This window comes from Aplidium turbinatum, chromosome 7 (genome assembly GCF_918807975.1).
Source record: "Aplidium turbinatum chromosome 7, kaAplTurb1.1, whole genome shotgun sequence".
Classification (NCBI taxonomy): Eukaryota; Metazoa; Chordata; class Ascidiacea; order Aplousobranchia; family Polyclinidae; genus Aplidium; species Aplidium turbinatum.
The window spans coordinates 31630304-31757957 of record NC_137478.1 but is presented as its reverse complement, the minus strand read 5'-3'; the positions used below and the strand labels follow the sequence as shown (position 1 = coordinate 31757957).

The 127654-nt window shown below is 39.0% G+C and overlaps 10 protein-coding genes and 2 non-coding genes across 12 annotated transcripts; 5 read left to right on the top strand and 7 right to left on the bottom strand.

Moving 5' to 3' along the window:
- Nucleotides 1-26532: 26532 nt before the first annotated feature.
- On the top strand, nt 26533-33837 carry LOC145774208 (prenylated Rab acceptor protein 1-like). Its single transcript, XM_082585384.1, has 5 exons — nt 26533-26650; nt 27579-27785; nt 28269-28366; nt 29013-29114; nt 32849-33837. The coding sequence occupies exons 1-5, from the start codon at nt 26601-26603 to the stop codon at nt 32944-32946; spliced, it is 555 nt and encodes a 184-aa protein (XP_082441510.1). The 5' UTR covers nt 26533-26600; the 3' UTR covers nt 32947-33837.
- Nucleotides 33838-38569: 4732 nt separating this feature from the next.
- Nucleotides 38570-64440, top strand: LOC145774036 (eukaryotic initiation factor 4A-III). The gene is made up of 11 exons (XM_082585168.1): nt 38570-38726; nt 46866-46938; nt 47579-47708; nt 55780-55912; nt 56264-56397; nt 57556-57644; nt 61361-61499; nt 61627-61742; nt 62457-62573; nt 63139-63257; nt 63452-64440. The coding sequence occupies exons 1-11, from the start codon at nt 38600-38602 to the stop codon at nt 63466-63468; spliced, it is 1194 nt and encodes a 397-aa protein (XP_082441294.1). The 5' UTR covers nt 38570-38599; the 3' UTR covers nt 63469-64440.
- Nucleotides 60534-60637, top strand: LOC145774939 (U6 spliceosomal RNA). The gene has a single exon (XR_014290110.1). It is a non-coding gene; the product is annotated as a U6 spliceosomal RNA (small nuclear RNA).
- An 8342-nt stretch (nt 64441-72782) lies between the features above and the next one.
- LOC145774603 (radial spoke head protein 4 homolog A-like) lies at nt 72783-82133 on the bottom strand. Its single transcript, XM_082585876.1, has 10 exons — nt 82075-82133; nt 81521-81702; nt 78980-79196; nt 75645-75807; nt 75176-75264; nt 74922-75084; nt 74486-74661; nt 74182-74391; nt 73833-74053; nt 72783-73274 (listed from the first exon to the last, which is right to left on the bottom strand). The coding sequence occupies exons 2-10, from the start codon at nt 81664-81666 to the stop codon at nt 73046-73048; spliced, it is 1614 nt and encodes a 537-aa protein (XP_082442002.1). The 5' UTR covers nt 81667-81702; nt 82075-82133; the 3' UTR covers nt 72783-73045.
- Nucleotides 77296-77400, bottom strand: LOC145774940 (U6 spliceosomal RNA). The gene has a single exon (XR_014290111.1). It is a non-coding gene; the product is annotated as a U6 spliceosomal RNA (small nuclear RNA).
- A 6353-nt stretch (nt 82134-88486) lies between the features above and the next one.
- Nucleotides 88487-92444, top strand: LOC145774597 (NEDD8 ultimate buster 1-like). Its single transcript, XM_082585870.1, has 2 exons — nt 88487-90135; nt 90450-92444. Exons 1-2 carry the CDS (start codon nt 88648-88650, stop codon nt 90771-90773), a joined length of 1812 nt encoding a protein of 603 aa, XP_082441996.1. The 5' UTR covers nt 88487-88647; the 3' UTR covers nt 90774-92444.
- A 3902-nt stretch (nt 92445-96346) lies between these two features.
- On the bottom strand, nt 96347-97489 carry LOC145774175 (ribonuclease P protein subunit p25-like protein). Its single transcript, XM_082585346.1, has one exon. The coding sequence runs from the start codon at nt 97483-97485 to the stop codon at nt 97003-97005; it is 483 nt and encodes a 160-aa protein (XP_082441472.1). The 5' UTR covers nt 97486-97489; the 3' UTR covers nt 96347-97002.
- An 18-nt stretch (nt 97490-97507) lies between these two features.
- LOC145774173 (dynactin subunit 2-like) lies at nt 97508-103241 on the bottom strand. The gene is made up of 2 exons (XM_082585344.1): nt 100764-103241; nt 97508-100213 (listed from the first exon to the last, which is right to left on the bottom strand). The coding sequence occupies exon 2, from the start codon at nt 99905-99907 to the stop codon at nt 98768-98770; it is 1140 nt and encodes a 379-aa protein (XP_082441470.1). The 5' UTR covers nt 99908-100213; nt 100764-103241; the 3' UTR covers nt 97508-98767.
- A 31-nt stretch (nt 103242-103272) lies between these two features.
- LOC145773941 (methylated-DNA--protein-cysteine methyltransferase-like) lies at nt 103273-103830 on the bottom strand. Its single transcript, XM_082585063.1, has one exon. It carries the CDS (start codon nt 103828-103830, stop codon nt 103273-103275), a length of 558 nt encoding a protein of 185 aa, XP_082441189.1.
- A 40-nt stretch (nt 103831-103870) lies between these two features.
- On the bottom strand, nt 103871-105791 carry LOC145774171 (protein Cryzl2-like). Its single transcript, XM_082585343.1, has one exon. It carries the CDS (start codon nt 105752-105754, stop codon nt 104603-104605), a length of 1152 nt encoding a protein of 383 aa, XP_082441469.1. The 5' UTR covers nt 105755-105791; the 3' UTR covers nt 103871-104602.
- A 5-nt stretch (nt 105792-105796) lies between these two features.
- On the bottom strand, nt 105797-109523 carry LOC145774174 (eukaryotic translation initiation factor 3 subunit G-like). The gene has a single exon (XM_082585345.1). It carries the CDS (start codon nt 109471-109473, stop codon nt 108610-108612), a length of 864 nt encoding a protein of 287 aa, XP_082441471.1. The 5' UTR covers nt 109474-109523; the 3' UTR covers nt 105797-108609.
- Nucleotides 109524-121909: 12386 nt separating this feature from the next.
- On the top strand, nt 121910-126091 carry LOC145774099 (ubiquitin-ribosomal protein eS31 fusion protein). Its single transcript, XM_082585249.1, has 4 exons — nt 121910-122016; nt 124660-124714; nt 125410-125627; nt 125931-126091. The coding sequence occupies exons 1-4, from the start codon at nt 121969-121971 to the stop codon at nt 126075-126077; spliced, it is 468 nt and encodes a 155-aa protein (XP_082441375.1). The 5' UTR covers nt 121910-121968; the 3' UTR covers nt 126078-126091.
- The last annotated feature ends 1563 nt before the right edge of the window (nt 126092-127654 follow it).

Below are 127654 nucleotides of genomic sequence, written 5' to 3'. Positions count from 1 at the left end.
TTTTGTCCCCAGAACACTTCGTACCTCGACTTCACGAGACGAAATCGTGGTATGAATTGTTCAGGGGACAAAATAGGTTGCATCCTAATTTTATCCTGTATCCTGTATAAGATTGATCCACAAACACAATTACATTGTTGCATGTGCGGGGAAGATTTCTGTTTAAGAATTTACAGCAAACTGCAATCAACAACGTCTTCTGATGAATTATTTCTTTCAATTTTGAAAATGCCTAATGTGCAATAACACAGGAGCCTTTCACAACCTTTATTACTTCACAAAAGTCGACAATTTAAATGAAGTGCAACGTCATCTAATCCACTGAAGCTTCCCCAACATGATTCAATCACTTTGGTTCAGGTGCCTGATTTCATCCCATTGTTTTAATATAGAGACGTGCTCATCGTGAACTAAATTCTCAATCTCATTCTCATCATACTTAACCAGAGTTGCCAGACTATCTGGGGTCATAAAAGGATAGACTCTCGGCCCCAGAGGCTCACACGACGATAACGAGTTGCCAGACTATGAACAGGTCTTAAGGCCACAACAAGGAAATTCCCACTAACCCTAATCATATTTGGAGTAGGGGAGAGTGTGGCTAGTCGGAAAGTTTTTTTTAAAGTTTTTTTTTAAATTTAAAACAATTGGTGCATAACCTGACAACTTGAAGCGGCTTAAGTTATCATCTATGGTGTCTTCTATCATACAACCAAAAATATGTATTGAATCAATTCAGTTTTTAATGAAAATTTAAAATAAACAAACATACAATTGATTTTTCAACTAACCCCATGCCTGGGGTCAAGGCCGGATTTAGCTGATGGGGGGCTCGGGGCACTTTTACATCGAGGGGCCCCCGAGCAAAAAAATTTTTTGCGCCTACGGCGCGAAAATCCATCTCTACGTCTACAGTAGCATCAGTCCAGTACTGCACAGCATTTTGCAGAAACTTTAAAGGCCAAAGGGAAAAAAATATAACAAAATCTCATATTTTTCCACATAGGGGGGCCCTTCAAAAGTCGGGGGGCCCGGGGCAACTGCCCCCTCTGCCCCCCCCCTAAATCCAGGCCTGCCTGGGGTTAGTTGAAAAACGTCAGTTTAATGCCCACTAATGAACTGGATACTCTTTTTTCAACCAACAAACATTTACGTGGAGTTGTAAGCAAATATGTTTACTTGCTTTAAAATCAAAATACAATGAATTCTATACCTCTCACCGTAAAACTACTTTTCAATAAATGCATTGTTAAAACTTGTGACGCCGTATATATAGCACTTTCCAAGTTATTCAAATTAAAGTTTTACATTGTATGTCTGCTTAAAACAAGTGCATTGGAGTTTATACTACTTTATCATACCACGACGATATACTCGTATCATACTTTATAGTCATACCGTTATCAAACCATTTTCCAACTAACCCCATCCACTATTTTCCAACTAGCCCCGTTAGCATATGACAAACTATTTTCCTAAAATATTCAAGCATGGTGCATTGGACTAAAATTTGTATATTTCTTAGTGTTGTAGAACACCTACAGCTGACACACACCAAAAAACTTCTGCCTATTTTCAACGATATCGACGCATAAGATGTTTTTTAATAAGCCAAATATTTTACTTCGAAAGTAAGAAAATACAAAATTGTCTGCCAAATAGATATACCTTGACCCAACAAATCGAAACTAACATGGATTATGTGTTTTTATAAACTACTTCAAATGTTGGCAGTAAATATTTTAAAAAGTTATTGAGAGTTAATAAAATGATCATTTTTCTACTAACCCCGCCTTCCAAGTAACCCCACTCTCCCCTACACTTGAAGTCTTAGCAACACATTTTTTGATCCAACAGGTGAGAACGAATTCTCATGATAGCTTCCAATAGTTGAATTTGTGTTCTGTTTTTAGGCTTTGTTTTTACAGCAGTTGTAAACTATGCGCCGCTGGCGCTTTGACAGGTACCTATATTGTCAGGAGTTTATAACAGCGGGCAAGTCTAAAGTTAAGGTGTACACTGACTTTCCGCAACAGACCAAACAGCACTAGCATAACTGTATTTTTATTTTCACGTTCAATCAATTCAAGTACGTTTAAGTCGAATTAGGCATAAACCAAGATTACAGATCAAGTTCAAACTAATTCAGTCAAGTACTGTACAGGTCAAGATTTAAAACGAAATGGAATCCTAGTTCCAGCTAACATTACTTCCTTTTCTTAGGCTACGTTTACATGATACGCGAAATGAAAATGACCGAAATGAAATCTCAAAGCGGCGTGAAAAAAGTTTTGTTCACACGCCTTCTTACTGCGACTGCTTTTGGTTTCGGATGAAAGGAAAACAGCCTCTTCGCATGAGTGATTTTCGCACCTGTAACTAGGCAGCTGAGCACGTTGAAAATAAAGATGGTTGACATACGGTAGCCTACGTTGTACAATAAAACATGCAATTCCAAAATGTAACCACTACTGAAATAGCACAGGTTTTTTCAAATTCTTTTGGGTCAATAACGTGTTTTTCAAGAATAGGCCAGCTTAATTTATGGACTGATTATATTGTTCTTTATTAGTACCGTAGCCTACTAGACTACGGTACCGTACTCAGTGCATGTCTTTTGCATCTTTTAAATGATTGCAGATAACACTGGCAACAAGTCTTTTCAAGTTATTGTTTCAGTCATTAGGCTCATCATGAACAGTTCAGTTGTTTTTATTTCTGACCATCATATCAAAACAATACACGTCAACATAGCAAAGGTCGAGAAAAGGGTAGAAGCGACAAAACGCGAACGTTAAAATGTGCTTGTTACCGAAGTAAATTATTGAGTTGAAAAAAAAATTTGGCACGGTCGCAAATTTAGTAGTTCTGCGAAATACAAACAAAGTGGACGTGGCTAGGTTTACAGAACTAGCGAGTAAAACACCCAGCATTCCAGTCCCAGTTGAAAATGTCTATCATTATGATTTCAAAAACACAATGCTCAAGTTCTCTCTTCCTGTACTAGCCTACACTAAAAATACACTCAAACAGACCACAAACTACTAGGGCTAATCTCGTATTTACATCACCCGCAACCGCTTCATTTCGGTTTCACTTCTGTTGAAACTACCGACATTAAATCCAGACCGCCACGAATCTCATTTCGGTCATCGCATGTAAACAGACCACGAACCTGAAATGAAAATTTTCGTTTCGGGTGCAATGAAACGTCATGTAAACGTAGCCTTGACAACGAGTCCTTAGTAACCGGGTTCGACACACGAATGGCATTGTGGGTAGAACAATCAATAAATAAAAAAGGGGCGCTTTTCACCAGAAAAAATAATGCACAATAATTCAATCAATCAATGGTTTATTTGTCAGTAACAGGAAAGGAAGGAACATAGTACATGTTTGAAATATGCAAGTAATATAAACAATGCAAAAGTTACAGAAGTTCCTATACCAACAGGGAGACAACGAGACGACCATACGGTCTACTAGTCAATTGCCACCTGTGGAAATGACGATTTTGCCATATAAAATACAAGAGAAAAAATAATAAAACGTTAAAACGTCCCCACGCTTCAACATACTTTCTGTGTATACTTTTCTTGTTTGGGTTTTATAGAATTTATCACCACTACAATCGTAAAATGATCAGAAACATCATGTATAAGAACATGGCATTGGATTTTATTAGTTTGGTCATTGCTGTATAGGCTACATGGTCAATTAAAGTTGAACTTGTGGAAGTTACACGGGTTGGGCATTGCACTATTTGATTGCAACCTAAACTGAGAAATACTACATCACAATTTATTATTATTTATTTTTGTCAGACAAAGCTGTCCATATCCAAAACAAAACAACGAAATAATACACAAACTGCATAATGTACAAAGGTCACAGAGAGTCACTTTGGATATCACTTTAAAAGCTCACTAAATAGCCTATCTACTGTTACAAATTTACATACAATGAACGTTGGAAGAATTGAAAGTATTCAGAACGATAAAAACAATCAGATGACATCAGGTCTGATATAAAGCGATTTGAGGAGTGTATGCAAACTGCTTCGCCTGCTCCCGGACAGGCACATGGTCCGCATGATCATGGAGCTCGTTTACAACAGAAGCTTTACTCTCACCACCGGAAGTGGTAAACCAAGCAGGTTACAACGCCTTAAGAATGGCGTCCCTCAGGGATCTGTCCTGGCCCCCCTTCTGTTTAACATCTACACCCACGACTTGCCAATCACGGTATCCGCAAAGTATGCCTATGTCGATGATTTGGCCATTCTACACTTGTCGAATCAATGGGAAACATTAGAAGGGACTCTAAACCAGGACATGTCGACGCTTTCGGCATACCTCCAGAGATGGAGACTGAAGCTCAGCGAAACCAAAACAGTGACGACAGCCTTCCACTTAAACAACCGGGAAGCGAAGCGTGAGCTCAAGATCAACACCAATGGAAAAACCCTGCCCTTCTGCCCAAACCCTAAATATCTAGGGGTAGTCCTGGACAGGTCGCTCACTTACCGTCAACATTTGGAGTCACTACGCAAAAAGATCTTAACACGCACAGCTTTGCTAAGGCGCCTGGCCGGCTCGCGAAATATTTTTTCCTACGAGATTTTTGTCTCATTTACATATTTTGGTAAAAGTTTGTATTAAAACCGTGTGGAATGCAACAGTTTCTCGTTGGCACGGTTGGTTAAGTGGTATCATCCTCCGCCTAGTAATCGTGAGAACGAGGGTTCGACGCCCGTCGAAGTCAAACTTTTTGTTTTCTTTAAATTAATTTTTGCGGTGCACAAGAGCTTTTCAAAAAAGTAGGGTTAGGGAAAGCTTATATTTTATTATCATTGCAGAATTTTATTGGCAAATAGTTATTTCGCAATCTGAATCAACCAATCTCTCAAACACTTTCGGAAAATCTTACTTTTAAAGTGACTAAAATAAATGAGACAAAAATCTCGTAGGAAAAAAAATTTTGCGGCCGGCTCAAGCTGGGGAGCCGGAGTTGATACCTTGCGCATTGCCACCATCACGCTAGTTCACGCTCCAGCAGAATACTGTGCACCTGTCTGGAGCCGCAGTGCCCACTACCATCTAATCGACACTGCCATAAACGACGCCTTGCGTATCGTGACAGGATGCCTGCGACCTACACCATCGGAAAATCTCCCTGTCCTTGCAGGCATCCAACCAGCTGAGCTTCGTCGCGAAGAAGCCTTCCTGTCTCTTTCTCGTCGCGCTACGAACCCCAACCACTTGCTCTATTCAAGTCTTTATGAGTCTGTGAACGAGAAACCTCGGCGACTGAAATCGAGACACCCATTTGTACGTGCCGCACAACTCCTGATGAAAACTGCTGAAGACCAATCCATCAGTGCGGCTACCTGGGCGGACCACCAATGGAGCTCGGAGTGGAAGAAGAACTCCTCAAGACTCCAAAGTTTCATCTCCGACACCAGCCACCACCCAACCGGAATGCATTTGCCAAGGAAGGCCTGGGTGCGGCTTAACCGCCTGCGTACTGGCGTCGGACTATTTCGCTTCAACATGCACAAATGGGGGATGGCTCCATCCGCGATCCGTGAGTGTGGCATGGAGGAACACACCGTAGACCACACCATCTGTAACTGCGCCATCTCCCCTGCGCCAAATGGTGTGCGTGGTCTGCGCGAATTGAATGACGAATCAGTTCAATGGCTGCTCGACACCTGCCCAAACATCTAGACCGCGTCACCGCCACTGCCCAAGGGTGGTAAATGGTAGAGCCCCTCGACCCCTGGAGTGGCGAAGAAGGTTGAAACGAAGAAGAAGAAGAAGAAGAAGAAGAAGAAGAAGAAGAAGAAGAAGAAGAAGAAGAAGAAGAAGAAGAAGAAGAAGAAGAAGAAGAAGAAGAAGAAGAAGAAGAAGAACGGTAAATAAACGAAAACATGTTTTTCCTCAATAAAATTCAGCATCAAACGTTGTTATATTATTCATTACTTGATATTCACGGGCACTAACATAACAAGGCAAATAGTGCAATATTCTGAAAGAGTCATTGTAAGCAACACGTAATCGTTTTATACTAAGTTAGAAGATCTAAACCTGTTCCACAACTGGGATGCGTAAAACGACATAGCCTACAATAAGAACGAAATACAAGGTTTTTTACAGCGGGTGAGCATTTAGAAAAATGCGATTTTGCATTATTTGCAGTGCAGTAGCCTACTGAGAGCGTACTTGCCTTGAAATATCCTTTTCATCTGAAAGAGAATTCTCAATAAATACTCCCAGGTATTTTACAGAGTCTGTGAACACAATTTCAGATTTACCTAGATGTAGCAGAGGAGCACGTGAAAGATAAAAGTTTTTTGAGGAGAATAATATACCAAATGACTTTTTAGAATTGAAAGTAATTTCATGTTCAACACCATAGCCTACTTGTGGCAAACATCTAACAAATTTTGTAAGCCCACAAACTAGGCGAGATGCAGCAAATGTCATCAGCAAACATACTATGATTTAGACAAGAGTTGCCAACATAGCAACCAACTTTTGTTTTATTGAGCTCATAAGACAGCTGATCAATATATACGGCAATAATTTTTTACAGCTGATTTTCTTGTCTTGGCTAGCATATCAATATTGAAATCACCACATATGTAATAATTTTTTTTGAAATTATTCAACGAATCAATACACCCACAGAATTTGTTTTGAAGCTCATTTAACTTATTTTTGAGATAGCCTACCTGCATGTAGGCTATACTACACCAACTGTGTATTGTCTACTTCTTGATAAGATAATATCCAATCCACGCAGACAGGGACGCCGGAACGAGTTTTGACTGGGGGGGGCAAGATTACGAAAAAAGGGCACTTTTGTTTACAAAAGGGCCAATTTTTTTCTTCAAGTTTTAAGATAAGATATAGCGATAATACTAATCTATCAGCTCACTATGTATTAAGTAGTGATAGCCTACAAGTGTCCGGTATACAAAGAAGGGCATCATGCTATGTTATTATGATGTAACCTACTGTCAAGCCTTAAAGGCCGCTAAGTAGTGCTTGAATGACCGCCGGTGCTACCTCCTCAATCGGCCAAGTTTGGCCGCCGGTCTCTTCTAGCCAATTATTTAATTTCGCAATAGAATAATCGTGGATTAATTGACAAAAAGTATCAAAGAGTGACGCAAAATTAGGTCAGCGCGTTATAATCGATACTGTTGCATTGTATATTTGTTATTGATGAAATATATTCATCTGCGATCACTAGCGCTGTCAGTCTTGTTTGTAATTCCCGACGTTTATTTTAACAAAGTCTTAATCCGAAGTGCTAATTTACATCCCCTGGCAATATTGTCGTTTTTATGTCGATTAGATGTTGTCGGACGTTGAATCGTAGTTAAAAAGGAGAACTAGGTTAGTTGACATCCGAAGGGAAAACATTTTTTGATGATATTTTGCAAAAATCATGCTTCGTTTAGTAATGCCTAAGTAATGTCCTTCACATCATTGAAATACTTATTTTATTACCTTGGCGTCATCGTCAACACATGTCGAACGATGTTTTTCGTTGCTAAACAGAATTCTAGGGGAGTGGCGAACTTCTTTAAAATCTTGCCACATTGAAATCAAGCCACATTGGAGACACTCGTGCGAGTGTCGTTGGATGGTCCCGCAGTAGGGGAGAGTGGGGAGGTTTGAGCCACTGGGAGGTTTGAACCATGGCTGTTATTGCGGATACCATAAAAGTAGAAATGACGTAACTATGTCTGTAGACAGAGGAAGTAAAGTGATTCCAAAGCATGTCTACGTTAGAGCGATAGCAGCAGCGATTTTAGCGCAAGCAGGTTAGAACTTGTTTTCCTTGCAAAAAGTAAATTTTAGGAATTTCAGTTTGTAGCTGCATGCCATCTTCGCTGTTTTACTTAGGCAATAGTTAATACTACCATGAGTAGTCCTATCTAAAAGGTGTTTAATGATGCTGGCAAATGCTCTGTAAGTGAAAGATTTAATAGCTGATTAGACAAGTTTCTTAAAATGGTGGCAACAGGGAGGTTTGAACCAGTTGATTCGGGAGGTTTGAACCGGTGGCTCAAACCTCCCAGAAGAAAATAAGTTTTAGTAGCTTCTTCTGAAATAGTTTGCGGTCTGTAGTAGTCAATGTATTGTAAGTCTAGTGCTTTAGTATGCATTTGGCTACTTATAAATAGGCTATACAGTCTATGTTAACTGTAGTAATATTGCGAATTGCTTACACAGGGTATTCCTATTGGCCACAGTAAATTACAAGCATTAGTTGAATTTAAGTTTTTATTTCCATCACTATGCCTCGCAAACATGTTAGAACTACAAGCCACGCATCAGCCACTCGTGAGGAGATGTTGCTTGCTTTGGAGGAAATAAAGAATGGAATGTCGATCAGAGAAGTTGCCAAAAGAAGACATATTAACAGGACCACTTTAGGTCGCTATTACAAAGAGTGCAATCGTCCTGGATCTGATAATGGTAGACTCTCAGAAAACATTGGCTATAATAGAACGAAGGTAAAAAGTCTGGTGTTTCCTTGGGAGTTGGAAAGTCTGCTCGCACAGCACATAAAAGACCTGGACGATAGATTTCACGGACTCACACGCACCAAATGCCGTGAGTTGGCTTTCAGTTTGGCTGACAAGAACAACATTCAGATGCCAAGTAACTGGGTGGTTTCTAAGATGGCAGGTTTGTTTTATTTTAAGCCTATGTTGTTTAAAAATTGAATGAGACTGTTCACCAGGCATTTAATTCAATAACATGATACGCTCTTCTGGTGTAAAATAAGCAAAACTATCACAAGGTGTTTTTAGTGATAATCTGCATTTATTTTCCGACGTTTCGTTAATCAGACACGATTAACTTGTTTATTAATTCTGTGTGGAAAATTGTGTACGGTAGCACATTGTAGATCACATTGGTTTGTTTTTTCGACATTACTCAACACACACCACCTCTCAATTCTTTCCCATAAACTTTTGCAGGAATTGACTGGTTTGAAGGTTTCAAGGAGAGACACCATCTGACATGTCGTAAACCAGAAGCGACGTCTTTAGGAAGAGCGACAGCTTTCAACAAAACAACTGTTGGGGAGTTTTTCGACAACCTTGGAAGAGTTATGGACAGGTCTCGTAACAATAGCCTAACATTGCTTTGTACTTAGCAATTCTTATGATCTGAAAAAGGCTTCATTGTATCGTTTTGTGTTTTAGGTACAACTTTGCTGCAAGTAGAATATACAACCTTGATGAAACAGGTGTCACAACCGTGCAAAGACCAAATCATATCGTGACAACGAAAGGAAAAAAACAAGTTGGTTCTGTGACATCTGCAGAGAGAGGAGAACTTGTAACAGTTGTATGTGCTGTCAGTGCTTCAGGTGTTGCCATTCCCCCCATGTTTATCTTTCCAAGAGTAAGATATAAGGAGGAATTTGTTAGACATGGACCAGCAGAATCCATTGGAGAAGGTACCAAATCTGGGTGGATTAACGAAGAAAAATTTTTGGTCTACTTGAAACATTTTGTGAAGCATAGTGGTTGTTCCCCCTCTCAACCTGTCCTCTTAATTCTCGACAACCATGAGTCTCACGTTTCTTGGGAGGCTGTGGAGTTTGCTGATAAAAGTGGCATTGAATTGCTGACTTTGCCTCCTCACACTTCTCACAAACTTCAACCGCTTGATAAATCAGTGTTTGGGCCATTTAAAGGCCATTACAACCAGGCTGTAGATGGATGGATGCGAACCTACAACAACAAAACTTTTCGGATTTATGACATTCCACAATGCGTTAAGGAGGCTTTTTTAAACGCTATGACGCCAAGGAACATCACTTCTGGCTTTGCCTCTACAGGAATATATCCTTTTAACAAAAGTATATTCACAGACACAGATTTTGCCCCATCACTTCTGAGTGATAGACCAAATCCCCAAACAAGTACCTCCCATCAACCTGAAGTGAATGAAGCTAATGTTATGGCCGCAGTTCCCAACACTATTGCTAACCGATCAACTGATAATGCTTATTTCTTTGAAGGTGCGACACATTTACCCGTATCTTCATTGCAAGATCTCGAGGAATATCACGCCTCAGAAAGCTTCATACCACCCAACGAAGTTATTCCATTACCATCAAGCAAAACCCCAAGAGTTCAACGCAAAAGGAAACGAGTAAAAAGTCGGGTTCTCACAGAGACTCCAGAAAAACAGGCAATAAAAATTCAGCACGAAGAAAGACGTGCAAAGCAGGAAAAATTGCTCAGAAGAAAACAAAAAATTATTAGACCAAAGCCAAAGAAACCCCCCACAAAACGTGTGCTAGCTCTTAATGAAAGCTCAAGTTCTGATGAGGATGATGCAGTTCCTTTGGACGATATGTCAGACACAGCATCAGAGAGTGGAAGTAGTGTAAATGAAGAGCAAAATCCCAAAGAACTTGCTGTAGGAGATTTTGTTGTTGTTAAATTTAATACCAAAGAGAACACACGTCATTACATTGGCAAGATAGATGACGTGGGCACAATCGACGAGGAGCCTGAAGCTCGCTTCTTGCAAAAGGTTCCATCTACAAATAAGAGTGGAAAGCCATCATTTACATTCAAAGAAAATGATGAAGGGTCTTTTCCACGAAGCGACATAGTAAAAGTTTTACCCAATCCACAAAAAGCGGGAGGAACTGCAAGAAGGGAGAGCCATTTTATATTCAATTGTTGCCTGAAAGAGTTCAATTTGGAATGATAACATATTGATGTTGACAATGCTTAATTACTCTTACGAGACAGTTGATTGACAGTTACTGGTCGTTGTTTGTGTTGCATGTTTTTTATTATTTTTGTACTTATACCGCTGTAAATGTTTGAGACATCTTTTTCATTGATTATTTGTGAAACAATGTGTATTTATCCAACTTTGAAAAGGTGGGTTAAATTACCCCAGTGTGGTTCAAATCACCCTTTTGAGTGGTTCAAATCACCCCAACCCAAGGGTGATTTGAACCACTTGAGAACTTTCTGAAAATACTTTATATTTTTCGTTGTAATAAATTTCATTTGCAAATTCACTTTGGGCTTGCTCAAGTACATCCTAGACTTGGATGTCATGCAAAAAAATTGCTGAAAAATTGAATCCTGAAGCAGACATTAGGAATATTGAGAAAAGTGGTTCAAACCACCCCACCCTCCCCTACTGGATTACAATCCCTATAAAGCAGTTATATTGCGTAGTGCAACGATTCTATTGTAGGACGTCGCCCAGGCCCAGACTTCAACAACGCTAAGTGATCATTTTAGCATTGTTGCAAGTTTAATTCTATTTACTTGTGATATCGTTATTTTTATTTTGGCCTTAAAGCACGCAGCTTTAGCTGCCGAGAAGGAGCTCCCGGGAGGGCACGACGGCTGCCGGAAAAAAAAACGAGTTTTAAGGCCTGTACTGTGTTGCAAAATTTTTTGCCGTAAATACGATTTTGAGGCAAAAATGAAAGATTATAATTAGGCTAAAAGCGAATAGCAGAAATTGTTTTATTGCAAAATGTGCAGTAGCTTACATGACTTTAAAAGGGCACCATTGCCCCCCCTGCCCCTCCATCTGCACAAAAATTGAGGGCAGGGGGGCATCCGCCCCCCTGCCCCCCCCCCCCCCGCTTCCGGCGCCCCTGCACGCAGAGATCTTCACATTCCTGTAAGTTTAAATTTAAATTATTAATATGATTATACTTTATTGAACTGCTTACGTATAGCCCGACACCACCTGCTTGTATTTTAGCATCAGTTTGTTTGTTTGTTAGAAAAGTGAACAAAATTATAGCCTTGCAAACTAACAAATTGCAATCGATGTTTATTTAGCCAGGTTTCTGACACAGCAATAAGGTCCCGTGCTTCTTGCATTTCAGCAAGTAGGCCTGGTCATTCTAATTTTTCAAAGTTGCCAACTAGGCTTCTCATGTTCACATGTAAAATGGATAGCTGGTTTTTATTAATATTGTTGGTTATGGTTATAGAAAAGGAGAAACTTGTACAATCCGCAGACATTGCAACAAACAATTAAAGTATGACCAACAGTCAGTGACGTCCGGTGGCTAAAACCGTTGGGAAAGCAACTTGGAAATATGCTGCAGCAAGGTAGTAGGCACGAAGGGCGTAACCGTCGGGCGAAGCCCGAAGGTGTGTTGCCAAAGGCAACACTTCCAGCGGGGGGTCTGGGGGACCTCCCCCAGAAATTTTTGAAAAACACTTCCAATTTGGTGCGCTCTGAGAGCATTTCCAAAACAAATCAAAAATAAAAATCTGTCAAATTGTGCTTCGCCTATGTCGTGATCATACATCCATTTAATGATTAGAAGTCATAAACAATCTTAATTTTAACGTTGCAGGACCAAAATCCAGTGTTAAACATGGAATAATAGTTGTCTAAATATTTAATTCGTCATGAATGTTCATTCTCAGATATTCAGTTAGGCCTACACTACAAAAACTAACACTTAGGCCTAAACATTACAACCGCAAGCAATTTGTACAAAAAGCTGGATAAGTTTGCCTCCTGCGTATAGAAGCTTAACGAACTAAATATTGCATCCGCACCTGAACGTTCATTGGCAAAGTAACGTTATATCAACGCTGTAAAAAGGGCAAAGGCATGACTATGAAAGCTAGTAGGCTAAAGTATATGGCGAGGAGACATAAAAAAACAGCAACAATTATTTCGGCATTATGATGCTGTGCTCTGTACCGTGACGAGAGACCATTCTGACGGGTTAGTCTAGCCGCTCTAGCGAATGTTCGCATTGACGTCACTGGGAAAGCAAAACTAACCATACCATAACCATAACACATCTGATTGGCTAAGCAACTGGTGACGTTTTGCAAAATGGGTAAGGATTGGATCAAACGAAGGCGTTTTTTGACATTTTTGAATCTGGGAAAGCAAGTTTGATAGTTGCTTACCTGGAGCCTCAGTGATTGTTTCTGACAGAAGCGTTTGCGTTAATTGGCATTTATAGGCAAGACATGCGATTTGGTGAGGACTTAGACTACTCACAAGCGTAACGAGTAATTCTAGTCACGAATACAGTAATTTTCAAGTTAAAATAGACGTGACAAAAATAATAAGAAGTTAAACCTAGAATTCAGTCATTATATTTTGCATAGTTTTCGCTCAGGTAAGCACTGCTTTCCTTGCTTTCCCTCACCGATCGTCACTGCCAACAGATGAATACACAATAAATAATAACACAGGACACGATAATAATAAACAATAACACAGGATACGAAAGGTTACAAAATGACTTTGCAACAAAACTGATAAAAAGAAAAATCACCAACACCTGCATTTATAACTTGTAGTCAAATCCTTGAAGACTAACTCCACTTCCTCGTAGTAGGCCTAAGGGTCTGGAAACGCTGGGGCAAAGCCTTAGTAGGCCAACGGAGCTCTGGCACTAGCAATGGCCTGTGCTAGTCAAATCATGTCTCAACATACCTCATTACAAAGATAAAGTATAACAAGAACAGCGTAAAGGGAACAATCGCTTTGGGAGGTTCCTCGCTCTATTACCTACAAATTAATAGAATAACAAACTAAAAACGAACAAAAAATGGAGTGGTAGCGTAGGCTACAAGTAGGCTACAATGAACTGTCCAGATTTGATCTTTATTCTTCTGAAATTTGATTTGTTTAGTTTCCAATAAATGAACCTCTTTGGTGTCGATGGTTGAGCTTGGGCTGAAATTGGTCTTGGTTGGGTTGAAGGTTAGGCTACTTACGGTTGGGTGAAAAACAATGGCTTGATTGAGAGAATAATAGGGTAAGCTACAAAACTGAGTTTTTTTAAGTTACTTTGTTTCCAAAACTTGGTGATTTGACTTCGTTAGCAGAGATTTAACTTCGTAAACACAAAAAAATTAAAAAAAATGACTGCTGACTTGTTAGCTAGCCTAACTCAAGGTTTCTTCAAATTGTAGGCTACCTATTAGGCCCATCTCTGCACCTTTCTGATTGATTTTGAAAATTTTGGTGTTGATACGACTAGCCTACAATTAAATTTTCTTCTTGGTTCTTCTAAAATTAGCTTTTCTTCAAGCCTTAATTTTTTTATGAGTCCATTTTTTTTTATTTGGGCCTGGAGAGAAAAATTTTGCCACATAGCCTATTTTAAAAAGCGCAGAAAGTTTTAATAATAATAATTGGCGTTTCTTACAGCAGTAACTAGTGAAAATATTCTTTCAACAATTGCATTACTTGCACGTGTTTTCAGAGATGTTAGAGCGTATTTTGAGAGTTCTTTAAAGTTATTGTGTTTAAACACACTTTGCCAGAATGAGAGTCTTTTGGAATGTCACTTTTTTGCGTTGTTTCTTTGTTCTCCTTGACGTGACTTGCCTGATGACCAAGACGTTTCACCCTTAACTGTTGCTTTTGCCGCGTGCCGTTGTGTCTGGAGAGTGGAGATCATTTACCTTTTTGTGTTAACGATAGCTCAGTTGGTTAGCGCCTGACTTCGGGAACGAAGAAGCTTCAAGATCAAACAGCGCTGGTTCGACTCTCGGGGTGTGCACTTGAGCAACGCACGTTAAGGACTGCTCTCCATTCAGCGGCATCTAATGGATGGAATAATTCCCAGGCAACAACACTTCAACAATCGGAAACTTCATTCTGTCAATCTCGGTGACCGGGCCTGCGTCAGTGATTCAAAGCCTCTACAAGTAGGCTATGCGAAACTGCCAGGATTAAGCTCTACAAGAAGCTTTCCCAATCCGAGGATAAAGATTCAATCAATCAATCAAAACCAGTATCAGTAAATCAAGTGAGAGGAATGCCAGGACAACTTTGCTATATGTGTAATTTCGGATTTGAGTTTAATCGTTATGAAGAATCATAAGTGTGTGCAAAAATGGGGTTTTTATCCCGACTCAATAAATCAATTCAGACTAATAAATCAAAACAAACACAAATAACGATTGCAAGAATCAGTGCTTTTCAACCTTTAAAACAGCGGTAGGCCTACGCACTTTTTCATTTAGCAAAGTTTTCTTTAGCACAAACCAAAAATAGGCCTAAGGCACCTGCAGCTAATAAGGCCCGCTAATTTTCAAACCTCAATATTTTTGTAAATACTGCATAATTTTGAACGAAACTTGGAATAAGGATACTTTGGGTCTATCTAAACAACATATCTATGAAACAAGTTTCTAAGTAAAAGGGGTTGTAAAACACTAAAAAAATAAAAAAAATCTCTAGCGGGCCTTATTAGATGCACGTGTTGTGAATAAGGCCCGGTTTGAATTAGCACCAAAAGTGATGGAAAAGGTGTATTTTCACAATAACAACACCACAAAACAAATTATAATCGACAACACAGGCACATAAGTAATAACTAAATACACAGAGACAGCTATTCCCTCCCCCGCCCCATGCTCCATTTTTTAAAAAGCGACGTGGTGTTTTTAGATATGGTAGGGATGATAAAGTATTTTGATTCTGAAATTATGATATTTCCATTACAATAACAAATTGGATTAATGGTGTAACAAGAATTGTTTAGGTCACTCAAGTCTTTAACCTTCACTTTCTTAACCAGGGGTGCACAACGTTACCCCAGGGGCCCATGGGCCTCATTACCAAAATTAGCCTAGTTTGATCATCATTATCAGTCTTGCTTTAATTAGAAAAAAAGTTCAAAGTTATTGGTTTTACTGCATCTGCATGCACATATCTTTCACATAAAATGCAAAAAAACGGAAGTCAAAGCGGTTTGTTTACTGCAGAACAGTCTAAAATATGTGAAAATTAATAAAACCACTCAATTTCAGTCCCCCCAAACTTCAACTTTCCATAACTCCAAAAGTTCTCAACTTTAGGCTGTGAAACTTTACCAGTTAGTCTCAATTTACCATAGCAGCAATGGGAGCTTTCAATTTTGTTTAAAAGATTTGTAACAACGGAGATCCAGGGGGTGGGCCTTATTACTGGCCGGGCCTTGTTAGCTGCAGATGCCTTAATTAATTTAGGCTACAGCTATTTGTTTTCTCTATTTGTGAATATCAATGCAGGGATTGCATCAATGGAAAGTTTATTTACTAAAATCTTTAAGTCGATAAGCAATTCTTTTTTCTTAATTTCAATTGTCGGCAGCAGTGGCCGAGTGGTTAGCGCGTTGGGCTCGCAGTCGAGAGCCTGCATGTTCGACTCCAGCCACCCGCACTTGCTGTTGTTTCTCTGGGCAAGAAACTTTACGATAATTGCCTCTACCCAGTGATCGGTTTCGAGTAATGGGTAGTACCAAATTTAAGCCATAAGTAGAGTAGACAACAGGAAACAGACATTGCAGTCGGCTGCAGCGTGGGTCAGGTGTACGTCGGAAGGCGCTCAAGTCCGCTTTCCCGCAATGCAGGATAAAGATAATAAAACAAACAAAAAAACCTAACCGCCTGGCCATTATGGGCTATAGCCTACGTTTTTAACGTTTTGTTGGATTTATCGTTTTCTAGACCTCAGGTGGGATGGCGCAACGGATAAGGCGTTGGCTTTCCAATTATGCAAACCTGGTTCGACTCCCGGCTAAGCTGGTTATTGAAAACACCGCTCACCTCTACCCAGGGTGTAGTAAATTGAGTGGGCGTAGTTACTGAAGTAAAGGCGGCCGTGAGAAAGGAACTGGCCACCCTACTCTCCTTAGAGCCGAAGGCTTAGTAGCCTACGATGAAAACCTTATCTTCTCGTACCCAACACTTGAATCAAGCATATGGGACCACCTTTAAATGACCTCAGTTAACTTATGTATTTTGTCATCAAGCTTGGGACCACTTCACTTGTTAGTTCATTTTTGTACAGCATACATGAAAACCGAAAAAATATGTTGAATTCTGCAAATAAGTGATTGGTCAAAATCAGCAGTGTGGATGTAGCCTATTTGTTGATCACTGCACAGGCGCTAATTAAGAAATTTTACAAAAAGAATGGGATAATCATAAACATGGTAATTTTAGTCAATTAAAATGGAAAGATTAAGAGACATACCATCAAAACGATGGCAGGCTATGGCAACCAGAAGGGCCGGAACAATTTTTGACTGGGGGGCAAGATTATGAAAAAAGGGCACTTTTGTTACTAAAAGGCCAATTTTTTAAAAACTTTTAAAATAAGAAGATAGCGATAATGCTGGGCAGTTCGTTAATGATTTTCCCCTATCGCCACGAGAGAATTTGTAGGCTATAGCCTACTGTAGCCAGGGTTGGAAGTCGTTAGTCAAAAAGCAATGACTATTTCACTATTCGATAGTGCCCAAAAAAGCAATGACTTGCCGCTATCGATACTTAAAAAAAGCAATAAATAGCAGTTACTAAAAATTGACTGGCCAAAAAACAAGCAACCCGCAAACTCAAAAAAAAAACACAAAAACTCGAAAAAGACAACCCCAAACTTGCGGGAAAACCGCAAGGTTGGCAACACTGTTAACGACTCTCACTGGCATGGTTTTTCTGAATTGTGTTGCCGCAAAATTTTCCTTAATCTTTTGAAGTTTCAAAACCGGAAAGGGAGTAGGTCGGATAGTAATCCGAAAACTAAATCTCGTAAAATCGTTTTGACGACGAAGTAAGTGAACAACAAAAAATGATTCAGCAGTTCTTCTAAATATCGATTAGTGAAAAACGAATAATGATTTCGTTGCTTGCATAAAAAAGCAGTGAATAACGCGCATTCGATATTTATTTTGAAAAGGAATGGGTATAGGCATTCGATATTCAGAAAGCAACGAATAACGTTATCGAATAGTGACAACTAGTCGTTATTTCCAACCCTGACTGTAGCCTATATAGACAAACATCAAATCAATCAGAAGTACCGGTAGGTTACATTTTACGGGTGTCGGTTGCTCGAATGAACTCATTTGCAACAGCTTCTAAGTCAATGGTGTCCATCGCCTGTTTGTGAATAGTCGCAAAATGAAAGATTATAATTGGGCTAAAGGCGAATAGCAGAAATTGTTATATAGCAAAATGTGCAGTAGCTTACATCAGTGGCGTAGCCAAGAGGGGGGGGGGTTGGGGGTTACAACCCCCCCTTGGCACGCGTGTGACGTCACGATATTGAGAATGATGCTTTCAGTCTAAAAAAGAATTGCCTAATTTTAAACAAAATTGCATTAAAAGAGCGAGTTGTGCCAATACCAAACATTCAAACATCTCAGCCAGGAATTAGAAACAAGAAAACACAGAGACTTAGCTTTTTTTTCCGAAAAATGCCAAAGAAAACATGATCTTATCCTTTTGCTATGCTACCGGACAGCACCATTTTACAGGAATATTCGTACCCACATTTTTGTTGAAAATGCTCTCAGAATGCACCAAATTCAAAGTAATTTTTCAAAATTTTCTGGGGGAGGCCCCCCAGACCCCCGCCGCTGGGTGGTCAAAACTCCCCCTTTCAAAATTCCTGGCTAAGCTACTGGCTTACATGACCTTAAAAGGGCACCATTGTCCCCATTGATAGAAAATTTGATGACAGGTGGCTTCCGCCCCCTCTGCCCCTCGCTTTCGGCGCCTCTGATGACAACATCCAGGCATGGACCGAACTTGATTAGGCGATACAGGACACAAAGGAGAGCTGGCACCAGGGCCGTAGCCAGACCGCAGAGCAAGGGGGGGGCCAACTTTTCGTTAGGGGGGGCCGAAAAAACTTGAATGATTTTGGCATTTTAACCTCTTAAACACCGGTATCCACAAAAATTGCAATATGTCAGTTTAGTGTTAAGACCAGTAGCGTAGCCAGGAATTTTGAAAGGAGAGGTTTTGACGACCGGGGGGTGAAGCCCGACGGCGTGTTCGCCTAAGACGACACCCAGCGACGGGGGTCTGGGGGGTCTCCCCCAGAAAATTTTGAAAAATTACTTTGAATTTGGTGCATTCTGAGAACATTTTCAACAAAAATGTGGGTATGAATATTCCTGTAAAATGATGCTGTCAGGTGGCATAGCAAAAGGATAAGATCATGTTTTCTTCAGCATTTTTCGGAAATAAAGCTAAGTCTCTATGTTTTCTTGTTGCTAATTCTTGGCTGAGATGTTTGAATGTTAGGTATTGGCATGTAGCGCCAGAGAGCTCTGTCGTCTCTGACGTCACACGTACACGTCACTAGAATCTTCCAGAAAGCTCCGCCTTGAGCGCATAACTGCACGTCTCGGGAATTCAATTCAGTAATCGGGAATTCAACTTCTGTAATCAACGTCACTATGCCGAATTCCTACCTTGGTTCATCGTTATGTAGAATTGCAGTCGTGTTGCGTTGTGTGATCATATGTAAAACTCGCAATCTCACACTAGTACCTTCTTAAAGAAGTTAAGCTCATGATTTCAAATCAATCAGTCGTTTGCTATGTGAAAATCAATCAGTCGTTTGCTATGTGAAATTTAGTCTTTTGTAGAGTTCTACAACATGTAAAAATCAGAGTGTGTTAAGTTTTTGCTATGTGAAAATCAATAGTTTGTTGAGTTTTTGTTCAATATGAAAAGTCGGTTCTTTCAATATGGAAATCAGTTGAATGCAATATCAAAAGTCAGAACTTAAAACCAGTATCAAGAAATCAGTCTTGGTAATTCTAAAGCAATATATCAGTTTCGTTGTTGCTACCGTTTTCTATTTTTGGCACTGCCAGGTATCGCATTAATTACAGCAGTCTCCGTCCTGGGTACGACGTAAAACTGCATCCATTCATCCCATCTTTCATCAGCTAGGTGCCGTTCTTGCATAAAGTTATCGTATTAATTACAGCAGTCTCCGTCCTGGGCATGACGTAAAACTGCATCCATCCAAGGCGTGCGACGCAGCACACTTCCTGTATATAGTACTTGTTAGAATCCTTGTCCGTTCACCGTTGTTTTGTTCACGTAGCGCCTCGTTGTTCACCCTTGTAGCCACTGTTAGGAACTTGCTTGTTAAGGTGGTGTAATAGATATAAGTCGACATGCTGCTTGCAATTAGCTTGCCCGTTGCTTTCTGCCTTTTTGGCCTTGTCCTGCCACTGCTATCGTTGCTTAGTTATCATAGATGTAAGCCGACATGTTGCTTGCGGCTAGCTTGCCCGTCGCTTTCTGCTCTATCGGCATTGTCCTGCTTTTTTGCCCAGCTGTCATAGATGTAAGCCGACATGTTGCTTGCGGCTAGCTTGCCCGTCGCTTTCTGCTCTATCGGCATTGTCCGGCTTTTTTGCCCAGCTGTCATAGATATAAGCCGACATGTTGCTTGCGACTAGCTTGCCCGTTGCTTTCTGCCCTATTGGCCTTGTTTCGTCACAGCTACTCGCAATCATCTGTCCACCGCTTCCTGCCCTGTTGGACCGGTTCTCCGCGCAGTCGCTTCGCATAGCTATCATGCTTTCAGTGTATCTATCGTTTGGTCCCTGTACCTGCAGCACTGCATACACACGTTAAATGCTTCCGCAGTGCTCACCTGCTGTAATCGTTGTGTTTAGATCGTACCCTTGTTGTAAGTTAGTTGTAGTTGTAACCTCGTTGTAGTTGTAACCTTGTTGTAATGGTAACCTGTATGTAATTGTATTCATGATTGTTATCGCCCTCACTAACCGCTTTTTTGTTGCACAGAATAGTCTTGTCACTAGCCGGATGTCCGCCGCACGAGACCTCTGCTTCGACCGACCGTCAAGAGCCGACCAGCCGCTCCCTGGAATCAGAGGAACTGTTAGCGCTCGCGCCGTGCGGAGGGGATCCGACCCCGTCTTGTTGTTCACCGTGTGTCTATGTTATAATCCGCATCTTGTGCCTCGCCTGTTTCATTTCATGCTGCAAACATCTCATCAGAAGTCAAACGGCCACCCCGTTTTCCTTCTTGCGGGGGTGTCTGTAGCGCCAGAGAGCTCTGTCGTCTCTGACGTCACACGTACACGTCACTAGAATCTTCCAGAAAGCTCCGCCTTGAGCGCATAACTGCACGTCTCAGGAATTCAATTCAGTAATCGGGAATTCAACTTTTGTAATCAACGTCACTATGCCGAATTCCTACCTTGGTTCATCGTTATGTAGAATTGCAGTCGTGTTGCGTTGTGTGATCATATGTAAAACTCGCAATCTCACACTAGTACCTTTGTACCGACTGCTGTCTTTTATTCGTCACTAGCTATCATTCTGCAGTACAGTCCAACGTTCTCATAATTCCATAATTTAATTGTTTAGCCCTTTCAAGTTTCAATTATTATTTAAGTAGCTTTGCGCCTGGCAACCGGCGGATGAATATTGTTTCGCATATAAATTAAGAGACTAGGTATGAATCTTTCTTTCTCGATCTACGCTCTCACAACGAGAAGTCGGTGACGTTTCTGAATCCGCTCTAATCGCTGCAACGATTGCCGCAATAAAGATGAATTCTCAAATCTAGTGTTGTTCTCAAGCACCTCAACCCAGAAGCGTTACAATGGTGCCCCGGAGTAAATTTTCTGAACTCACGACCTCCAATGAAGACATCAACCTGGTAATGTAGCACGTGTTTATAAATTTTTTTTAACTTCTTGTTCTGGTTGCTATAAAAATAAAAACGGCATGCAAACTTTTTTTTAAATGTTTGTAACCATCTAACAGCTATAGTTTCTCGTGGCTTAACTCCCCTTACAACGGTATTCGTCATACTTACATTGCTTCAACGTTTGCTGACGTTGAATCAATGTAAGGGTGACGGATCCACCTCTGCGCCTGTACAATCAAGTTTATCGCCTTCATGACGTAGTCAAACCGCTGCAATGTCAACTAACTACGTCATGATGTCTCATTGCGCGCTGGTCAACTGCCAGCGCCAACTTCTGTGTTTACATAAGCAACCGCCATACACCTACTGTATTGTTTCACATGCTGCAAACCCACATGTCAGCCTACCGATTTATCTCGGTATGTAGCCGCTTTCGCCTGCCTTTGTCGCTATTTTTTTAAATGCCACGTCCTGCTACGTCATTACAATATTTTTCTGCTCGTGTTTGTCGCTTTTTTTAATAAGTGCTGAAACTACTCAGTACCTTTGTACTACAACTCTCATAGTTTCATGTCTACTTTACTACCCATCACCAGCCGGCATTTGCCGCTATGACCACCTCATGCCTTGTAATTCAACAACTTGTATCCCCGCATGCATCGCCTTTTTTTTTTAATGTGTCTGATCTGCTTATGTGTAACTTTCTAGCGGTCGCTACTTTGTATCAATTTTGTTTCAGACCTGCCCATCAACACGGTTGCTGCGAGAGGTTGATGCGAGACTTCAAGGAACTTCAATACAGCACCACGATGATGACACGACAAGCTCACTGATGAGACCACTTCAACATGGCACCACAGCACCCCATGTTCTTCACGACTTGCACTGAGTTGAACAGTCCCTCATCGTATTCCTCAACATGAGATGCCTCCACGGAGATGATTTCAATACGGCTATTCACAGCCACCGACGCAACTCGAACATGGTAAACCCCATGTCTGCCGCTACTTGCGACACAACCTTCGACATGCAATTGCTGCATTGTCCCTCCTTCAAGCCTTCTCTGCGTCAGAAGCACACCGCGACGTCAACCCAACCAGTGCCGCTATTATGCGCCACTTTCGACATGCAATGGCTGCATGTCACACAGCTTGCAACTATACAAGGTTAAGCTCATGATTTCAAATCAATCAGTCGTTTGCTATGTGAAAATCAATCAGTCGTTTGCTATGTGAAATTTAGTCTTTTGTAGAGTTCTACAACATGTAAAAATCAGAGTGTGTTAAGTTTTTGCTATGTGAAAATCAATAGTTTGTTGAGTTTTTGTTCAATATGAAAAGTCGGTTCTTTCAATATGGAAATCAGTTGAATGCAATATCAAAAGTCAGAACTTAAAACCAGTATCAAGAAATCAGTCTTGGTAATTCTAAAGCAATATATCAGTTTCGTTGTTGCTACCGTTTTCTATTTTTGGCACTGCCAGGATGACGTTTGGATCAGTTTATTGTTAATGTAGCAGCGACAACATTTCGTATCCAGTTGTTGGTGGTGGAGCTTTAATATTCCGGTGTTTTCCTTTACTTTCTGTGTTGCTGGATCGAAGATTAAAAACGATAAACAATTACGTTGTGAGCAAGCATTGATCTTCTGAGTTGAGTTAGTAAACAATGCCGCAGCGTAATCGACCTCGTGTCCTATCATTCCTTGCCGACTTTGCCCAGGAATGTTGCCATCCCACTGATGGCTGTGTATGGGTGGATATGCTGAAAGCAGCGTCCGCTACAGGCACAACTCGGTCTTTTAATGCAGTTTCGTTTAAAATTAGGCAAATTTTTTTAGACTGAAAGCATCATGCTCAAGCATAAAGAGACTGAAAGCATCATTCTCAATATCGTGACGTCACATGCGTGCCAAAGGGGAGGGAGGTTGTAACACAAATTGTAACACAAATGTAACGGGGGTTGTAACACAAATTTGGTTTATCACTGCACAGATTGGTTATCACTGACCCTTAGAATTAAGTATGGTAGCCTAAGTAATGGGTATGAATTAAGTATGAATTAAGTATGGTAAGTATTTAAGAATGGTAAGAATTAAGTATAGCCTAATTTGTACCGGTTTGTAGGCCTGCTGCTGGAAATCCATTCCCTCTTTGTTAGGTTATCATTCTTTCCCAAAACATTTTTATTTTACACAGTTTCTGACAATTTTTTTACCAACCTATAACACGTGTTGGCCTTGGTTGAATTGAACCTGTTGAGGTTGCCAAAGGAGGAGTTAGGGGGGGGCGAAATTGTTTAATCATCATAGCTGTTAACTAAACAAAACAATTGTAGTTAATTGGGCCATCAGTTGGAGCTGTGCAACGGGAAAATGGGCAAAATCATTATAATTGCAGCTGTTGCTCAAGAATGTTGGAATTTTGCCAGGGGGGGCGAGGCCCCCCTTGGCCCCCGGCTGGCTAAGGGCCTGGCTGGTACAAAACCGTGACTCATGAAGGCAGATGACCCGTGTTGATGTGCAGTCTGCTTCAGGCGGAAATGGCGACTGAATACGTAAAAGGGAAAGATTTTTACATAACTCAGCTTTTGGATTTTGTTTAAATATCAGGTTTAAATCAAGCAACGATGCATTTCGCAATGATTTTATCGAATATCGATATGAGAAGGGGCCAGACGCTCACACGACGACGAGAAGGAAAATTTTGATGGAACAAAAAACTATCTGGTCAATAATTAAATTTTCTGAGTTTATTTGTTTTATATTAAGCTTATGTTGATGTTCAGTTCAGTTGTTTTTATTTCTGACCATCATATTAAAAACAATACACGTCAACATAGCAAAGGTCAAGAAAAAGGTAGAAGCGACAAAACGCGAACGTTAAAACGTGCTTGTGACCAAAGTAAGTTATTGAGTTGAAAGAAATTTGGCACGGTTGCAACACCTTCAGAAAAATTTAAGATGTAAAAGGAAAATAAAAAAATAAAATGTTGGCTTTTCCTTTTATTTTCCTTTTATAAATTGCCCGACTCGTGGTGAATATACCGGCTTGTTTTGTGAATCAGCTGTTGAACGAGTTTTCTCAAAATCAGGGAGCAAATACGTGGCGTTTTGGTTGTGTTGGTTCAATCAAAGACGCCAAACTCTGGAGGTACAGCAATGGAAATGCATTTAAAATATGAAAATTTGTTGAACTAATAGTGATCTTGATCTTTTGTTTGGAATTTCCGATTGATATTTGTTCAATCTTCGTGATTGTATGTACAGTGGCGTAGTCAGGAATTTTGAAAAGGGTTTTTTTACGGACCCAGCGACGGGGGTCTGGGGGGCCTCCCCCAGAAATTTTTGAAAAATTACTTTGAATTTGGTGCATTCTGAGAATATTTTCAACAAAAATGTGGGTATAAATATTCTGTAAAATGGTGCTGTCCAGTGGCATACCGTACCGTAGCAAAAGGATAAGATCATGTTTTCTTCGGCATTTTTCGGTAATAAAGCTAAGTCTTTATGTTATTTTGTTGCTAATTCTTGGCTGAGTTTTATTTGAATGTTTGGTATTGGCAAAACTCGCTTTTTAATGCAGTTTCGGTTTAAAATTAGGCAAACTTTGTTTTAGAGACATAAAGACTGAAAGCATCATTCTTAATATCATGACGTCACACGCGTGCCAAAGGGGGGGTTGTAACCCTCAACCCCCCTGGGTACGCCTCTGTGCTAGTGAATTGATTCGGTCAGGAATATCTAGAAAAGGGGATGCCAAGGCTCAGTCACAGCGATTGCCTTATTCTTATGACACTACCAGGGCGGTAGTTTGTAGGGCATGAAACATGCAGTTCTTTTCAAAACTGCAGAAAGTTTTGTAGTGCAGCTGGTACAGTCAGCTACAGAAGACAGTGAGCAAATGTTACATAGAGCATACCGGTATTTAAAGAAGACTTGTTTAGAAAGACATTTGAAAAGTTACCAGTAAACTGTTTTTTCTTAACAAAGCTTTTGCAGTAGTCTAGATGTAAAGCAAGTATACGGCTAGTTGAATTAACAAGTAACAATGAGCGTGCAATAAGTATCCATGACCATGCCTGATGATAATAGCGCTGCTTAGCGCAATGTAGGTTATCATAACCAGGGCTTTGAAGCCGGAGCCGTGCATTTTCAACGGAGCTGGAGCTCTATATGGAATTTAAGTGAAGCAGGAGCTGGAGCCAGTTATATATTTCATAAGATGCTATTATTGGCTGAATTCACAAAATTTAACAGTAACCCTTCACAAAATTAAAAAAATTATTTGTGTAATCAGACGTCGAATTAACGAATATGTTTTGAAATGCAGTTCCGCATGACATTTTGATGAAAGTACCTTAAATTTCACAAAGTTGTGCCATTTTTTAGCAACAGTTGACTGCAGGCAATTTTAAGCTTTAGAAATTAAACTGATATATATGTTGTCAATGTTATTTTAATGAAAACACTTTTCGGAGCCTGGAGCTGGAGCAGTGGTATCAATAAGCTCAGGAGCTAGAGCTAATTTATGATAAAAGAGAGCTCCTGGGCTGAAGCAACTTAACCTTTACGCCTGCTCCAATGCCCTGATCATAACTTTATCTGGCAACGCTATTGTGACTGTCTATATTTATACTATACATATAGTGCAAATATAGCCACAGCCTTTTTTGTTTGACACTCAACAAGGTTTCACGATAATAATATACTTGGTTACAAGTGCCTCTATATGACTTGACTGCACTAACACTGTTTGCTTTGTGAAGTGCTGATGGCAATTTATATCTGCAAAGGATAGCCTATAGAACAGTTAAGCTATAGAATATAAGAACACACTTTACTACTGCTTTCTAGGATGCAAAGCGATATAGCTATTGGTTAACTTCGTTAACAGAGTGAACCATTTGACTTTGCACTTTCAAAATTATAGCCTAGCTCATCATAATTTGATTTATTGTTTTTAAACTTTTGTTACAATTTGTCATCCCAAACAGTCTTCTAAATGGTCCTGGTTCGACTTGCTTTATTTTAAAATAATTATGATAACGCTAATTTTTGAAAATTATTTAGAGAATAAGTCTAGGTTAGATTTCCCTGCTGTGATTTAGAATTATGTCAAAATCAGATGTTTTGAATTTTGAAAATTCTGGTGTAGACTCCAGGTGCGGTATACATATTGGACTTTATGATTTATTTTAAGCCACTAGAATTTTAATCAACCATGCTTTAATATTGTAAATACAAATCGACACCTTAAGCTGGTTTAGATCAATATATCTAAATTTTCTGTCAATGCGTATCTCCCAGATTAACATATGGCTCAATAACACCAATAATTCTAGGAGCTACGGTAGTGTACAAGTCTCCGCCCTGGTAAAATAGTACCATGACATCACTCACAGGAATCATCCAAACAAATAGAGTAAATATCTTTGCTTTACTGTTCACACACTTCAACCCATGTGTGTTGGTCGATTCCTGTCTATGACATCATAGTATTTTTACAAGGACAGAAACTTGTACACCAACTCCTAATTTTACTTGTATTTCTAAAATGATCTGGTCTAAATGGCTAGCGTGGAAGCTACACCATTATGGTTGACAAATCGCAATTACTCGCTGTGCTAGTGAGTGCTCAGCCTTGCGCTGATAGCCTGGAAAAACACTCCCTTCTTCACAATTTTACTTGTGTTTACTGTGACAAGATGGTACAATGGAATTACACATATGCAACATACAGATAGAAGCAGATATTTTACTGAACAGTCATTGAGTCAGCTGCCCCCATTTTGGTATGACATTAGGTGTCTTGCCAACCGCAAGCATATTGCCATTGACTGTTGAAACAGATTCAAAAAATGTTACTGTACCTTACTCCAAATTACATTATGAGCTTTATGTTCGTTGTGCCATGATGTAGTTCACTCTATTGTAGGAAGTAGTGCAATTGAAATAACTTAACAGCAGATCAAATCAGGAAAACGTATTGTTACATGCAATATTTTGTATGGAATCAATAATAATCTGTTATAAATTTTGTTTGAAATGATCAGACTTCATCGGTTATTGAAAACTATGTGTTGTTAGCAGCATTGCAACCAAAGTAAACACGCCAGCAGTTCGTGAGTGGATTGCCAAGCGGCGGCAGAGTATTCAGCCATGGTCAGATTTCATCAACACGACAAGGTTTCGCAAACCAACGAGCGTTCAACAATGGACTAAGCGCTCTGTCAAGAATATTGAGCATTATCAATCAAATTATATATTTGTCTTCACTGGACTAATCATCTATTGCATGTGAGGTTTTGTTAAATTTTGTTTGCTTTCTACTACAGAACAGTAGTGACATAGCTCAATGGATAATGCGCTTTCTTGATCCATACCTGGTTCAGTGGTTCAACACCCTACTTAAGCTGGTTGCTAATAAACACTTCTACCCTGGTGAGCGTAGTTGCTGAAAGAAAGGTGGTCGAGAGAAAGGAATGGGTTACCCTACTCTCGTTAGTGCCAGTACCGGTGGTTAGAACTTTATCTTAATTCTTGAAGCTGAATAACTGAGCATGAAATCTTTGCTTTATTCCAGAACTAAGTCACGATCATTTAGGTTTTCTTTGGTCAATGATCAAGTTGTTATTTTTTTGTTACTTTATAAAAGTTTAATTTTAAAAAGTTATCTTCTGCTGAATCTTTAGTTATTAATTTTTTGCTAAATTATCATATTTGAATAAAACTGTGCAGAAATAAACTATAACTCGCTAATGCTCAAATAAAACTTTGCAGTATTACTTCTCCATTACTTTTGATTGCCATTGCTGTGTTTCTTGGAGCAAGTTATGTAATCAAGTCCCGCAACGAACATTCACAACTCAAAATACTAGGTACGTCTCAACACCACCCAGAGGTCACTTACTTTTAAGTGGCGGCATGTGGGATTACTAGTAAAGTTACACTTGCTGAATATTTATGCATTGTATATTCATAGTATTTCAAATGTTTACATTTTTTCATGCAATTTTCCAATATAGAACATTAGTTCAACAGATCACCAAAATGTAGATATGACAGAAGGTGTCCCCATCGGTCTCCGGGTCGTTTGGTCGACAGGACGTTTGGTCGACAGACAATTGGTCGATTGGTCGACAGACAATTGGTCAACAGACATTTGGTCGACAGGACGTTAGGTCGACAGAACGATTCATTTTAGGGTTAGGGTTAGTTAACTAACCTTAAGGATATCTAACTAACCTTAGTTAACTAACCTAAGCAGAAGGTTAGGGTTAAGGTTAGTTAACTAACCTTAACCCTAAAATAAATCGTTCTGTCGACCTAACGTCCTGTCGACCAAATGACCGGGTACCTCCCCATCAACATAACAAGGTGATGAATTTTGTCATCCCCGATTCTTAAAAAATGCATACCTAATGCCGGATATCTTTATTTTGACCCTAACTAAAGCATAGCAATATCATTTGGTGGGCTATCCAATTTATAATGTTGGTGCTCTAACAATCTCATTGCATTCAGGTAGAGAGATATCCCATGCACAACAGTACGGTGTCGTAGCTTGCTTATCCTTTCCATTCTTCTTCTTTGCCGGAGCAGGCTCGGCTGTCTTCTGGGTCCTTGGTAAGGCATGACAGTATTAAGATAAGCAACTCCGATATCTAAGTTGAATCTATTGAGAAAGATCATCATCATCATAATCCATCGTCGGTTTGTTCCCCACTAGTGGGGGTGGCCGATTGTTTCTGTGCAGCAATTGTTTTAATCCCTTTTCTTCATTTCACTCTGTCCCTTGCATCTTCCTCCTTCAGTCCGACTTTTTTAAATTCATCCTTCACTTGTTGTTTCCACGTTCTTCTTGGACGACCACGTTTCCTCTTCCCATCCACCTTTAGATCTAGTGCCTTTCTAAGAAAACTTCCTTCCTCCCTCCTTATCACATGTCCATACCATCTTACTCCATTTGCCCTTGCCAGTTGGTCTATGGTCTCTCTCATCTCTAGCATATCCAACAATTCTTTAGTCCTTTTTTCCCTTCTTGTTTTCACCCCACACATTGCTCTCACCATTGACCTTTCCGTTCTTCTCAGGATTGCCAGTTCACTCTCTCGCAATATCCATGTCTCGCTACCATATAGCATTGCAGGCCGCACACAGCTCCGTTATACTTTCCCTTTCATCCTTAGTGAAAATTTTCTGCCATACAACACTTCCCCACATTCCTTGAACTTTGCCCAGCCCAATCTTGCCCTTGTTGTCACCGCTGCTTCACATCCACCACTTCCATTTATCCGATCACCCAGATAACAGAAGTCTGTTACTGTTTCGATGCCATGGCAGAACTCATCATCATGGCTTTCCACTTCATTCCTTCCTTTACTGCATTTCCCACAAACAAAACACTTCGCCAATCTTGTTGCGGCTCTCTTGACATTAGCACATCTTGCATGTACCCACTTTCCACAATCCTTGCATTGCATTGAATTTCTCATCACTCTCTTGCCACATATTCCACAGGGATCTACTTTGCTCTCAACAACTGTTGCTTTTGCTCCACTCACCATCACTTTTGTTTTTTCAAGATTCACCTTCATACCCTTGGTTTCAAATGCGTCTTTCCATTTCTCAAACTTTCTCTCCAGTCCCTCCATACTATTACTTGTCAAGACCAGGTCGTCTGCATACAAAATTTCACTCAATATGCCCTCTCTCACTCCTTCAGTTACAACGTCAACCACCATAGCAAATATCAGAGGTGACAAAACTGATCCTTGGTGTACACCAACCTTCACAAAAAACTCGTTTGAATAATTTGATCCAACTCTCACTTTTGTTCTTGCGTCCTCATACATAGACATCACAGCTCTCACTAATACCTCAGTTATACCTCTTTTCCTCATTGCCCACTCCATCACTTTCCTTGGTACTCTGTCAAATGCCTTTTCTAAGTCGACGAAACACATATATAGTTTTCTCTGCTTCTTTCGGTATTCCTCCTGCATTCTTCTCAATATAAACAGAGCATCCACTGTACCCTTTCCTGGCATAAATCCAAACTGCATATCATTTAATTTCACTAATGTTCTCAACCTCTTTTCTAGTATTCGCTCCACAATTTTCATCCCATGCTCTAGTAGTTTTACACCTCTATATGCACTGCAACTTCTCACATCCCCTTTTCTCTTGAACAGTGGAACAACAGTACTATGCTTCCACTCCTCCGGCATTCCCTCTCCATCTAATACCCTTTGGCTAAGTTGTAGCATTACTTCAATTCCCAACTCTCCACTTGCTTTTATCATCTCTACGCTCACTTCTGATGGACCGGCTGCTTTATGCAGTTTCATTTGCCCCATTGCCTCCACCACTTCATCACGAGTAACCTTTCCCACTGGACCCTCCACCAGATCAACCTCTGTCATATGATCCCATACATTCTCCTTATTCATAACATTTTCCATATGTTCCTTCCACACTTCTCCTCTGCTTTCCGGACTGAAATGCAACTTCCCATCTCCACTCCTTATACATCTTCCCCCTACAATATCTTTCCCATCCTTTTTCATTTGCTTTATGAGTCTGAATACTTTGTTTTGGCTTTCCCCCATTTTATTAAGTTCCTCCTCAGCACCATTCTTCATAGCTCTTGCAACAACCCTCTTTGCCTTCTTTTTCATACTTTTATACTTCTTTTTATTCTCTTCTGACCCATTTTTGCGCCACTGCTTGTATGCATATCTTTTCTGTGAAATCGCATGCTTCACCTCTTCATCCCACCACCATGTGTCTCCACGATCCTTCCTCACTTTCTTTTTCCCACATACTTCATCACATGCTGCTAGGACACCTTTCTGAAATGAAGCCCACAAGTCCTGCGCACTCATGTTTACCATCTCTTTTGCTCTTTTCATAAACTTAATTCTCGTTTCTTTTTCCTCCAGTTTCCACACATTTCTCACAAAAACTCGTTATTTCTTCACAATTTTCTTCACTTTTTTCATGTTTAAGTCTCCTACTACTAGTCTATGCTGCAACTCCCACGGAATTACTTTCACATTCTTCAAGTACTTTCTCTGTTCCTGCCCAACCACAATAAAATCAATTTCCGACTCATGTCCTCCTGAGCTGTAAGTCACCTTCCTTTTCTCTTTCTTTTTAAACCATGTGTTGGCAATACAAAGTTTCCTTTCATCACAAAATTCAAGTAGCATTCTTCCTTCCATGTTTCTCTCCCCAAAACCATACCCTCCATGAATGCCCTCGAACCCATTTGCTTGTTTTCCAACATGTCCATTAAAGTCTCCTAATCCAAACACCAACTCTTTTGAACTCCGTAAATCCCATTCCTCTGCCAAAACATCATAAAAACTTTCCTTTTCTAAGTAATCCTTACCACTTTGAGGTGCATATGCACAGATTAGCCTCACTACCTCCTCTTCAAAAGCAAGTACCATTGTCATCAGTGCTCTGTCACTCCTTATTCTAACTTCTATTACTTTCTCACATAATTCCTCTTTTACCAAGAAACCAACACCACCGATTCCTGTGTTATTTCCTGACCACCATAACTTATATCTCCTCCCATTGACACATAAAAACCGCGCTGACTGTCCCCTCCATCTTACTTCCTCTAGGCAACATATATCCACCCTTCTTTTTCTTAGTTCTTCACATATTTCAGTTCCTTTACCACACAAACTTCCCACATTCCAGCATCCGATTCTAACACCATAATCTTTTTTCAATGTTTTTTTGTTTTCTCGGAACCCAGAGATTCTTCGCACCCCTTGCTCATCTAAGGGCTGCTGGGGACTAGGGGCCATTTTTAGCTTTTGCTGCATTTAAATAATATTTTGGAGCATAGATTTTCCAGCCGGATGCCCTTCCTGACGCTAACCACAGTTATTGGCGGTGGGCCTAGCCTTTACTTAAAAAAGTATTTCCTGCAAGGCAGCAGGATTTCTAACAAGTTTTAGCCAACCAGTCGAAGTTGTTGCCCATGAGGTGGGACGTGGACCCACTTGTTAGTTTGGTGTGTGATCATGACCAGTGTTCCCCGAGACCCATAGTGTAACAATCCATGGCGACTGCCCAGGGTTCAAAGGTGCTACTTGTACCACACACCTACCTCACCATACTTTGTCGTATTCTGGCTTAGTCCGGTGGTTGAACATTAAGTGGACAAGGAAGCCAATATTTATGTCCACATTCAGTTATGACGTATCCTGCCGAGCGCACACCAGCACTTTTAAGAGGTGTCGAACCGGCGCTTTTTTGAGCTTCGTACCAGGGCTCTCACCGCTCGGCTAAGCATCCGTTTGACCAATATTGTTGCATCACAATGAATGTTGTTCCAGGTGTGTCATTCTTTCTTGTGGCGCTCCATGCTTCCTTCCACATCTCCCCGGAGGAGGGTACGGTTGAAGATGAGGAGCCCTTCATGGAGACCGTATGAAGTTGATCTCGTTCATCTCTCTTGTTTCGTTCCTCGGATACTGCAAGTTATTAACAAGAACAAACACTGAAGATTTCTTCGCCTTACCCGCCCACGAAATAAGGAATCGATGTTCTCATTCAAACACGCGATCCTGCTGATACATCGATCTCAAGCTCCTACCGACCAAGTGTCGATTGTTATTGTTATCATTGTTAGTGACGCACGATGACGTACTTGATGTCCGATTGTTGACGTCGTTGTGTTGTGTTGAGCAGGCATCATTAGAATGCTCGTCCAGTGTATCGTGGTGATGTAGCTGGTGTATCACACCATCATCCTTGATGTGTCTGGTGTATCACACCATCATCCTTCATGTGTCTGGTGAATCACATCATCATCCTTGATGTATGCAGAAATTGCAACAAAATGTTACGTACTTTTTGGTACAGACTCGTCCTTTCTGTTAGCCTCTCTTGTCCAACGTTCAAGTGATGCTGTCAACCATTTATCTCGCAGTTGATGGCAGTGTGCTGCCATTACGTTGTTGCTTGACTTAGTAGCCCGTTCGCATATTACACTTACTTGGAACGTTCAGATTCCATTTTATCACACCCGTTTCAAGTGAGCACTTTTCCACTTTGATAATTTCTAAGGTATTTTCAATCCTGGGGCCGCAACAAAGATGATCTTTGTTTTTGCACCTCTCGAAGTGGTGGCTGTCCCCCGTGTACTCACCACTCGATTGCTACTGCAACCCCTCTTATTCCCGGGATAGGGACAGTTTTTGCCTTTCCAAACTGCCCCTGTCTTATTTTTCATATGTAGATTTAGTATTTGTTGCGTTATATCAACGTATCTATACATTACATTAAAGAAACTTTCAAATAACAGTAAACCTTGTAAAATGAAGTTCAATCACAAACAGCTTGCTTGGGAATGTGTGATCGCTGTTGAACACACTTGGACGTGCATTGTATTTGAGGATTACACGCGGCATAAGAAGCATTCAGGTCATTATTCTCGAACCAGTCCCATATTCTATCTGAGTTTACAACTTTCTTCCGAAGCTCTGCCGAGAACTGGTAGACAAATAGGCTACCGAAGAAGCCGCCTGTACGGTGGCGAAACTTTCATCCAGGTTTACTGGTTTAGAAACTTAGTGATATATTCTTATCTGGCAAACATTAAATTATGCAATACGGTATAGTAGCTTTAATCATGGAAGAGTAAAGATAGTAATCATCACCCTTATCCATTCGGGCGTAATATATGATGAGATATAGCCATAGGTGGGCAAAGTTACTTTCAAAAGTAACTGAGTTACAGTTACTTGGCCAAAATAGTAACTGAGTTACCGATTTTAAAAAGTAACTAGTTACCGTTACTAGTTACTTTCAGTTACTCACAAATCTGAACATAAAATTCTGCACCTGGCCAGCTCTGCATGCAAGTCCAGGTTAACCGCAATATTTAATATATAGTGTTAGAGCCATCCACGCTAACATAACAGCACAAGTACAAAACCAACAAGGTTTTATTTAAAAAAAATACTCATTGGCTTATATGTTTATTTCCTTTGAGAAATACGAGCATTTCGAAGTGCTCGTCACTCAGGCCTGCTCTTTTGGGTTTTAAGATGTCCTTGCCCAATCGTCGTCGTCGTGTGAGCCTCTGGGGCCGAGGGTCTATCCTTTTACCGCCCCAGATTCACGATGTTCCCGGACTACACTGGATGGCTACTAGAGAGCAGCCAGTCTTTGGTTTCATCATTCATGACACGCAGACCTTCCACTCCGTTAGGTGGTTTGAATTTGTTACAGTCATTGATGATGTCAGCCCCGGTAGTTCAATTGGTTAGCGCGTCACTTCTGGAACGAAGAAGCTTCAAGATCAAGCGGCACTGGTTCGACTCTCAGGGCATGCGCTTGAGCAACGCACGTTAAGGACTGCTCTCCATTTAGCGGCATCTAATAGATGGAATAATTCCCTGGCAACGAGACTTCAACAATCGGAAACTTCACTCTGTCAATCTCGGTGACCGGGCTTGCGTCAGTGATTTAAAGCCTTTAGTCTACAAGTATGCGAAACTGCCAGGATTAAGTTCTACAAGAAGCTTTCCCAGTCCGAGGATAAAGATTTAATCAATCAATCAATGATGTGGTATGCGGTCTGTTCCTCGCACCACATTCACAGGAGGAGGAAGAGGCCAATTCCCATTGGTGCATGGTTGAGCGGAAAAGCCCGACGCCCGCACGGAGACGGTTGAGGCGCATCCATGCCTGTCTTGGTAGTGTCAGGTCGATGAAGCGTGTGTCGGCGTCGGGGATGAACGAATAAAGTCTGGTGATGAACAATTAAGTGCTGTAATGAAAACAATATTTCTACTGCAGCACTTGACGGAATGGGAGTGGTACGTTATTAAAACAGTTTTTTCATCGGTCCAATTGTGAATCTGAATCCGCTTAACTTGTCCTCAGGATCCGCTTCCAAATACTTCTGTAACAGATTCAACGCGCATTGCTGTCTTTTCTTGGTTTTTGCGTAAAGTGGTAAAGTGCGTAAAGTGGTGCAAAAAGTCCTCCGTGGCTCCACCTACCACCATTCACTTCAGTGTCGCTGCTACTCCCCTCTTTAGCAATGCAGTTTGCTTCTTGAATTGCTTGAAGCATGTTCTGTTTTATTTTGGTCTTCAATTCAACAGTGTCGCTTAATGATCAGGCATTAAACACAGATAAGTCTAAATTGTGGGTGGAATGCAGTCGCAAGCTGAAAGTCGCTGTCCTCGAACCAATGACCAAATCTGGTGTGTATTTCTTCCACAAGAACGTCTACCAACGGCAAGAAAATAGCAATGCTGTTGCTGGTTTTAATGTCAGACAATCTTTTTAGAGGCATTGCAAGCGTTACACTAAATGCAATAAATTTCAACTTCTTGAAGGTAACTAACTAACTGACTATAAGCATCAACAAATTGCTTTTAATCGCTGCATGTTTCTTGATGCTTATAGTCAGTTAGTTAGTTACCTTCAAGAAGTTGAAATTTACTGCATTTTTATAAATATTTTCAGGTTCCTGATGAGAGCTTAAGTTAAACCGAAAACGTTTGACTGTTAAACTTATTTGTAAATATGTAAAATATATTATTATAATGCTCAACCCTGTTGTATTGTTGTGTCTTGCCTGTCTCCTGTGTTTGGTACATATTGATTAATCGCCAAAAACAATTAATTTAGCCAAATCAGTTATCAAAAGTCGCCAAAAAAGAGCCAAATCATAAATATGAAGCTAAACGTCTTAAAATATCGCCAGATTTCTGGACTTTGGCGATAAATTCGCCAATATTACAACCTTTCTCCACCAGACCACAAAACAAAAGTAGAACCGCGCATGCGCAGTGCTGCGCTGATACATCTGCGAGAAAAATGCATTATTGCTCAAAACGCAGCAAACACGCATTAAGCAAGACACAAACACGTGCAGAGAAATAAACGGCAATTAAAAACTGAAACTTCAATACAAAAGTAACTTGTAACTGTAACTGTTGAAAAAGTGCTAAAATAGGAACTAGTTACCGCGTTTCGTTACTTTTGGAAAATAGTAACGAAGTTACCGTTACAGTTACTCAAAAAGTAACTAGTTACAGTAACTAGTTACTTTTGTAACTAGTTACTGCCAGAGATGGGCAAGATCACCAGTATTGGTGATCTTGAAGATCAAGATCAAGATCACCAAGAATATGTGATCTTGAAGATCAAGATCACCAAACTATGTGATCTTGAAGATCAAGATCAAGATCGTGATCTTGAAGATCAAGATCACTTTTTGTGTAGGCTACTTGAAAAAAAATGAAGTTTTTGATCAATGATGTTGCAAAAATTAATTACTATGAGCAACCTGGGTAAAGGTATATAGTTGGTATTGCTAACTTTTACTTTTAACTACTCGATCGCTAGCCTAAGAATTGTAATAAGTTAGTGACTGTTGCTATTAGGCCTATCAATTGTTGACGTAGTTTGCGTAGAATCGCAACGTCACACCCAAAGCCAAGGTTAATTACAGTAGTTTTAAAAAAGTCGCAAAATTTGCAATTAGTTTTATACTTTTTTATTTACAATAAATAAATAAAAATAAACTTTGAACAGCATCTTTTTTACTAAATTTTTGTCTGGTTCATGTGGGAGTTTTTATTCGTGCTACTAAGTAGTTTTAACTTTCACTGTATTATGTCAATGTTTATGGCACCATTTACCCATCTGGCAACATTGATACTGTTGTCTGCTATTAAAAAAGTTCAGAGGTTTGCGGTCCGACAAACCGCTCCATACTCAGACCCTAAACAAGTCTTGGTCTGGTTGATTTGCTGCAATAAACCACTTTAAATGACCAAAGTTTGCTAGAATCCAGATTTTTTAACACCGCCATTCTAGACTTTTGAAACATCTAAAATTGGGTCAAAAAAAGTAAACATTTCTTTAAAATTCGCACTTGGAAATTGTGAACAAAATTAAATAATTTTTTATTATGCGTCAACATAAAGTACACGGAAGTTGACTTCTTTATTATGACCAACACAGAAAACTTTTTCAATTTTGAAATGGCAACACTGACCAGTTTAGATGGAGACTTTAAATCGTCTTTTGTTGGGCACATATCATATTAACAGTGGCTTAATGTTAGTAGTTGCCACTAACTTCTTTGTACAGTACGAGTTCTAAAAAAATGCCTCCATCTAGGAAGTAAAATTCAATTTTAAAGTGATCTTGATCTTATTGTTCTTCAAGATCAAGATCACACAAAAAAAAGTGATCTTAGATCAAGATCAAGATCACCAAAAAAAAAGTGATCTTGAAGATCAAGATCACGATCTTGATCTTCAAGATCACTTGTGATCTTCAAGATCAAGATCACGCCCATCTCTGGTTACTGCCCACCTCTGGATATAGCCTATGTAGTGAATTTCGTTATAAGCTAGGCACACATTTGAAGCGCTTTGCTTAAATGCTCCATCAAACACTACCCATTATCCATTCTTTTATCACAATAAAAGATATTGTATGTACTGCAGAGTAAAACCAAAGCTGTAGCCTACAATCCTACATCAACAAAAAGCTGATGTTTCACCACCATAACATATGCCAATAAACTGAAATCTCTCGAAAAGTATAAATTATAATTTGGCAACTCTGCACAAATTAAAATTATAGCGAGGTACCATTTCGTTCTTCCAAGTTCCAATCGGTTGTTTAATTCTTTTGCTTCTGGCTATTGAAGGCTATAATTTGGTATTCTGGTTCACGTCAAACCATGACGTTGTATTTTCTATATTGTAAAAACACTTTGAGACTTAAGTGACACTAAGTTAATTCAGTTTAATATCTCAGAGTGTATATTTCGCATCATGAATCGATCATTTGTGTCAATACCAGACCAATCTGATTTTTAAATTTTAGTATGAAGCCAGGCCACAGTATCAAGGGTATTACACTTAGATTGCTCTGTCAAAAAAATTGCTGCCACAGAAAGATACAATACTGTAAATTATTAAGATAGTTTATGATGAGTGCAAGCTGGTGTGTGTATTTTTATTACTGTCAGCTAACTGGAATTTTTCTATTCAATTGTGTTCAATTTCAGCATTTATCTTTAAAAGCTCATAAGACACATATTTATCATGTCGGAAAGAAGTGAAAATGACTTATCTAAGGTAACTTTTGAAACAAGTGAAGGGGTAGATGTCATCCCAACCTTTGACTCAATGGGATTAAGAGAAGATTTGCTACGTGGAATATATGCATACGGTAACATTGTTTGCAGTGATATTTTATGTTGAACTAAAAATGTATAGAGTTGTTAAAACTTTATGTTTTTATTTAAAAATAATGGAACAAAAAAATAGGGAGCTGGTATACAAGTCCTCCCCCCACCCCCTTGGTAACTCATGACAAAGAAGAATTGTCCAAAACATGTGGATTGAAGTTCAGTTCAGTTTATTTTTTTGTTTTGTTGGCGAAAAAGAAAGACACAAAAAGCAAAAACACAATTAACACAAATAGTTCGCACAACAAGGATGGCAGCGAAAGACCAAAAGGTCACCAAAGTCAGCTGCCACCCAAACATTTAAACAAAAGACTCAAAATTAAGAACATTAACACATATATTAACCGAGTTCTACTGTATATTATATAGCACAATACCAGCACTTTACATAATACATTAACAATGGAATAACACAGGGCAACATAAAAAAAAACTGTGTAGAGAAATAAGCGGATGATACGTTTCAGGAGTGATCATTGTACAAATTCTTTAATAAAATTTATATTTAAATTTAAAAACATTATATATAAGACTTTTCTTTTATTTCTTTTGGTACTTGATTCCATAGTTTCACTCCATTAAAACATAGCATCTTCTTACCAGAGTTTGACGTTGTAGAAGGCAAATATAAATCATTCTTTTGGTTCTGACGGGTTTTATGATGGTGAATTTCGTTTACAAAAATAAAGCAGCCAGCAAAGGCCCGGGGCAGCATTTTGTGCGCATATTTGTACATAAATTTTGCAGTCTTTAATTTAATAATATCGTCAATTCTGAGCACATTAAATTGGTGATAAAGAACAGTTGTATTTGTTGACCTCGGCAAAAATAAGCAGGATCGAATGAACTTGTTTTGTAATACTTGGCGTGGAGCAAGCAATGTAGAGTTTGCTCTTCCCCAATTTATAATCGAGTATTGGATCTTGGATTTAAACAAAGCATAATATAAGGTTTGTAATATTGTTAAGGGGGCAATGTATCTCAGCTTAAATGCTATGCCGCAGACCTAGCAAGCTGCTTTCTAAGATTAATAATATGACTATCCCATGTCAATCGCTCATCCAAAGTTACGCCTAGATAGTTTATACATTTCTTCCTTTCGATGGATCGGCCACTGATGGACAGACTGAAATTTTCTGCTGCACTTTTTTTGTTGCAGAGGATCATATATATAAGTAGTTTTACTATAATTTAATGAAAGTTTATTGGATTTCATCCACACATCAATTTTTCCTATCTCTCTATTGACATTTTTTTGGAGAGATGACAGGCATTTATCTGACATATGGAAGTTTGAGTCATCAGCAAAAAAGTGTAGTTGAAAAAGAAGATGCATTTGGAAGATCATTCACATAAAGAAGAAAAAGCAAGGGACCAAGGATTGACCCCTGTGGGACACCACATTTAACAACCATTGAAAATAGAATTCTAACCGTTAATTTCTGTACTTTGCATTCTATTTGTTAGATAAGATGTTAAAACGTTTAAAAACTTGCCACGAAAGCCATAATGGTGAAGTTTTTTTTAAAAGTATGCCATAATCAACTGTATCGAAAGCTTTACGTAAATCAACAAAAACCGAGCATGTGTATTTGTGATCATTCAAGTTAGAAAGTAAATCATCATAAATTTTTGTCAATGCTAAGCTTGTTGAATCATTTTCACGAAAACCATGTTGATCTGGGGTTAAAATATTATATTTGTCAATAAAATTCATCATCCGTTTATATAAAAAATTTTGGCTAAAGTTGGCAATAAAGAAATTGGTCGCAAATCTGTAAAGTGTAAAGGTGAACTAACTTTTGGTACAGGTATTATCAGACTCTTTTTGAGTACATCAGGAAAGATTTCTTGCAAAACACATTTATTCAGTACTTTTGTTAATAAAGGGCATATAATTACATTCGCCATTTTGATAAATTTAGAAGGTATTTCAAAAATGCCTGAAGCTTTATTTGCTTTGAGGCTCCTTATAGCATCAGATACTTCTATCTCATTTATATCAGGTAAGCCAAAAGAAGAACATTTTCTGTTTAGCATGAATGATTCAAAATTTACATTTGAATTTGGAATTTTAGCTGCCATTGAAGTTCCAATATTTGTGAAGTAATTATTTAATAAATTAATGAATTCAATAGAATCTGTTTTATAGCTTTTATCATTTATAGTCATAGTTGAAGGAAGCTTTTTATTATTCGAATTTCTTTTCCCCTCTATCATCTCATGAATGATCTTGCATGTTTTTCTTGGAGTCACTTTTTGTTTCTTCAAACTTTTTTTTATAATGTTGATTTTTCAGTGATTGTTTCAAATGATTCAGCTTATTGCAATATGCTTTGTATTTCCTCTTTGCTGATTCATTTTTATTTTTTATCCAATATCTAAATAGTCTGTTTTTTGTTTTAATAGATTTATGAATGCCTTTTGTTATCCATGGTTTGTTAGAGAGCTTAATTTCAGTTCTCGACATGTTTCTAAGTGGTGCATGTTTATCTAGTGTTACTTGAAATCGCATAATAAAAGAGTGTAATCAAGTTGTCTGCATCATCACAATCAGTATTTACTTCATTCAAATTAGACTCTAAATCGCATAAGAAGCTGTCAAGACAAAAGTGTTTTAAGCTTTGAATTTTTTTGGTGGGTGAATTACACACTACGTTTTTATTTTTAACGTATAAGAAAATAGGTAAATGATCAGAGATGTCATGTAAGCAAATGCCATAGGCATTTTGGTTACAAGTTATGTTTGTGTAGATGTGATCTAGTAGGCTTGGATTAGATTCTCCACAAAATCTAGTTGCACTTGTTATCAATGACTGGCAGCCTGCAGCTTCAAGGGCTTCTTTATAATTTAATACTGCAGGAGACTTTGCAGCTTTTAACAAGTCAATATTTATATCTCCACAAATTATGTATTTACATCGAGAGTTTTCTAATTTGTTTAAAGAATCAATTATTTTGTCTTTGAATGTAGAAAAAGCGTAACTAGGATGACGATATATGACTCCTACAATAATACTTGGTGAGTTTTTTGCACAATTTCCACCCAAAGATTTTCACAATTGGGTATACCAATCGAAAGGTCTTTTCGCTCATTAAATATATTGCCTTGTTTTAAGTAAAGTGCAGCACCACCAGCACTGCTACAAGAATCCTTATGTAGCATGACATAGCATGGTATATTGGTAAGGAATAATTAAGGAACGAGTTAGGACCAATTTTTGTTTTTGAAATTGCAAGAATATCAGGAGAATGATTGACAAGTTGAATAAATTCTTCAATGTTTTCTTTGTTTTTCCCTAGACTTCTTGTATTAAAGTGAAACAAAGACAAACTACTTTTGAAACTTGTAACAGTTTCTTGCAACTGTTTATAGTTAAAATATTGTGTATTTGGTTCTGGTTTTAATTGGTTTGTTATATCATACTTTTTGAGCATTTTGGTTGATTATCCTCAACGTTTGATTCCAGGCAGTTGCTGTCGTGTGATGTGTTGCACTTCACTTCACAATCAACATCAATGTTACAGTCCTCGAAATTAGCGGCGGCACACGGCAATTGCCGTGGTAAATGCCGCCGCAAACGTCATAATGGCCATTCTGCTACGGCAATAAAAATGCCGTCGCAAAATGAGCATTTAATTCGGATAAAAATTGTTCAAAATTTCTTCCTGTTTGATTTACTCGCAGCGTGAGAGTTTAATCAGCAGAAACATCGCACCAAGACCTCACCTCGGACTATTTTACTTGCTGTGAACACTCACACAGTCTTCAAAATTAGCGTATTTTTACTTCGCAAAAACGTTGACGAGGCCAAACGGCAAAAGTTGAAATTGCCTCGGCAATTGCTGTGAACGTTTATTACAAAAAAATTGTACCAAAACATGCAAAACGAGAAGAGAAAAAAATAATCGAATAGTCTATCACGACCGCACTGTTTGATTTGTTGTGATGTAATAATACCAAAGGTAGCGATAAAGCGATCAACGCGGATACGCACGCTGTTACGGTGATTCACGTTGTAACTCATTGGGGGGAAAGTAAGTTAATTTTGGGTTGATTCAACGTTCGAGTCAGCACAAATCGATTTAATTTTCCCGGCGAGTTATATCGCGTAACAACAATGCCCAATAAGATATTTACGTTTGTTTTACATTAATTCGACTTCTAGCGACGTTAAATTATCATGAAATAACAACGTTAATTGCTCAATCAGGTACCGATAACAAATCAATAGCTCCCTGTGGGAAGATTGCCTCGATTTACGTATACAGTACACTAACATAACTCGGCACAATTAGGATACTGCGAGCAACACAAAGTCTGTTAGATAAAGAACTAGTTAGAATCGGAATCATCGGATGATGAGGTTGTCGCGTCGTCACTGGAATACTTGAAGACGCAAAACTGCCCGTTCATGAACGCGCGATGCCATATAATCGGAAGCATTACTTTTCTTTACTGCCAAAGAACCATTTATCCAATTTTGTACCACTTTTTATATTCGCAACGACACCGGTCAAAAATAAGCGTTCGATGAAAGAATAACTTTTGCGTAACAATTAAGCCAGTATTTATAAGGTTGCAAACTTTTTACAGTTCACAAGAGCATTGTCAGCGTATAAAATAGCGTGCGTGATGCTCTGGGCTACCGCCGTGTGATACACGATGAAGAAGAAGTGCATAAAATTTCTTTTGATTAAAGCATACGGCAATTGCCGCCGCAACCCAAAGTTTGTTGATTTGGCGACGGCAATGTTTTTGCCGTCGTAGATGGAAGCTAATTTCGAGGGCTGATGTTAATTAGGTTTAGCAAATCATTATCAGAAATTCTTTGAAATGGTAACCCATCCTGTAAACAACTTGCACAAAAAGACGTGAACAGTGTGTGAACAGTAAAGCAAAGGTAAAGTACTTTCACCCTATATATATGTTTGGTCGAGTCCTGTCTTTGTCATGAGTTACCAAGGTGGGGGGGGGACTTGTATACCAGCTCCAAAAATAGTATTAGGACTCTCATAAAATACCATTATTCTGTGCCATCATGTCCAACCACTAGGCCTATAGTTGATGCAAGTATGTAATAGTGTATTTGTGACTATCAGCATAAATGTGTCCATTTAACAAATTTATAAATATTTTGCAATTTAAAATAATTTAAAGCTTTAGTAGAGAGTTTGCTTTGTTGAACCATAGAGAAATAAAACAAAGTAACTTCAGCGGGTTTAACATGATGTATTACATACACAAATATAACATAATTAAAATAAACTCAAACGTTTTCGACACGTACATGTGTCCTCATCAGGAATTACATATCTGCAATATAAATAAAATGAAAATTGTAAGGTAAATTTGACTTTGCATTATAACTGTAACTGTATACTAGCGACACTCCAGACTGAAAAACACACAAACTGAACGAGTGACACAGGAATGATTACAAGTAAATTATACGGTGGAAACAGATCACGTGAGGTGTAAACTACAGGCATTTGACAAACAATTAGAACACATCCAATAGGAACGATGAGCCACACTGCCACAGGCGAATAACTGCCGGTTGAGAGACGGATTATTACGTTTGATAAGGCTTCCATGATCTTAGTCTGAAATTCAGATCTGCCTCGAGAGATGATTTTAAATTGGTTGATTGAGACATTGTCAGTGCACGTTTCACAAGAGGCGATGTGCTCTTTAATTGCACTTTTGGTTGTTAAGTTTGGATTTAAGTGCTCCCCGGCCCTTGTCAACAAATGTCTGGTTGACATACCAATGTATGTGTGGTTTGCGTCACGCAAACAACTAAATTTATACACAACATTTGAAGAAAGAGCAAAGGGGGTAGGCGACTTCAGTTGAAAATATTGGTGCACTTTAAACGTTTTATATACAGGATGAATGTCACATAAAAATTTCTTATTTATAAGTTTAGCTAGGTTTTTGGCAAATCTTGTTGAATCGTTTCCTAAAAAGGGTATATATACTAATAAAATAACTAAAATCTACTTTTTCAGGCGTGTCTTTTGGTTCATCAGCCATGAAGGTGTTTAAAACTTTATTGAAAAAGTGGGAAGGATATCCATTTAAATCATCAGATTCTGAACTTAATTGGAGTTGTTCTGCTGTTCCATCTTGATCATGTTGGTCAACAGAAAGTGGAAGTTTCAATGCTCGCTTCTGAATCTTTTTAGTTTGAAGCTTATCAACACTACTGATTACCATGGCTCTATAAGATCATTGATCCGAAAGAAACTGTAGTATGAGATCAGTATCACTAGTGTATGCAGTGACTTGCAGTGTCACCTACGCCCTACGGTATAGCAACAGATGGAAGTGGGGGGTCGTCTTATCTGGCAAACATACCTTAAATAACAGATTTTTGCTTGTAAAGTCAGAAATATACTTATAATCCGCAAAATACGGTAATTTTTTTGCAAAATTATTTTGCAAAAAAATTTTTTTGATAAATTACTCTCAGACCTTATTCAGCATGAAAAACCAACCATGCAAAATTAATGAAAAGATGATGGTTTACTATATCATATTCTAACCAGAAGTTATAATCATTCAAACATTTGAATTTTATGTCTACCGAGGGGATATTTCTTTACATTTCAAGGGGGTTGTGGGACCTCAAAAAGTTGGAGTTGGTCAAAAATTGAAAAAGGATACTTTGTTTGACCAAAACTTCCATCTCATAATCACTATTATAATCAGTATGAATTTGCACCGTCACAAATAAAAACAACTGAACTGACATGACAAATTTTCATTTAATTGTTAAAACATTTTATTTCTATTTTTTTTCTGCATGATTTCAACATTTAGCGACGTTAAAACGATGTAAAAGTGGCAATGATGATTAGGCTATGGTACCTGTACCCAATAATTTTCAAAAAAAAATTCAAAAAATCACCAAATAGGGAACTCTCCGAAAAAGGCTCTCACCGAATAGGGAACTCACCAAATAGTAGCAGACCCGTAGCAGACTATCATTTTATGCCGATAATTTGACTTTCTTTAAATTACAGAATGTTAGTTGTAGCAGAAAACAAAAATGTGTAACAGATTGTTAGGATAAATAAGTATTGCCAAGTAAAACAGGCTTCTAAGTTCTCAGCTGACATGGCTGCAGAGAAGTTATTAAATGGCCTCCAAAAGTACCGTGTCTGTAGACCATGTTTGGTCACTGCCAACGTTCCTCCACATGCGTCAGTATTTAAAACTTTTTTCTCTATTTGCATTTGCAACCTTGTTTCACAAACAGGCCAAAGTCTAACCTCCTGGGCCATGAGGGTTAACTGAACCTCCTGTAACATCCTGAGATTAAACAGTTAAAGTTCTATAAAACAAAGACAGGTTTCCTAATTTTACTACTTTTGATCTTAGTGTCACAGTGCTCATTGTCACAACATTAACATTACCTGCAAAATGCACATTACATCCACCACTGGATTGTCCCTATCCTCTTCATGTCACCTTCCCATCATAACATGAAGATATGTTCTGTCACTTGCTTCATCAGCAAGACACCCAAAGTATTTACACCATGCTTTATGCTTCTCCAAACACCCTTTTTATCACCCTCTAAGTCAGTGTTTTTCAACCTTTTTTTGGCCCAACACCCCCTTTATAAACTGGCGAACTTTTACCGCCCTTCAACAAAAACGATTAATTTACTGTGCTGTTTACGTCATAATCGAACTCACCATATTTTTTGATATACTGAAAATTACTGAATTTAAATTTTAAATAGATATTATAGCGTTCGTAAACAAAACGGTTGGTCAATCAAATACGACGATGGTGTAAGAGAAATTGTTTGGCTATCGTGCGAGCATGTAGAGTAGATTATCCAGAAAATGATGTAACGAAATCATTACGCTGGGTGGTAGATGGGTTAAACCAAACTGCCCCTGCAAAATCAAAACGCCCCCGTTGAGAACCACTGCTCTAAGTGGATAACCTGTAAAACTGACAAGCAACTATTATTTGTGCAGTTTGGTAGTTAAATTACCATGCTCTATGTGGTAAACAAGTCTGATTTCTTTGTCTTGCCAAATTTATTTTGACGATAGCATCAATATATTTTGGATAATAAGCAAGAAATATTTTGCAGGTTTCGAAAAGCCATCTGCGATACAACAGAGAGCTATCAAGCAGATAATGAAAGGAAAAGATGTCATTGCTCAGTGAGTAGCCTTCAAACAATGTTTTCATGTTGGCAATTTTGCATTCAAAAGTTTACATGTTATACAAGGAAGATTGAGATGTACTTTATGTAGTAGTTAAGTGTCATCGCCCAAGCTTTGTACTTTTGCACTACCGGTACTTATGCTTATGTTTGTAGTCTTCTGTATGTGTGTGTTGTTTTTTCATGTAACTCCATATGGATGTGTGTAATCTGAGCAAAAGAAATAAGTTGCTGAATATTATATTCAAAAAGTCCGAGTGCAAAATTCATTGCAAATGTATAAAGTATAACTCCGTCGAATAGGTTATGTTTAAAGTTGTTGTTCAATCACTGGCTTGCATTTGACACCCTGACTCCTACAGCATTCGTCATAGCACATGACTAGAGAACTGTTTCGAAAGCTAGTACTACCACAGCAAACTCGCAGCATCAGGCTAAAACAGGTCGTTAGTATCTACATTGTAAAGTTAACAACGACCATGCTGCTAAAAGCGACACTCAATCCATTGCATAACTTGTATTTGTCTGGAATTTTCTTATTGTATTCCGAATTAGGGTGGCGCTGTGCAATGTGCATTCCTTGAACTGGATGAAGTGAGTGTGTCATTTTTTTCCAAGAGTCACACATATAATTGCAGGGCGCAATCTGGCACAGGCAAGACAGCCACATTCTCCATTGCAAGCCTGCAGATGATTGACACACAACTTCGAGACACTCAGGCTTTGGTTCTCTCACCAACACGTGAGCTGGCAGTTCAAATCCAAAAGGTTTGTTTGCTTTTAATATTTCAAATCTCCTTTATAGTGGGGTTCCCAGGCACTCAGTCATTTCAACTTGATGCAAAAGTTTCGTTTTCGGTACCAATTTGAAAGTAAGGACCTATGAAACAATTTTGGTCTGAGTGTCAAGCTGTCAGATGAAAAAAACAAAATGGCCGCCAAAATCCAAGATGGCGGCCAATTTCCAGATTTTTTCACATTATGCCTCGTAACTTTTGTACTATTGAACCTAGAGTGGTGATTGTGATCTCTAAACTTAGGTTTGTATGTATGAGTAATTCGATAAAAATAAAATAAACACGATTGGAGCACAGAGTGGTGATTTTGGTGTCTATGTCAATGTTACGTTCACTGTTCGCACCTTTATTACATCATTGTTTTTTAGTTTTGAAATCGGAAGTCGATGTCTAACTAACTTCGAGTCATAGCAAGGAAAACAAATTATTTCCTTTGTTTCTAGCATTTAAAGAGAATGTCCCCACTGATTGATAACCCCTGCTGATAATTTGTGCCATAAACATAGTTTTTTAGGCAACTGACCTCAACGAATGAAGTATTTTTTCCGTCAACTCCTCGAAGGACCCAATTCATTACCAGTACAAGAGACTTCCAGGAAAATTCTCTCTGTGAGTCAATTGGCCATGTTAAATATGACTTCTCTTTTTACAAACTTGAATTGTGAGCCTCCACTTGCAGTGTTTCTGGCCCTGAAATTGCATTCCCAAACAAGAAGCAGGATGCTGGTACAACTGCTACACAGCCATGCTCTGAGCGTGTCATATAAGAAAGTCCTCAGCATTGAGTCTAAATTTGCACAGGCGATTGCAGATATGCAAGGAACAACGCTGATATAGTTTGTCCTACAAACTTACGTCAGGCCATTTTCACGGTGGCAGCTCTGGATAACTTGGATCACAATCCCTCATCACGCACTGCAAGCTCGTCATTTCATGGAACTGGTATTTCAATATTTCAATTTCCTTCGTCATAGACGCCTGGGTTGAACCAAGAATATCTACAAATCAATTCACAAAAAACAGGAACCCGCAACAGTGAACCCATCCTGCCTCGTTCGGATAAGTTTGTACTACCAGTGGGCCGAAATCTTGTCAACCAACCTCCGGGAAAAGATTCGCAACTAGTGACAACGAGTTCATTCGATGAGGAGAAACATCACGAACAGGCATGGATGGCTGCAGTAAATAACATCCTATTGATGGATTGTGATGCAGAGATGCACACTCCAGCGATGTGGTCTTCCTACCACGCTGCTCGATTAGATTGTGTTGGACAACCGGAAAAATGCATTAAAGCCCTCTTGCCACTTTTCCACGAAAAAGCCGCCAATCCAGAAATGATTCGACATGGAATGGAACTGGTGAAAAAGACAACAGAGCACCTCAACCCACACCAAGTCCCTGTATTGGTAGTGGATCAACCACTCTATGACATTGCCAAAAAAATGCAGTGGACCTTCCCTGACATTTTTGGGGAAGACAAGATTGTGGTCATGCTAGGTGGGCTCCACATTGAGATGGTTTTGTAGAGCACCATGGGAGATCTTCTGCGTGGGTCTGGATGGCCTGAAACCCTGAAAATATCTGGGCTAGTGAATACAGAAGCAGCAGCCACAGCTTTTCTGAAAGCATCCAATGTAATGAGAACAAGATGTGTCCATCAAGTTACTGTAGTGGTACTTAACAGCCTTCTAAAACGAGCATACGAAGACAGTGGAGCCGAGATGGCTCTTGAAGATTGGGTCATTGTAGCTTCCCAACAGAGTCCAACGTTCAAATTCTGGTTACTCATACACAAGTACCAACAGATCATATTCATGTTCATCTGGGCACATCGGGAAAGGAAGTTAGAACTCATGGTTAATACCTTGCAGATGCTTGCGCCTCTGTTCTTTGCTCTAGACCACCACAATTACGCAAGGTGGATTCCAATCTTTATCCGGGACCTGGAAGGTCTTCCACTTAGCATCCAGGAAAAATTTAATATGGGACACTGGACAATAAATCAAAGCAATCACCGTTTCTCATCCTTACCTATCGATCAAGCACACGAGCAAGCCAACAAAAGGGTGAAAGGAGTTGCTGGCATTATTGGTCTCACTGAGAATCGTGACATGTTAGAACGCTGGATATTGACTGGCCCAGAAATCAGCCGTGTCGTTGAGGAGTTCAGTGGTGAAAATGCTCACGACGATGATGAAGAAGAACTCCCTCATCATGAAGAAGGATGTGCATCTCAGCACCGATTTCTGCGCCATGTTAAAAACCTGATGGAGGTGTTGCTGAGCAGTGGAAATCCTTTTGAGGAGTTGTGGAGACATGGTTACATTAGATGACAAGATGTGTGAGTCGGCAGTTGCTGCTGTATCTGTCCATACAGTCGAGTCTTTGGGACAAGAGCAGTACAATAATTTCAGACAGAGTGTGCTTGACTCCAATGACACACCCTTTACAGCGTCGATCAAGCGCAACAAGTTAGTGTTCTTCCATGAGAAGAAAACACAAAAAAAGTCAGCAGTTAAGCTGAAAATGCAGCACTTCAAACGTCACGCAGAGCTTTTTGGGCAAGCTTTTCTTGAATTAGACAGCCGTGGGGGAAACTTGGAGAGGTTTTTTCAACACGAATCTTCCCTATACCCACCTGCGTTGTCTTCTGAAGGGTCTCTCAACTCTTGTACCAAGTCAGATTTGCTGGTATATATCACGGAAGCCAGTGCAAGTAGCGCAATTTCTGTCGACTAGGAGCTACTTGCGCAAGATGTTTACGACTTCATTATTATTGACGGTGGAGTACTGATACACTCACTTTCTGGTACAACTGTCCAAGGCAAGACCTTTGATTCATACTTCGAAAAGGTATTTTGCCCAAGAGTTTGCCATGACTTGAATCGATCGACAAGAGTATACATTGTCTGGGACCAGTATCGTGCACTGACGTTCAAAGGAGGCACAAGGGAAAAAACGAGGAACAGGCATCCGACAGCGCGTATCTGGTACTGCCAAAATCCCAGGAAATTGGCAGAAGTTTCTAGCGAATGTTGATAACAAGAAGGAACTGTTCACAATCCTGTCGAAGATAACAGAAGAAGAGTTCCCAAATGACAAGAATGTCTACATCACTGCAGGTGATCAAGTCCACCATGTTGGGAACGGTCCACCAATGAATCAATGCAACCATGAGAAAGCTGACACGCGTGTTTTAGTACATCTCCTCCACGCACTCCAATCTTCGTCAATTGGGGTGGTGTATACTGGAGACACAGATGTTGTCGTAATCCTTCTGAGTAACTTTCATCGCATAAAGGCTCTGAACCCGGCAGCAGAAATTTGGATCTCATTCAAAGCGGGAAAGTGAACCAAAATGATCTCCCTGAATACTATTGCCATAAACCTAGGCACGACAATATGCAAAGCCATGGCCCTTTTCCATGCATTCACTACTTGGTGTTCATGCAGACAGTACTTCTTCCTTCAAGTTCAAGGGTAAGCGATCCTGCTGCACGTTGATGCACGAAGTTTCACCCCTCATGGAGCAATTTGCAACTATTGCCGACACTCCATTCCAAACATCCCCAAGGTAGAAGGAAGTGGCAAAGAACTTTGTCTGTAGACTGTACTCAAATGAGGACAATGATGTTGACCTTGTCCGAATGAAGTTGTTCTCACAGACAACTAGGGACGTGAAGATAACTCCCCCAACTAGTGATGCTTTGGATCAACATCTTAAAAGAAGTGTCTCCCAAGCAAGCATCTGGGCAACAGCCTACATGTCCATGATGCTTGTCATGAACCCAATTGACCATGGGTGGAAAGAAGAGAACGGCAAGCTGCTTCCCATTTGGACCACACTGCCCCTCGCCAAGGATGTGTTCCATGTAGATGTGAAGTGCTCTTGCACAATTACCTGCTCTCGGTGCAAATGCGTAAAGACTAAGTTAAAATGCACACGCCAGTGCAATTGCACATGCAAGAAATAACTGGACTACACAACAATTTTCAATATTGACAATTGACATGTAGGCTATATAAAATATACAATTATTTCAATATATGGGCCTTCGTTAATTTGTTAGCCATTTTCTTACTGAATGTAGGCTATTGTTTCGAGAAGTTTTTTCGAGCAATTTTGCAAGCCTTTTGTTATAATTGAGTTTGCTTTATGGCCCTAAACCAGGGGTCGGCAACCTTTTGAACGCAGCCTGCCAGTTTTCAAATTATGTGGCTATGTGCTAATGTTAATGACTTATTCGCGTGCTAAACATCTTTTAGGTGCGGACAGTTTTGCCCTAACTGCCCTAAACTATACGAGCTGAATCTGTAGCCTATTGATGTAGAAATTTGGCATTCTTGCGTGCCTTCGACTAACTGTCTGGTCAACTCTGCATTGCTTCGCTATTTTGCAGTCATTCGTACTTCTAACGCAGAACTAACAAGATTGCTACACATTTATTTGGAACTGAACTCAATATAAGAAAACATATTGCTCTAATCGTGTTTATTTTACTTTAACTGAATTACTCATACATACAAACCTAGGTTTCGAGACCAACATCACCATTCTAGGTTCAATAGTATAAAAGTTACGAGGCATAATGTGAAAAAATCTGGAAATTGGCCGCCATCTTGGATTTTGGCGGCCATTTTGTTTTTTTTTCATCTGACAGCTTGACACTCGAACCAAAATTGTTCTATAGGCCATTACCTTCAAGTTGGTACTAAAAACGAAACTTTTGCATCAAGTTGAAATAGGGGTAGGCAGTAAAAATGAAGGTATTCAGATTTTACATAGGACTCTTTTTTAAACAATAATATGATATGACAATGCAAAATTAGCAAAAAAATTTGAACTTTAGGCGTTTTTGGCGGTTAGCACCACAAAAACCTGAAAATTGCTTTTTCGGGTTGTAAATTTAACAAAAAATCACAATTTTTTGGAATAAATGGTTTTCAAATGTGAAATACAGCATGAACTTGTCATTTTTTATGCAAATCAGCTCTGTGAAGATGGAATAATAACTCAAAACTAATTCGGAATTTTATTAGTTAAAGAAAAGTCAAAAAAACACAAATAAATGGTAAAAAAGCATCAATTTTTTTATGGTAAAGTGTTCAGAAAAGGACAGGCCTATTGCAAAACCCTGGACACTAGAAGAGATAAAGAATATTATGGTATAAAATGTGGAAGCTTTCGAGGTTAATGCATTTAATGGACTTCTTGAACTGTTGATGGCATCTCAGAGGGGGGGGGGGGTTAGGGTGATGAAATAAGGATTTGGGTATCTTATTCCAGAGTCGTGCCGCTGAGGGAAAATACCTGAACTGACAGAAAATGACCGCCATCATGACTGACTCTGCGAGTAAATACCTTAATTCATATAATAATAATCCCATATAATAGCCTATTATAATAATGATATAATATTAATCCCATATTCTAATATGCATCCCTAAGTTGATCAAAAAGTACCCTGTCCTATAGTTCTCTGTCTTGTGATTGCCCCAAAATCTGTTAACTACAGACATGAAACAGGTCCAAGCTGTCTGTTATACTTTAGACAGCATCTCGATCATGAAAGTAAATGGAGTTTATCAGTCGCTTCACTTCAGATCACGTAAATATTCCAGCTTTGGTTTTTGCATCTTGCAAAGTTTTAAAACAGCTCTTTAATTGCTTGAATGCTCCGCTCCACCCTCTGTAGAGTTGTTTAAGACCTAGTTTTATGTGCAGAGAAGACATCAGTATTTTTATTGCATCTACCGGAGGTTGTTGTTTTACATTATAAGGTCCAATCTCATAGGTGGTTCTTGGAGGCCAATTCCTCTTCTTGTGAAAAACGGTGTTTCTGTTATCCCAGAGACAAAGACAGCATCAAAACTTGATAGAACCACCCTGAAGCGCCATTATGAAGGCCACCATCTTGAAATCACCAACGACCTCCCAATTGTAGAGGTCCTACTTCAATGCACTCATCACGATTTTGATGTTTTAATATTCTTCCTTTATATAAACTGAGTAAGCCGGAAGAATGGAGGGACACTTGTCTGCATTACTCAACAATACAGCTGTGATATTTTAGATGAGCTGTCGATGAAAAGCTTCCAGTCAAGGATTGCAGGAAATGCCTATTTAGCCTGAGAGACTTCTATATCATGGCAGTAGCATAAACCGTCTTTAAATGTGTAAAACACTAAAAAGCTTCTTCGTGAAATAAGTTGAACACTGTCATCCAATAAGTCCCATTGCTCTGTTGTAAAAATGAGTAGCTCAGCATTGGACTTTATCAATGACAATTTTCCGACACTATCACAAGACACAAGGTAGACCAAAACTTTCTTGGGAAGAACTTGTAAAACGTGACCTTGTAGCCCTGAACAATGGACTCTGCCAACCCAATAAATCGCGAGGTGTGGAGGGGAAGACTTAGTTCTTGACAGACAGACAGGCCACACCCTCATGAGGATTAATTCATAGCCTGTATAATCAAAATTGGTTGATGATGATGATCGTTTATGTCTTTTTAATGGCGATAGTAAGGGCGCTTTTCACCAGTAACTCAGAGTTGAAGACAAGACAAACACACTGTGTAGGGGTTGCATCTCGCAAAGCAGTAAATTTAAATAACTTGCTCAAGTAAGGTATGCGACTGCAAAAATGCTCAGCCCTTTTTGTTTCATCACAAAAGTAAAACCTTGCAAGGCTTTGTGTGCAAACAGAATCCAATTGTTACTTAATTATACACATTAGTAGGTAACTATTGCTGGAAGCAGCTGACAGTAAATTTTCAACGTTATGTATAGGCTATGCCTATTTTCATGAGAAATGAGAAAAATTCAAACTAATCTGAGGAACACAAACCTGAAGTTATTGTGGTACAATAAAGATTTTTTGTATTTTTTTGGCAAAATCAAACAGAAAACAGCAATTATTTCTCAAGGACAAAATTTTTTTCTTGTTTTGTTACACTGTGTTATTGATGGTGAGTGGGATGTTTCCAAAGAAGGGAATTAAGAAGTATTTCTGCAAGATTCCTCAAGTATAGCAGGCAGTATCAAATATCATTACTTCATATTTTGGAAATTAAACTCAATTTTAGGTGTTTTTGCCTCAATATCTATGCTTTTTTTACCATTTTTTGGACTTTTCTTAGACTAATATTATTCCAAATTAGTCTTGAGTTATTGTTCTATTTTCACAGAGCTGATTTGCATAAAAAAACGACAAGTTCATGCAGTGTTTTACATCTGAAAACCATTCATTTCAGAAAATTGTGATTTTTGTTAAATTTAAAATCTGAAAAAAGCAATTTTCAGTTTTTTGTGGTGCTAACCGCCAAAAACGCCTAAAGTTCAATTTTTTTTGCTGATTCAGCATTGTCATATCATATTATTGTCTAAAAAAGAGTCCTATGCAAAATCCAAAGTTATGCATATTGCCTAAAATCCACCCTGTACTGCCTACCCCTAGTTGAAATGAAATTGAAAAAATGCACAGGCATGGAACCCCACTATTAGCTGTTGCCGTGCCATTTATTGTCGCAATGCAAGCATCGTGTCAAGCATAATATAATACAAGCAAAATGTCGACTAAATCGACTACACAAACATACTTGGATATTTTTCACAAGAAATTTGTATATATAGTTTATCACTTGAAGAAATATTTCTTGGACGCATATTTTTGTTTTTTGTACCACCGACAATGTGGTTGATCACTTTGGCTTGAAATGTGCTGTGTTTCATTTTTTTGAAATGTGCTGCTGCTGATTGGCAAAGTGTGAACTCGAATATTAAAATACTTTGATGTCAGTGTAAACAAAAGGTGCAACATAGCCTCTTATTATGTGGTACAAAACAGTGAATGCAATATTGGACACATAATAAACGCCAATCAATCAATCACAGCAGTGAAAGGTGCCTAACCAGACAGCAATACCCGTCATTTTTCATTGATTCAACGTCTGCAGATGGGTTTTGCTTTATGGTTAGGTACCTTCCAGCTTCCACTGCTGTGTCCACTATTGCATTTGTAACTTTTGTTCCAGGTTATATTGGCACTTGGCGACTACATGTCTGTGCAGTGCCACGCATGCATCGGTGGGACCAACATAGGAGAGGACATCAGGAAGCTTGATTATGGCCAACACATTGTATCCGGAACCCCTGGCAGGGTGTTTGGTGAGTTGCCCTCATGACGTGTATGTATCGCAGTGTACGGTAGGCTATGTAATGGGAGCAAAATAAAAATAATGGTTATTATTTCATAATAACAGCAAGAAGACCATTATGCGAATGCATCATGACAAGTTTCCAGTTTTCCCGAGGGAAGTTTCACCAACTTTTTGCTTTTTCTATTCAAACCTATCTTTGCATTGCAAGTGATGATACACACAGTGAAGGTGGTATCAAAGTATTTGATATAATATATTCCAAAGATAAAATGCAGCATTTGCAAATAAAGTGTTTGACACAGCAAACAGGGCCAAAATGATATGATACAAACACATTTAAGTATGCCACCGCCTCCAGATATGATCCGTCGTCGTAACCTCAGGACCCGATCCATCAAGATGTTGATCCTGGATGAGTCTGATGAAATGCTCAACAAGGGATTCAAGGAACAGATTTACGACGTTTACAGATACCTCCCTCCTGCCATCCAGGTACGATTAAGTTTGCTGTAATGAATGATATTGCTGAGACAAGGTTGTCGCTTTAATCCTGATGAATACCTCTGGCTTTGTTGACCGAAGAAGTGACAACATCAAGCGGCGATGGTTGAACTATTTTCTTGTGCAGTTGAACAGTGTACTTCAAGAACAACCCTGTACCTAGTGGCACTTGTGAGGAGAACTGTAGCTGCAATAACAGTGGTCAACAAAAAAAATTTTTTTTTTCTTGCATGGGCTTTAGAACTGATTTAGGGTAACTTTGGGGTGCTGAATCCGAATCTGACCTCAGATTTATCCTATCACGTCAGGTTTGTGAGATATGATAACAGCAAATTGCTACTTTTGTCAAAAGTGGAAGATTTGGCGTTGCGTTTACCACCAACATATGCAGTGCTATAACGAAAGGTTAGTGTTAGACAGGCCAAAACAGCTTAAATAAGGTTACTGAACAAGCATTGCCATAGGCCTGTTTAAATTTTTGTGGTTTCTTGCAAAACATTGACGGGGGTGGTGGTCAGGTATACTTTTAGCCTCCCTTTTAGCTTGTTACTACTGCATGGTTAATAATGTTGCTCAGAAAACAAATTGGTATCAAAATTATAGTTGGTGGGTGTATTTCAGCTACTTATGTACTACATGGCCTGGATTTCTAAATATAGCACAATGTGTATGTGCAATAAACGCAACGTCAAATCTTCCACTTTTGACAAAAGTAACAATTTGCTGTTATCATATCTCACAAACCCGACGTGATAGGATAAATCTGAGGTCAGATTCGGATTCAGCACCCCAAAACTACCCTAAATCCATTGAAAAACTCCATGCAAGAAAAGTTGCGTTGACCAGTGTAACCGTTTTAATGATGGCCAAGAGTAAGACACTGCCAGAACTGACACAAACAGCAAATCAGTCGCTTTTTAATTGATTCAACGTCTGCAGACGTTAAATTAATGTAAAAACAACCGATTTTCTGTCTGGAGAGCTACAGAAGAGGCCTTCTCGAAATCTTACCTCTGCCAATGATTTAAATTTATGTTCGCTTTATAAGTTTTCTATATTGCAGCAGCCAGTAGCACAAGGCACCTAAATCAACCTTAGCAACCTCGTTGCAGCGTTAGCTTATGATTTCACTTGTTTATCTTCCACTAGGTGGTGTTGCTGAGTGCTACACTTCCTCACGAGATCCTGGAAATGACGAACAAGTTCATGACTGATCCCATGCGGATCCTGGTCAAGCGGTAAGTGGGGCAAGTGTTGCCTAGGGTGTAACACTCCGACCAACTTACTTGTTGGCTAGTTATTGTGGTTTGCGAAATGACCTAACTTGATCAATGGAAAAAAAATATTGTTTAAGCAGGCCACGCTCCCAATTTTTGTCGCAAAATCCCCATTACTCCACAATTTGCTATATCTCGTATCCTGGTGGAGATAGAGAGCTGCTTTTGACACCAAAAGATGCAGAATACCAAAGTTTCTATCCGACTTATGAACATGCTATAGCTCTAAAACCTTTTCTTCTTTCTATATTTAATTGAGAAAAACTGTTTTGAGAGTAAAATCTGTCATTTTTGAAACAAAATGCTTGTATTTCAGATCTTGGCTTGCACGATTGTCATTCAGTCATTAAACATAACCTTTAAATCAAACTTGTAAGCTGTATAAGGTTTTGCTGGGTCTGCTACTATTCGGTGAGTCCGATTCGGTGAGAGCCTTTTTTGGTGAGTTCCCTATTCGGTGAGTTTTTAAAAAAAATTTTGAAAATTATCGGGTACCGTAGCCTAATTATCATTGCCATTTTTACATCGTTTTAACGTCGCTAAACGTTGAAATAACCCTAACCCTAATTCTGCACGATTTCAACGTTTAGCGACGTTAAAAGGATGTAAAAACGGCAACCGACAATTTTCAAAAAAAAATTCAAAAACTCACCGAAAAAGGCTCTCACCGAATAGGGAACTCACCGAAACGGGCCATTCCGGGTTTTGCTAGGGTTGATGCAGCCTCATTTAAGATGTCACTTGTTGATCGTAAACTAGCTAGTCTTTTGTCTGTTAATTTACAAACATTAGAACTCACAAGGTGTGTTGATGTTGAAGCAATTTCCTCTTCACTGCCACTCAAATTCACTGGATGATGACTTTGGCATTTCCTCTTCAGAAGATGTCTCTAATTCATTATATACTGTTACTAGTAAGATCAAACTCATCACTAGCTTGTTTATGGCAAGTTCTGAGAGTTCTGTCTTGCATTTGCTTCAAATTTTTGCGACTGACAGCCACATCAACATCACCAATCACCATGTTACGTTCTGAGCGCTGATCTAGAAGAAATTTTAGCTCTTTTGGATGAACTCTTGAAGACATTGGACAAGAGCAAATAACCTTTGTTCTCCAGTGGTCTGTGCAGGGGATATCTTTTTCATTGATGGTACTGTCAAATGCGAAGTTGCATTTACACGAGCAAATGTCAAATAGCTCATTAGCCTACATCGTTTTTCAAAACTGGCAATTTTTGCAAGCAGCTTGGAGATGCGAGTCTCTTCCTTGGTTGTGCCTTCAAACTAGAATAAAGATTTAACCTGCTTTTGATCTTTTCTTTAATTCTTCGAGATGATAACAAGACACTACCTAAGTTTGCAAAAACCCTAGTTTGGCGAATGTCTTCTTCTACAAGACTTGCAAAATCAGAGACAGTAGGCTTAATATTGGGACCTTTTCCAAGTTTTAACTCATGCTGCTTCCAAAAATATCCTTGAATTACATGATGTAGTGTTGGTAAACAGCATAATTTTGTAAGCTTTTGCATCACAGATACATTGCTCAGAATACTCTGACGTGACATTTATTGTGTAATAACTTTTTATTATAACCTCTAACCTGTAAATAGGCCTAAAGGATATATTATATATACATTTAAGTAATGTTGAAAGAGTTTCTATCACAGACATGTAGTAGTAGTCCAGTTTTAATCCGGTGATGTCCCCGTTACCGAGGGTGGCCGGATTCACCTCCAAGTGCCCCAATCGTCTTCACACCCTGCCTCCACATCGATCTGTCTAGTGCGTCCTCTATTGTCAAGCCCACCTTGCTACTTTCTTCCTCAACTTGCTTTTTCCACGTTTTCTTTGGTCTTCCTTGTTTTCTACGACCCTCCACTCGCAACTCCAGCTCTCTTCTCAAAACATCATCTTCATCCCTTCTCAAAACATGCCCATACCACCTCACTCCATTCGCTTTCGCCAACTTATCAACACTCTCATTCAACCCAAGCAAGCTCATAAGTTCTTCGGTATTCCTTTTGTCCATCAGCTTTACACCACACATCTAAATGATTTTTTTTTTCAAATTTTTTTCCCCCCTTAATCAAGTTAGGCCATTTTGCAAACCACAATAACTAGCCTGCAGCAATTTGTAAAAAAAGTGTGTAAAGTGTTACACCCTAGACCAGGGGTCACCAACCTTTTTTGCATGCGGGCCACTTTGGCACTAAGGAGAGCTATGGCGGGCCGCACTAATAAAATTTTATGTAGGTTGACGCTTATGCTAGAAAAGAACGCATTTCGTACCCAGTATCCAGCGTTACATGTTGTTCATATTTATGTTAGAATACCGCAGCAACAAAATTAATCGAACAAAGCTACTGCCAGGCCAAGCTTCTTTTACAACACTTTTGACTTTTTTAACAATGCCTAATAAACGAGGCCACTTGTTTTGTGCACTTATAGCGAGGCGAGCGGTTTCATCAAAATATTTATCGCCAAGCAAGAGTGGTGTTGTTACTTCGCTTCGCGAAAGATATCTTGCAATTAACAGTTTCAGTAAACAAGGAAACGTTTGACACATCGCAATACAGGCAGCAATAGTGACCTGCAAACATATCAGCGAAAAAGAGGCTCCAATAACATGGAAAAAGAAACCAGGTACCATGAAACAAACGCTTGGAGAAATCACCGAAAAATTGTAATTCTATCGTAATTCATGAACAGTCTTCTTTCTAAAAAAGCAATGATTTGGTTTTTCATCCTTTTTGTGAGAGTCTATAAAACCGTCTTTCCTTTATTATTGACAACTCTCACTTACGGTGCTTATCAGCATGGCAAGAATTGTTGATTAACAACATTTTGCAATACTTGCTTCGGCAGAACATATACTAAAATTGGAACGATACAGAGAAGATTAGCATGGCCCTGCGCAAGGATGACACGCAAAATCGTGAAGTGTTCCATATTTCTTAAAAAAAAAAAAAAAAACGTTTTGCGATACTAAGCTAAATATTTTCATAATACAATTAGAAAACGTCTTTAAATTTATATATAATATTTTGCCAATTTATTATAAATTGAGTTGGCACACCGATCTATTTTTCCAACAAAAACTTGCATAAAGGGCATACTGCTCAGGAAACACAATAACGGTGAAACGCACACTAGTGTTTAGGCCTACATGGCACTTGCAAACTTAAAATAAGCAACCCTATGCTCACAGACAAATTCGAAAACAGACGTTTTAATCAACCACTGGGGCAGTGTGGCTGGACATCGCATTGGAATAACTTTAAGCAACCCCCACCAAGAACTATAATCTTATTGGTTGGTAGGTGGAATCGTATGCAAAGCGAAAATATGCTTCCCGGAAAGTGTTTTTTGCCTTCATGCTCTTTAACTCCTTAAGAAAAGTATTTTTTGTTATACTTGTACGCTGATACCTTCCGCGGGCCGCAGCGATACAGCGTGGCGGGCCGCATGCGGCCCGCGGGCCGTCATTTTTGTGACCCCTGCCCTAGACTGTTGCCCCGTCATATGCCAACAATTGTGATGGCTACAAATTAGTAGTCGTGATGTTATTGGCAATTTTCATTAAAACTTTGTTTAATGTCGAAATTTGGCTATTTTTGTGCAAACTATTTTGTTTACAAATTATTGATTTTCTATTGAATTCATGATTTCTTTCCTCAGTGATGAACTGACACTTGAAGGCATCAAGCAGTTCTTTGTGGCGATTGAAAAAGAGGAATGGAAGTTCGACACACTGTGTGATCTCTATGACACTCTCACCATCACTCAAGCGGTCATCTTCTGCAACACCAAGAGAAAGGTGAGTTGCCATCTCACTATGTTCAACATCCAAATATATTTAAATTTTCCGGTGGCCACCAAATGATGTCCCTGAAAGTGATACGATGATTGGTCTCCCAAAATAAATTTCTTCCATTTCGTTACAGGTGGATTGGCTCACAGAGAAGATGCGAGAGGCGAACTTCACAGTTTCCTCCATGCACGGAGACATGCCTCAGAAGGAAAGGTCAGAGATCATGAAGGAATTCCGATCGGGTGCCAGGTGGGACTTGATATGATGATAATAATAATGCTTGTTTTTATGTAGCGCTGTATCTATCGCAGAATGCGTTGCTTCTCAGTATAGAGGCGTTAAGCCGTAGGTTGCTAAGCCGTATAGAGGCGCAACTCACCGAACCCACTCCATTGCTCAGCGCCAAGCAGGAATTAAATTCAGTACCATTTTTAAAAAGTCTTTGGTATGACCCGACGCCCGACAGGGTATCGAACCCATGCCTACCGATTCAGAAGCGGACGCACTAACCAATAAGCCACCGAGCCAGTTATGATATGATGACAATTGTCAAACTTGTCTAGCTGGCTTGTTGGTGAAGTTGAAAGAAGGTAAACCATTGAAGTCCATGTCATTTCATGTTAACAACCTATGACGTAGTCACATTGTCATCAGCGGTATTGAACCCAGATAGATAGTGACTCACACTTGGCGTGACCGGTCGGCGGTCACCATGCAACCCCAGGACCACCTCACTGTATATGAAATTCAATTATTTCAGGAGATCTGTAAATTTTAATCGTTCCGAAATGGTAGGAATTAAAAATATTGTTCGAACTAGAGTGGATTGGATTGCAAGTTGAGTGGCAAGCTAATGCGCTCAGAGTCTGATTATTTCGCTGAAATATAAGGCGGCCAACGTAGCTGTTTGCTCGCACTACCATCTAATTCCTTCCGTCATCTCCTGTTTCATGTTTGTTAAAGCCGAGTCCTCATCTCAACTGATGTGTGGGCTCGTGGGTTGGACGTTCCTCAGGTATCCCTCATCATCAATTACGATCTTCCAAACAACAGAGAGTTGTACATCCACAGAATCGGAAGGTGAGTACTTGTATCTTTCTAGGGGGCACTTGCAGAAGGGGGTTGGCTTGCTTGCTGTCAGGGGTTGGGTTGGCTTGCTGTCAGGATCTGTCTTCTTTCAAGTTACTGTTGTAGATTAGATATTCGTCTTTGAAGCAAACGATTTTTTGGATTGTTTTGGTCGCAGTGACCTCAGTTTAAGAGGAACTAAAAAACAACACATCAAGAAATGTTAGGCTAGTGTTAACGTTGTGTATCCTTTGATGATGAGTGCATCTTATCGCGGACAAGCTTATTTTTAAACGGTTTGCTTTTATCACACCATGCAGTCGACCAGTGCGTGGTTTCTAGCAGTTTTCCTCATCTTTAACCCTTTTCTCTCTAAACTTGTTTGTGACTTAATTGGTTTTTAAACTCAATTCAACAATGGCGCCAGACCAGGATCTCCATCAGCGACCTCATTCTGTTGTGGAATGGTGATTGATCTCATTAACACTAAGGCTTGTTAACGTTTGGTGCATCGCAATTGCGCGCATCTTTATTTTAATCTCCTTGTTGTTTCCTGCTAATCATGGCCCTTTTGTAGATCCGGTCGGTACGGACGGAAGGGTGTAGCCATCAATTTCGTTAAGAACGACGACATCAGGATATTGCGCGACATCGAACAATATTACTCGACACAGATCGATGAGATGCCGATGAATGGTGAGTAGCCGCGGTTAGTGTTAGTGCAGTAGCGTAGATTGTGTATGATGGTATAACGGCTATTTCATGTAGCTATTTGCCGAGTCAGTTATTCCACCGAGTGCTCAACCGCTTGGTTGTGACGCGGCATAACGTGTTTGTTCAAATTTCGTGCTTTCGAACAGGGCTGCCAGTAAATTGTTTTTCATTGGCAGTTGCTGAATTGATCTGAAGCGGAACTTGACGAAACGAACATTTTCTACCGATGTCGGAAACACTGCATGATTGAACAATTGGAGTAGTGAAAGGGCGTAGTGAACACTCCAGGGGGCGCTCTTGGCCCCTTCCCAGCGTCCAGTGGAACACGTTTGGCAACGTCTCCCCGATTGTGACGTCACTGGTCATCATCTCATCTTGACCTGTCATTGTCATGGTGACGACGTCTTCCCGGTAATCGCGGCAGGGAATATTATCCCAGTGCTCGTGTCTTGGCATGGTCCGTAGCGGCATCTCCTGATCTGGTGATCACCCCATGAATCCCCATCACCGGGCAGACACACCTCCCTACCTTCTGTGTTGCCAGCTGGCAAGTTTTGAGATTGTGCAACGTTTTTTAAAGTTGATTTTACGTTGAAATCTTGATGCGATGTCGCTAATAAAGCATTGGCGTCTGGCCCTGACTGAAAAGTCTTTTCATTTTTTAAAACCAACCAGACTTGTCGAAGGAAGAGTTCTTCAATGAACAAATGTTCATTGAAAGAAGTTTTTGTCTTAAACTAGGCTTTGCTTATTACTGTTGACATTATGATCTGGCAACCCTTGAAAATGCCTGACAATGTGCAGGGTTGCCACTTACATGGTCTTTGCTCTCGAAACTGACCTGGTTTTGCTTTCCAGGTGAGATAAAGGTTTACCAGTAACGAGATGCGGCATGGCCGATTTCTTCGGTTCCGTTTCGAACCGACTTGATACAACAAATACCATTTTAACCTGAGAGACCCCTGACAACGGATAATTAGTGGTATCCGATCGAGTGGAAGCTTAATTTTGGCAATTTCAGATACTTTGAACCACTCACACAGGGCCGGCCACCGAGATTGACAGAGTAAAGTTTCCACTTGCTGAAGTAATGCCTTGAATTATTCCATCCACTAGGTGCCGCTAAATGAAGGGTTGACCTGATTCCAAGATACGTCGTAATGGGTCATAATTACCGACCTAACAGGCCTGATACTAATGTACAAGGGAAAAAAGCAAGTTAATATTATTGTTCCCGACAATTTTCACCTATTCAAACGTCATATAAAAACAGTTCAAGTCTACTGAATATTACGTCATGGAAGTTGCTAGAAAATGTGCCAAAATTCCACCATCGTTAATAAGACTTGTGTCAGGCCTGTTTGGGCCTGTTTCGATTTGAAACCTGTTTAAACATGAATACATTGGATTACATCAGCTTTAAACACCTGTTGAATGACTTCATAATTGTCTTTCATTATTGCGTCATAGTACTGCATACGTGAATTTGAGATATTGATATCTATTCTGGTCATTCGTAAAATGATTGCTTGAAAGTTGGCCGCTCATTTAACTGTTGGCTTAGTGCTTGCTAGCTGGACAAAAGTTCCGTCTTTTATCCAAGTAATTTGTATTGTAGTGACAGTTTTTAGAGGTGTCGTTGCATCTCGATTTCGATAGCCGCGTGGGCTAGTTTTACTGGAATACACTTTTGAATAGACGTTTCGAAAGTGTGTTTATTTTTCGGTCAGTACATACCTACAGACGAACGGATTTGGGAATTTTATGTTACAATTTTCCCACGAAGAGATTATGGTTTACCGCTGTGACCATAAAAAATAAAAGACGTTGTTGTCAGTTGGAACTTAGAAGCACAAAGAATAATAAAGAAGATCTTGTTGGTTGGTAGGCTACTGAAGAACTTTAAGCTAAAAAGTAAAGACATATCTTCTCAGTTTGGTACTGAAGAAAAATAACTTTGACAATCATTGGCAAGAAAGAAGATTAAAAGCAATCTATCTGTGCTTGAAGATTCAAGTGGAAGAATCCAAGCAAGTTTTGTGGACTTTTGGACTTCATATACTCGTACAGCTACGGTATCGTGCATTTAAATTCTTTTTTGTATTTTTTACGGTCTTTACAGTTAAGTTTTATAACTTAATTTTGTGTGTTTGTGTAACTTAATTTTTTAATTGTTAAATTTAGCCCTAACATTTAATATGTCTACACTCGGTGGCGACAGGGACTCGACCGCCGCAGACTCGACTGAGTTTAAGCCTGATGATGTTCTTTGCGGTCGGGCAGGCCAATTTGGGGAGGGACCCATTAACGATGAGGCTAAGTCAGTTCGAGAGGCCCGGCATCTTAGACGGGATATTTTGACTCAAATTGGGAAACTTTCTGTAGCCCTAGGTTCTTTGAGTGATAAGCAGGAACTGTTAATTTTTCGATCTAACTTATCTACTTTAGAAGAGGAATTACGGCATTTCCATGCTCTCTTGAGTAAAATTTTTAACTCTGCAATCTTAGCAGAACTTCATGATAGGGTAGATCCCGAATTTAACTCGTTAAAAAATAACTTCGAACAAAAAGAAAGTGAGTTCTCAGATAGGTTGGATGCTGACATACATCCTGAGGATAGCGCCTCAAATGTAAGCACTAGGATGTCTGAGAGCTCGTCACGGATAGTTGCACAAATTAACCTACAGCTAAGACGAGAGGAGCTACAGATACAAGCCGAGGCCGAAGCAAGAGCTGCTGAGGCCGCCGTGAGAGCTGAGGCCGAAGCGAGAGCTGCTGAGGCCGCCGCGAGAACTGAAGCCATACGAGTTGAGGCCGCCGCGAGAGCTGAGGCTGCCGCGAGAGCTCAGGCCGAAGCCAGAGCTGCTGAGTTCGCACTCAAAGACGCTCAGTTGAGGGCTGAACAACGTAAAGAGGTAGTTTTAGCTGAATATCGTTCTGAGTTGGGCTCCCGGCGTAGCTCTAGGAAGGGCTCTTCTAGGCATTCCAGAAGTGAACATCAATCGCAGTTTAATTTACCTAACCTTTTCCAGACGCCTGTTCAATCTGTAAGTGGACCAGTACAATCCACATCTTTTCAAGATGTTTCAGGAGGTCTCGGGGCCGCGGCTAAGGGTCTTCCGAAGGCTGTAGAGCCAAGGTCTGTGAATTATAACCGAACTCCTCCCCCAGAGCGTACAGGTCACGGGGCCGCCATTAGCAGTAATGCTTGGCCCCCTTTAAAGTTTTCTGCGCCGCTAGTTGCTGATCGCCCAGCTACACGTAATTTGGGTGGTTGTGAGAGGCGTATCGTGTCTCCTGATTTTAACGTGTTTGAGGATCGTGATCGGGCTGTGCATGTGACTGAGCCCACTCAGCCCCTTAAGGGATATAGCTTGTCTTCTCCCGCTAAATCGAGTTCTCAACAACAGGATTGCTTTTTTGAATACCAAAATAGTAGGACGTTCTTCGATAAGGCGGCCTTGATTGGTTACGATGGTAATAATATGCCATTTGTCTTCTTTAAAAATCGTGTTATGGCCTTGATGGCAGCTTCGCCCTTTAAGGGAACTCGTTTGACTTTGTTGCAAGCAGCTTGTGTTAGAACAGCTGCACAGACGATTGCTAATTTGGTTTCCGACACTCCTGGCTTGTCAGAGGAAAACAGGATAGAAATGTCATTAGCTCGCTTGTCTCAACGTTTTGGAGTTCGTGGAGGTCTTTTCGCAGAACCGGAAATTAGAAAGTATCGCTATGGTAGCAAATTGACTTCGACCTCTTCCAGTGATCTGAAAGAGTTTAAAGATGAATTATCGCAGTGTTTGCTTTACGCGCAAGCTTATGGTCAGCGTGACAAATTGGAAGGACGTTTTGTTTTGGATTTGGCTAAGCGACTCCCGTTTGACGCTAAGCAGCGTTATCTTGACTTTTTAGGTGATCAGTATGGTGGCACTGATGAGCCTACTTTTCAGAGTTTGTTTGAATTTGTAGTACGGGAGGAAACGCGTAAGTCGACTGATTTTAGCATTATGCTAATGGGCGATTCTGGTGAGTCGCAGCAATTTAAAAAGTTTGGCAAAGGAAAATTGCCTTCATGTCCGGTTAGGCAGACGTCCGTAAAACCCCATGATGATGTGATGTCAGGGAGTTCGCAGTACTCGACTGTTGTTGGCGCACCGCGCGGTGGTGAAGCCAGACGTAAAAACCTACCGGCATGCATTTGTTGTTCGTCACGTGGTCAAGTTGAATATCATTTTTTGTCTAATTGTAAAGAATTTTTGCGCTTGACACCTAAAGATCGGAGAGATGTCATTGTGAAAGCTGGCAAATGCTTGAATTGTTTGCGCCAGCATATGGTTAGGGATTGCGTTCATGTAAATAACTGTCGTAAGTGTGGGCCTAACAACGATAGGAAACACTATTTTCTTCTGCATGATTTTTATGTGACGTCACGTGATTCTCTGGATTCGATTGGGAAAGATGATGCTCGTGCCAGAGTTCCTGTGCGTAATGTTAAGATTGGAAATGTTAAAGCAGCCTTTAACCGCGTTACTGCTGCTCGTGTTTTGAATCCAATGACTGGCAAATCGAAGTTGGTGTATTGTCAGCATGATCCTGGTTCGCAGTTGACCTTCGCAGTTCGAGTGACTTGGTGTGCGAACTTGGTCTTAAACCGTATGATAAAGCGTCGTGTAAAATAGATACTCTGGCTGGTCAGAAACCTACTTGTGCTGACCTTGTTAAACTCAACATCCAGTCGTTAGAGACTGATGAACTGTTTTGTGATATAACCTCGGTGGTTAACCCAGCTTGGGCTGACGATGTTAAAACTTTACCTCATAAACAAGATTTAAGTGGTTTCCGTCATTTTCATGACGTGAATATGTTTCATTTGAATGATTGTAGTACTGTAGATGTACTGATTGGCAATGACAACGCTTATTTGATGTGGACAAAAGAAGAACGTGTTGGTGAAAATCGTAGTGAACCGCATGCTTTACTCACTCCTCTCGGTTGGTTGGCTTGTGGTGGTAAGTCACCCTTAGTTGAAAGTGTTGCTAAAGTGTGCAGAGTGCAGACGTCTTCAGAGTCGGATGTCATCTCTAGCTTTCAGCGTAAAATTGAGTCTCGTGATATGGAAATAGCAGACCTGAATAAAGTCATTCAGGATTTGACTTTGCAAAATGAAAAATGTGATTTGTCTCGCAATGATAATTTGGCTAGAGAACGTGTCGAACCGAATATTGAGTTGAAAGATGGTCGATTTGAGATACCTGTTCCGTTGAAGGAAGATATTGATCTACCTAACAATTTTGTGTTGGCGTTAGATAGAGCTGCTGCTTTAAGAAAGAAAGCTTTAAAACAACCTGAACTTTGTGATTTCCTTACTGACACCATGAAAGATCTTAAATCTAATGGCTATATTGAGCGTGCTGGTGAAGCAGGAAATGTCAAGGGATTTGAATGGTATTTACCATACTTTGTGACGTCACAATTAAAAAAGCGCATTGTTTACGATGGAAAATCTGAATTTCGAGGAACTTGTGTTAATGATTTAATGTCTTCTTGTCTTGACTTGTCTGACTTGTTAAACCCTCTGGCAGATGTCTTGGCTAGATTTCGGCTTGAAAGATTTGGTTTCGTGGCCGATATGACCAAATACTTCTTTCACATTTTGGACTCTTCAATTCGTAAGCCCAATTTTATTGAACTGCTTACGTACACAGGCAGTGCCGTTCGGATCGTGAACGAACGCCCTTTGGTACCTTTGAGTGACGACCCTAGGGATTTTACTGTCATCACCCCTGCCTCACTTTTGACCCCATACTTAGACCCATACTGTGCTGTTGGGCAACCACATGATCGTGACCAATTAAGAAGAGATTATCGGTTCAATTTGTCACTTTCTCAGTAGTTTTGGAGTAAATGGATCGATTTTTACTTGCCAGGGCTTCAGGGCCGGAAAAAATGGCTAAAAATGGCCGAGAATTTGGAGCCTGGTCAACTTGTAGTGGTAGGTTCTCTCCAAGATATTGGTAAACGTGGGAAGTATCAACTTGGGAGGGTGCATGAGGTAGTTCCACAAATTAGGAAAGGGAAGCCTGTGGTTCGTAGAGCCAAAGTTGCCGTCTGCAACTACGATGAGAGTACGGGGAAAGTGAAAGTAGACTACGTTTTGAGGGATATTTCGTGCCTCGCCCCCGTAAAGAACACCTAAGTGTTATGGTTTGAGCCTGGTTTTGTCTGCGGTGGTCGACCTTTGTCTGAGCCCGAAACAGTCGGTTATTAGCGCAACCATTGTATATAGCGTCATTTTAGCGTGTACCTATGGTACCAATTTCATGTATCGTCGTGTATTATTTCGTATTGCTGTTCATTCTTTGCATGCCCTTTGTATTTGCGTATTAACTTAAACGTGAGTGATTCAAACAATTTGCGTATGTATCGTGTGTTTTATTCATTGGCTCAAAATTGTCGTTAATTCTTTTTTAGTTATGCCATGTCAGACTGTCATAACTAGGGGCCGCTATGTTCCCGACAATTTTCACCTATTCAAACGTCATATAAAAACAGTTCAAGTCTACTGAATATTACGTCATGGAAGTTGCTAGAAAATGTGCCAAAATTCCACCATCGCTAATAAGACTTGTGTCAGGCCTGTTTGAACCTGTTTGGACCTGTTTGGGCCTGTTTCGATTTGAAACCTGTTTAAACATGAATACATTGGATTACATCAGCTTTAAACACCTGTTGAATGACTTCATAATTGTCTTTCATTATTGCGTCATAGTACTGCATACGTGAATTTGAGATATTGATATCTATTCTGGTCATTCGTAAAATGATTGCTTGAAAGTTGGCCGCTCATTTAACTGTTGGCTTAGTGCTTGCTAGCTGGACAAAAGTTCCGTCTTTTATCCAAGTAATTTGTATTGTAGTGACAGTTTTTAGAGGTGTCGTTGCATCTCGATTTCGATAGCCGCGTGGGCTAGTTTTACTGGAATACACTTTTGAATAGACGTTTCGAAAGTGTGTTTATTTTTCGGTCAGTACATACCTACAGACGAACGGATTTGGGAATTTTATGTTACAATTTTCCCACGAAGAGATTATGGTTTACCGCTGTGACCAATTATTTCAGTTCGTTATTTCAGGTTTAGTTGTTTTTAGAACATGATCTCAGACCAAACCTGTCTATAGCCTCATTAAACAACGCCAAGGTAGGCTATGGTTTGGTTTTGAATGTTTATCCTCGGACTGACAAAGCCTTGATAGTTATTCCTGGTAGTTTCGCATACTTGTAGAGGCTATATACAAGTGCTAGAAACGATATGTTATATACCACCTATCCTGTCGAAATCAAAAAACCGATAGCCAACTATAAAAAAGTGTATAGAACTAGGCCTACCACCAGTGACCTACTGTAAATACAGTAATATAATTGAAATATGCTAAGTGAGCAGTAACGAATGTTGGACAGCAGTGAAGTAGCTAGAAAGAAAATGTTAGGGGGCGCAAAAGCAGCAACTGTTAGGAATCCAACATTTTCATATTTGAAAATATAGCTTTTGAATGCAATTATGCAACCAAACAATTGTAAAACGTTTTTTTTTTAATAAAATGTTATCAAAACTTTGTAAGTTAATAGAATTAAAACGTTCGTTTTGGGGGTAGGGGCGATTGCTGACTGACTAAAAATGTCTGGTCACGGGCCTGGGATTATAGACCCAAGCGCTCTGACCATCTCGCTAGGTCGTTCCCTCCCTCCTAATGGTGGGCATTGTCGATACACAGCGACATATTTTGGTTGCGACTCAGTGTTCTAAAATATTTCTTCGACATTTCTGGCGTAGCCTATTTGTTGATAAGCTACTCTTCCTGTTTTTGGTTTGAAGACACAAGTAGGCCTACAGCCGCTTCCGTTTGAGCACTGTCCCAATCACTGTTCTTGGGATACGGTACTAGCATTTTGTAACTTAGTGAATATCGATATCTGATATTCACTACATGATATCATTTGCTCGATGTGGCACTTCTCTATTTATCAAAGTTTTCCCTTCCTGATGCGTCTTGTGATGTCTGCATCTACCAGTTGTTCTGGAGATGCCAGGAACAGTTTTATCTTGTTTTTTACCCGACTTTCATCCGGTTAGGCTAATTCTAAAAAGTAAATTAACACCAAGAGCACTTTTTTGGAGATATAGGTTGTGTAATGAGTAGATCAAGTTCTAAAGTCTATTCTAAATAACAAAACGAGCCTCAGAGGCCCTTGATCATAATTTGAGGCGTGCTCTGATTTTAGACGTACTAAATTTTGTTGGGGCTTGTTAAGTCTCAAAATCTGGCTTGCAGAAGGAACTATTTGAGGCATTTCTGGAACAACAGCTCTAAAAAACAAAAAAAATTGTATATTTTTTCCCCACCGGGCCTCCTAGGCAGGCGCGGATTTATGGGGGGGGCCAGGGGCCCGGGCCCCCCCGAAATTTTATGAAAAATTGTATGTTTCCGCATCAAATGGTTTGATATGCTTCTAAACAGCTGATATTAGTCCCTCGGCATCACAATTGATGAAAATGGTTGTTTTAATGTCTATTTTCTAGCATATCGTAAGCTTATATGTCGTAGTATCATTGTTCATATCTGTTTAGCCTTTTCTTTCTTTTTAATTGATTTTCAAATTTTCTGGCCCCCCCCGAAAAAAACTCTTAGATTCGCGCCTGCTCCTAGGCCCTATATTTACTAGTCTATTTAAGGATTAAAGTAGCGACAGCTAGTTGTTTCCAAATGTAGCGGATAAGCGCCACATTTGCTTCAGTCGTACTTCCGCTTCTAGTAACAAAAATGAATCGTTTTTAGACATTTTTTTATGAATATCTTGACTTTAAAAGATGCATAAGAATAAAATTTCAACTTCAACCCATTTTCCATAAAGACGTTGAAATAACAGTGTAAACGAATGTCGTATGGAAACGTGATGCCATTCGTTTTATGGTCATTTTAATTTCACAAGGTACTTGAATGAAGCTTTCCTGTGTCAGCTGAAAACAAAGTAGCTGGAGCACACACTACTTTTGATCCGAGAAGCGGTAGCGCGTTACATTTCATCGACCTAGTGATAACATGTGGTAGGCTATCGATCCTGAAGTGTAAGCTAGCTGGTAGAGTAAAATCTTGTCCAACGTCTCGGCCGTATTTTTATCTAATTCTATGTCTCGGCCTTGACTCAGGGTAAAAAATGAGTCTCACCTCGGTCCCCACCAGTTATGTCACTCTACAACACTGGTGAACATCGTATTCCTTCTTGCGTCAACCAATCAAGGTGGGTAGGTTAATAATATCATCACCTGGTTAATAGGCAGAGGTCGGCAGTAGCACGCTACTTGTGTCAAAGCGTTTGTCAAAGTCATTTGTTTTATAGAAATGTTGACTTCAACCATCTGATAAGCCAAGTTGTGCTGCACCGCCTCAAAAACACATCATTTCAACCGAAAAAGCTTCTACAAAGTTTTAAAGAGAAACAGTACCATGAGACATAAGCAGGAACTTTATTAAATAAATCTGATACAAAAATAAAGGGAATGTCACAAAGCTACGGAAACTGGGGCTGAACTTTTAACTGCGAAACAACTTCCCAAAATTTTTGAACAATACAAAACAACGTAGTCAACATACCTTTCCCGCGTGACGTTGATTCAACGGATAGTAACGCTCAACTAACATAAGTGAGATAAAAATGTTACAAAACGTTCAAAGGAAATGTTTCTTATAAAATATTTTTGAAACGTTTCCCTTTAATCATCCTCCTCCTCTTCTTCCTCCATTTCCTCCATCTCTTCTGCGGCTGCCATCGCTTCCTCCTGCGCAGCTTTGAGAGCAGCTTCTTCTTCGACACTGGGATCTTCTGCTTCAGTTATTTCAGCCCCACTTGGGTATTCCTTCTGCATGGGGGGAGGAGGCACAGGGCTGTAGTTCTGGGAACTGTACTTCTGTCCGTATCCGATGTAAATGTTTTCAAACCGCCTGCAATGACACGGTTTGATTTCATTATTATGTTGACAATACACGCAGATCTTCAACTAACAAACATGTAGAGCTGTAGATGGGTGGTTCTCAGGGTATTGTCCAAGGGCAACACAAATACTTCAGAAGAAGTAAAATTCCATACCGAAAACAAGTCATTGGGTTCGATGAGTTTTTTTATATCGCTTAAAGGCAAAATTACATGTTTTTCTTGAAAAGATTATTGCTCAAACAAATAGAAAACCAGGCTCAAAGTTAGTAGATATGGGTTCGACAACCGTTAGTGGAAAAACGCTTCATTAAAGCGGCAACTCCAGTTTGTCCCTGTCCGTTGTGTTTGCACTTATATCCGCGATTAGAAGCTGGCTATATAAAATTATAAATACAACGAATTGAAAATACTCAATGCCTAAAATTAATATCAAGCATCAACGCGATTGAAACCTTTCAAAAAGAAAATAAATGAAAACTTCTGCGAGTTTGTAAAATAGCACAGAGAGGTCTTTCTACTCAGGTTGAATGAAAATATTCGTTCAGTCAATCAACATCAGGACTCACTTTCCGTCTGAGAAAGCAGCCGCCCCGGGCCACAGGTTTGACTTGAGGATGGCGACAGCGTACTGGGGCACCAGGTTCGATGTCAGTCGGCACGTCCAGGGAGCGGTGTTTTCTATTTCTGCGTCCTCACTAAGGGGGGTAAGAAGGGGAGGCCCAACTTCCGGTTCCGGTTCATCCGGCTCTTCCCTTTCCTCTTCCTCCTCTTCATCTTCGAAGTCGTCCTGGAAACAAACAAAACGCGTTCAGGTCATGCTCCGAAAGTTTATTACTTCAAGGATGACAAACAGCTGCAGTGATCTGGGGATGACCACAATGAAAGCATCTCAACGATGAAGTGATTAGATCTCACCTCGTTCTTCTGGACGGTGTTGTACCACACGCATCTTCCCTGTGGGAGCACATGCTGCACATGGTGGACCCAGTTAGACAACGATGGATCAGTGAGTTCACGGAGAGGAATCCCTTCAAAATCTGGGTTTTCGGTGAAGTCAGTTCGCCCTTCCCCTTCTTCTTCTTCCTCTTCTTCTTCGTCAAACTGGTAGAACCCGAGAGGACTCACCTAAACCAAAATATGCATCATGGAACATTAAAAGTTTCAGCAACTGCTTATTAACATGCAAAGTTGGAATGTCAAAATTTCAATCGCTGCTCACCTGAGTCGCAGCGCTGATCCTCGCGATCTGTGATCTCAGGTAGTTTGACTCGTTTCCAGGGAAAGGGGGATAGCTTATCACCGGCTCCTCCAGCTTGCCAGTAAAGAACTTTCTGACCTTCCTGGAGGCACAGATTTGAGCTGGAGTAATTGGGGGCAACTTGACCCATGCTTTTCCTGAAGAAACCAACAAATGATGAAGATTAAGTTAAAAGCGACATGACATTGCATTTAAAATCTGCTACATTTATAGTCAACTTAATACGTGGGAGTGAAAATATTCTACTTCTATATTTTTTGTGCGGACAGTTTTAACATGAAGCGATAGATAGTTGATTGATTCATTGTGTAATAAGAAGAGAAACACCATGACTTAGAGTTTCGTGGTTGAAAAAAATCATTGGCCCACACATATGATTGCCTGGTGTGCCCCTCACCTGGCTCGTTGCAGACAAAGTAGACGAACTTGTTTGTTCCTGCTCGATTTTCTTCCTTTGGAATTACTGGAGGAGGCTTGAAGTCCGGCTTTGGAGTATCATCTTCTTCCGCCCCTTCTCCTTCCTCGTCTTCTTCCTCTTTTTCGTCTTCCTTATCTTCCTCCTGTTACATCAACAATAATGTCTTGTAGCATCATGAAATGCACAAGTCATACAATATGATGTCACAAATTAAGAGGATTATAATAATTTACCTTCTCTTCCTCTTCTTCCTCATCTTCTTCTCCTTCTCTGTACTGAACTTCCGCCACCAAGTAGTTCGCTTCCGTGCCCAGAATCTTGCCTAAGAAAAAACGAAAACAACAATTTCAGAATGTGGAAAAAACAACACCTTTATAAGGAAGGTAAGTGGTGATTTTGTCGTGGAGCACAATGGAAATGATTTTGTTTAAATTACAAGCAGCATTGATTCCCTGAAACAATGTCATGCGAAGATTTACAATCTCAGCATTTCTCAACATCTGAAATAAATTATCTGAAACTAAACCAACTTCTCAACACTGGGCCATGAGCTAATGACGTAACAGTGGAATAGTTGCCTAAGTTTGAGTATGATCGGTCGTAACCTTCGAAAAGAGCAGCTTTTAAAATCCTGAACTTGGCCCATCAACAAGAAACAGAATCATGAATCAAGAAATCTTGGCTGGTTGAATAAAAGCTCACCCCAAAACCGAACAGTTTGAAGAGGATACGTGTCCACCAGCTGCTTCAGAGCAAGGAAGACTCTGTAACTTTCTTCCCTTCCCAATCCAACTCCTCCTTGCTCAAAGAAGAAGGAGAGGTCCATGACATTTGGAAGAGGAGTCTCAATCTCTTCTTCTGCATCCTAAAGATGATGCAAAAGTTCTCAATGCATGACAATAAAACAAACTGAGCAACTTTCTTTTACACAGGAAGAGAATTAATCAAATTAAAAATCTTTTAAAATTGTTATTTGAAGTAGGACAAGTCACTAATCTAATTACTAAGATGCTCATCTTTCTATGATATGCCAGATCTAGGAACGATTGGTTTTCAGTAGGCATATTGTAAAACACTGAATGAGTGAAAGCTGACTTAGTAACCTCGTAAAGTCCTTCGCATTCTTCCACTCTCATTTCACTATGTAATGTACCAATGTATTGCCATGACATATTGAGAAAAAAATAAACCAGCGAATTTGATTTTTTTGATTTCATTGCAAGTTCAAAAACAATCTGGCTGTCAGCACAAGGCTGAGCACTCACTAGTACATGATAGCCATTTAGACCATCCAATCAACTATATGTTTCTCGAGAGCCGATAGTAGCTAGATGTTAAATAGGTATTAGGTTACATAACGTATTAATAGCGACTTCGTCTTCACCGCTTCAGGTACAACCACAGTGAACTCGCAGCATTAATTTAAAACAGTAAAACAGGTCGATTGTATCTACATTTGTGAAGTCAATGTTCAACAATCATGTGAAACTCAATCTATTGCATCAATAAATGTACATAATCCCCGGTTATGAAGCCCACCTCGGGACTGGACGATTTTGGGCTTAATAAGCAGATGGGCTTATTAAGCAGAGATATTTTCTATTTACAGAAATAAATGGGAGTAACTTCAAATTGAAACAAATTGGGCTTAATAAGCAGAGACTACTGTATATGTATTGTATATTCTGCAAATAACATAGGCTACACCTTTGAGCAATATGATATAGCCCAGGCCTCGAAATTCACGGCGGACACGGCGGTCATGTCCGCCGTCACAGCATGTGATGTCCGCGGGAAGTACCATCTAGATCAGGGGTCACCAACTGGCGGCCCGCGGGCCGCATGCGGCCCGCCACGCAGTATCGCTGCGGCCCGCGGAAGGTATCAGCGTACAAGTATAACCAAAAATACTTTTCTTGAGAAGTTTAAGAGCACGAAGGCAAAAAATACTTTCCGGGAAGCATATTTTCGTTTTGCATACGATTCCACCGACCGACCAATCAGATTATAGTTCTCGGTGGGGTTTGCTTAAAGTTATTCCAATGCGATGTCCAGCCACACTGATCCAGCGGTTGATTAAAACGTCTGTTTTCGAATTTGTCTGTGAGCATAGGGTTGCTTATTTTAAGTTTGCAAATGTCATGTAAACACTAGTGTGCGTTTCACCGTTATTGTGTTTCACGAGCAGTGTTCTCTTTATGCAAGTTTTTGTTGGCAAAATAGGTCGGTGTGCCAACTCAATTTATAATAAATTGGCAAAATATTATAATTATATAAATTTAAAGACTTTTTCTGATTGTATTATGAAAATATTTAGCTTAGTAGGCCTACTGCAAAATGTTTTTTTTTTTAAAGAAATATGGAACGCTTCACGATTTTGCGTGTCATCCTTTCGCAGGGGCCGTGCTAATTTTCTCTGTATCGTTCCAATTTTAGTATATGTTCTGCCGAAGCAAGTCCTGCAAAATGTTGTTAATCAACAATTCTTGCCATGCTGATAAGCACTGCAAGTGACAGTTGTCTAATAATCAAAGAAAGACGGTTTTGTAGACTCTCACAAAAAGGATGAAAAACCAACTCATTGCTTTTTTAGAGGGAAGACTGTTCATGAATTACGATAGAATTACGATTTTTCGGTGATTTCCACAAGCGTTTGTTTCATGGTGCCTGGTTTCTTTTTCCCTGTTATTGGAGCCTATTTTTCGCTGATATGTTTGCTGGTCACTATTGTATGCAGCCTGATGAAACCGCGGCTCGTCTCTCTATAAGTGCGCAAAACAAGTGGCCTCGTTTATTAGGCATCGTTAAAAAGTCAAAAGTGTTGTAAAAGGAGCTTGGCCTGCCAGTAGCGTCGTTCGATTAATTTTGTTCCTGCGGTATTCTAACATATTAAATATGAACAACATGTAACGCTGAATACTGGGTACGAAATGCGTTCTTTTCTAGCATAAGAGTCAACCTACCTAACATTTTATTAGTGCGGCCCGCCACAGCTCTCCTTAGTGCCAAAGTGGCCCGCACGCAAAAAAGGTTGGTGACCCCTGATCTAGATCGGTCATATTTGTCCGCCGAGAAATAGCGGTAGAAATCGTCATTGCATAGCACGAACAATTGTTGCGAATATATAATTTCACGCGCATTCTAGCGCGCATACTAGAAAATGTTAATACTGTATCCCTTAGCTTCCATTCAAGCAGGAAAACTTGATTTTTACGTTGCTTCAACGATTGGTGACATTGAATCAGCGTAACAAAGGTGAATTATTTGCTAAGAACCGATGGGAGTACCGGTACTTTTACACTAATCACGCGCAACTTAGTTCAAGTCTTACGTCACAATGTCTGGCTTTGATCTCCGAGTAATATTGATAAGGCAAGGTTGGTTACAAAAGTAGATTATACGAGTAGGCTATTACAGCAAGATGCAGCAAAATTTGTTTAGTTTTGGTATTACAGTAAGAAAGAAAAGGCCCAGAGAAAATTCACTTTCGCTCACATGACTCGCAAAAATAAACCTAAAGAAAAAAGCCTAGTGAAACTTTGCACAACAGAAAATAGTAGCGTTAGTGTAAAAGTTTTTCAACTCGTGTCCAGAGCATTGTGACGTAAGAAGCCACACGACCTCGTTCGGTGGAAGTTAATTAGTTATGCGGCTTATTAAGCAGCTACGCGGCGCTTTGACTCTTCAAGCGCACGTCGTTGGTCTGATGAAAGCCTTTCAGAGTGACTTCGCTGAAATTTTAAAAAGACTTCTCAACCGTAGCTATAGTTCTCAAATGGCGAAGAATTATCAAGATAAAGTGATTAAGTGTGACGATCGACGCTAAAACTGGTGTGTCTGCTGTGAGACTTAATTTGTCCGCCGAGATAGCTGCTCAGACCGGACACGTTTGTCCGCCGTCAACAAAAACGAATTTCGAGGCCTGATAGCCTATACAACAATAGAACACATAAATCTTTTCAGTATCAAATTTCACTCAGTATAAGCCTAAAAGTGCCTATATCAACACCAAAATGTCACTACAAAACTTTTCTGACCATTTCAGCATCACCATCTCCTTGTTTCTCAAAGAGAGGCTTCTGGATTTCGGCGAGATTGAATTCTGTGCTCGGTTCAAACTCATCACGGATAGTGTCGTGAGTTGATACAAACTTTTCACGCTTTACTGATTTGCTAATATCTTCGAATACGTCGACAAGATTCTCAGGACGCTCATTTAAAGCTTTTGTTAAAACTCTGGACAAATGGTCGTATCTGAAAAAGCATTAAAATTATATTTTCACCAGTAGAAAGACAGCAGGATGCATATTAAACAGTATATTCATAAATAGGACATACCGTACACTGTGTGGCATTTAAAATATTTAATTAAGTGGGCAGTTAACAGAAGTGGCCAAACAAACGTTAGCCCCTACGTTCAGATTCTTGTAAGAACCAAGATGTGTACTTGTGTAGCCAACTCTGGTATTGACCATGGCACATCTTCTTCATCGTGTGTCACACGGCCGTTGCCCAGAGCATCACGCAGGCTCTTGCTCTTATCGTTGAACTCGGCCAAATCCTGTGCAGAGCACCTTGCTTTTAGGTCAGGGCATTCAAGTAGATGTTGCATCGTTTGCTCCTGTCTGCATTTGCAACTTGTGCTCCCCATGGAATACCCCCAGTGTCTCATCAAGGTTTTACACCTGCCAATACCAGTTCTTAAGCGGTTGAGGCATCGCCAATACTTCCACGGTTCACGTTTTACGGGAGGAAGGCTGTCCATGGGTGTGAGCTCCATATTGGCCAATGTTGGTCCGGCTGCCATGAGTCCCTCCTGCCATAGTTGAACCCGCACATTGGCGGCAACATTGTCTTGACCTAATGCAACAACTGAAGCAAGGAAACTTTTTCTTGACTTCAGACGCCTGTGTGCTGGAGTTTGGCCATACATCGGGTGTCTCAAATCTATGTCCTGACAAGATCTTTCGTTTCTGCTGGTCACGCTTCTTCTGATGTTTGGGGGAGCAATTCTGGACAGAATGTGCAGCGATGTGATGTTGGTTGGTTTGAGACAAACTGTAATCAGACGGCAGCTTTGGTTCAATATGGGGTCAATTTTCTTGGCATGTGCTGAGCGTTCCCACACTGGGCAAGCATATTCTGCAACCGAATAGCATAAGGCTAAAACAGTTGACCGTATTGTGTCAGGGAGGGCACCCCAATCAAAGTTTCCGAGTTTCTGTAAAATATTATTTCTAGAAGCCACCTCAGCTCTTACTTTTTCGATATGGGATTTGTATGTGAGGGACCTATCTAATTTGACACCGAGGTATGTGGGATTGATACAGTGTGCCAGTTTGGTTCCATTCCAGGAAATGTTAGTTGGCGTGATGCATCCCGGGATCTAAGGTGGAATGCGCAGACTTGGGTTTTATTGGGGTTGGCACGCAGGTGGTTGTCCGTGTTGTATGTTGTCAGCCCATCCAGAGCATCGCTGAGTAGCCTACTCTCTCTGTGGAAGTGAAGTGTTTGTGTTGTGTTGTTATACACAAATCGTCAGCGTATATATATGAAGCTTCTTGTACCAGGATGGATTGGTTGGTCGTTTGTATAAATGTTGTACAAGATGGGGGCTAAAACACTCCTTTGTGGTAGACCATTTTTCTGCTGTCTCCATCTGCTATTTTTGCCACAAAAATAAACATAGAAACGGCAATTGCTAAGCAAAGATTGTATCAGCTTAGTGAATCGAAAGTTCTCGGTGATATTGAGGATCTTTGATATAAGGAGGCGATGGTTGACAGTGTCATACGCTGCAGATAGATCTACAAAGACAGCTCTAGTAACGGAACCCTCTTCAAACCTATTTGCCACCATGGCACATGAAGCACTGTTTGTAAAACATAAAATTAAGTAATTGATATAGAACTGAAAAGTAACACCATAATATGTCAACTGAATAGTCAAGTGGTCATCATAAGGCTCAGAAGGACATCAGTTCAGCACTTATCAAGAGCTGGTGATTGTGTTTTCGCAAAACAATAACATGCTTGAAAATTAGCTTTATTCCCCTCTTGTCAACTTATTTTAAATATTTACATTGCCACCATAAGACATAAATCTAAAAATGACAAAACATTCACAGTTTATAACAAAGCATCTGTAGCAAAGTTTTCAGTTGTTTGTTCTAAATTAATAATCTGATAAATCATGTACCGTAGTGTTAGTTAGCTTTCTATGTCTGGAACCCAGGAGCCTACTAAGCACATAAAGATGCGTATGTAAGAGTAGGCCTATGTTCAAAGAAGGTATGCTATTTAATTAATGTAAAGTGCAGTCCTTCCACTTTAGCAGACAGAAGCCACAGCTGGTTCTCATCGTCATCACTGACCAGTTCAACTCCCAGCTAACTCAAAACAGAAAGTTACCATAAAGTTCTTACAGTGCATTTAATGTCAGCTGGAACACAAATTCCATCATTCTGCCTCTGTCTTTGTAAAGAATCTTTATCAACCTAGTCAACATTTATCAACCATATCAACCTTTATCAACCATATCAACATAGTCAAAAATAATAAAAAGTAAGTTGGACATACAAATTTGTGTTTGATTTTGTGCTTGTTTGTAGAAAATACGCTTTAGCATTTTGTATTTCCAGCTCTCTTTGATTGTTGGGAAACTCTTGGGATGTTCCGACATCTGGGGATCTCCCAGTCCCATCAATTAAAGTTTGCGAAGACATTGTGAAGTCAATAGCTTCAGCTTTATAGTTTTAACCCTACAAACAAAATTCAAAACATTAAATATTACAAAATTATGTTGTGTTTACATATGCAGCAAGCTGTGTAGCGTACAAGTATAATAGCCTACCACAGATGTGTCAAGTTAAAGGTTCAAATGATTAATAAAGCCGTTTTAGAAACTTAATCCAGGCCGTTCCACATGCTTGTAGAAACATTTAACCACTGGCACAAGCTGGGTCACAGTGATTGACCAACCAAAAAAACAATCATTGACAAAGTGAAGTTTCAGATTTTTTTCTTTGATCATTGAATAGACAGCGAGATACTTTTATTAATGACATCATCAAGTTTCATTAAATTCATCTCATCTCATAACCATAACGTAACTCAGCGAAACACAAACACACCTTTCTCTAGCCTACAATTTATCGACCTGCAGTTGTGCGCAGTCAGTTACCAACTAGGCAGCCAGTTATCAACTTCTGAATCATTCAAACAAACACCTTTTTTCTTTGTTGTTATGACAACACATGAAATTAGCCACAAGGTGACAGTATTGGTTTTGTAAAATATATGCAGTGAATCGTGTTGGTTCAGAAAAGAACGTAAGGGTCCATCGTAATCAATTATTCAAGTTTATTGTCGGTATAGCCTCACATTCATTTCAATGTACAATAGCAGATAATATCACATATTACTTTTGTATGGTATCTGCACGATAGAATTACCGAAAAAATCTTGCGGTTTTCTCAGTCAAGGTGCCTCACGGGAGAGGCACGGAAAGGTCTCCTTCAGCTACCAGCCAAAATAAAACCCGGGTCCCAGATAAATTTGACCGAAAACACAGTCAAAACAACAAGCTATGTAGTGTTGGGTACAGCTACAGGGGACGGTGACTAGTCCTCACACCCGTTCGTCGACATTTCTTTTTAAAAATTTACTATAATCAAATTAACAGGCAATTACCTTACCTAAAACAACCAGGCCATTACTTATCGATTAAAAACGCAAAAATACATACAAATGTATTTGAATTTGACGTTAGCATAGAGATATATTGCAATGCAATGGAAATGATAATATGCATTAAAAGTTCCTCGCTTTAGATGAAATAGTGACGTTTCGATTCGAGCTTGGGCATTTCTTGTCGTGATTCAATACGTGAGCGTATAAATCCATCTCGCAAATTAACCCGCACACCGCCATATAATTTTTCCGCCCCGCTAGATCAGTAGTTACGCGCTCAGCTCAAGATCACGCGGCACAGGTTCAACTCTTGGGGTGTGCGCTTGAGCAACGCATTTCAGGATTGCTTTCCATTCAGCGGCACCGTATGAATGGAATAATTCCAGGGCAACAAAAGACCTCAACAATCGGAAAAAATTCACTCTGCCAATCTCAGTAACCGGCTCTGCGTCAAGAGTTTCTACAAGTATGCGAAATCAAGGCTTTGTCAGTCGAGGATAAAGATTCAAACCTAACCAACCATTTTGTAAGTTATTCAGTCTAAGGATGCGCATTGTCAAAGTGCGCGAAATATCAGTAAAGCAATAGATCAACCTGTTTGTTGTTGCTTTTACTTTCACTAGACAAACGTTGCAACTAGTGCTAGAAACGATAATTGTCCTGATGAACACCCAAGCTTTTCAGTATTCAAGATCCTCACGATCAATCAATTTTAATTTTTTCTTCTGCAACTTTCTGGAATCTGGCAACACTAAGAAGTTAAAAATAGGAACCAACCATCAGGTCAACCGTGACCACTGACCAGACCAACTCCAAAACAAAGCTGCCAGAGCCTTGATTATGTTTATATACTTCAGGTATGCACACATGTTGCATAATATCTAATATGGATTTGATTGATTGAATCTTTATCCTCGGACTAGGAAAGCTTCTTGCAGAGCTTTAACCTGGCAGTTTTGCATACTTGTAGAGGCTTTGAATCAGTCAATAATTTTATTATTTGTCATTAACGTGTCCGGGACGAAAAAGATACTACTGACTACAAAAGTCGATATAGACCTACCAGCACGTTAAGGAATGGGAAAAGGTGGAAAAACCTTGAAAGGTTTAAAACGTGCCTAAACAGAAAATCATGTAGTAGTAGGCCTAGGCTATATAATATGTCAGTGCACTGGCGCCAACTTAACCGTTGTAGCGGGTGGCAGCCACCCCGTTTAGGTTACATTACTTACTGCAAATAAATGCAATTTGAACGGACGTTTAAATCTTTTTTTGATCGTTGGTTTTCGCTTCAAGTCAATGTAAAGCAAGAGGTGAACTTATACAGTATTGCGAAGAAAATGATTATTTTTGTCACAAGCGTGATACTCGTGTAACATCAAGCAAGCTACGTGAAGATTACGCAACACGTGGCTACGAGTTTTTTCCTTGTTGTTGTTGCGATCGTTTTATTTGTTACTTGTCATAAGTGAAAATTGTGAAAATGTACAAAGTACTGCATTGTAAAAATATAGGCCTACTTATCGTTGCCTTCCACCACCTGCGAGGAGGAGCGATCGTTTAGCACTCAGGCGCATAAAAACCTACTTGCAATCTACCATGACACAACAGCGATTGAACCACGTCCTAATTTTAAATGTTTATCAAGCAGAAGCTTCACGATTACAACTTGACCAGTTGATTAACAGTTGGATTGACAGAGCTGCTGTTCGCAAAAATACTTAAATTACCAAATGTTAAGTGTCAGAGCAGCAACGTAGCAATAAAATTCACGACATACCTCAACTGTGCTTTGTTTTAAAGTTGCTTTGTAAATTATCGAGCTACAAATCAGGTGTGAAAAGACAATTGCATCTACGAAACACGCTTAGTAAAAATCAAACAAAAACAAGCAGTTTGAAAGTTTTTAGGTTGCCATATTGTGCTATCCGCCACCCCGTGCAAAAATAAAAGTTAGCGCCTATGTGTCTGTGGTTAGCACGGCCACAAAACCCAAAAAACAAACAGCAAAAAATAAAACAAAAACAGGGAAGCGCACATTTAGTAAATGAATCGTTGACGCAGGACCGGTCACCGAGATTGACAGAGTGAAGTTTCCGATTGTTAAAGTCTTGTTGCCAGAGAATTATGCCATCCATTATCCTTAACGTGCCCGTTGCTCAAGTGCACACTGCACACCCTGAGAGTTGAACCAGCGCGGCTTGATCTTGAAACTTCTTTAAATTAGAATAAGTGTGATGCATTCATGCCACAAAGATATCCAACTTATTAAATATTCTCAGAGAATACAAACTCGTATGCACAAAAACTTGAACATAATCTCCACTAGTGCAAATGAGTAATAGGCATCCGGATGCTTTGAAGGGTAAAATTAACAAATGGAGCACTTTGCCAAATAAAGTTATGATGTCCGTTTTATTACACAGCAATTAAAGCAGGCCTCCTCAATAAGCCATGACAATAAGTATTATTTAATTCATATTATAATATATGTATCTGTTCTTTAAATAAGATCCTACATTCTACTGGTGCAATTAAACTATCAAAAGTTGTGTAAGGTGATATTCTGTTTTTATTTTGACGTTTTGTCAATCAGACATGACTGAATTCTTCTGGAGGCTTATGCTAGACAGGTAATCACTAGGGTGTTGCAGGCGCCCCTCAAAAAACTAAACTTCATCAAATTCACTTCTACTTTTTTTTATATGTGCCTTTTGGTAAAAAAACACATTGTGTGCAATTTCAACAAGATTGGTTGAAAATTGAACTAGCAGATTTAATTTGAATTTTTCAATGCTTAATTTCACTATTTTCAAGAAAAAATGTCAACTCACCGCCTGTAAATGAAAAAAATTGGTGTTATTTTTATATGGTTGTTTCTCAATGGTGAAAATGTTTATTAATTGACACTTGTATTTGGTTGTATCATATCCATACTTTAAAAATTTTGATAAAATTACTGCCTATGTCACTGGTTTTGAATTTTTTTGCAAATAAATTATAGATATCTTTGAACACTCATCTTCTATAATTAAGTGTATTTTTGGATAATTGTTAACTCAAAATTGATTGGTCACAACACATCCATGCCATCCAACATGCAATGACTTCCTTGTATTTTCTACAACTTGAAGAATGTTCTGGTAGCGTTCTTCAAGCTGAGCAGATGGAAGGAAATCATGTGCCAACTTGACCCCCGCTCTGCAGAATCATTAAGAACATTGAAGTGATCAACTTTGTTTTTTGCTTCTACATATGAGTGTTCATGACCCCACTCATCCACTGATTTGCTAAGAAAAGATGAATCGATCTTCATCAGTTGAAAGAAGTTCCATGAATCGGGACCAGGGATATCTAGAGAAGGGGATGCGAAGGCTCACAGCAATTGCCTTATTCGTATGACACTACCAGGGCGGTAGTTTGTAGCGCGTGTAACATGCGTTTTTTTTACAATTGCAGAAAATTTTGTTGTGCAGCTGGTACAGTCAGCTACAGAAGACAGTTACTAAATGTTACATAGAGCATATTTAACGAATACTTGTTTGGAAAGACAGTTGCAAAGTTACCAGTAAGCCGTTTTTCTTAACAAAGCCTTTGCAGTAAGCTAGATGTAAAGCAAGTATACGGGTAGTTGAATTAACAAGTAACCATGAGCATGCAGTGAGTATCCAGGCCTGATGCTAATAGCGCAATGCAGGTTACCATAACAAGAGTTATTAAACTAATACCGGTAACAATTGTCATTTTATGGTAAACAGAGATTATTTACGATAAACAAAAGCCCTTCTATTGTCAGACGTATTAAAAGCCTTCATATCCCCTTCTTTAGATATCCCTGATCGGGACCTATGAAGCTGCAAAGCATTTTATCATTTGCACATTGTGTAAGATCAGGAAAAACCGGTTTACCAAATCCAACTCCAAATCTTTTCTTGAAAATACCATCACCTTTTGGCTGCTACATTAATGCCTGAGCAATGGCTGTCTTTCACTGTTGGACACAACAGAACTAAAGAGAGATAGTGGAACCATTTCTTCTGTCAGGTACCAGAGGTGTTTTAACAATGCCTTCCTTGCACTTTCTGCCACCAAAGAATCTGTCAGTGTATTGTGACAATGTTTTTTAAAAATTTGAGATCATTTGAAGGAGCAGCTCTTCTGAAAGGATATGTAAGCCACCAGGGAACATTATATATATAATACATAGCAAATTGAACAAATCTTTTCAGCTTCTTCAGCTGATCCTGCCTCAAAACTACATAAGGCTTTTGCAATTTGAGTACCTCATTTTCCAGAAGAACAATTTTAACAGAATAGATAAGCTTGCTCATCCAGCGGGCTCGGTGCAGTGCTCCTGGTGGTTGCAATGTAACACCAACTGAAGAAGTAGTTCCCATATTACAAGTCACATAAATTTATAAGTTCTAGATAATCTTTTCTTAAGAACTTGGTTGAATCAGGATATTGCTTCATCTGATTAAAGAGTAGAGATAATTCTTCTCAACTGTCTTTCCGCTTCTTTTCATTTTCCTTTGTTTCTGAACTGCATTTCTCGATAGCTTCCTTTTTACTTTTCGTTGAAGTAGCCTACTTGATCGCTTCCACCCAATGTCGCTTCCCTCGTCATTTGCATGCTCCTTAAAAATTCTCTAGCCTATCTTCTATCGGAATACGTTCCATTGCATCTCGAGGCCAGAAGGGAAAGGTCAGTTGTAGCTTGTCTTTAAATGATTTGATCCTTGTAGATTGCTTGCCTTCATTCTTTTTGTAGTATACCAGCTGAATTTTGAGAACCCCATTCATTTCATCGTAAAATTTCACTATTTTCTGAGCCATTTTTACTGAGTGTAGTGTGGGAATGTTAGCTTTTTTATAGAATATCAGAACATCACTTGTTGTCTGATTAGCTGCTTGTGTTATTAGCTGTTATTGGCTCATTAGCTGTTTGTGTTAACAATTCTCTTTTAAATGTCTTTATTGAAGTTTCTTCCTCCATCTCTTCTAGGAAAGACAGAAAGCTAAGAATAACTTGCCGATATGCGGGAAGTTTGCTCCCCTTGATTTTTTGGTCACCTTTAGTAGGAGATATAGACAGAAGGAAACGCATTTTTTTTAATTTTTGTGATCCACTGGTCATAATAGTAGATTATAACACACAGTGTCTACACTACAGTACTAGATTAAATAATGTAAACCTTCACAAAAATTAAAACATAAGCATTTGTTGACACCACTGCAGTGTGCTACCTAGTTAGGCCTAAAACATAGAAAACGAGCCAAAGTCACAGACCTTAAAATAATGCAATGTTTCAAACTTAATGAAATACCATAGTATAAGGATCATTCAAAAATGGAGTTAGCGTATCATGCATTGTAAAACATTTCATGACTTGTGACATAAGAAAGGTGCTGTTAAGATTGTTACAGTAGTGTATTACCAAAATTAGACTTACCAGAAAATTAACGTACTAGCTAATGCCCACAATGGTGGGAATATGGCAATTTTGTACTAGTAAAATTCATTTGCAATCTGCTCTCTCAGTTTTTCTGCAATCTCAATAAAACTCCACAAAGTGTCCTAATATGCCAAAAGGAATACCAAAAAAAAAGTAGAGCTGTTTTTGACCACATGAGGGCGCCTGCAACACCCTAGTAATCACAACTTGGTCTAGCCAACTGAAGAGTGAAGAAGTTTAAAATTTAAAAGTTATACTTTCTATGGATGACTATTTATATCATTAGCAAAGCTTCAGGAAGGAGGCAAACACATGCCTGTGAGAAAACTAGCTAGTTTTGAAAGCCGTATTTGCATATTTCGTGCTCTCATAATGCTTGTTTTTAAATAGAAGCTGTTAGATTTGTGCATGGTATTGATATGCAATATGTTTTCATTCTAAAAATCTGAGTTCTTCCCAAAGATTGAATACGGTTTCTGGACAATAACTTGCAGTGCCACAGCATCTTCATGCAAAAATGATAACTGATGACAAAGAATTCATTCACCTTCCATTATAATGAATGAGCCTGTAAGTGAAGCAGTGCTGGGAAAACTTAAAATTGAATTGAGGAAAGAAGACATTAAATTATGGAAACACCCCTACACAACTGCAGGGGGAGAGGCAACCGGTCAAGTGAATCTTTTGGCCTCACAATTAAGTTCCAAGCTAAATATTCCAGAAGACCAAGTCTGTCATGGGCTCAACTATTTGAGAACATTTGCTTTAGAACGACAACGCCAAAATTCTAAATTCAAACTTGAAAATGTTGCCACTATTCGTTTAAAATTCACACCGAAATCAATCTGCTGTGAAAATTTTACATCAATTGAAGTTAAATTAGACATTCTTGGGGAAGATTTAACAAATGTCATCGCTGATAGATTAAATGTTGAATTGTCGCTTGTCAAATTGGTTTATGGAGGAAAAATTGTTGATCCAAAATTATCATTGAAGGCTCAAGGTGTGCAGCACAATAAAACATTAATGTGCATGTGCTTCTCTGCTGACACCAAGCAACAGACTTTGCAAGCTGAGAAGGAAGTAAGTGAAGTTCGAAAAGCTCGACGCGGAGCAGAACTACTTGCTTCATCTCATTCATCCAGAGCTCAAAGTTATGACGCTGTTATCACGGATCAAAATGGCAGAAGTATCGATTTGCCTCCCGATGAAAGGGCATCTCTCATGATTGCTTTGGGACTTCATGAAAAAGGAAAAGCGATTTTAAAAAAGAAAAAATACAGTTATGCTTTGTTATTTCTTCTAGAAGCTGATACTGAATTTCGCCAATGTAGAGCAGAAATATTAAATCTAGTAGATAACTTTGCAGTTCTGTGTCTCGATATATCATGGTGCTACTTATGCATGAAGAATTTGGATGCTTTGCCTGATGTTTCTGACCGTTTGAAGACAAGTGAAATTTTCTTCAACAAAAGTTATGGTGCATCGCTTCACAGGCTTCTTGCTATAAAGGGTCACAGTGGACATGAAGTAGCTTTGTTTGTTCGTTTGTATGTTCTCCAAGGTATTGTCTCCTACTATGAAGGAAACTACACACTAGCAAGAGATTTGCTTACAAAAGCTAAAAGTTATGCAGCCACAGTGAAAGTTGATGAGGAAAAGATTGTAGAAATGTTAAATCTCGGCTTCACTCTAACTGAAGCTAGACTGGCACTTCGAACCTGTGAAGGAAATGTTCTTGCGGCTAGCCGTCATGCATTTCAGAAGAGAGAAGAAAAAGAAAAAATTCTAAAAGATGAAAAAGAGAAATCTCGGAAACGAAAACTGGCTCGTTCTCTGGGAAATTGTGCCAATGGTTCAGAAATAAACATTGATCTTTTTGAGAAGATGGTCAATGAATTCGGATTTGATAAAGCCTTGTCTGCAGAAGCCTTAAAGCAATGCAACAATAGCCTGGAAAAAGCTATTCAACTTGTGCATGAAAACCCAGGATTATTGAAGCCAAAACCTGTTAAACAAGTGATTTCAGACACAGCAATTCGTCAAGTAAATGCTACATTTTTGTTATTGTGTAGTGCAGTTGCAATGAAGGTTTTGTTTTCTTTATGAAAAAAGTAATAAAAAGGTTTCAAGTTTTACAAAACTTGTTTGATATATATAACGAGCTTATGATAATACAGTAGTCAGGAATTTTGAATATGTCCATGGAGTGTGATAATTATTCTTAAGCATTTTAAAAAGTATAAATTACATGGCTGGCTTGACTGTTGAAGCCTAATTGAGCCGAAATCTTTACATATCAGAAAATTATATTAATTTAGAATGTTATATTTGGTGTCTCATCTTCCTTATATTTGCAGGTAACTGAATTTGGATTTGATCCCGTCTCTGCCGAAGCCGCATTGGCCCACTTTGTTGTAAATCTAAGCAAAACCATTGAATATTTGCTGAGTCATGATGGTGTGGTGCCTAGTGATTGGCTGCAAGAAGTCGGCTCATCAAGTAGACCTTCATCTTCGTCGTCAAGCAGTTCTTCTCTTCAAAGCAAAGCTGACGATGAAGCGATGCAGAAATTGGCAAAAGTTGTGAACAGCGACCAAGATGCGTACCTGGATGTCAGCCTAGAAGAGGAATCTGAATATATTTCGACATATCTTGTCATGATCAGTTCAGTGCTGGATTGAACTTTCCTGTCGTCTTAGTTTAAATACACTGGTGTTACAATTGTTTGTGATGTAATGTTTTGTGACTTGAATGACCACTCAAGATTGCTGCAATGTCGTATTTCAATTTTATGCGGTGTGACACGCGCTTACCAGTAGTTTTTATTGGAAGAAAACTTTTTATATTGTTTGTTTGTTTGTTTATCTTTTTTTTTTATCCTGCATTGCGGGAAAGCGGACTTGAGCGCTATGCATCGGTGTACGCCTTCCGACATACACCTGACCCACGCTGCAGCCGACGACAATGTCTGTTTCCGGTTGACTACTCTACTTATGACTTAAATTTGGTACTACCCATTACTCGAAATCGATCACTAGGTAGAGGCAATTATCGTTAAGTTTCTTGCCCAGAGAAACAACAGCAAGTGCGGGTGGCTGGAGTCGAACATGCAGGCTATCGACTGCGAGCCCAACGCGCTAACCACTCGGCCACGGCTGCCGACTTCGGCCACGGCTGCCGACTTCGGCCACGGCTGCCGAGTCTTTTCGGACTATTCGAATGTGATGTGAGGACGTTCTCTCGATTTTTGTCGAACACCTTTTCAACGTAATAAGACATTTGGAGTTCTCACACACTTCAAAGGTGTCGCAAGATGTTCAAACTATCCTTTCGCAAGTATTAACCTTTTTGCAATTTTCAGCTTTTAATTTAACTTGCGGTAGAATCGAGCTCGAAGTTATGTTTTACGTTTTAAATGTTGGCTGTTGCAGCCACTAGCTTGGTTCTGTTTGCTTTCTGCTCAGATTGTTTGTAGGCCTAATCACCAAAGCTTAGCTGGAAGCTGTCTAGCATGAAATGTAATTGTTTTCTCCATTGTTCATCACCGCACATTTGGTGACAACGTGAGTCCAAGACGCGTTATATGTTTCTCTCTGCTTCCTTTGTCGCCAATCTTCTTTATTTTAAAGTATCTACTATCTAGCATATTTTAAACGCGGTGTTAATATTTCTCAACGTAAGGTCAGCATAACTTTCCATGCCAGTGTTGTACAACCGATGTGGACGATATTTCCACCACACTCTGGGAAATTTGAAATGTAACGGAACATATTTCGCCAAAACTTAAAATTAAATAGAAATTTATCCATTTCGTACTTTTATGAGCCCAGAGGTTGCCAACCAGTTGTAGTACAATCAGAACTTTATCCCCCTGATGCTTGAATCAAATATGGGACTCACCTTTACCTGCCTTTACCCAGTCTATTTATTTCCCGAGATCACAAACTTTACAAGTAGTTTACTGTAGTGAAGAAGGGAGCGTTCTTGTGCTGATAGCCAGGAAGAACACTCCCTTCTTCACAATGTCCTCCCCGTGCGCTTGCTGGTTTTGTTGGCTCTTTTCTTTCTACAAAGATAAGAGTTAAACTGACTGTTGTAGGGGTGGTCTATACCCTTGTGGCATGAATTAGTGGTGCAACACTGATGAGCCCAACCTCACGGGCGAAACACGGTGTCTATCGCTGTTAATTCTTGCTACGATCTACTGCCGAGAAACTATACATTTCTGTGCTTGGTTCGTCCGTACTGGTACGAGTTTCTGCATCAGTATAGCCTACTGGATTTCATGGAACATGAATGAAATGCGTTCATTGTTTCTGCCGCTTGCGTGCACAAATAAACGTTTGACTTGCTTCAAGGTTACGGTCACTGTGTGTTACTAGCCGCCATGTTTGCTATCAATATGTGCCGATTAATAATGAAGTCTTTCCAGATGCCTCCAAATATATTTTCCCAAAGCCGCTTCCCGGCGTGTTCAAGTTGCCTCGTTTTGTGGAGAGCTGTCCTTGAAGTACTTTGCTCAGGCGCATACCCGAGAGCTCCCAACATACATGACAATCATTTGATTTTGGGTCCATTATGATAGCATATGCGTACTAGGAAATTACAGATAGAAGCAGCGAAATTTCACGCAGTCTATTGCTTGGCATTTGTACGGCCGAGTCCTTGCGAACGTCATGCGAGCCCTATCACCGCTCCTTCAACAGAGGTCGAGCATCGTTGCTTGATCATGACGTGTTATGGTTCATCTGCAAAGCGAAGTGTTCATGGCCACGGAGGTGGACCATTACTTGAATAGAACCCAAGTTGTCATGTGAACCGCTATTAAGTTATGTTACGAGATAATTTGCTGGAAACCAGTTTGAGCAAGGCACATTGGCGAATACCATTACTGCTGCGTTTGCAAAATTGCCAGTGAGTAATAAGCTACAAGCAATTATAGATCACGCTCTTATCCTACGAAAATAAATACATCGTGTAAGCTGCTGGTCTTCAGAACTAACAGCTGATTTGCGATTTTTTGATGAAGCGTCCATCTTGTAACCTGAATGCCAACATATTGAAAATATTATTTTGTCATCGCGGAACCCCTGATTTTCGAGTTTGTCACGGACCCCCACTAACAAAACATTAAACTAAAGTACTGTAACTATGCTCTTGTTACTAGCATAGGCTAACAACGAACTAATGATGAAGCAAGTATCAATTTTCTTTTTGGACTATTGACTGCACTCAACTTCTAGTTTAACTAACTGTCCTACTCCTACTACTAAATATTTAGAATAACGCATCAATATAGACCTACTGAAAAAGAAAGACATTTTCCTAAAAAATGAATTCTTGCGGAATAAGGAACCCTTTAATTAAACACACGAAACACCAGAGCAGTAAAACCAATATGGGGGATAATTGGAAAGTGGTTAACGCGAGGTATGCTTGTAATGGATTCCTTGACCCTTAAAACATAGGATTAGCACGTTTGATGAAGTTTATTAGGAACCGAGAGAGAGCAAGATATAGCCTATATTTTGGGGCGGCCATTTTGAAAATTTAAAATGGCGGCTATCTCTGCAAATTTAATCAGTGTTTTTTGGAGTCTTCATGGTCTAAGCTTTCCGAAAATGTATAGGTTTGCTAATCTCCCAAAATTTTGAACGAAACTCTTTATTTTGACATAGTAAACCTGACTAGATTAACAAATAGAAAATTTCATTTACTGCTTGAACCATCGAATTGTGTTTAAGTTAAGTATTACGTAATAGCCTAGTCTAGGTAGGCTACATCAAATATAGTTATTCCTTTCTAAAACTTCTACAGCCTGTTTGGGAACGTTCAAATATTACGTAACGCCTTCGAGGGGGAGGGGGGGTTTATGCAAAGCGTTACGTTAGCGTCACATCGGGGGGGAGGGGGTTCAAGCAAAACGTTACGTAACGCTGTCGAGTACGGAATGGTAGTTTTTTGTGCTGAATTTGTAGTGAAAAAGCGTTACATGGGGGAGGGGGGGATTGAAAAAAGCGTTACGTTGGCGTTACATGGGGGAAGGGGGGGTCAAAAATTCGGGAAAAAAGCGTTACGTAATATTTGAACGTTCCCTTTCACTCTGATGTGGCGATCACCAGAAGGTCTTTATTCAAATAGAATCTGATATCAGTCACCTACAGTAGAACTCGGTTAATCCGGATGAAACTGGAAGTACAAATGATTTGTAATCTTTTTCTTGAGAAAACGCTTTGGATTATCTGGATTTTTTAATCCGGATCCTCGCCCATAGCCGTACGAGCCAGGGGGGCAGGGAGGGCAGCCGCCCCCCCAGTTGTTTCAAAACGTCGCAAATTCGGGCAAAATTTTGCAATTATTCGGGCAAAAATTGCTATATGAAAAGCTACAAAATTGCATAAATTGAGAAAAACTATAAATCAATATCTTTTACCTATCAAACTAAGTACAGCCTCTTATTTGCACAAGAAATGTGTCGCAAAATTTTCATTTGGCACACCCGTATTGATGTATTGTTTTGCATGGTGATCAAACTGTAGTACGAAATGCATTTAACTAACTGCATCATGCCAATTTTGGCAGCCACCAAAGTATGTCTCTAATACTTTTGTGAAACTGCCCAAATCAAAACGCAAAATTTGCTATATTGCTAATTTTATTAATTTTCACAAATGCATCGTGTTGATTTGGGCAGCTGAAAACATGAAATTATTTGATGAAACTGATTAGTCTATTTATGCAAAGTTCTGCCCAAATTACCGTGAGGCAGTTTCCCCAAAATGAACAAATTCATTAATTTTTCCCATTTACATGGGCAACATGGTTGCACCCCCCCCCCCCCTTTGGCAAGCGTGTGACGTCACGATATTGAGAATGATGCTTTCAGTCTATGCTTCTAAAACAAAATTTGCCTTATTTTAAATGAGACATGCAAAGAGCGAGTTTTGCCATTACCAATCATTCAAATATCTCAGCCAGGAATTAGCAACAAGAAAACATAGAGACTTGTAGCTTTATTTCCGAAAAATGTAAGAAAACATGATCTTATTCTTTTGCTATGCCACCGGACAGCACCATTTTACAGGAATATTCATACCCACATTTTTGTTGAACTACTCTCAGAATGCACCAAATATAAAGTAATCTTTCAAAATTTTCTGGGGGAGGCCACCCCCCACTGCTGGGTGTCGCCATAAGCGAAACACGCCGTCAACCCCCCCCCCTTTCAAAATTCCTGGCTACGCCACTGCTGGTGGTCTTGTTATGTTAGTTTTTCACTGTTATCATACACCGCATAGGCTACATTATATTTGGGCAATTTCTATAAAAGCGTGCACATTTGGGCAAATTTACGTTCTGCCCCCCCAAAATGGTTTGGTCTCGTACGGCTATGTCCTCGCCTATTCCGGACAAAAGTTGCGCTTTCTCTATCGCTTTATCCGTATTTTCCCGTGATTACTTTGTTTGACCGCGATTTTTTGTTAGTTTTCCATAGAAACTCGTCTTCGGTAACTGTTTTCAAAAGTTTTGAGTGACTACAGGTTATTCCGACACGCATGTCTGAAGATGTAACTTTTGCCAGTTCTTGCGTTAAACGCAGAGTCTACAAATGCATTCATTTTAAAAGAACTCTATCACTGGGTCGCTAATGTGGTGATCGCGCGTCTCGGAATTGGTAGATGACCACACTAATGCGTTCAATTTCGGTGATTTTTACCGACACCCTTCTATCTAGGTGACGTCAGGCTTGATAGAACCGTCATCGGTTAATCCGGATCTTCGCCTAATCCGGATGGAATCGCCGGTCAAATCGAACCCGGATTAACCGAGTTCTACTGTATATATACCGAGTTCTGCTCTGTTACCGAGCTCTGCTACCGAGTTCTGCTGTATATATATACAACCAAAGTTCACATTTTATCAGTTTTAAAGGCTTATGCAACATGTCCAGGCCATGACCAAATACTTGGTTGACACACGGAACTCGCAGTGTTAGAGCTAACTTAGTATTACATCTCTTCCAGGAACGTAGATGCACATCTCTGCAGCCGCTAATCCTGACTTTTTCTCGAAAGAAACGACAAATCGCCTAAATTGTCACAATATAATTTATGTCAATAGCCTATTTTGTACCAATAATCGCGCAGTAGCTAAGCTGCCATCAACGATAGAAATTTAATCCAATGCCGGGAAACAAGTGCACAAACGCAATAATATGAATAGCAAAAGGTTTTCTCTTCGAACTTAAACAAAATGAATTCAAATCAGTTTGTATTTGTTTCTGAGCATCACAACGAAAAGCAATATATGTCAAACATAGCAGAGGTCTAGAAAAAGGTAGAAGCGTCAAAACGCGGACGTTATAACGTGCATGGTACTAAAGCAAGACAATCAGTTTACTTTAAAACATGGCACGGTCACATCACCTTAAATACAAGTCTGCTCTGATTATTTTCGCACAACAACTGCGTAAAAAATTAGAGCACTGTCTGACTTGTTTTACTTAGAATTTTCAAAGCATCCAACTGTCAACCTCGTAACTGTAGTACAAAGTTTCGATTTAACGCATGCAACTTATTTGCTTTCATACGATCATAAATAAAATTTAAGAAATCCCGAAATACTGTGTAGTGTGTAGGCCTACTATCAATATTCTACAATGATAAAAATACAGTCATGTTCAATAGCCTACAATGTATAGATTGTATTGTTGAAAAGGTTGATCCGCTGTTGGACTGCTCAAAAGTATGAAGACTACAAGGAGCGATGCTATCTACTGCTTCATCTTGTTGCGTCATTCTATTCTACAGTCTCCATGTTCATTTGCACCGCACTCTGAGACTTTCTTTCCATTGGTTGGTCAATTCCCAACTATCTATCGTTCCCACAATGCAACAGGGCATGATGGGTTCAGTTCGATGCTTTTTTGAAACTTTTTTTGTCTTTCTGTTTAGTTTTGTTTATTTGCATCCTGTGAGGATGAGACTTGAGTTTCTCAGGAAGTTTTCTCGCGAGAAGAATAAAGGTCACAGGAATGTGTCGTTTTACACTCAAGCTGTCCAATTCTGATGCAGGATCTTTCCCCACCCAAATGTCCTCGTGGATTTTGTGTCCGGAACCATTGCACTGGTGGAGGCCGCCAAAATTCCGCTGCAGGGTTTCCGCACATTTCCGCGCGACTTGTGACGCTTTGTCTTGGCCGATCACTACAATGACGTCGGTGGCTGGATCTTTGAGCTTCCGCGCGGCGAACCCAACCACCTTCCCCACGACGCTGTGGATCGAGACGCGAACTTCGACAATCGCGGTTGCGTCCTCATCGCTGCGGAGAATTTCAACAAAAGGATTTTTCAGCGGATGGTGAATAGTTTTATACTTTTCATACGAATCCATCACATTATTTCAACCTACAATCCTAAACATAAACAAAGCGGAACTACATCAACGGTTACGTCATATCAGCAACGACGTCATGCAAAAGTAAAGTAGGCTACGTCACAAAAACAATCAAACTCAAACCTTTGAAAAAATTCAAATCAATGACATGTTCAGCTAAATTTGATTTATTATAATTCACGAAATATGTTGAGGTGTTTGTTCCGTGGAGCAAAGACGGTTCATATGGCCTAGTTCACGCAACAACAAATAAAACTTTTGAGAAACGATATAAAACGTTCTCTACCCAAAAACTATTCAAACACAGGAATCCACAAACGTGCTGAGATGATAGGCATGCTCGATAGATACAACTTCAAACTACAATGTTCTTTGCACTGTGGACTCGTTTAAAAAGTAGATCGATAAAGCAACAAATGAATCAGCGAATGGCAAATACTTCTGGGAGCCATATTACAGATTAAGCAAAATGAAAAGGTAAACAGGTCATCGTCCCTGGCCACATCTGTTTCATAATGATTCAAAGTTCACAACTAAAAAATTCAAAGTCTGTAAGCTTAGTAATATTGGTATTGAAAAATTATTATTTTAACTTTAACTATACTGTAAATTTAATTTTAGCTTGAAATAATAATTTTAGGTTTTTATTCACTAATTTTCGATTGAACATGGACATTGGACATTGTACAAACTATATTATAAATTAAAGGGAAAGTATGTGAGATGACACACAATTTCGGTCTGGGATAAACAAATTGTCCGACAACAAAAGACATGCGCGAAAGGAGCAGCAAGTGTTTCGAATTTTCAACTTTACGGAAATTACAGATGAACTGGTAGCACACCGACCACATACTTTGCAGTTTACATCACAGACGACTGACAAAACTGGAGAAGTTAATAACTTGTCTCGGCAAAGGACGTTCAGGATGGTATACAAAGAGTGGTGATGTGGAACGTGAAGATTTCCTTCTCCGACCACAATCTATGCCACGCACTTCTATCAAGCGGCGTGTGCATCAACGGAAGATATTTCCTTTCCCAATAACAACACATGTCTCTATAGGTTCATTCACATTAATTAAAGCATACGCTGCGATTTAAAGACAATGAAATTATACAAAACTATTAGTGAAGCTTGTGGTCTCATTGCGCCATGTTGCAAATAGTTCGAAAATCTGTTTTAAGCATAATCGATTCTAAAAACACTTCTTTGTATCTTAAACACGGAGCTTTAATATTCTTATGGATCATCATCATTATTGTTGAGAAAAATAAGCTACTTTTGACCTAAATTGACCATTCGCTTGTTCAAATGACCGATGTTCGTTTCTATCGTAGCGATATTTTGTTTAAAAGTTTCTTCCAGTTTCTTTTGAGTTGCACCTGCTGTGTCCAGACGAGACGAGATCTGAGATTGTGCCGCTTCAAGATGGGCAAGTGTAGAGGTGAAGTCACACGAGCTAGAATGCAATGTATCCAATCCCCGCAACCGCTCAATCAGCATCGGCAAACCAACTCTCACCCCATCCCACTTCTGAACCAACTCATACAATTCTGATATCTTCTTGTTGATATCAGACGGCTGATCTCCAGGGGCCTTATGTGCTTTGTTAATTTCATTTACTTTGTTTAGAATAGCCTGCAGTCGGCTATCAACCAATGGAAGCTTGTCAGGATCCAGAAGAGACAATTTCGTTTCCATGGACTGCACTGCATCTTGCAAGGAGTGCTGCTCAGACTGTGAAGCCAGCACGTTTTTAATGCTGCTTGTATCCGGTCCGAGGACTTTTTCCAAACGTGAAATGCGTTGTTCTAGATCTGAAACGCGCAGATTGTTTGACTCTTTTTGACTGGGCTGCAAATATAACTCATACGTCCCGTCACGACTCCTCTTGTCTGAGGCTTTTTTCTCAGACGATTTTATTTTTGAAAGTATCTCGTTCACATTCGGACCGTGCTCAATGGATTGGTTGCTCACTTCAACCACATTTCCGTCTGTCAGTGTTTGCTGCAAGGTCTGAACTTGTTGCAGCAAGTCGGGCGCAGACTTCCTACCAGATTTCGAATCTTTGATTTGATTCACTTCATTTAAAAGTTCAGCGACCTCAATTTTAAGGCGGTTGAACTTTTGAAAAACTGTTTCCGTATCTCCAGGAGCAACAAGACCAGATCCACTGACATCGTAACCACTCATCCGTGAACCCTGGACCCTACCAGAAAAGTCTTTGCCATATCCTGAAACATATTTCCCACTGAACTTTTCGAACGCATTGCTTGAGTCTATGACTTCAACGCTTGTGCTGTTCAGCTCTTCTGGAGTAAAATTTTGATCTTCCTCAGGTAAGTCCCCACATTCATAAAGATCTTTACTATCTGTGTCTATCCCGGGTAAGTTTGCATACTTTGGATCTGCCATTTTTACTTAATCATTCACAAATTTAAAAAACTGATCTCTGAAAGAATCAAATACGGCATTTTAGTACAGCAAAGCGTACTTTATCAGCAAAAACAACGAACAGCTTTATATGACAACATGATAGCAACAAAAGCGAAAATTATTACAAAACAGTCGCATATTGGTCCCACAGGAATTCATAAGGGTTTATAGCAAGAGATAAACTCAGTTTAAAACTGACACAACTACCTTGATGGATAACCCAAAACTGAGCTCAAATTGTGTTGCATTTGATCAAATGTGGGAAGCATCCATGGAAAGTGATTCCTAGTGTTCCAGCCAATTGTTCACCAAATCAAACGTCATATAAAAACCGTTATGGTCTACTTAACCTAGCTGGCATCTTACGTCATGGAAATTGCTAGAAAATGTCCAAATATTGCACCATCGGTCGTAAGACCTGATGAAATATTGCATCATTGCCTTTCAACACTTGTTTAAATTGCGTGACAATGTCTTTCACTATTGCGTCACAGTACTGTGTACGTGCATTTGAGATATTGCTATCTATTCTGGTCATTCGTGAAATGGTTGCTTGAGAGTTAGTCGCACATTTAACTGTTGGCTTAGTGCTTGCTAGCTGGACAAAAATTCCGTCTTTTATCTAAGTAATCTGTTCTGTAGTTACAAGTTTTAGTGGTGTACGGCATTGCACCCCATTTTCGACAGCTTTGAGCCTAATTTTACAGAAATACAATTTTGAATAGACGTTTCGAAGGAGTGTTTCTTTTTCGGTCATTACATGCAGACGAACGGATTTGGGAATCTTATGTTACAATTTTCCCACGAAGAGATTATGGTTTACCGCTGTGACCACCTAGCATGGTGGAATGGTCACGATAGACAACATGACAATATACAACAGTCAATATATATTTAAAAAGGAACTAAAGCAAATGCAGTAGTATTGTTACTCGGTTGTCCAGTTGCTTTTAAAGATTTGCAAAGATGTGTAACGCACGCTTCATTCAGTCCTGCAAATCTTTGACGTGTATTGTATAAGCATACTGTTGATTTGCAACATTATTTTTAACATGTTAACAAATACATTTTAAAGAAAACCACAAATGATTAATAAAATCATGTAATACCCGTAGCGCACCCAGCATGGGGCTAAGGGGGCTCCAGCCACCCCCCAAACCCGCCACCAAAAATGAAGTTTTTGTATGTTCCCCATTAATACCTTTTGCTTACAGGTTAGATATGAATAAGACACAACAATACAACAGGGCCGAGCATTATAACAATATATTTTACATATTTACAAATAGTTTTAACAGTCGAACTTTTTCTGCTTAACTTAAGCCCTCATCAGGAACCTGAAAATATTTATAAAAATGCAATAAACTTCAACTTCTTGAAGGTAAAATTACATTAGGAAAAGGCAACTACATGAATAACTATAAAAAAAAATTGCACTACAGGAAACGTAGTACCTACATCAAGTCATGGACTTATAAATAGTAGAATCTGGACCGGAAACTGACTTTACGAAGTGTACAGCAGTTGGCCAAAAAGTTACCAGTTCTTATTTTAGTGCTTTTTCAGTTGCTGCCCCACCCCTTTTCGTACAGTACCAGCACTGTACGAGTTAGGGTTATTCGCTAAGGGAGGTTTTTCGATACCTTAGTAACTAACCCTAAACTTGGCTGTTGGCCAACTGTTGGACCACTGTTGTTTTGTACCAACTGTTGTACACTGCGTAAAGTCGGTTTCCAGTCCAGATTCTACTATTTAGAAGTCCATGCATCAAGTAAATGTTGAAGAGAATAGACTCGCCTCCAGAAAATAAGTTAATTGTTTGTTAAAATTTGGGTTGTAGCGTTTGATTAACACTGCTTCCTGAATTTTAGTGTCAAATTGTGATTTGCCTTTGCGTAAAATTTTAAATGAATCAGCAGAGAATTTTCGATCTGTAGGCTACAAAAAGAACACTCCATGATATGGTCTTTGATGGTACTTTTAAAGTTCAGATGCTTTCGTGGTCAAATGTCTGGTGGACATACCGATGTAGGCTACCGTAGGTCAATGTCGCATCACACGGACATGTAAAACTTTATACGAAATTTGAGCAAGAGATACGAATGCGTCTGGGACTTTAGTTCAAAATGCAAACCAATTTTGAATGGTTTGTAAGTAGGCAAAACGTCCACATCAAATTTACTGTTTACAAAATTAGTGTTTTGTTTCAAACTGTTTTTGTGTTAGTTGTTGTATTCGCACTTATTAGTGTTGGCAAACGGAAAGCTAATTCTATTTTGTCATACATGAGGAAAAAGTCAAGATCCATAGAAGATTGCGAGAGTAGACGCAGGAATGAGGATGCTGAATGTGCTAGTAGCATGGAATTCACTATAGGCCAACTTATAAACTGATTGAGAGAACAAATCCTGATGTATCGGCAACTGATGGGTTGTGGGCCGTGAGTGCCTTTAAATAATCAAAGGGATGGGTATTGACCTATTGTCACTGTCATCGCAAATCACTCGGCCGACATTTCTGAATTAGCCCCCCCCTCTAATTTTTTTTCTGGGTGCGCTACTGTGTAATACGATATTATTTGAAACTTGAAAAGAAACAACTAGTTCAGTCAAGGCTGTCTTCCGGTTATTTAACAATAAAACTTGCAACAAAGCCAAGTTGGTTATATGGTTAAATTTTGACGTATTTCTTTGAACTTGTTCATCCACATTCGTATTAATCGTCTGACATTACAAGCAACGTTGAGCACTAAGCAACTATATACATGGAATTAACTGGGTCAAAGATACCAAAGGCAGGAACAAATCGGGCTACGAGAGTTATTATGATCAGTTTGTAAAACGACAAACATACCAGAATGACTTCACAAATGTAAATACAACCGACCTGTAAGCGAAAATCTATAGCACAATAGTATTAGTTCAACCTTCTTGAGAAAATTTAGGCTATATAATTATTGTGACATCAGGCATAATACAACTTATTGTCATGTTTTAATGTGGGCTTGAAAATGCCTTAATGACAGTTTACATTCCACATTATTGCAGTTTGCAACAGCTACTGAAGTTTAGGAATATATTAGAACATTGAAATTGGAAGAGTTTTGTTTCTTCATGAATCGTGACAAGTAATCTTAAGAGGATGGTTCTGCCCTGGTACTTGATTTTTTATTTCTAACATTAAACAGACACAACAGAACCGAAACGTAATGGTTTACAAACTCTTGGTTTACCCCTTTTTTAACCTTTCTAGCAAACCAGGAATCCAAGTTCAAGAAGACCCATTTGTTTCCAACTTTTAGTAAATGCCAACAGCAGCTCATCACGTTTGTTGCATACTGCATCTCATGAAGCTGTTTCACAATTCAAGTCAGCAAATTTTCCACGTTTTTCAAGTTCCAGTAGCCATGACTTGATATTATCTCCATCCCCAGACATGTAATGACCCAAGCTCCCATTACTGGCCACCACACGATGGCATGGAATCAACAGAGGACACGGGTTAGCCCTCATGGCTTGTCCAACGGCCCGACAAGCTTTCGGGCTGCCACACAATTTTGCTAGACCAGCATATGAGACTGTAGAACCAGGGGAAGTTTTAGACATGAGCGTCCGCAAAACAAGTCCAGTAAAATTATCTTTCTTGATTATTTCATTATCTATTTCAGGTAGAGGACATTCAGTTGCTGATGGGTTGAAAAACTGTCGAATCCACTCAATTGTCTTATCCATTTCTTTTGTGATGATTCCATCTTCTTCAACTATATCCACCGACATATCACTGAAACATTTTTTGACAATATTTGAATCGTCATTGTACTTTCTGTCAAGTTCAATTTCTCTAAGCCCTTGAGCAGAGTGGAAAACTTTGACAAATCCAATTGGAGTTTTCAGCTTTACCATAGTCTCACTTATCCTTGACATCTTTTGCTAAAATGCAGTGTTTTTGCTTAATACTTTGTTAAAATTTATCTGTCAAAAGCGACAATAAGAAGTGAACATTGCACTTTCACTACATAACAATTATTGCATAGCAAATTATAACTCATCAAAAACAATCAAAAACAGGGGTGGCAACATAAACATTTCACTGTGAAAACTGCATCATTAGTTAAACAGCGCAACAAGTAAAAGTTTTTTAAAAAGTAGTGATGTCAGATATGTAGTTGTACATGGTATCTGCTATATCTGAACCATTCTCATATCGCGCAACATTAAGTCAATCTTTCAATGGAAATAAATGTAAGTAAAACTATGAAAACAAATAAACAGATGTTCTCATTACTCATCCGCACAGCTGAAAAGTCTCATTGAAATGACTGAACAAACAGAACGAGAGACATCTTTACAGCTCTGAACTTGAGATAAACATGTGATTCGAAAATAAATAGTTGTTAACTAAAATCTAGAGGAAAGGAAACCATAAAAATTTGAACATAGAAACTAAAACAGCATTTGACCGCACCATAATTGCTATGCACATGAAATTTACCAACAACTACAATTTGAAAACAATTAAATTCATACTCTCAAAAATAAAATCTGGCATCTCAGCTTTTCTGTAACCACTTTTAAGTCTCATGGCATAACTTTAGAAATTATCAACAGCATATATACAATTAGAAAAAAGATTAAAATAATCATAATTCAGGAGCTTCAACACTTTCATCAACATTTACTTGGTTTCGATCACAACTTTTCCAGTTGATTTCCGGTCTTTAATGTAATCAAATGCATTGTTTATTTGGCTTAAATCGAATGCTGCCCCAATAGTTGGTTTAATCTTTCCGGCTTTGTATTCCTCAAAGCATCGATCGACACTCCATCGAAACAAGTCCATGTTAGCCATGGCGTAGGCACCCCAATAGAGCCCAACTGCTGACACATTCTTCACAAGCAGATGATTAGCAGGAATCTGTGGGATCTCTCCTGATACAAAACCAACAACCAAGAGTCTTCCTTCCCAGGCTATGCTCTTCAAAGAATCTTTGAAAGCAGACCCTCCAACTGATTCAAACACAACATTAGCACCACCTGGGCATATTTGACGCATTTTATCTCGGATATTCTCTTTTCTGTAGTTGATGACATCGCTTGCACCTTTCAACTTTACTAACTCACATTTTTCATCACTGCCAGCTGCTCCAATCACATTTGCTTTGAAGACATTACTGGCTATATCAACAGCAGCCAACCCAACAGCCCCAGCAGCTGCAGTGACCAAGACATTCTCGCCTTCTTTCAAGTTAGCACGATGATGCAATCCCATCATAGCTGTGCCGTACGACACGACAAAACCAGCAGCCTCTTTGAATGCCATCTGCTCTGGAATCACCCAGACATACTGAGCGGGTGTGATAACTTCTTCAGCAAATGCTCCATATTTGGTCACTAGTCCAGCCACTCTCATGCCTGGTTTTAAGTCTTCAACATCTTCTCCAACTTCCAATACAGTCCCTGACATCTCATTCCCTCCAACAAAAGGCACAGGTAGTTTAACTTGATATTCACCGGTGACCATTAACAAGTCTCCGAAATTCACACCGGCAGCTGCAACTTGAACACGAACTTCACCAGGATCCAACTTTTGAGATTCTTTCACAGTGATGGACAATGGTTTTTTTAACTCAGTGCACACGGCAGCTTTATAAAATCTGCGTTGGAAAACTGCACCTGAAGCAACTTTATTTGGGAGTAAGCTGATACGTGATCCCGTTTTGTTTGAAATCAACTGTTGTCTTTCCACCATCGCAACATTGAAACTGCTGGCTTTTCGAATTGACCGAAGTAAAAGCTCTGGTGGACATTGTATGACAGCTTTATGCATGTTTTTTTACCAAAAACTTTAACCCTAACTGCTACAGTTAACCTGCCATATGGAAACAATCAAAGCATGAATGAAAAATACTCAAGTATTTTATCCTAAAAATTTACAATGTTGCCAAACATGTCAAGTAAATATTGAAAAACTACAAAAGTTTTGTAGACCCCTGTCACAAGATAGCAACTCGCATTTTTACATTTAAATTGTAAATTCACCAGAAATATATACAGATAAGTGGATTATGGAACCAATATTTAAAAATACCTATCAACATACTGTAACTAATTTGAATGTTCAAAGCGAAAACAAATGGGTTCAAATTTTCCACAAATATTTAGACCTAGTAAACTAATTTTTCATCTTTTCAACTACAATTTTGCTTTTCAAAACAGCTAATGCATGAACAAAATCCTAGTAAGTTAAAGCAGTGTATGGTTTTATTACCGTGAAATAAGCAAATTACGTTTTATTAAGAATATTAAGATCAGTGGCAAGCTCCATACATCCAATTTGAGTAAAAAATTGAAATATGTTTCTCTGGTGGTAGAACAAAACAGACATGATAAGGTTTCAAAAATTAGTTACAAAACATTTTTGTACCTTCAATGCATCTATATAACTTGTTGTCTTTCAGGAAGTAGTCAAAGAGAACAACATATGGCAAGGTAAATTAAACTTTGGAAATCAAAAAACTGTCATATCACAAGCAAACATAAATCTGCATGCAACAATTTTAGTTACTGGACCACTAATTCAAGAAACCACATAGAACAAATTCAAATAATACCAGGATCAGTGAAGTATTGAGTACGGTTTTTTAGTTGCAGTGTTTTGTCCTAGCCAAGTACATGACAATCACTCATCCAATGGCATGTTGTGTTACTGTTGGTGAAGTCTCATTTTTACGGTTCTCCATTTCAATACAATGTAATCAAGTTGAGAGTTTTCAGAAGATTTGACTTGAAAAAATCAACACGAGCAAATTAGGGATGGGCAAAATAGAATAATTAGCTATTCTAGAATATTCTAGAATACTGAAACCGAATATAGAATACAGATATCTATTCTAGAATAATTGACCGTTTTTACCATCAACACATTTTAATGATTTTACAAACACAATGAACATCACAAAATTGCTTATTCTAGTGTAACAAATTTAGGCTTTTTAAATGTTCACCAGTCAAACGGGATCTCATCTTGGTGGCAGTTGGGCGATATATCGAATTAAAATTTTTGATACGATATCTTTTCAATATCAATATTTATTTCAATTTCGTTCGATGTTTTAACTATCACAGCCCCAACTCGCAACTGCAAACCTTTACAAAAACGTTGCCGAGGCCAAACGGCAAAAGTTGAAATTGCCTCGGCAATTGCTTTGAACGTTTATTACGAAAAAAATTGTACCAAAACATGTAAAACGAAAAATATACTAGAATAGTCCATCACGACAGCACTGCTTGATTTGTTGTGATGTAATAATGCCAAAAATAGCGCTAAAGCGAGCAGCGCGATACACACGCTGCTGTTACAGTAATTCACGTTAAATAACTCACGGGGAGGAAAAGTTAGTTAATTTTGGGTTGATTCAACGTTCGAGTCAGCACAAATCGATTTAATTTTCCTGGCGGGTTATATTGCGTAACAACAATGCCCAAAAAGAAATTTACGTTTGTTTTACAATAATTCGACATCTAGCGACGTTGAATTATCATAAAATAACGTTAATTGCTCAACCAGGTACCGGTAACAAATTAATAGCTCTGGCGAGATTTACGTATGCACTAACATAGTTTCGGCACAATTGGGATACTGCGAGCAACACAAAGTCTATTTGATAAAGAACTAGCCAGAATCGGAATCATCAGATGCTGTATCGGAGGATGAGGTTGTCGCGTCATCACTGGAATTAGACACATCAAGAGGCTCATCGCTTGGCTGTAAATCTACACTGTCTTCGCAATGAAGCGTCTACGTTTTGCGGCTTTCGTGCTTTGATATCCATCCACACGCCTCTCTCGCAGAGCTCCATCAGAGTATAATTGACTTAAGGAACAAATCTATGGCTGTGGCATAACGACTGGCAGGAATGTCTAACCCTAACCTTACAAGCGCTCATGTGGCCTCGTCATTTTTGTTGTCGACGCTAATTTCAAAGACTGAGAAACTCTATTCTTGATTAGAACAAAAATATCGAAATATCGAGTATTTTTTCAAATATCGTATCGTTTTGTTTTTTTAATTTCGCCCAACACTAGTGGCAGTTAAACCTGCACTTGAAAAACATCTCTCTGAAGAAGCAGATGTGGCAGTTACACAAAAATATTGCGCTTGACAAGAAAGATCTCTTTAATGCGAAAATTCTACTTTCGCTGCAGCGAATTCATTGTCACCAGACGGAGCGGTACGAAGTCGATCGTTAAAGCGGTTTCAATTATCCGATTTCTTATGCATTTTGAAACCGGTTAGGCTTAACAACCGGTTATTCTATATTCGCCATTCGGTATTCTATTTTGCCCATCCCTAGAGCAAATACACTACAAACCAGCTATGTGAAGGGGCCGAAGCCGATACACAAAGAAATTTCCTTACTGCACCTTTGATAGAGTCCAATGGCAAGTTGGTTTAGTTTTTCAAATGTGCAACTTAAATAAGAACAATAAAAGCAAAATTCACTGCACTTTCATGAATGACAAAGTCTATCATTTAAGAGAAAGAAGCAACATTCATATTTGGTTGTAAGTTATGATTGGCCACTGTCTGAATTGTTGCTGCAACCAGCAATGTTTGCTTTCAAAATTCTTGTTTAAGTTCAACAACACCGTCACCAAGTTCTTTCTGAACGGTTGAAAAGTTTATGATCCTCCTCCAGCAGGGGTTGATGGTTTGGCCCACTCAACATTCAAGATTAAATGATCATAACCATAACCACACACCGACTTTATCGCTTTGGCAGCATCATCTCTGTTGTAGAAGTTGATGAAAGCGAATCCCTTTGATTGCTGAGTATGCTTGTCCTTGGCCAAGTAAATTCTTTGGATTGGCCCAAACGGTTTGAAAAGTTCCTGCAAGTCTGATTCCTTTGTTTCTTCAGATAGATTTGTAACTCGAATTGTTGCCTGCTCATCCCTGTTTCCTCTACTTGATGGCATGGACGATCCAACAGTGTTGCCACCACTTCTCATGCTCGGAGGTACATACTTTACAGGAGCAGTAGATGCATTGTTTGTGTCTTCTTCTTTATCCTTCTTTTCATCTTCTTCAGTTGCTTCTTTTTTTGTTCCTTTAAAGTTCTTGAGAAACATGTAATACTGAAGTTGGTGCTTAAACCTTGAAAGTGTTGGATCTTCTTGTTCCTGAAGCAGCTCTTCTTCACGGTTTGTGATAAATTGCATTTGAACATCTTCTGAAATGATGGTTGTGGCACGGTTTGGTCCAGAAGGATCGTTAGAAGATAATCCAAACTTTTTCCATACTTTTCGTCTTGCAACAGACTTGGAAGTTTTCTTTGTTTCAATTCTGTATTTTCTAATAACTTTAACTTTCTTATCGTCTTTGTTTAACTTATACTCGGTAACAGTTTTAATGTTGCCATCAATCTTAATAGAAGGAGGGGGAAACTCTGATTCCTTATCAAGTTCGACTGTTTCTTCTTCCTCTACTTGATCAGCCCAACTTGACGTTGGCTCCTCTTTAACTGCATCCGCCCAGTTGACCATTTTATATTCAGTGGCCAGTGTTACAGATTAATAAGTTACAACTCAAATTAACCTTGAAGTAAAATAAAATTTTAAAAAAACTCAGGTATTTGATCCAAATTAAAACAAATCTTTATTTTGTTGGACTTTATTCAACAATCACTGAAAACATTGCAAATATTGTGCAGAACTCCAAACAATTTTTTTCCGGCGACTAAACGTGTCTGACTGAAGCAAGCTGTTTGGCGGCCATCGGCAAATAAAGTGTATTGTGATGTCACTTGTATCCTGCTTATCATCAAACATCAGCTGCTTGGTCAATCAATAATGTTAACAATTTAAGCATAGACAGTGTGTATTGTGATTTATCGGGTGCTTTGACTGCTTTCTAATCCTTTGCGATTATAAGTGGCAAAGTACTTTATTCACAAGGCCGCTTGCATAAAAAAATTTCTCAGAACTTCATGGCGCATAAAATGTCGGTTTTTGTAAGTTAATTGCGACCATGGTCCGATGGCCGCCTTCAGCTTCGAGGCCTGTTGTGTGTTGGACTCATGATTGCGCCCATCTTTGATTGCAATAGGTAGGCCTAACATTATTTAAAGCAGAGGTCTGAAACTCAAATTGCTCTGAGGACCAAATGAATACTGCATACGGCCCGCAGGCTGCATGTTTGAGACCCTTAATTTAAAGCAACTTTTGATGCTTTGAGTAGGCCAACCACAAGGGTTAAAGTGGTTTTCATATAGTGGCATATTCCCAAACAATACAACAATGAGTAGCCCTATTAAGACGAGTTTAACTCTTGGATTGTGAACTCCAAGAACAGCTCTTCAATTAAAGGATAGAAGAATTTACAAACAAGCAAAAACTTCCCACTACTAACTTTGATAACTGGACTTGCCGACCATTACTGTTGTGCAAATTATTTCTGTTTGTTATGTTTCGTATATTTTTGTTTATTTGCCAACATAACAAAATAAACTGAACTATTATCTGTGGTTCAAAGCCTCCGCAAGTACCGTATAATGTATAATTGTATATACATGCAAAAACACCAGGATCAAATTTTCAGTATATCTTAATAGCTCAGTTGGTTAAGCGCTTGAATTTTTGCATGAAGAAACCTCAAAACCAAACGCACTGGTTCAGCTCTCAAAGACAAAGTGTGCGCTTGACAATGACGAACACATGTCAGGACTGCTCTCTATTCCACAAAACTTAGTGGATGGAACAATTTCCTAGAAATAACACTTCAACAACTAGGCATATCGAAAACTCCACTTATCAATCACTGTGACCAGGACTGCGTCAGTGGTTTAAAGCCTCTTCAAAGCTGATTGATTGAATCTTTATCCTGAGACTGGAAAAGCTTCTTGATGAGCTTAATCCTGGCAGTTTTGCATACTTGTGTAGAGTAGAGGCTTTGAGTTGAAATCACTGACGCAGGCCCGGTCACCGAGATTGACAAGAGTGAAGTTTCCGATTGTTGACGTCTTATTGCTGGGGAATTATTCCATCCATTAGATGCCGCTGAATGGAGAGCAGTCCTTAACGTGCGTTGCTCAAGCGCACACCCCGAGAGTCGAACCAGTGGCGCTTGATCTTGAAGCTTCTTCATTCCAGAAGTCACGCGCTAACCAACTGAGCGATCGGGGCTGCCAGGATTAAGCTCTTAAAGAAGCCTTTCCAGTCCGAGGATAAAGATCAAAATGTTAATTTTACAAAGCTACTGTATAGTGCATCGTAAGTGATATGTCATGGAAATCAACTTGTCAAGTTTCATAACATGTTCACATTGTTCAGTTGGAAGCTTGAGTAATCTCTGCTTGCTTCTTGGAATTTTGTGTTTCCATTACCGTATCTTAAATATGACTTTTTGGTGAGTATGTTGGAGAGCGGGAATGTTTTATTTTTACTTACGGTAGCCTATTTTAATTGTTAAAGAAAAAAAACTCACAATCCTTTTTTTCTCTGTTTTAAATTAAGGCAGTAGCTATTTGACCGGCGCCGGTCTTTGAATCTGAAACACTATTTAACCGGTCATGACGTCACTATATATAGGCACTTTTCTCTTTCAAAGCAAAAGACCAGAAGCGCCTATATAAGTTCTAAATTCGACAACTTTATTCACCTCGATCCGTGGCGCGTATGATATTTCTCCGGTTGCTATTCCAGAAGAAATGAGTTCGATACTACCCGGAAGCATTCCTTTTTTTTATTTTTTTTTTAAACTAAATTTTGACCTGAAGTGCATTTTTTTAGTCAATTTTTAATTTGAGTTGCCTACAGCCCTATTTTTTATGTCTTTTCAAATGTGAGTAATAAAGTTAGAGTTTTTTTAATTTGCTGGAATATGAGAATTTCTCTGGGTACGGTAATTTTCCGTTCGTCATAAGAGGATGTGACCGTGTTTGCAGAGCGACGCATTACATAATATACCATTACCATTTTTTTAAAAGAAGCATTGTATATACCGTATTTTACGGACCATAAGGCGCACTTTAAATTCTTTTTTTTCCTTATAAATTGATCGTGCGCCTTATGGTCCAGTGCGCCTTATGTATGGATCAAGTGCGGTAGTGCTTTATTGCCTACACTCAAAACCAGTACCGATACTACTATTATATATGGTCCGGTGCGCCTTATGGTCCGGTGCGCCTTATAGTCCGGTGCGCCTTATGTATGAACAAAAAACTAATCAAAGCAATTTATTGACAGTGCGCCTTATAGTCCGGTGCGCCTTATGGTCCGTAAAATACGATAACTAACTTGTTGAGAGCAAAATTGTAATGAGTTCGATACTGCGCGGAAGCAATTTTTTTTTTAAATTTATAACTAAATTTTGACCTGAAGTGACTCAATCGTTAGGCTTCTGCATTTTTGTGGTCAATTTTTAATGTGAGTAGCCTACAGCACAATTTTTTATGTCTTTTCACATATGAGTAATAAAGTTAGAGTTTTTTAACTTTCTTGCATTTAAGAACTTCTCTGGATGATTTTCCGTTCGTCATAAGAGGATGTGACCGTGTTTGCCGAACAACGCAAAAATGTAATGACGAACGGAAAATTACCCAGAGAAATTCTCAAATTCCAGAAAATTAAAAACTCTAACTTTTATTACTTAATTTTATTTTTTAATTTTCTTGAATTTAAGAATTTCTCTGGATAATTTTCCGTTTGTCACAAGAGGATGTGACCGTGTTTGCCGAACGACGCAAAAATTAAAAAACTCTAACTTTATTACTCATATTGGAAAAGACATAAAAAATTGGGCTGTAGGCTACTCAAATTAAAAATTGACCACAAGAATGCAGAAGCCTAACGATTGAGTCACTTCAGGTCAAAACTTAGTTAAAAAAAACGCTTCCGCGAAGTATCGAACTCATTCCCTGAGCACCAGACCGAAACGTATCCTACGCGCCACAGAGTCAGTTGAACACAAGTGTTGAATTTAGAACTTATATAGGCACTCTTCTCGTCTTTTGCTTTGAAAGAGAAAAAGAAAAAAATGCCTATATAGTGACGTCATGACCGGTCAAATAGTGTTTCGGATTCAAAGACCGGCGCCGGTCAAATAGCCACCGCCTTAATTTAAAACAGAGAAAAAAAAGATTGTGAGTTTTTTTTCTTTAACAATTAAAATAGGCTACCGTAAGTAAAAAAAAAATTCTAAACTTATAAAATTTTTAGGAGTTACGACCATGCCATATTTTAAACTGATTGTCCTGCTTTGCTATCATACACCCTATGTCGCTATAACAGTCACGTTTTGTCGCTTCTACCTTTTTCTATAGGCAGTGGCTATTTGATCGGCGCCGGTCTTTGAATCTGAAACACTATTTGACCGGTCATGACGTCACTATGACATCACAAAAACGTCACAAAGAAAAAAATGCCTATATAGTGACGTCATGACCGGTCAAATAGTGTTTCGGATTCAAAGACCAGCGCCGATCAAATAGCCAAGTCTGCCTTTTCTATACCTCTGTTATGTTAGTCATATATATACTGTTTTTTCGTTGTGATGGTCAGAACTCAGAACTAAAAACAAACTAAACTGAACGGCCACAAAAATATGTAGCCTAACGATTGAGTCACTTCGGGTTAGAATTGAGTTCAAAAAAAAATTACCTTTCGGTGGAATGGAACTCACATCCTTGCGAGTATGAGCCAGACAAAGATCGCACGTGCCACTGTTCACTCGGCAAAAACAGTTGAATTTAGAAGTTATATACGCACTTTTTTTTCAGCAACAGCGCGCATGCGCAGTAAAACCAATGTAAAAATTAAAAAAAAGGCATGGAAAAGCTGGATTTACGGCGCCGTAAATCCAGCCACTTCCATTTTAAATAGCAAAATCGTCATTTCCACAGGGTGGCAATTGACTAGTAGACCGTATGTTCGTCTCGTTGTCTCCCTGTCGGTATGGGAACTTGTGTAACTTTTGCATTGTGTATATTACTTGCATATTTCAAACATATATTATGTTCCTGACAAATAAACCATTGATTGCAGCAAGTGAACAAAGGCATGAAAAGTCCCTAAATTGCTCATTTCCTTAAAGGGGTATTAAAGGAAAAACCTGACTTGGCGATTTTCCACGTTCTTTGTGTTTAACATGCTACCATAAAACGATTTTCGATAAAATTTTGCCCCATTGCGGTCTGACCACCATTGTGCGCGTGCTTTTGTCAGAGCTTTCAAAACGAGATTGGCCTGAGCAACGAAGCGTGCGACTGTAAAGAACGTCATAAAGTCTACGTCATAAAGTCTAGCAATCAACCGATCACGCAATAATTGTTACTGGGGCGATTTGACTGTAGGCTATGTATGTATTTACATCAAAACAGCACATTTTAACATCAAAACAGCAGACAGTTTGCTCAAAACATCAGATGTGGTAACGTGGCTTTTGTTATTGCTGGACTTTATGACGTATTCTTGAGCTGTGTTTGCACGTTTTGGTCATTTTGAAAAAATGAAAATAAATGAAACACTGGACTTTGGGCCTTGCCAGCACCATTGAAAACAAATTTTTTTGGGTAATTGTTTTTGAAATGTATTCTTGAATGTTCAGTTTACTCATTTTAATGCTTAATTCCGGTTTGAAATTTTCCTTTAGTATGCCTTTAAACTTGTCCCTGAGTATTCATAAAATTCCCAACCTGGGGACAAATTCCCTAAAAATGAATAAAAAGCCTGTTTGAAGACGACCCTTTGAATTGAAGATAAAAACTGGTACAGTGGAATTCGCCTATAACGGCTTCGTTTATAACGTCAATTCGCCTATTACGTCACATTTTGCTCGGTCCCGGCAGAATTCCTATCTTTTACGTACATTGTAGTTCGGCTACAACAGCATCGCCTATACGTCAATTCGCATGTAACAGCACCCTTTATTGGTCCCCAGACGTCTTTTGTTCGTTTATAACGTCACTTTAAGCCATCACCTTCACCATGAACGGTCAGTCTTTTAATCCAGTTAGCGCTGCTGCTTGCAAAATGTCTTCCCTTTATTTTGCTACGTCGTTCGCAGCAGGGATCTTAATTAACTTTTTTACCACGTGAAAAACTATCACATGTAAAAAGAGCTGTATTGCGCAAATTTCCTGTAGCTACCTTTCGCTGTAGATTATTTTTTTTAAACTATTTCTTTGTTTACTGTATTTTCTGCGAGTGACAGTAACAGAGAGCGACATTTTGCATGAAATACATGCAGCCTACAAACTGTCGCAGAAGATGTCGTACAAGAGGAGGCCGATGATGATGGTGATGGCGACGATCCCGTAGAAGCCGTTTCAACCCCAGTAGAAGCCCTGAAGTCAATCAGACAACTAGACCGATACTTCCGAAGTCACGACGATAGCAAACAAATCCTACATTATTTAGCAAAAGCTGAACGCTATGTGGTAGAGAAATCTGTGTCAAAACTGACACAGCTGAAGATCAATGCTTTTTTTGCTAATAAACAATGAACTTCTCTACTACTGTATGTAACGAGCTGTATTGCGCAAATTTCCTGTACCTTTCGCTGTAGATTATTTTTCTTTAAACAATTTCTTTGTTTACTGTATTTTCTGTGTGACTTTTGTCAGTTTGATGATACACAATAAACCTGACTGGATTATACACCTCTTTCTTTAATCAAAAGACAGTTTTGGAATAGTTTGCGGTAGTTCGTCTATAACGTCAATTCGGCTATAACGTCAGTTTTTGCAATCCCCTAGAGGTGCCGTTATAGGCAAATTCTACTCTATTTCGGTTTTTGCTTACGCATTGCGCAATGGCAAGACAAGACACAAGCAGTGCTTCCACTTTTACAAAGCTAGATTACCACTTGTATTACCACATTTGTCCTCAGATTACTACATTTTTTACTGTGATGTTCTTACCGATTTTAACCGTATTTCGACTTACTTTTACATTAACAAAGTGGCTATTTTTACCCACTTGTTGCCATGGTTACAATTAAGTGTTGCCAGAGTTAAGGTGCGTCTACACGACGACTGTTTTCTTGCTTAAGCTAGACAAACTTCTTGTTTCTTTAAGTTAATCGCAGTTTGTGCCGCTTACTTTTAAGAAAATGGGCGAGTAAGCGAGCCGTCGAGAAAAAATACGCTTCAGAGCGAAAAACTGGGCGCTTAAGTGAGTTCTCTTGCTTAGAAATGTTTTTCCCGCCAAAATCTCAGGTCTCCTCTCAGCTCAGTATCCAGACAGAGCAGGGCGGTATCGTTAAAGGATTTCGTTAAGTTTTGATCTCAACCCGTTCTTATTTATGTTGCGGGCTGAACTGGCGGTGACCGTACTCGAAATAGCCCATAGATAGCACAATATTTTCCAATTTCAAATCCAAAACAGGATCTCAGCAGAAAACCATTGCCATTGTGCACTGGGTAATAAAAATAGCGGAGGAATGATTTTGCTGGTTGTTACCAGTCACCCACGCTGACACGAAATTCTGTTTCCAACATTTCAACCTCACTGAGGTGTCTGAATGCTTCAATAAGCAGTAAATTGCAGGTTTGCATCCTTCGCTTTTTGCAGCATTTTTTACACAACTTCTGGGAAGCCATGGCTGAAAGACTGCAACAACTTCAAATGGTTAAAGAACAGTCAGTTGCTTAGTCTACTCTGCTGTACTTTAGAGCGAACTGCTATGCTTTGGCGCAAACTTTTTAAAACGTGACGTCATTGGGGATTAGATACTCACGTGACCGCGATTTAAGCGAGCAAAATCTTCGTCGAGGTTGCCAGTGTAGACGAAACGAGCTTAATCACTAGCTTAAGCAAGAATTTCTAAGCAAGAACACTTTCTCGTGTAGACGCACCTTAAGGATTAAAGATAGTCCGCCCCGATAGCTCAATTGGTTAGCGCGTCACTTCTGGCACAAAGAATCTTCAAGATCAAGCGGCGCTGGTTGGACTCTTGGGGTGTGCGCTTGAGCAACGCACGTTAAGGACTGCTCTGCATTCAGCGGCATCTAATGAATGGAATAGTTCCCAGGCAACAAGACGTCAACAATCGAAAAGTTCACTCTGTCAATCTCGGTGACCGTGCCGCAAATTTTTTTTCCCACGGGATTTCTGTCTCACTTGCATATTTTGGTAAAAGTTTGTATTAAAATAATGTGAATGCAACATTTTTCGTTGGCACGATTGGTTCAGTGGTTTCATCCTCCGCCTAGTGTTCGTGGGAACGAGGGTTCGACGCCCGTCAAAGTCAACTTTTTTTTTTCTTTAAACTAATTTTTGCGCTGCACAAGAGCTTTTCAAAAAAAGTAGGGTTAGGGAAAGCTTATATTTTATTATCATTGCACAATTTCATTGGCAAATAGTTATTTCGCAATCTGAATCAACCAATCTCTCAAAACACTTTCGGATAATCTTACTTTTAAGAGTGACTAGAATCAATGAGACAGAAAGCTCGTGGGGAAAAAAAATTCGCGACCGGGCCTGCGTCAGTGATTCAAAGCCTCTACAAGTATACCAAACTGCCAGGATTAAGCTTTGCAAGAAGCTTTTCCAGTCTGAAGATAAAGATTCAATTAATCAAGTTAGGGAAGGTTATGGTAAGGGTTAGACTTAGGAGTAAGGTTAAGGTTTTGATCTTTACCCAGAACTAAAAAAATTCCAAAATGCAAATTTTTGTGTTTTAACAGCTTTAAACTTTTCTCAAATTGGGACAAAATTCCTTATCTGGCAACGCTATTATTTGGCTATATTTACACTACATAGTGTAAAATAAGGTCTAAAACAACTGCTCAGTTTATTAATACCAGTAGGCTACCGGTCATTAACAGTTATTAAAACGCCCGAAATAAGTAAGCAAAGTACTGTACTTGACACCGCAGCTAGAATCTGAAAGACATCTTGACTATGAATATGATCACATGGTCACCCTACGTTCAAAGTCAAAAGTCAGGACGCATTCCAAAATCAAACCGAAAACAGCGAAACATGCTAGTCGCATGCTACCGGTATTATAGCCTAAGTAGTTTTTTGCATATCTGTTTGATTTCCGAAGACAACTGTTTAAACTGTTTAAATGATCTCAAAGGTCTTTCTCCAACTTCTTTTAAAAGAAACTTTAAACACTACCTTCTTGATTTAAATGCCACTGTTTGTTAACTGTTTTGTCTATATAATTAGGCAGTGGCTATTTGACCGGCTCCGGTCTTTGAATCTGAAACACTATTTGACCGGTCATGACGTCACTACATAAGTACTTTTTTCTTTTTCTCTTTCAAAGCAAAAGACGTGAAGCGCCGTTATAAAGTTCTAAATTCAACATGTTTTGTTCAACTCAGTCTGTGGCGCATACATTGCGTCTCGGGTTGCCATTCTAGAGGGGATGAGTTCGATACTATCCGGAAGCAATGATTTTTTTTCATTTTTTTTTATCTAAACTTTGAACCGAAGCGCATTTTTGTGGTCAATTTTTAATTTGAGTAGCCTAAAGCCCATTTTTTTATGTCTTTTCAAATGTGAGAAATAAAGTTAGAGTTTTTTAATTTGCTGGAATTTGAGAATTTCTCTTGGTAATTTTCCGATCGTGATAAGTGGTCCAATTTTCCGATCGTCCATTTTTTTTAAAAAAAAATTACATTTTTGCTTTCAAGTTAGTTATAGCCTATACAATACTTCTTTAAAAAATCATTACCATTTTTTTAAAAGAAGTATTGTATACTGTATAACTAACTTGAGAGCAAAAATGTAGGGTCGTTCGGCAAACCTATGGGCAAACACGGTCACTTATGACGATCGGAAAATTACCCAGACAAATTCCAGCAAATTAAAAAAACTCTAACTTTATTACTCACATTTGAAAAGACATAAAAAAATGGGTTGTAGGCTACTCAAATTAAAAATTGACCACAAAAATGCGCTTTGGTTCAAAGTTTAGATAAAAAAAAATGAAAAAAAAAATCAATGCTTCCGGATAGTATCGAACTCTTCCCCTTTAGAATGGCAACCCGAGACGCAACGCACGCGCTACGGACTGAGTTGAACAAAACGTGTTGAATTTAGAACTTTATATCGGCGCTTCACATCTTTTGCTTTGAAGGAGAAAAAGAAAAAAAGTACTTATGTAGTGACGTCATGACCGGTCAAATAGTGTTTCAGATTCAAAGACCGGAGCCGGTCAAATAGCCACTGCCATATAATTACATTATTCTATTTGCTCATCTCTTTGGTAAACGTTGCTTTTTATCTTTTTTACTGATTAAAATTGTCGATTGATATCTCTTAAACTCCACTCACAATTAATTCATTCAGTAGCACGGTAAACCTGCTTAGTTTGTTTGCTTTTTTTTTTTTTTTTCTTTTGCATAATGAAAACATGTGTATCTGTATCACCAAATGCTTGATTTTCTTTTTATGTATATGTGTGTGTGTATTTACTGTATATGTATATGTTATTTAGGCCTACATCACCAAGCTTGAGGTGGCTGCTGACTAGATGACCGTTTGGTCTTTTTGCAGTCTCCTCGTCATATGACACACAACCGATTATTATTGTATACTTTGTATTCTTTTCATGTTTGTGTTTGTGACAAATAAATAAACTGAACTGAACTGCTCTTATTTATTGATAGTATTTTATGTGAATTTTTAAAATGTATAATTTCCACATTTTCGCAACATTTCCATATTACCACTAAATTACCACAAATTTTTCATTACCACATTTTTACCACAAGCATGATGAAAATTCCACAATTGTGGTAATTACCACCAAAGTGGAAGCGCTGGACACAAGTACAAAAGCTAAAGTTGCCAGATTATTATGAAAACCATAAGTAAAGTAATCATAAAAAATTGGCACGAAAAATTTTGCGGCAAAATATTAATAAATTATGCATTATATAAAAACAAATACTTACTTATGCAATGCTTGATTTATTTATTATTGTTATTATTATTTATTTGCATCAGACACAAAGTCCATAGAATTTAAATTTTTAGCAATCATCACACAAAATATAGCACAACGCCATGTAGGCTACACCAAACAATATACAAAATATTGTTGTAGTAAATATAAAATGTAGAATTTAATTTATGTTTTGTGTACCAATTTTGACGATTACTTTACTTATGGATTTTCTTCCTCTATATCTTCTCCTTCGTGAATCATAGAGCAGTAGCCCAGGCCTGAACTTTGAAGCAGCAGACTAGTGGAATTTCAGTTCAGTTGTTTTTATTTTCAACCATCACAGCGAAAACAATACACGTCAATAATGGAAGCGACAAAACGCAAACATTAAAACATGCTTGAGACCTAAATAAGTTATTAAGTTAAAAAAATGGCACAGTTGCAATACGGTACCTTTAAAAATATTTGAAAACAAAACGAGTTTTCACAAAACATAACTTATATGCAGGCAATATAACTATAATTATAAAAAACCGAACTGGCTAAGTCATGCACTATCTAAGATTTCATGGTAGGTGGCCTAACAATCGTCAGGCGCAACACTTATTCAAATAGAAATACCGCCTACAGTTTATCGGAAACGGATGCTTGCAAGGTTTTGTATAAATAGACGCTTGCTATCAAGATGGTGCGTTACCAAGCTTTCACTGCTCCAACTCCTTTCAGCTAACAATATTAAACTTTTTAATTGAGAAACAAGCTTCCATTTATCTGTATTATAGCCTATATATATTTAGGCCTAACATATGATTATTATTTAATTGCAAAAACATTTTTTTGCATTTTGTTCGCCTATCAGACTGAAAAATATGAAGAACATTTTGTCTATTATTTAGTCATTATTTTGTTGCCGTTGGTCAATTGGATTGCTTTTTCAATCTATTTTTGTTTTATTGATACACTGTAAGCCAGTTGAGAGCAGCTGACAACATGACCAAATGGTCTTTCGCTGCTCCTGGCTAATCAGATTAAATTTGTCAATACTGATTGTACTTATGCATTTCTCTAAGTTTATGAATTGTATTTTTATTATGATGTAGGCCTAAGCTTATTGTGTACCGTATTATTAACGTATCAGATTGGTAAATAGAGTTACTTCAAAAATATGAAATGATTTACCTTCAGAAATAGTTGGGGCTACGACCTACGAGTATTAAAACATTCACGAAAAAACTAAAAATTTATTATATAAATGAACTTGGTCCGTGACTGTTTTTATTGTCACAACATTGACGATTATTTCGGATTGAACATTGTTAGGTACTATACGTAGGCTTACTACTCACGAACTTGTGCTACGTAGCCTACTACTTATTAACGAATGCAATCTTATTAACTGTACTCAAGTAGGCCTATAAACTGACTGTTTTTGTTAAAGCATGAATTTATAAACTACGATAGGCCTACTTTTGTTTTTTTTGTTTCGTCCTTTATGCTAGCAGTTAACAGTTGTTGTTTTTGCATAGGTATTTTTTTTTTCTCATACTAACTTATTTTTATAGGGCATGATATTTTTTGATATTCCAATAAAACCACAAGAATCCAGTTTTTTGTTTACATTTTTGCGGAACTTATGCTTATCTTGTTTGCAACGTAATGCCGATGCTTTACATATGTCACATTAAAAACACGGGAAACAGCTGACTCGCTGACTCGATATAGTCTTTCGCTGCTTCCTGTTTGTTGTTGAATATATTTGTACCGGTTTATATTTGTACCATATACTATTTTTTGCAGCAGAAATAATAAAAGGTTTCTCTCTCTTCTCTCCTTTCGGAGGCAGAAACGACCTTTTTACAAATTAATGTTTGGTCACACATGAACCAATGTGTCCATTTAGCATCCAAAACTTAGGTTTTTTCCACGATCCGCGTGTGAGTTCTTTTCGTTTTTTGCTTGGGGGAGGTAAGACGCTTTTTTTGGCTTGTAATATTTTCATACCTCAGGGGTTGCAATTGTTCTTCATGCGCATCTGATGGAGTAGTTGGTGCTCACACGAGATTTCATGTGGTTTCTGTTGCGAACATGTCTAGGTTTTCACACACTGATGATGATATGTTTTACAGAAAACCACAATGCAGATTTTTGTCAAAACTTTGACAGGAAAAACAATCACCCTTGAGGTACCGGTAATAGACATGCTAAATAATTAAATTATATGCTGCTTACTAACCAACAGCGATTTTTAGTGTAACTTTTAAAAACATTAAAAAGTGGTTGTTAGTAATCGTGTACACATAGCCAACTCATAAAAAGACTTGTGTGCATAACTGCATGTGTCACTTAAATTTCACTTACACAAAAATGTATGTGCTTGTTTGTAAGTTATAGAGAAAGGAAGAAATTAATGTTAGCTTATTTTTTAATCTATAAACAAGTTCTGTCTTACAGTGCATCTAGCACCAGCTAAATTATTAATTGTTTAAAGCACTACTAGAGCTCAACCGATATATCGGTCAGCCGATATATTGTATTGGCTATTTTTCGCTGATAAACATCGACCGCAATAGCACACTCTAAACCAGCCATACATGCCTTTAGAAGAAATGCAAGTTGCTCAAACGTGCTTGCATAGCATGAACAATGTTGCAAGAATATAATTTCTCGCCCATTCTAGTGTGCGCATTTAAAAAATGTTAATACTGTATCCTTTAGCTTCCATTCAAGCAGGAAAGCTTGAGTTTCACGTTGCTTCAACGATTGATAACATTGCATCAGCGTAATAAAGATGAATTCTTCGCGAAGAATCGATAGGAGTAGTGGTGTACTTCTACACTAACCACGCGGAATTTATTTCGAGTCTTACGGTCACAATGTCTGGCTTTGATCTCTGAGTGATATTGATAAGGCAAGATTCGTTATAAAATTATATCATATGAGTAGGCTATCACAGCAAAATGCAGCAAAATTTGTCAAGTTTTGGTATTACAGTAAGAAAAAAAAGGCCCAGAGAAAATTAACTTTCGCTCACATGACATGCAAAAATAAACCCAACAAAAAAGGCCTAGTGAAACTTTGCACAGAAGAAAATAGTAGCGTCATTGTAGAAGTTTTCCGATTCGTGCCCAGAGCATTGTGACGCAAGAAGCCACACGACCTTGTTCAGAGGAAGTTTAATAGTTATGCGGCATATTAAGCAGCTACACAAAGCTTTGAATTTTCATAACGCACGTCGTTGGTCCGATAAAAGCTTTTCAGATTGACTTCGCTGAAATTTTAAAAAGCCCTTTACTTTGAATATTAAATTGAAAACAAAACAGTATTGCATTTGGTGGTTTCTTTTTTTTAGGTGTTTTTTTGTGATAAGTGTTAAAAATGATTTTTCCATTACAGCAACCAATGCATAAACTTTCTTGAACTGGTTTGTTGCTTAAAAACTTTGTTGGTAACAAATTTTTCGTAGTTAATATATATCGGTATTGGCCTAAAAAATTCATAAATATCGGTATCAGCCTGAAAAAGTGATATCAATCGAGCTCTAGGCACTACCATACTTTTGTTAAAGATACTTTTTGTAACCTCTGCATGTCAGAACTTGTCAAACCAATAGCCAACTGTTAAACCAACAATTTTAGTGTGCAATTTTTTTTTAATTTTTATATCTTGCTCTTTGTACTGTGCTCCTTATAATTGGTTTAATAATCCCAACCCTTCACAAAAAAATGTAGTGTTGTCAATTTTTGTAAAAGTCTCTGTTTCAGTACCGTACTGTGGTATTCATCCTCAATTTAATAAAATATTTAAAAAAAAAATCAGTTTTATAATTGGCTTAATGATTAATTATTATGGTAACAGAAATAAATGTTCAAAGGGTTAGAAATACATTACCACTTATTAATAGTAAATAAGTTGTAACATTCATTTCTGCAAACTAAGCAAGTAAAATAATGAAGAGCAACCAGTGGCAAAGATCATGCAATTTTGTTGGGGTGCAACCTAGGTCAGACCCTGAAAAGATAGAGAAAAAAAATTAAAAAAAACTGTTGCTGATCGCAGTTTCCGCAAACATTTTAAAATTTCTAAATGATCCTAAAAGTTTGCCGAAGTCGCTGATTGCAGTTTCCGCAAACAATTTAAAAGGGGTTAGCGTTAAAAAACAATCGAGAAAAAAAAATTAAAAAAAGCCGAAGTCACTCATCAGAGTTTCCGCAAACAAACCGAAAAGATCGAGAGAAAAAATTAAAACCGCTTTTCCGCAGTTTCTGCAAACATTTTAAAAATATCCAGTAATGATACTAAGAGTTTACCGAAGTCGCTGATCGTACTTTCCGCAAACATTTTAAAATGCCCGGTAAGGATCCTAAGAGTTTTTGTTTGTTTGTGGAAACTGTGATCAGCAACTTCAGCTTTTTTAAAAAAAATTCTCGGTCTTTTCAGGGTACGAACTAGGTTGCATTCATTTTGTTGTACGAAATGCAGCTAAAACTTCATTTTTCCTAATCCACAAAAATGACTATGGGAGTGGTTACCAGTTAAATGCGTTCCTTTGCTACAAGTTTTGCATGTGACGGCTATGTGTATCACAACCACATTTAAATATTATTCATTTTATTTTTCAATTCAGTTTATTTTATTAATTTTTCAAAAAAACAAGCTAGTGATAATCAGTTATGATGATATGAACGTGGGCTTCACGATGGGCTTGGTTTAGCAATAAACCTCTGTTCAGTTGATTATTCACGCCATCCTCTGAACTGATTAATTTCATTAGGTTGTTCAACAATTAATTAATGCAGGACGATTCCATCTGAAATTTTCTATTGTAGGTGGAAGCTTCTGATTCTATTGATAATGTGAAGCAGAAGATTCAAGACAAAGAAGGTGCTGTTTTTGTTTTATTTTTTAGAAATTTAATTTATTTGTGTGCATGTAGAGTTGTACACCTGGACCAAGGGTGCCCTGCCCACATGTCTTAGCTGACCACAATAAATTCACCTACAAAAGCAGAGAGAAACTGTTCACCAGGCATTTGATAATTAAAGTAATTTGTGTTCTTCTGGTGACTATTTGCTAGGTTACCTCCTGATGATAACTAGCTTTTTGTATTTCCTTTGTTTCGTCAGTCAGCACAACTGACTTTATCAAGATGACTAAAACAGGTTAACACAACCTGTTCATTGTTCAGCTTCACTTATTTTTGTCTTTAAAGTTCAGGGTAAGCTTTAAAATTAAGTTATACATCCTGGGGGCCCACTAAGCAAGAAATGCTTTTGTTTATTTTAAGATGACACAAAACTTTTAGTGAATTTGTTTGCAGGATGCATTTCAGGTAATCCTCATTATAGTTATTACTTAAATTGTGCTATGCATGTTTTTTTCTTCTGACTAATCTGTTGCATTGCTATGATGCTAATCTTGGGACACCTAACGAGAGAAACGATGATTAGATGTCAAGACCGACTGAGCAATGCAAGAACACATTTTAAATAAGTTAATTCTTGAGCAAACTTTATGACATTTAGAAGCCTTATGTAACATCAACACATTCCAGATTTTATTAAGTTGTCATTGTTCAGGAATTCCTCCTGATCAACAGAGGTTGATTTTTGCTGGAAAGCAGCTGGAAGATGGACGAACACTCAGTGACTACAACATCCAGAAAGAATCAACTCTTCATCTTGTTCTTCGATTGAGAGGAGGTGGTAAGAAGCGAAAGAAGAAGAATTATACTACTCCAAAGAAGATCAAGCACAAGAGGGTGAAAGTGAAGCTTGCCACACTTAAGTACTACAAGGTAATGTTGCCTTGGTTAACTCATGGTATGGGAAGTAGTTTTCAGTCTTCTTGACATCATGATGTGCTTGTTTGCATAATCTATAATCGTCCTGTAGCTTTATGCCATTGCTATGATGCTAATCTTGGGACACCTAACGAGAGAAACGATGATTAGATGTCAAGACCTACTGAGCAATGACCAGCATGGCACGAATGTTTCGATTATGAAACAGTGCCTTGTGGTTTTTACAAGCTTGCTTTGTTCGTAAGTTTGTGTAATCTTTCTTTCAACCAGAGCGATCTAACCCTGGTTGCTTTGCAGGTCGATGAGAACGGAAAGATCACTCGCTTGCGTCGCGAGTGCCCCACTCCTGAGTGCGGTGCCGGTGTCTTTATGGCGTCACACTTCAATCGACAGTACTGCGGCAAATGTGGTCTGACTTATGTGTTCAAACCTGAAGATGAATAAATTCTAATATCCAGCTCGTGTTTCATTGTTTCAACGCTGTAGAAAAAGGAAACGTGTTCGGTGCCACTTTATTCTGTCAAAATCTGCGCATAGCAATTTTTTGATTTCGCACATATTAATCAGAGATTCGCATGGGCGCCGATCGCTCTGTAAAATTGGTGGGGACATTTACTAGGAAAGGTAGGAAGGGGCGACGAGCGAAGCGTGCTAGAAAGAGTGGGGGTCTGTTCTGACGAACAAACAAATACAGTAGGTACAAGTCTAATGCGATGTAGCCTATACTGTATTCAGGGGTGGCCAATTTCTTGTCGAATGGGATCGACTAAAAAATTTCTTGTTTACTAGCGATCGACCGGTCGGTGATAAAGTCACTGAGCAATTTTTGTGACACCATAAGAAAGTGTGACTGACAGATATTCTGTTTTCATACTTGAAAAAAACTTGATCGAATTTTGTCTGAGTTGATCGACAGTATTTCTCACTTAGATTGAAAAATGTGCTTTTTAGGAATCTTGTAACTTCAACACAAAACGCGACCGACCAATTGAGACTTGGCGATCGACGTGTTGGCCACACCGGCTGTATTTGCTTGGTTGGTTTTGAATCTTTATCCTCGAACTGACAAAGCCTTGATTGGTTATTCCTGCTAGTTTCGCATACTTGTAGAGGCTCTTGACACACTGACACAGGGCCAGTTACCGAGATTGGCAAAGTGAAGTTTTCCGGTTGTTGAAGTGTTGTTGCCGAGGAATTATTCCATTCACTAGGTGCCGCGGAATGGAGAGCAGTTATGAAAATGCGTTGCTCAAGAGCACACCCCGTGAGTCGAACTTGAGACGGGCGCGTAACAACTGAGCTCGTCGGCTGGACAAATATAGCAGCAGCAAAGATTTTGCTCTCCAGGTCTAAATATATAAATTGGACTAAAGAAAAACTTAGGCCTGGAGAATAGCTAGATTTTGACAAATTAAGAAAGAAATTTAATTGCGGTCATTTCAGTCCAAAAATTTTCAAAATTGATTAAAAACTCGCAGAGACAGAACAATTCGAAGAAATCTTGATTTAGGCCAGCTAGAAGCTTATCATTGAATTTGGCAGCCATTTTGCAATTTGCATTTCTCAGTTGGATCGCTCATAGATAATTGAATTTTGAAGACAAAGCGAAGAAAAGTCACAAGATATCTTTTTGGACTTCTTTATATTCCACCTAACCGTAGTCAACCTTCATTTCCACCCCGAACAAGATAAAACCCTGTCCAGGCTTGGTACAGTAACCATTGACTCAGAAAAAGGTTCTTATGACTATTAAATCAAATTTCTAAAGAAGGATTGAATTTGGACTGTTTATAGTACTGTATGTTACAACTCCGCTTTTGATTTAATTTTCTTTTGTTGGCCAATTGTTTGTAGTTCTGCACTAACTTTTTGTTGTAAATTTCTACTTAAAAAAAATTAACTTAATGCGTACGGTGCAAGGCTAATCTTCAACTTTCTTGTAAAACATTTTTATTATGACGTAATAACAGTGCTTTTATTTCCAGGTTTTGCTCACACCACTTCGACTTGATTTGTTATAT

Coding starts and splice junctions, on each gene's coding strand:
- LOC145774208 (XM_082585384.1), top strand. CDS start 26,601: ATGTCAAAATCAGATGTTTTGAATTTTGAAAATTCTGGTGTAGACTCC. Junction 26,651..27,578: donor AATTCTGGTGTAGACTCCAG/GTGCGGTATACA, acceptor TGTTGTTAGCAG/CATTGCAACCAAAGTAAACA. Junction 29,115..32,848: donor GGCTGTCTTCTGGGTCCTTG/GTAAGGCATGAC, acceptor ATGTTGTTCCAG/GTGTGTCATTCTTTCTTGTG.
- LOC145774036 (XM_082585168.1), top strand. CDS start 38,600: ATGTCGGAAAGAAGTGAAAATGACTTATCTAAGGTAACTTTTGAAACA. Junction 56,398..57,555: donor ACCTCCCTCCTGCCATCCAG/GTACGATTAAGT, acceptor ATCTTCCACTAG/GTGGTGTTGCTGAGTGCTAC. Junction 57,645..61,360: donor ATGCGGATCCTGGTCAAGCG/GTAAGTGGGGCA, acceptor TTCTTTCCTCAG/TGATGAACTGACACTTGAAG.
- LOC145774603 (XM_082585876.1), bottom strand. CDS start 81,666: ATGTCTTCGCAAACTTTAATTGATGGGACTGGGAGATCCCCAGATGTC. Junction 75,808..78,979: donor GAGATGGTGATGCTGAAATG/GTCAGAAAAGTT, acceptor CATCATCTTTAG/GATGCAGAAGAAGAGATTGA. Junction 75,265..75,644: donor TCAAACTGTTCGGTTTTGGG/GTGAGCTTTTAT, acceptor GTTTTTTCTTAG/GCAAGATTCTGGGCACGGAA.
- LOC145774597 (XM_082585870.1), top strand. CDS start 88,648: ATGAATGAGCCTGTAAGTGAAGCAGTGCTGGGAAAACTTAAAATTGAA. Junction 90,136..90,449: donor CAGACACAGCAATTCGTCAA/GTAAATGCTACA, acceptor TTATATTTGCAG/GTAACTGAATTTGGATTTGA.
- LOC145774175 (XM_082585346.1), bottom strand. CDS start 97,485: ATGGATTCGTATGAAAAGTATAAAACTATTCACCATCCGCTGAAAAAT.
- LOC145774173 (XM_082585344.1), bottom strand. CDS start 99,907: ATGGCAGATCCAAAGTATGCAAACTTACCCGGGATAGACACAGATAGT.
- LOC145773941 (XM_082585063.1), bottom strand. CDS start 103,830: ATGGTAAAGCTGAAAACTCCAATTGGATTTGTCAAAGTTTTCCACTCT.
- LOC145774171 (XM_082585343.1), bottom strand. CDS start 105,754: ATGCATAAAGCTGTCATACAATGTCCACCAGAGCTTTTACTTCGGTCA.
- LOC145774174 (XM_082585345.1), bottom strand. CDS start 109,473: ATGGTCAACTGGGCGGATGCAGTTAAAGAGGAGCCAACGTCAAGTTGG.
- LOC145774099 (XM_082585249.1), top strand. CDS start 121,969: ATGCAGATTTTTGTCAAAACTTTGACAGGAAAAACAATCACCCTTGAG. Junction 122,017..124,659: donor GAAAAACAATCACCCTTGAG/GTACCGGTAATA, acceptor TTTCTATTGTAG/GTGGAAGCTTCTGATTCTAT. Junction 125,628..125,930: donor CCACACTTAAGTACTACAAG/GTAATGTTGCCT, acceptor GTTGCTTTGCAG/GTCGATGAGAACGGAAAGAT.